Source organism: Mobula hypostoma, chromosome 2 (genome assembly GCF_963921235.1).
Source record: "Mobula hypostoma chromosome 2, sMobHyp1.1, whole genome shotgun sequence".
Taxonomy (NCBI): domain Eukaryota; kingdom Metazoa; phylum Chordata; class Chondrichthyes; order Myliobatiformes; family Myliobatidae; genus Mobula; species Mobula hypostoma.
In genome coordinates, this window is record NC_086098.1 from 185,263,964 (window position 1) to 185,408,142 (window position 144,179).

Genomic DNA, 144,179 nt, shown 5'->3' on the forward strand with positions numbered 1-144,179 from the left:
AATGAGTATTTTGCAACAGTCTTCACTGTGAAAGACACTAGCAGTGAGCCAGATGTTGAAGGTTGTGAGGGAAGAGAAGTGGATGTAGTTACTATTACAAGGGAGAAAGTACTCAGAAAGCTGTAAGACCTAAGGGTACATAAGTCACTCACACCAGTTGAACTGCACCCTATGGTTCTGAAAGAGGTAGCAGTAGGGATTGTGAAGGCATTAGTAATGATCTTTCAAAAACCATTGGACTCGGGTAGAGTGGACAATTGTATAGTGGCATAGGACTGGAAAATTGCAAATGTCACTCTATTCTTTAAGAAAGGAGGAAGGCAGCAGAAAGGAAATTAGAGACCAGTTAGCCCGATTTCTGTGGTTGAACTGTGTTGGAGTCAATTTTTAAGGATGAGGTTATGGAATACTTGGTGACACAGGACAAGATAGGACAAAGTCAGCATGGTTTCCTTAAGGGGATATCTTGCCTGACGAACCTGTTGGAATTCTTTGAGGAGATTACAAGTAGGATAGATAAAGGGGATGCAGTGGATGTTGTATATTTGGACTTTCAGAAGGCCTTAGACAAGGTGCCACATATATGGCTGTTTACCAAGTTTAGAACCCATGGTATTACAGGAAATTTACTGGCAAGCTTAGAGCATTGGCTGATTGGTAGGAAGCTGTGAGTGGGAATAAAAGGATCCTTTTCTGATTGGCTGCTAGTAACTAAAGGAGTTCCGCAGGGGTCAGTGTTGGGACCACTTCTTTTTATGCTGTATATCAATAACCTAGATGATGGAATAGATGGCTTTGTTGCCAAGTTTGCAGATGATACAAAAGTTGGTGGAGGGGCAGGTAGTGTTGAGGAAACAGGCTGCACTAGTGCCATATGAAGCCCCAGCATCACATCCCTGCTCTTGCATTCAAGACCTCCTGAAATAAATGTTGCAGAAGAACTTATACAGATTCAGAAAATGGTCAAGAAAGTGGCAAATGAAATGTAATGTTGAAAAATAAATGATCATGCACTTTGGTAGTAGAAATAAATGTGCAGACTATTTTCTAAATGGGGAGAAAATCCAAAAATCAGAGATGCAAAAGGACTTAGGAGTCCTTGTGCAGAACACCCTAAAGGTTAGCTTGTAGGTAGAGTCAGTGATGAGGAAGGCAAATGCAACATTAGCATTTATTTCAAGAGGTCTTGAATACAAGAGCAGGGTGTGATGCTGGGGCTTTATATGGCACTAGTGAGGCCTCATCATGAGTATTGTGAACAGTACTGGGCTCCTTGTCTAAGAAAAGATGTGCTGGCATTGGAGAGGGTCCAGAGGTGGTTCACAAGGATGAATCTGGGAATGAAATAGTTATCATACGAGAAATGTTTGATAGCTCTGGGTCTGTACCTGCTGGAATTTAGAAGGACGAGGAAGGATCTCATTGAAACCTTTCGAATGTTGAAAGGCCTAAACAGAGTAGATGTGGAAAGGATGTTTCCCATGGTGGGGGAGTCTAGGACAAGAGGGCACAGCCTTGGGATAGAGGGGCGTCCACTGAAAAGAGACGCAGAGAAATTTCTTTAGCCAGAGGGTGGCGAATTTCTGGAATTTATTACCACAGGCAGCTGTGGAGTCCGGGTTATTGGATGTATTTAAGGCAGAGCTTTATAGGTTTTTGATTGGACACAGCATCAAAGATTATAGGGAGAAGGCCAGAGAGTGGGGCTGAGGAGGGGAAAAAAGGATCAGCCGTGATTGAATGGCAGAGCAGACTTGTGGGCCCTGTGAAGGACCAGGGTAAGCATAAAACTGGGAGAGCAGGTAAAGGTGAAGAAAATAGGGGTTTTATTTACCCAAAATGTTTACAAACTCACAGAACTGTTCTAGAGTCCAAACTTGAACCAGCTAAACAGAACAGAACTTGGTAACAACAACATAGTAAATACTCCTCAAACCAAGAGACATCACTCATCTCCTAACTGCGGGTTTATATGCGATGCTGGCCAGTCCATAGTAAATTGCAGGGGAGAGAAAAACATTCCTCTCCTTAAAAAGATACGGCATAAATGAAGCAGCTCCAGAGAACACCCCTCTAAGCTGTAGCAGAATGGCACAATCCAATTATCCAGCCCCATCTACTTTAGGCTGGTGTAATGCAACAGCTCAGTCATCTGCCAGATTATCAGGAGGGTGGTCGGCTACAGGACGCTTTAATATGCCCGGTTAATGGTGCGGTTGGTAATTGCAGCTGCCACAGGTCCAATGGCTTAATTCTGCCCTTATTTCTTAAGGTCTTGTGGTCTAAAGGATGAAGATAGTGAGCCTGGTGTCATGACAACAACTTTTTCCTCAATAACAGCAAAATAAGGGCTGGTTATTGACTTCAGGAAGGGGCAAGAGGTTGTGTACATGCTCCTGTCTACATCAATGTAAGGTTGAGAAGGTTGAGAGCTTCAAGTTCCTCAGAGAAAACATCACCAATAATGTGTCCTGGTCAACCACATAGTCACAATGGCCAAGAAAGCTCACCAATACCTCTACTTCCTCAGGATGCTAAAGAATTTTGATAAGGTTCCCCATGCAAGGCTCCTTCAGAAAGTCAGGAGGCGTGGGATTCAAAGAGACCCTGCTTTGTGGATCCAGAATTGGCTTGTCCACAGAAGGCAAGGAGTGGTTGTAGATTGGTCATATTCTGCATGGAGACTGGTAACCAGTGGTGTGCCTCAGAGATCTGTTCTGGGACCCTTCCTCATTGTGATTTTAATAAATGACCTGGATGCAGAAGTAGAAGGGTGGGTTAGCAAGCTTGCTGATGACACAAAGGTAAGGGTGTCGTGGATAGTCTGGAGGGTTGTCAGAGGTTACAGAGGAACATCAATAGGATGCAGAACTGGGCTGAGAAGTGGTAGATGGACTTCAACCCAGATAAGTGTGAAGTGGTTCATTTTGGTAGGTCAAATTTGAAGACAGAATATAATATTAATGGTCAGCCTCTTGGGTGTGTTGAGGATCTGAGCGATCTTGGGGTCCGTGTCCATAGGACACTCAAAGCTGCTGTGCAGGGTGACAGTGTTGTTAAGAAGGCATATGGTTTGTTGGCAATCATCAACCGTGGGATTGAATTCAAGAGCCATGAGGTAATGTTACAGCTATATAAGACCTTGATCAGACCCCACTTGGAGTACTGTGTTCAGTTCTGGTCACCTCACTACAGGAAGGATGTGGGTACTATAGAGAAAGTGCACAGGTGATGTACAAGTCTGTTGCCTGGATTGGAGGATGTACCTTATAAGAATAGGTGGAGTGAACTTGCCTTTTCTCCTGAAGGATGAGAGGTTACCTGATAGTGGTGTATAAGATGATGAGGGACATTGATCTTGTGGATAGCCAGAGGCTTTTTCCCGGGGCTGAAATGGCTAACACAAAGGGTCATAGTTTTAAGGTGCTTGGAAAGAGGTACCGAGGGGATGTCAGATGTAAGTTTTTCCACACAGAGAGTGGTGGGTGCATGGAATGCACTGCCAGCGGCAGAGGTAGAAACGGATACAATATGGTCTTTTAAGAGCCTCTTAGGTAGGTACATTGAGCTTAGAAAAATAAACGGCTATGCGGTAGGGAAGTTCTAGGCAGTTTCTAGAATAGGTTACATGGTCGGCACAGCATTGTGGGCTGGAGGGCCTGTAATGTGCTGTAGATTTCTATGTTCTATGAAATTTGATATGTTCCCTTTGACCCACACTGATTTTAATGAATGCACCATAGAAAGCATCCTAGCTTGATATTTCTCAGCTTGGTTCGGCAGTTGTGCTGACCACAACAAATTGCAGAACATTGTAGACACAGCTCAGCACATCACAGAAATGAGCCTCCACTCCTTGCACCCCGTCTACGCTTCTCATTACCGTGGCAAAGCAACCAGCATAATCAAAGATCCCACCCAACCCTGACATTTACTCTTCTCCCCGTCCCCCATTGGGAAAAAGATACAAAAATCTGAAAGCACATTCCACCAGGATCAACGACAGCTTCTATTCCATTGTTGTAAGATTTGAATGGTTCCCAAGTAGAGTAACGTGGAACGTTAATCTCAGACTCTACCTCATTATGATCTCACAGTTTATTGTCTATCTACGCTGCACTATTTCTGTAACACTTTATTCTGCACTCTCTGAGTGTTTTTCTTGAACTATGTCAATGTACTGTGGTAATGAATTAATCTATATGACAATGTTATTCCCTGCACCTTGGTATATGTGACAATAATAAACTAAATTACCAATATGTATAATAATAAAAGACAATATTCATAGTAAATATGACTAAACAAATATTGAAAAATATTACTAGGTTCATGACCTTTACATAGGTATATTACAATATAGTTACATCTCTTGATTTTGTGCTTGCCTGAAAATAGTTTCCTTTTATAAAACCTGACCTTTACACAGAGGCAAATTGAGCTGAACTCATTCAATTCACCTTCCTGATTTTTTTGAGTATGGAAATTACTGTTTGTGATATTAGAAAGCTGGTAACAAACATACTTGGAACATATTTGACTACCCACTAACAAGCTGAAGAACTAACCTATAAACTTCAATAACCATTCTTGGCTGCCTCTCACCAGGGCACTTGGCTGGACTGTCTTGGCATCCTACTGTCATGATGAAGTAGGGTCACCTTCTGCGCCCTCATTTGTTGCTTCAGTACTTTTATATCAGGAATGTCTTCGCAATTGATGTTTGTTCAAATCCAAGTCCCCACAGTATGGCACTGAAATATTTCTTTCCCAGTTTTCACAACACAACAACAGGGATAGTTAGCATGCTAGCGTAGTGGTTAGAACAACGCTTTACAGTAGCAGTGACCTAGGATGAATTCCTGCCACTATCTGTAAGAAGTTTATACGTTCTCCCATGAATTTGTGGGTCTCCTCCAGGTGCTCTGGTTTCCTCCCACAGTCCAAAGGTAGGTTAATTGGTCATTGTAAATTGTCCCGTGATTAGGCCTGGGTTAAATTGGGGGATTGTTGGGTGATGTGGCTCAAAGGACCATAAAGGCCTGTTCTGCTCGGCATCACAATAAATGAATAAAAATGTTGTTGGACAATTGAATGCCAAGAAAGAATTTAAAAACAAGATTCTTCTTTAACACCCTTAAGCTTAGTCTGGATTAATATTTGGGATAGTAGTGGCATTAGTAATTTCATTCAGATATCATTCGATTAGTATTTTCATTACAGAGAGTATTACCCTCTTGGTTCCATATCTCTCAACACCCCTACTTGGCAAAAAATATTTTTCTCTATGCTAAGTCTCAAATAGAATAAATCATTTGAGAATAGGCCTATTCTCAAATGATTTGGGGACTTGAGGTTTCTGCAGATCATCAAATGAACAAATCGACAAACTTCTCCCTATCATCTGTTTTGTGGCTCGAGCCCCACTTTGATGTGGTTAACCACACACTGCTGTCCAATTTGCTCTAACCTATGGACTCACCTTTAAGGACTCTACAACTCATGTTCTCAATTTCTATTGCTTATTTACTTATTATTGTTAATGATGTTTTTGCTTTTTTTGTATTTGCGCAGTTTGTTGTCTTTTGCACATTGGCTGTTTGTCTATATTTGTGTGTAGTTTCATTGATTCCATTCTGTTTCTTTGTACTTACTGCGAAGGCCTGCAAGAAAATATATCTCAAGGTAATAGTATATGGTGACATTTATGTACTTTGATAACAAATTTACTTGAACTTTGACGTTCACTTAGTCTTTACTTTTGCAAGGCAAGGCAATAAAAACCAATCTTTCCCCATTTTGCCCACTTTATTTTTAAATTTAGGCTCACTTTGTGTCCTTGATTATGAACCTTTTGAGAATTGTTTTGAGAGTCATTTCATCATCTACTGGTTCTGTCTGCCAGTAATATTAGATTGCAGGTTACATTGACTGAGAAGAAGAGATGTAATTTCCAATTGAAGTCATGAAAAATCATATGTGACAAAATCATTTGTAACAAGCCAAAATAATGTGGACAACATTTCTCATTCCATTTAACTTACTTAATTACTTCTTGTGCTTATTTTCCATGTTAATTTTCTGCCTTCTTGGAGTCCCTAATCTAGGTGGATTTACAAAAGTTTCATTGCCTCTTGACACGTCACCACATAACTATTCCTAAATAAAAACCAAGATAAATATAACTCTGACTAATAGAATTAGATCAGTACTGGTGACCAAGACTGAACTGTTGTAAAAGCCTTAGGTTCCAGGAGGAAAGTTTGGCATCCTTTCCTGATCTGTGCCTCAAGACCCCCTTCGCACGGATGATTCTTGGCATCTCTGAAATGACCTTGCAAGCCATTTGGTATGGCAGTAATCTTTGGATGGGCAAAAAGTACCACCTGGGTGGTTGCCACATCCAAGAAACGAACTAAGAGAATTAGACACAATGTGTTTAACATCTAAGCCACCTGGGATGTGTAGATTTTCTGACATGAAAATCCTTGGCCTCCTCTACTGCCATGATGAGGCCAGACTCAGGTTGGAGAAGCAACACCATATTTTTATGCCTCAAACCTGATCACATAAACATCAATTTCTCTAGCTTTCAATAATTCCTCATAACTTCTTGCCCTCCCTTCTCTCTTTCTTCCATAACACATTCTGGATACCCTCTCACCCCTTGTCTTCTCCTCACGTGCCCATCACCTCCCTCTGGTTTCCCACTTCATTCCTTTTTCCCATGGTCCACTGTCCTCTCCTATTCGAATCCTTTTTTTTTCAACCCTTTACCTCTTCCACTGATCCCCTGCCAACTTCTTTGTTCATCTACCCTTGCCCACCCACTCACCTTTCCCCTCAACTTCTCTCACCCATCGCTATCCAAATTGTACACCTTCCCCACCCCTCACCTTATTAAGGCTTCTGCACCCTTCCTTTCCAGTCCTGAAAATGAGTCTTGGCCGGAAGTATCGACTGTTTATTCCCTTTCATTGATGGGCTATCTGATTTGCTGAGTTCCTCTAGCCAGTCTGTTGTATGTGTTGCATATAAAGCTATGTTTTAGTGGATGCTGTGAGGATTGTCAGAAATAACAAAGAAAAATAACGTTGATCAAATAACTTTAAAGAAGATGCTTTCTTATTTTATAATTGAGTTCTAATTCAGAAATAATTTAAAATCAGTGTAAATTGTGATTCATTCTTCTCACATGCAGAATAGAAGAACAACAAAAAGTCAAATGATCCAGTCAGTATGAACATTTCATTCAAGTATTGTGTTTGAGAGAATGGGCAACTGTGAAATAAGGGAGAGAATGTAATTGATGTTTAGTTGCATTTATCTTGGACCCTTTATTACCAATTTAAATAAAGCTCTAAATTCCTCACTAGACAGAGAAGCAAATCTCAAAGTCAATGAATAAGATATATCTTCTAGAATTATTGGTTTGTATTATTTATGTTCCTAATTTCTAGAATATTTACAGTTAATTTAGTTGAAGAAATATATCTGGCTATTTAATGTATGAGATTTCTAGCTTAATGATGTTACAGTACTTGAAATTGATACATTTCCATTAAATATTCAGTAATTACATTTATTTGTCAATATTTATAATATCAATAAGTAGCTAATAGAGTAACGCTGCTGTAATAGTGTTATAGCATCCTCACCAAAGAAAAGATTCTGATTTAAAAGGCAAAGTGTCTTTTTTGGAGTTTACTCAAAAGACTAATTAATTAATATGTAACAGCAAGAAGGAAAGCTCATTTAAATAGGCTTTTACCGAATCAATCCAAGTGAGAACTGAGCAAAAGGATTTACTCATGTGAGACTACATTAGCTTCATTCTTTCCTGATAGCACATGGTAATTAAATACTTTATTTCTAATTTTGGTGTTTATCTCCAACTTTACTGTATATCAACTGAGAGAACAGTTGTGAAACATTCAAATACATAAATTGTGAGTGTAATAAATGAATATAAGAAATAATTATGCTCTAGTTCCTTTTAATCTAGAAAAAAACAATTTTAGTTATTTAGTATATTTAGAATTTAGAAACCCAAGAACGTAAAATAGATTGACTTGAAGATATTGCATCCAAAAATCCAGAAAAATCATTAATCTAGAAAAATAATTTTAGGTACTTACTACATTTATAATTCAGAAGCCTTAGTACATCAGATAGCTTGACTTAAAGACACAGCATGCAAGGGAAACAAAAATCATATCTTTGCTTGTTCAGGGCATTATTTAATAAAATAAGATCAACGCTTCTCAAGTAAACAAAGGCAATTTCTATTCTATCTTAAATGAAGAATGACAGACAGTTGTTACTGACAGTGACAAGAGGTTATGTGTCATGCAGTAAACATGCTATTTGCAGCAGAGAAGTAAATTGCATCATCAAAAAATAGAAGTGACTAAAATAATTTTTCCACAATTATTCACCCCTCTTCCATTAAACATTTAAATTGGATATCATTTCAGGGAGAGTGAAGTATCTCAATAAGTGACCATTCATTATCTGTGTGTCTAGACAGTGGATGTTGGAAGGCTGTTTGACTTTAGAGAGGTATCACAATCATTTCCATTTCAGCCTACACCTGCCATCAACACATTCAATGGAGTTCTTTGAATAGTGATGGCCTCTAACCTTGGAAGATTTTCTTCTCCTTTTGAGAGCATTAGGATTACAGGAAAGCTTATTTCAAATAAACATGGGGAATTATGCAGACAAAGGGTCATTAACATTTCCTTGTCCCTTGCTCTGGGCCTCCCAATGGATGCATCAATCCTATGCTCCCTGATTACATTCCACACAGGTTAAGCTTTGAGCCACTGATCATTTCATCTAATAGTAGACATTTTCAGCATAGCAAGAGGCCACTTAGTCTATTGCATTGATGCTAGCCAACAATGGACTAGTTCAATTTCACTTTCATGATCCAAAGCCCCGTAGGTTACATCTCTCCCTGGGCTCATTCAGCAGATTTTAAATTGTTGTTGAGACTTCAGCCTCCATCATCCTTTCAACCTTTGAAAGAAAATCCACAGGCAACAAACCAAATGCAAATTTCACCCAATTATATCATTTAATGCATAGAATTTACAGCAAAAGCTTGGGCAATTTGGCCCTATGGGTGTAAACAGGTGCAAAACCTTATATTCTGTCTGGATAGCATCCAACCTGATGGCATGTATATCAACTTCTCCCTCTGGTAAAAAAATACTCCTTCCTCCTCCAACTTCTTCTGTTCACCACTCTGGCCTCTTACCTCTTCTCACCTGCCCATCACTTCCCTCCGGGTCCCTTTTCCTCTTCTATCAAATTCCTTCCTCTCCATCCCTCTATTTTTCCTACCCACATGCCTTCATCTATCACCTTCTTACGAACACAAACAAGAAAAAATCTGCAGAAGCTGGAGATGCAAGGCAAAACACACAAAATGCTAGAGGAACTCAGTAGGATCAGGAATGAATGAACAGTTATGTTTCAGGCCAAAACCCTTCATCAGGCATGGAAAGAAAGATCGCCCTGATGAAAGGTCTCACCCCAACACCTTGACTGTTTATTGATTTCCATATTTGCTGCCTGACCTGCTGAGTTCCTCCAACATTTTGTTTGTTTTCCCTTTCACTAGCCTCCTTTCCCTTCCGGACCCCGCTTCCTTTTCAGTACTGAAGAATGGTCTTGGCCCAAAACCTCTACTGTTTACTCATTTCCATAGATACCGCCTGATCCGCTGAGTTCCTCCAGCACTTTGTGAGTGTTGGTGTAAACTGGTATTTACACCTACAGGACTTCTTCCCACCACCATCTCATCTCCTACCAGTCTTTCACCTTGACTAAGATCTTCCCCGAGCCACTGTTCCCCAGTTCCACATTCTGGCCATCTTTTTTTTTGCACCATCTTTTCTCTCCTTCGGACTCCTCTGCGTTTTGAGATCAGCTTACCTGCTGTTCTGTCAGTGGAAGGATGCGAGGAGGAGAGAGCAGCAGAAAAAATCTCAACTTTTAAAGTCCGTGTTCAATTGTTCAGCTTATAAACCGTGCGAGCAGAAACTGAATATAAAAGAGACGTTGCGGTCGGCAGATTATCCAATGCCTTGTCCGACAGCAATGATCGTTTACAGTCTAATCTTGTTCTGTTGCATGAAACCGTTATGAAAGGTTCAAGGGATTTCCCTGTGACAGAAATTCTGGATACAGGAGCTGTTTGTTACTTGGAAATTGGCCCATCAAAACCCAGAGCATCTGTCCCGAGAGCGCCGGGTCACAGCAAGCGCGGCGGCTTTTCTGCAGCCCGGTGCACTGGCGGCAGGTTTTCCTTGATCTCATCTCATGTTATTAAAGTGGCTGCATCTCCAAACGCAGATACCCAGCGTGCTAGTGAGAAGGTGGTGCTCACCGCGTGCAGACATTCCTGATCTAAATGTGGATATTGTCTCAAGTTCATCAACTGGTTTCGACAAGTGATTGAAATGAAATGAAAAGCTCCGCTGTGGGGAGCACTAATTAAAAGTTGCCAGCATCTCCAATAGGAATCCACGGCGGTGTCCTTGTTGGCAAAACTGGAAGCGGCAAAGAACTTTAAGTTCTTCCTCCTTCACGGCAAGTGTTTAACACCAGTCACTTGATTGACCAGGTAGAAGCAGACACCTCTGCGCAGGTAAGAGCGGAACTCCCGACTCAGTAAGGATATCCTGGAGCTGTCTGCTTAAATTAAAATGTTTAGATTTGCGATCAAGCAAAGTCAAATATCCGAAAACTCTTGCGGAAGTCAATCTGAAGTTCGTAAGTCGAAGCCCGATGGCCAAAGCCTGGCGACTGGAGATCCGGGGATCTGTCCTGGGTTAGAGGACTGTTGTGTGTATGGGTGGGTGAGAGGAAGGGAAAGTGACCTGTTTTACTGGCCTGTTTTGTTGCTTGTTGTCTTCTGCTTTGTGGTGTTCGGTGTTGTTCTGCCGAGCATTGTTGGCATGCTATATTGGCGCCGGGATGTGTGGAGGCACTTGCGGGCTGCCTCGGGTGTTCTGGTTGTTAGCGCAAACAACGTATGTCACTGGTTCTTTCTATGTACATGCGATAAATAATTCTGAATCTGAATCAGAAAAGTCTCGGTGACCTTTCTGAGTGAGCCGGGTTCTTCGTAGATTGGAATTCAAAGTTCAAAAAGTTCAAAGTTTATTATCAACGTACATATACGTCACCATACACACCCCCATAAGGTCTATAAGTTGTGAGCATGCCCAGGAAATACAAAAAAAACTCTAAAGAGTCAATGAAAGTCAGCACCTAACAGGACAGACGGACAAACAAAGTGCAAAATGACAACAAAATGTGTAGACACAAAAATAAATAATAATGGTAAAATAATAGATAAATAAGCAATAAATATCGAGAAAATAAGATGAAGAGTCATTGAAAGTGTGTCCGTTGTTTTTGGGAACAGTTTAATGATGGGATGAGTGAAGTTGAATTAGAGTTATTAGGGTTAGAGTTGAATTAGTCTTAAGAGTTATACGGCACGGAAATAGCCCCATTAATCCAACTCGCCCATGCCGACCAGATCGTCTCTTTTGCTTAGATTTGGCCCATATCCCTCCTAACCTTTCCTGTCCATGTAACTGTCCAAATCCATTGTAAATATTGCAATGGTACCCGCCTCACCCACTTTCTCTGGCAGCTGTCTCAAATTCGACTATGTGAAAAAGTTCCCCCTCCGTTCCTTTTTAAATCTTTCCCCTTTCACTTTAAGCCGGCGCCTTTCAGCTTTAGATTCCTCTGTCCTGGGGAAAAGAGAATTGCTCTTATCATGCCTCGCATGATTTTATAGCCTATAAAGGTCTATAACTTGTGTGATAGAACATGGAACGTAGAATGGTATAGCTCAGGATCCGGCCCTTCGGTCATCCTGAGAGGCTGGAAATTCTCATCAGTGGGGACAGCATACGAAGTGAGACACGAGGAGAATGTTATTTGATCAGAACAAGGAAAAGTTCGACTCTTTTATCTCAATCGGACACCAACATCATAAATAATTCAGTCTATGGGTAGTTAAAGAGAGAGCGAAAAAAAAAACATCTTTCCAAAGTGCCCAGGATCTGTCCCGGTCCTCCCGCCCCTCGCGTCACTGTCCCGGGGCCGGGACTTCATGTGGGGGAGTGGTATAACTCAGGAATAAAAAGCCGCTGGTTGCTTTGGCGCCAGCTACTGCTCCCCTCGGTTGGAATCGCTCCAAAGCCTGCAATCTGACCGGAAGATTTGCCCCCCCCCCCCAATCAGAACATTATCTGCAAAGGAATGAGTCTGGCTTTGAACTCCAGCCTGGAGGGGCGCGATGGGGACAGGGTCCAACCGGACCCCAGTCCGCCCAGCAACGGCAGCAGTGGGCTCCGGGACGCCGGAGAGAGCGACCTGGATGTGAACACGGACGTTTATTCCAAAGCGGTGGTCACCCTGATCTACATCGGTCTCTTCGTGCTGGGCTCGTTCGGTAACTTCATCACCATGTACACCCTGGTGAAGAAGAAGACACTGCAGCACCTGCAGGGCACCGTGAACTATCACCTCGCCAATCTCGCCCTGTCCGACCTCCTCATTCTCCTGCTCTGTATGCCCATCGAGCTCTACAACTTCATCTGGGTGCACCACCCCTGGGCTTTCGGTGACGCCGTGTGCCGGGGTTATTACTTTCTCCGGGATGCTTGCACCTATGCCACGGCGCTCAACATCGGCAGCCTCAGCGTCGAGCGCTACATGGCCATCTGTCACCCGTTCAAAGCCAAGACTCTTATGTCCAGCAGTCGCACCAAGAAGCTCATCTCCCTCATTTGGGTGCTGTCGTTCCTGCTCGCCACTCCAATGATCTTCACTATGGGGCAGAAGTATGCCAACCCTGTCCCCGATCCAGATGACTTGATCTGCACCACCATAGTGGATGAAATGACGGTCAAAACCGTCATTCAGGTAAGTAGTAGGCGCGGGATGGTCTCTCTAATCCGTTTCGTGTTGCCGGCAAACATAGCTTTGAAGTTAGTTTCCCACGCGTTACTCGTACATGAGTTTTCGCATGGACGTTGAACGCGGGGATAAGCGGCGGAGTTCAAACTGGGTCTGGCGTTGAAGAAGGATTGTTGTCGGTGCGAGCAGGAGGCGGGCATGACAGGCGAGTTTCTATTGTGGAATAAACAGAGTTACTGACACAATGTGGGGCGCGAGCGGCATGGGCACGCAAAGGGGGATCAGAAGCGCGAGGTAAATGGCGCTGCAGAGCGATGCCTCTTTTGGACCTGTAAAGGGTGAAGTGTAGAATCAGGGAGAGACCGCTGAACCTGCGTTTTCCACTTATTTCTGCATCTTATTGTGTCTGTCCTGTCCCCCTTTGAAGGCTCTGATTGACTCGGTTTCTATCAAACTCCCAAGAGGTGAGTTCCTGGTCAGAACTGCACTGCAGAAGAAAGGGTTTCCCCGCGTCCGTTGACTTCCTCAAACACATCAGCTAATGGGAACGGCTTCCTTTTGAAAGCAGACACCAGCTCTGATATTCACACTTTGCAAGTGTTATTGACGTTTAGAGTAGGATGAGTAGAACTCTAGGCGTGACTTTCCCTAGACTTCAACGGATGATCTCTCCATCTTGTTGTTACTGCAGAGAATAATTCATTATTTTTCTGCTAAAAATAGAGCCGATCGATGTTTTATGAAGCAACATGAAAACAATTAGAACAAGATTGGAAGTTCCATGCCTTTTTTGTACAGGGTTAAAATTAATCACTGATTGTGTTTTATCCTGTTTATAATGAAGTTGTTTGGGTAGGTGGAATAAATAATATAACAGGTTACTACTGTAGTTGTGAGAATTATGCATCAAAACATGGGTCCTTTTATTTTCTATGAAGCAACAATCAAGATATATTCATAAAAATGATATTGTTCTATAGCCATTATTTAAGTTTGCTTTCCTCTATTGATATTGAAAGTTTAATTAATAGAACTTGCTAATTCTTCAGTGTCCCTTCAACATTATAGCTCCATCACTAATTGTGAAGATTAGAATAGGTGTATGTGTACAGAGGTTTCATGAATAACTGAGGAGTGTTTCTCCATTGTATCTCCAAGGTCGCTAGGTCTTTGATCTTTGTTGCTTAAGCATAAAATGGAATGAAATTTTGGGGACTTCTGTAACAGGCAGACAATCCATCTTAGCAGGATTACCACCTAGACAGGGATGGTAAAACAAGTTTTCTTCAAATTGTGCAAGTTTCTATAATAAAATGAACTGCAAGGGTTAATGGTTTTTTTCAGAATTAGAATCAGGTTTATTATCACTGATACATGCTGAGAAATTTATTGTTATGACATATAGTTGAAGAGTGTCAAGATATTCTTGGTTAAAATTATGCAAAATAACTTTAGAACATAGAACATAGAATAGTACAGCACAGGAACGGGCCCTTTGCCCTGAAATGTTGTTCTGAACCAATTAATTTAGCAATCAAATAGCCAAATAAATTAATCTTTTCTGCATACGCAATCTTAATATCTTTTCATTTACCTCACATTCATGTATATAGCTCAATGTTTCCTTTAAAGCTCCTAATGTATCTGCCTCTACCACCACTCCAGGCACCCAACCCTCTCTGTGTAAAAACTTGCCACTCACATTTCGTTTGAACTCCCCCCGCCCATTACCCTGTCTTTAAACTTCAAAGTAAATTTATTATCAAAGTACATGTATGCCACCAAATACAAACTTGAGATTCATTTTCTTGTAGGCATACTTAATAAATCCAATAACCATAACAGAATCAATGAAAGACTGTATCAACCATTGTGCAGGTACAAAAAGAAAGGGAAAAAAGAAATAATAATAATAAATAAATAAAATTTGTTGTTTTATAATATATTTTTTATGTGGAGCTTAAAGCGCAGCACTGAATTTTTGTACATTTTCAATTACAGAGAACAAAAAGCTTAAGTTCTATATTTTAAACTCACAAGAAAATACTGTGAAATTACATCATTTGTTGATGATTTAAATACATTGGAAAGTGAGAGCAGCTCTGCACTACTCCTATCCACTCATTTATAGTTTATCCCCATGGTCACCCAGTCTTATCAGAAAACTTCATTTGTCATTGGAAACAATGTCGTCTCAAAATAATAAAGGAAAAGTGCAGAAAAAAGCATAATACAGGGTGGCATGGTAATGTAGCAGTTAGTGTAATGCTATTAGAGAGCAAACCACATTCAATTCCACCACTTTCTGTAAGTAGTTTGTATGCTCTCCCTGTAAACTCCGGGTGCTCCGGGTATCCTCCAACATTCCAAAGACATGGATTAGTAGGTTAATTGACCCCATGGGTGTAGTTGGGAGGCCTGGACTCATTGGGCCAGAAGGACCTGTTACCATGTTGTGTGTAACTCTACATGCAAAATAAGAATAAAATTATGCAAGTCATATCTTCAAGAGCACAGCATGAATATAAAATTAGAAGCAAGGGTCCAGGTTAGAATTGAGAATGCACAGTTAGAATCATCATTCTCTAGAGCAGACCATCAAAGAATGACATGAGTGTGGTTATGTGCAGTGCTTCTACAGAGAAGACAAACTTCTTGAGAGAGACAGACAGGTTTCCATTTACCAGTAGGAGATCTATTGATGTTATAAGCAATTATGGTTTACTGGGTGTTTGGTTGATTGTTTTGGAGAGTGAAAAATAATTTTGAAGCATTTTCCCTAAAATGACCTTTATTTATCTCTCCTCCGTGATTCTCTGATTAGGGGTGAGATGTAGAAGCTTGCAACATGGGCAAGCTTGATGGATAGTTGGTTGTTTCAGACCTCTGTAAGACTAGTATCTGTCAGTGACTCAAGAGTGTGGAGGCTTGAACCAGTTTTTCACTTTTTATTCTGTGATGCAGAACTATATCTGATGTTATATCTTTCTTAATTACCCAGGGGATTTTGGCACAGCACTTGGAAGCAGCTTTATTTCATACTATCAGATTTAAGTTAAAGGGATTTGTTTGTCCAAGTCTTTTCTTTTTCAATATTTTTATTGATCTCTTACATAAAAGAATACAAAGTACAGTAGGATATATAAAATATATCAATTACAATATATTGGAATCACAAATATATTCTCATTACCCTATATCCGTATAAATTAAATTTAAACATAATATTGAAAAGAGATAATTCTATCATACAAAAAAATTTAACCCCACTACCAGAAAAAAAATCTGTTTGGTTAAAAAAAAGGAAAAAATCCTTATCATATAGTAAAACATATTATTAGCCAACATCTGTGCTTAATATCAAAAATTTTGAAAATAATTCAAAAATGGTCCACACAATGTTAAAAAATCTTGTCTAGGTTCAGAAATTGAACAGCGAATCTTCTCTAAATTTAAGCGTGACATAACATCATGTAACCAATGAGTATGAGTAGGCAGAGTGACATCCTTCCACTTAAGCAACAATGCCCTCCTGGTTATAAGAGAAATAAAGGCCAAAATGTGCAAATCATGTGTCTCCAAGATAATATCATTTCCTCCAACAATTCCAAATAAGGCAGTCAAAGGATTGGGTTTAAAATTTACTTTAAAAAGCACCGAAAAAGTTTGGAATACTTCCTTCCAATATTTTTCAAGACTCGGACAAGTCCAAAACATATGAATTAGTGAAGCTTCTCGATTGTTACATCTATCACAATAGGGAGATACTGTATATCCGAATAAACACAAGACAGCTTACCTTTAGTCATGTGGGCCCTATGAACCATTTAAATTGTAGAAGGGAATGACGGACACATAATGATGAGGAATTAACCAATTTAAAAATTTAATTCCAAGTATCCTCAGAAATTGGAATCTGTAAATCTTGTTCCCAGAGATTTTTAATTTTGTCTAAAGGAATATTATACAACTTACCATAAATATTAGATATAGATCCATTATGGCAGGTATTCAAGTTAAAAATTGTATCAAGTAAATTCTTATCTGGACCTTTAGGAAATGTATGTACTTGAGAATGCAAATGTCTCTAATTTGTAAATGTCAAAAGAAGTGGGTTTTGGGTAGAATATACTTAGCTGACAATTGTTCAAATGAAGAGAGACTATCTGCAACAAACAAATCCTGAAAACATTTAATACCCAATCTATTCCACTGTTTAAAAACTACATCAGTTTTTAAAAGATAGGTTTAAAAAAAGTTAGAAAAAATGGGGCTTGAAAGTGAAAACCTCAAAAAACCTAATATTTTCTAAATTGTACCCAAATCCTCAAAGTGTGTTTAACTACAAGATTATCAGTTAAATTACATAAAGATAAAGGAATTGAGGATCCAAGAAGAGAAATGATAGAAAATTTAGTAATAGAATTAGCTTCTAAAGAAACCCAGACCAGACAGTCCTCTTGATTAATATAGTATAACCAAAACGTAAGATTCCGTATATTGACTGCCCAGTAATAAAACCTAAAATTGGGTAAGGTGAGACCTCCATTCTTTTTAGCTTTTTGAAGATGAACTTTATTTAATCGAGATATTTTATTTTTTCATATATAAGAAGATATAATAGAATCCAGGGAATCAAAAATGGATTTAGGAATAAAAACAGGTGTGGCCTGAAATAAATATAAAAATTTAGGCAAAATATTCATTTTAATAGAATTAATTTGGCCAATCAACGATAAAGAGAGGGGTGACCAATTTGATAGTGCCTTCTTAACATAATTCAGAAGTGTAAAAAAAATGTCTCTAAAAAGGAATTTATAATTCCTCGTAATTGTTACGCCCAAATAAGTAAATTGATTTCTTACAATTTTAAAAGGGTTAGTATTAACTAATACTAAACTATTCAAAGGAAAAATTCACTCTTCTGAAAGTTAAGTTTATATCCTGAAAACTGACTAAAGCAGGAGAGTAAAGAAAGTACGGAAGGTGAAGAAGACTCCACAATAGAAATGTAGAGCAAAAGGTCATCAGCATAAAGCGCAACTTTGTGGGTAATACCTCTACTTAAAATACCAGGGATATCAGTAGATTCCCAGAAAGCAATAGTTAAAGGTCCTAAGACCAAATTAAAAAGCAAAGGACAACCTTGTCTGGTTCCATGTTGAAGTTTAAATGGTTTAGAATTCTGAGAGTTAGTAAGAACCTGAGCGGAGGGAGATAAATAAAGTAATTTAATCCATTGAATAAAATCGAGCCCAAAGTTAAATTTTTCTAAAGTTTTAAATAAATAATTCCATTCAACCTGATCAAAGGCTTTCTCATCATCTAAGGATATCACACATTCCGATATCGTCTTAGAAGGAGAATAAATAATATTCAATAAATGACAAATATTAAAGTGGGAGTATCGATTTTTGATATTCCAAGTCTTTTAATATCTTATACCATTCATACCTTAGGGGAAAGCCAATGTCTCATACATACATAGAAATCTACAGCACATTACAGGCCTTTTGGCCCACATCTGTTTGTGATAACAAGCTAACTAGCAAATTTAGGGAAGGTTTGGTGCAAATACTTTCATCTTACGCAAATTAGCTGTATTCTTGTGACTTTCAATGAGCCACCTGCAAACTGAAGTTGTAAAAGCCATTAATTCAGCACAGCAAGCTGGTGCATTTGGAAGAATCTCTCAGAAGTATGCCCCTGAAATGAAAGCCCATTGAGTTTTATACTCTTTAAACACAGAGGGAAAATAGTTGAGCTTCAGAATATCTAATCCCTATGATGAACCTTGTAATGGGAAATTGCAACTCCATGCAGGAAGTCAAATTAGATGATGAACCATGGCAGAGTGCAAGAGAAATTTATGGGTAGACATTGAATTAGACAGCTCTCGAAGGTAGGGCTCAGCTGGTCAGGAAGCATCTATGGAGAGAAACAAATGCCAAATAAAACCTTATCGGGTCTTAGCCTGAAATGTCAACTATTTATTCCTCACCATAGATGTTCCCCACCTACTGAGTTTCTCAAGCACTTTATTGTGTGTTGTTCAAGATTTCCAGCATTAGCAGGACTCTTGTGTTCTTGAAAAGAGAATGAGTCTTTAAATCTGACCATGCACAGATTTTTAATTTCTAAAAATATTAGATTAGATTAGATTATCAGAACACTCAGTCCTCTTTTATTGTCATTTAGAAATGCATACATGCATTAAGAAATGATACAATGTTCCTCCAGAGTGATATCACAGAAAACAGGACAAACCAAAGACTAACACTGACAGAACCACATAATTATAACATACAGTTACAGCAATGCAAAACAATACCACAATTTGATAAAGAACAGACCATGGGCACGGTAAAAAAAAAGTCTCAAGTCCCGATCGACTTCCGAGTCCCTGATAGCAGGTGGCAAAAGGGAGAAACTCCTTGTCATAAACCTCCAGGCACCGTCAACTCGCCAATGCATTGGAAGCAGCCGACCACAGCCGACACCAAGTCCGTCCATCCGAAAACTTCGAGCCTCCGACCAGCCCCTCCGATACAGCCTCCCGAGCGCTATTCTCTGCCGAGCGCCTTCAACCTAGCCCTGGCCGCCGAAACAAGCAAAGCCGAGGATTCGGGGCCTTCTGCTCTGGAGATTCCAGTTACCACACAGTAGCAGCGGTGGCAAAGCCAGCATTTGAGAAGTTTCTCTAGATGTTCCTCTGTACTCTCACGTCTGTTTCCATCAAATCAGAATTGTGCACGGCACCCTACTTGACAGATTACAGATATCATTCACCGGAGAGGCCGCACGCGCTGCGTCACGCCGCCATCTTCTCCTCCTCCTCCTAATAATACTAGTAACTTTGGTACAGTATGTAGCAATGTTTGTGTTAGGTGGACTAATATTAATACTAGTGGACACAGATACTTGAAGAATCAGATTTCATTAACAACAAAGCAACGTTCTGCAAAATGTCAATTTGGAAAATACCTCTTTATTAGGCTACGTTTACAGCTTTCCTTGCTTGTGAAGTAAGTACTGGAATTTGATTGTAAACAAGGTGGGACAGTGGAAACCTGATTGGATGTGGACTAACCAATCAGGAGGAAAGGACATAGGGGATATATATACCACTGGACTAGACATGCTCAGGCATCATTCCTGATGAAGCTGGTAGAGTTTATCATCGAAACGTCGGTTAAAATTGATACATGTACCCGGCAGGAAGCCCGAGAAGAGTTTATCCGGTATTTCCTCCAATTCCAATGGACTTCCCTTTGGCTTCACAACACTTGTAAAGGCATGTCCCAAAACCAAATTACATACAATAAGTGAATTTAATGTAGCACACACAAAGCTCTGGAGGAACCCAGTAGGTCAGGCAGCATTTCTGGAAAGGAATAATGATTCAATGTTTCAGACCAAGACCCTTTACCAGGACTTAATCAGCATGTAAATTATTAGGAACTGCCTGAGTTCTCAGATATGTCAATTACATAATAATATATTGTAACCGCAATTTTCACTTGATCTCCAAAGCTTCTCTGGCCCAACTTTTTATAGCTAAATTAGCATTTACAGTACTTTCTTACTCAGTCCTTCCTCCCAACCCTTTTGTTCATTTTATACAACTAGTGTTCGACATTTTCATTTTTTACCAGATTTCATTAACAAATAAGCTGGTTTTCTTTCTTGATGGTATTTGATCATTCTATGCAACAACGCACAAAATGCCAAAGGAACTCAGCAGGCGAGGCAGCATCTATGGAAAAAAGTATAGTCGACTTTTCGGGCCGAAACCCTTCGGCAGGACTTAGGGTCCTCCAGCATTTTGTGTGCGTTGCTCAAATTTCCAGCATCTTCATATTTTCTCTTGTTTGTGATTTGATCGTTTTGTTGTTTGTTGCAGTAAACTGTTACTTCCTTAGACAAGCTAATTATTTCTGAAACTTTCAAACACTGATCAGGAATTCAAGCTACATTAATATCATAATTTCATTCACTTGGAAATGAATTATTCCTCCAGTCATCGTCATCATCATCAGGTGCCATGCTCGGTTTGAGCTTTGACTGCCAAGGGCCACACACTCCTGTTTCAGGTCAAGTGGATCAATTCATTGGTATGCATTTCCAGTTCTCTGGCTGCTGTCTCCATCATCATTTGTCTCTGTCCTCCTCTTGCTTTCTTCCCTTCAATCTTTCTCTTAATTACCATGCATTCTAACTCCTCTTTCCTAATCACATATCCAATGAAATTACGTTGCCTTTTCATGATCTCATACGTTATTTCTCTTTTTGTGTTTGCTCTGTTCATGACATCCTCATTAGATATTCGTTTCATCCATGATATTCTTTGCCTCCTCCTAAAAAACCTCATTTCTGCTGCCACAAATCGTTTCCTCATGTTACTAGATATTGTCCAACATGCTGAGCCATATAACATAACTGGATAAACATAACATTTCAGTACTCTGAGGCGGGTTGTCGTGCCTGGTTTAGTACTGGTCAGTATACTCTTCATTCTCATAAAGGTGTCTTTTGCCATCCTTTTCTTCTTTTGATGTCCAAGTCGCATCTGCCATCTAAGGTCACCCAGCTTCCTAAGTAGCAAAAGTTCTGTACTTGTTTTATGTCTTCCCCATTTATTCTCTGCCTGCAGATAGGATTCTCCTTCTTTTTGGATATCACCATACATTCTGTCTTTTTGCAATCGATAGATAGACCCATTTTTGCACTTTCTTCAACAATTATATCAATTAAGTTTTGTAATTCTTTTGTACTTGCAATTAACACAGTGTCATCTGCATAACTGAAATTATTGATGTTTTCACCACCAACTTTGGCATGATATACTACTGGGTCATGGTCACTATTACAGTCTGCACCTGGATATGTTTTGCATTGAGTCACTGAGTTTCTAAATCTTTGGTTTATAGTAATAAAGTCAATTTGATTTCTAGTGTTATCACCTGGACTTTTCCAGGTCCACAAGCATCTTGGATGGTTTTTAAAGTAGGTATTCATAATGACCCGATTATTCATCTTGCACCATTCTACCCATTTCTCACTTCTTTCATTTCTTTCCCCTAGTCCAAATTTTCCTATGGTATTCCTCCAGTACTACTTTATAATTGCTGATTTCCTTACGATTATAGAAACTTTAAATCAATAATCTGGAAATTTGGCATCATAATCAATATATTTGCGTGCTATGTGAAGGAGTTTAATCTGAGAGCTAAATGTTAAATATAATTGGTCCTTTGTGTGTTTATTAAGTTCATTCAGGTTATTTTATGTAGATGAGGTCATGTACACAAAGACTGTAGGATATTCAGTGTTTTGCAACAGTGCCAAAAACATTTAAAGTCTGCTAATGGTTTAGTAGTCTCACTCGGCAGAGTTTAATAGATAATTCATGATTGTTTATATGTGACTTAACATTCACCAGCCGTACCTGGGGCACATAGGGCTTGATGAGACCACGTTTAGTACCACTGCTGCTATATAAAAATACATCAATACATCAGTCACAGTTCAGAACAGACTTACTGGTCTAAAACATAGACCAGTGATGGACAGGCTATGCTTGCATCCACTGCAATTTAGAAGAACGAGAGGTGACTTGATTGTACCATATAAGATCCTAAGGCATCTTGACAGGTTGATGTTGAGACCATAAGACCATAAGTTATAGGGACAGAATTAGGCTATCTGACCCATCACGTCTGCTCCTCCATTTCATCATAGCTGACCCATTTCCCTTTCAGCCACAATCTTCTGCCTTCTCCCCGTATCCCTTCATGCCCTGACTAATCAATAATCTATCATGACGGCCTCCACAGCTGCCTGTGGCAATGAATTCCACAGATCCACAATTCTCTAGCAAAAGAAATACCTCCTCATCTCCGTTCCAAAAGGACACTCCTCTATTCTGAGGCTGTGTCCTCTGGTCTTAGACTCTCCAACCATAGGAAACATCCTCTGAGGATGTTCTTTATTGGAAAATATAATAAAATAAATAATCATTCAATGAAGATAGGAATGAGGTGAGCATTTTCCTGTCAGAGTGTCGTGGAACTCTCTTCCTCAATGGGTGGTGGTCTGCCAGAAATTTTAAGGAGGATGTATCTCAAACGTTCAAGCCTAAAATGGTATCGTGGGTAGGTAAGTGTACGGAGTTAAGGTTACAGTCAACTGAGCTGTGATCTTATTGAAGAGCAGGCATGAGGGGTACCTAATACAGGTATCTGTTTGTTTGTATTGTATATCTATGACTATTGAATCCGAATATCAATCTAGGGTCAGATCAGTTCTTTTTATTGTTCTCTCTACTTCTTTCCTTATTTCAATCATCCTACATACAACTCACATCCTCATCCATCAATTGACACCAATCTAATTATGCACTCTACTTCCTGTCTTTGCCTGAATCCCTAATGTCCAGATCAAAACCCTAGAGCACTATGTATTTCTGAATGTACTGTCAAAGTACTGCCTAGCTGTACATCATCACAAGCTATAGCATATGGGCAATAATCTGATACATAGTAAGCAATGTTATAAATCTTCTATTCATTCTTGTCACTAACATTGCAATGCCATCATTAACTCATATAAAACAAATGGAATAATAAAATTGGTAAGATAATCGAAAGTGATATGCACATGTGTCTTTCCATGATAAGATTACTCAATTTTATTTCTGGGCCTAAATCATTAATTATTGTAAGGGCTAACCATGAATTCACAATGAGCTGTTCTCTACTCTCAGTTGGTGCACATTTAATTTATTCTTTGGGCACAGTAAGTGAGGACGTGACATTGAATAGCTCTTGGATCATCAACTTCAGATCAGATTATATAATTTACAGTGGTGTTTCTTACATCTTGCATGCATCTACTTTAAAATCAGGTGGACTTCCAAAAGCAATTTGTTGACAGTAATTTCAGAAAAGCATTTAGAGATCTTATTATCCTACTTTTTAAAACCTGCTTTTCTGCATGAAAGTGTATAACAAATGTGTTGTAGTAAGACTAAAAGACTAAATTAGAATGATATACATGCATTAAAGCAGGATAAATATTCACAACCTGAACCCATGATTGAATGCAATGCACTCTGATATGTTTTTACAATTTAAAGTGCATTAAACTGGTTTGCTGAGAGAGTAATTTATTTATTCCATTATATATTACATGCTAAACTTTATTCTTCTATTATTTGTCAATATATTTAATATATATAATCTGCTTCTGGATCAGTACTTGTGATATAATATAACTCAATTCAAAATGTTTGAACTAATTATAGTCTTACGAATTATACCTATTACAAACAGTGTTTCACAATCTGAGTGTGAAGTATTTTTATCCCATGGGTTCCAGCAACACAAAAAGTGCCTTCTTAGTGGAAGTTAAAAATGACCAATTAATACTGACCTTTCTAGTGATTCACATATTCCGATCATTACATATTTCAATACAATCTTATTTCATTCTTTAAACTCCAGAGAGTATGCAGTACGTGCTTCCTTTATTGAATGCCCCATTTAAGAATCTTGGCTACACTCTCTCCAGGACAACTAGATCATTCCTTAGGTAAGGAGATCAAAACTCTGTGCAGAAATGCTATGAGCAAAGTCACTGAGATTTCAGCAGTTGTTTGATGCAAACTCTTATCTATTATTTATAGCGATAATCAAAAGTTGGAAACTGATGTGGCTTCACAAGGAGGGCGAAGTCTCATGCTGTTGTGGTAGATTCAAAACCTTCAAAGGCTTTGCCACCAGTTTAAAAGCACATTGCTTTCTGTGCAGCTGAGTACAGTGAGGAGCTGCTGGAAAACTCTCGTTCCCAGCCACAGGAGGAAGCTGCAAGTGCCAGAACGTGGCATATGTGGTGACGCCTACAAGCTGCACCCTGCACACCCTTAGGCTGCCTTGGTTGTGAATGTAAACAACTCATTTCACTGTGTGATAAATAAATTAAACATTATATCCCTATGCATTTCAAATCATAGTCGGGGATTTCAACCAGGCTCGTTTGAAGAAAGCCCTGCCCAGTTACCATCAGCATGTAACCTGCGGCACCAAAGGTCCCAGCACAATAGACCACTGTCATACTAAGATAAGGAGTGCCTACCATTCCTTGCCCAGACTGCATGTTGGTAAATTGGATCACTTTGTCCTTCTCCTAACCGCATACAGGTAGAGGCTAAAGAGCAAAGTTCCAGAGATTGGGACAACAAAGAGGTAGTCACGGGAGGCAGAGAAGAGGCTATGGGATTGCTTTGAGTCAGTGGACTGGACCTTGATCAAGGACTCATCTGTGGATCTGAATAATTACATCATGGTTGTAACAATCTGCATTCAAGCAGTTGTAGATGGGCGTGATCCCACAAAATCATTTCAGAGTCTTTCCCAATCAGAAGCCCTGAATGAACCATTGGATCCGCAGTCTGCTGAAGGCCAGATAAGAAGCATTCAAGTCTGGTGACCAACCAAGAAAATTACAAGAGGTCCAGGTACAATCTCTGGAAAGCCATGTCATGGGCGAAGTGGCAACTCCAGACTAAACTTGAATCAATAAAGGATGCTCGACAGTTGTGGCAGTGCTTGAATACTATCACCTCTTACAAAATTAAATAAAGTGACTGCAAGGCTTTGCTTCCAGATGAGCTCAATGCATTCTATTCTTGCTTTGGCTGACAAAACATGGAGGAACCATCACAAACTCCCACATACCCTGATGATCCTATGATTTCAGTCTCTGAGGCTAATGTGTAAGCAGCCTTCAGAAGGGTGAAACCACAAAATCATCCAGCCTGGACGGGATACCTAGCCAAGTCTTAAAGACTTGTGCTGATCAACTGGCTGGAGTGTTCACTGAGATCTTTAACCTCTCGCTTCAGCAGTCCGAGGTACCCACATGTTTCAAGCAGGCTTCAACTATACCACTGCCCAAGAAGAACGTGGTGATCTGTCTGAATAACTATCATTTTGAAGCACTAACATCCACAGTGATGAAGTGTTCTGAAAGGTTGGTGATGAAACATACCAACTCCTGCCTGAGAAGCCAGTTGGATCTGTTCCAATTTGCCAGCTGGAGCAACAGGTCCACAGCAGATGCGATCTCATTAGTTCTTCACTCAATCCTGGAACATCTGGACAGCAAAGATGCATACATCTTTATTGACTGCAGCTCAGCATTCAGTACCACCCTCCCTTCAAAACTAAGCAATCAGCTCCAAGACGGTATCAACATCTCTTGTGCAATTGGATCCTCAGTTTCCTCACTTGCAGACCCCAATCAGTTCAGATGGGCAACGACATCTCCTCCACGATCTCTATCAACGCAAGTGCACTACAAAGCTGTCTGCTTAGTTCCCTGCTCTGCTCAATACATTCATGACTGTGTGGCTAAGCACAGCTCTAATGCCATGTTCAAAGCATCCAAAGCTGTCAGAACCACTCCCTGCAGTCCCAGAGTCAACTCCTGCAACCACCACGGAGGAGGCTACAGAATCTGAGATTCTTTTACAGCCACGTGTCTCACTGGCCAAGAACAGTGATGCCATTCGTCAGGAGAATCTTTATCCCAAAAGATTAAACATAGAACCCAGAACATAGAATATAAGAATTAGAATTTTATTTTTTTACATCTATCTCACAACATGAGGGAGCAAAAATCTTTATGTTGCACCTCCTTCACCATGTACAAGCAGCAAGGAAGGGAAATGTGGGAGGATATTGCCCAAACACTAAGATTATATACATAATTGTTTTGTATACATGTACTTACAGTCCGATACAATGTACAGTCAGATCTGCAATCAGATCAATATGTGTATTGTTAAATCTGATGGCCTGGTGAAAGAAGCTGTCCCGTAATGCTGCGGTACCATTTGCCAGACAGAAGCAGCTGAAACAGTTTTTGGTTGGGGTGGCTGGAGTCCCTGATGACCCTCTGGAACTTCTTTAATGCACCTACTGCTGTAAACGTCCTGAAATCCTCCACAGTGATTAAACCTTTAGGCTTGAATGGGACAGATTAAAATTTGCTGTGCTGTGTATGTCTATATAGTGGTTGTATTATATTGTATACTGTGTATGTGTGTGTATATATATATATAGATGTGTGTGTGTTTGTGTGTGCGTGCGTGTGTGTATAATAACTACAGAGCAATACGTTACATATTAAGAGTTGAGATGCATTCTGTATTGAGTTGGAGTTGTAAATATATTGTTCAATTAAGCATTATGTTTGTGTAATTCATTGTGGAGTACTGTGTCGAGTTCTGGTCGCCTCACTATAGGAAGGATGTGGAAGCATTGGAAAGGATACAGAGGAGATTTACCAGGATGCTGCCTGGTTTAGAGAGTATGGATTATGATCAGAGATTAAGGGAGCTAGGGCTTTACTCTCTGGAGAGAAGGAGGATGAGAGGAGACATGATAGAGGTATATAAGATATTAAGAGGAATAGATAGAGTGAACAGCCAGCACCTCTTCCCCAGGGCACCACTGCTCAATACAAGAGGATATGGCTTTAAGGTAAGGGGTGGGAAGTTCAAGGGGGATATTAGAGGAAGGTTTTTTTACTCAGAGAGTGGTTGGTGCGTGGAATGCACTGCCTGAGTCAGTGGTGGAGGCAGATACACTAGTGAAATTTAAGAGACTACTGGACAGGTATATGGAGGAATTTAAGGTGGGGGGTTATATGGGAGGCAGGGCTTAAGAGTCAGCACAACATTGTGGGCCAAAGGGCCTGTACTGTGCTGTAATGTTCTATGTTCTTTATGCAAGAATTGTGTGAATGGTATATGTCGTTACACCACCACACCATATGTGAGTCCCTCACTAAAGAAAAAGAAAAGAACAGCTAATTAGACCATTATCCAGGCTCCTGTGTTTTTCTTTTTGATTAGTTCCTGGAGTTACAAAACATATCACTAACCAGGTCTGTAGACGTGTGTACAATTATACATTCACCTATATACAGCTGTGTGCAACAGCCCATCCCTTCAACACCTCACAATCTACTTTGTCAAGGCCCTGGCCCATTTTGTCTGCCTCCATTTTCTCTGTAACCATAACACTCTATTCTGCAATCTGTTATTGTTTCTGGGTACGCTGCCTCAATGTAGAGATGTGATGGAATGAATTGTATAGACGGCATGAAAAAACAATTTTTCACTGTACCTCGGTACATGTGACAATAGAGTTTAGATTATGAGGACACGCAGTCCTCTTTTATTGTCATTTAGCAATGCATGCATTAAGAAATGATACAATATTCCTCCGGTGTGATATCACAAAAACACAGGACAGACCAAGGCAGAAAAACTAACAAAACCACACAATTATAACATATAGTTACAACAGTGCAACAATACCATAACTTGATGAAGAACAGTCCATGGCACAGTAAAAAAGTTCAAAAGTTTCTCGAGAGTCCCACATCTCACACAGACGGGAGAAGGAAGAAAACTCTCCCTGCCATACCCGACCACAGTCCGACTCTGAGTCGTCCGAAAACTTCGAGCTCTGATCAGCCCTCCGACACCGAGTACTGAGCACCATCTCTATCCGAACATTTCGACCTCAGCCTCGGTCACCAGCAGCAAGCAAAGCCGGGGATTTTGGAGCCTACCGTCCAGAGATTCTTGATCGCACAGTAACAACAGCAGCGAACCAGGCATTCCAGAAATTTCTCCTGATGTTCCTCTGCTTCTCACGCCTGTCAATAACAAACCAATCAGCAATCATATTAACACTCTGGTGAATTCTTTATTTTCCATTTTGAAGGAGCTGTACTTATCTACCATGGATAGGTGCAACATAGTTAATTACAACCCATCACAAGTTGAAACAGGGTAATTGCTGCTCTATGAAACCACCGTTAGAGGGAACAGTTTCTGCTCTACTGTCCTGACCATTTTGAATGACAGCTACCCATATCCTGCCAAGGCAGTGACAAATACACTCAGTGTACAACCTGTAGAACTGCTCGTTAATGCAAGTATTAAATCAATCAATCATGTGGCAGCAACTCAATGCATAAAAACGTGCAGACATGGTAAAAATGTTTGGTTATTGTTGTTTGGCCTTTTCAAGAGTCAACCACATGGCTGGGGGAGTGGGGTAGGTCTGGAATCACAAATAACTCAGACCAGGAAAGGTTGTAATGATTTAAATTATTTTCATGATTATCTATAGTTTTTTGCCTACCTTTGTCAAGCCTCGTATATATTTTTAATACATTATTATTATCCCGGTTGTTGTTCAGACCAAACATTAGAATGGGGAAGAAATGTGAGCTATGTTGGCCTTCAATGCAAGAAGGATTGAATTTAAGAGCAGGGAGGTTGTTCTGCAACTGTACAGGCTACTGGAGTACTGTGTGCAGTTCTAGAAGGATACACTGGCTTTGGAGGTGGTGCAGAGGAGGTTCACCAGGTTGATTCTAGAGATGAAGGGGTTAGCCTATGGGGAGAAATAGAGACACCTGGGACTGTACTCGCTGGAATTCAGAAGAATAAGAGGATATCTTATAGAAACATATAAAATTATTAAAGCAATAGATAAGATGGAGGCAGGAAAGTTGTTTCCACTGGTAGGTGAGACTAGAACTAGGGGACATAGACTCAAGATTCAGGGGAGTAGATTTATGATGCAGCTGAAAAGGAACTACTTTTCCCAGAGAGTGGTGAATCAGTGGAATTCTCTGCCCAATGAAGCAGTGGAGGCTACCTCAGTAAATATATTTAAGAAAAGGTTGGATCGATTTTTGCATAGTAAGGGAATTAAGCGTTATGGGGGAAAGGCAAGTAGGTGGAGATGAGTCCATGGCCAAATCAGTCATGATCTTATTGAATTGTGGAGCAGGCTCAATGGGCCAGATGGCCTACTCCTGCTCCTATTTCTTATGCTTTTATGTTTTTTGTAACTTTGACCATGGAATGATTGTTGGTACCAGACGGGGTAGCTTGGGTATTTCAGAAACAGTCTCTAGAGTTTACAGAGAATGGTGTGAAAAACAAGAACACCCAGTGAGCAGCAATTCTGTGGGCAAAGACATCTTGTTAATGACAGCGGTCAGAGGAGAATGGCCAGACTGTTTCAAGCTGAAAGGGGAAGGTGACAGTTACTAAAATAACAACAATGTTGTGCATTAGAGCATCTATGAATGCTAAACACATCAAAGATTAAAGTGAATAGACTACAGCAGCAGACCACAAACATACCCTGAATGTAGGATGATACTTACACAATTTAATCGTCATTCCCACCTCTGTTTCTCATCCATAGGTGTATGGTTTTCTTTATGGTTTTTAGAATGCCAATCCATGTTATAGCTCAAAGTGATTCCTCATAACTGATTGTCTAGTCCAAGCTTCACAATGGAATGTTAGTATTTTGCCATATTTGCTACCTTGTCAAAATTCCAAAACAAAGAATGCTGAGAATACTTGGTTGAAATTGCCTATCTTTGATGCTTTGAGTTGTGTAAGAGAAAGGGTAATTCATGACTATTGACTAGTGAATAATGAGGCCATCATAACCAATGCTAAGAGTCCCAAGAACAAGGAGATGTGATTCTGTCCCAGTAATCACCAATCAACTGTGCATTCATTGAATGATAATCCTGCCCGACATCAGTGGCTACAAGTTAGCTGTCCTGGTGGGTTAATTTATGACACGCTGCACTTGTGAAAAGCCAATAAATTGTAGGAATTCACAGAATGTTCCTGCTGATGGCTACTGAAAACCGATGTGATTGTTGTTCTCAACATTCACACAGGGGCTAATGGATTTGTGTCCTGCAAGGTGACAAATCCAACCAAGTGGAGCCCAAAACAAAATAGATATCAGCTGAATATGATTTAGTTGTGTAAGTCTGTTGCAGACTATTGAAACAATCATTGCCCTTCAGGCACACAAGGGTTTAAGCATTCCTTGGGATAGTTATTCATTACTCAGATTCCGTACCAGAAAGGACAGCTTTTTTTAAACCATTTCATATTAGCCCTGAGCAAAGTGGCCTTTTCAAGAGTCATCCACATGGCTGGGTGTCTGGAGTCACAAATAGATCAGACCAGGAAAGGTAATAATGATTTAGATGGGTTTTTTAGCTATTGTTGTTAAATCTACATAGTATATATATTTTTAATTCAAATTTAAATTGCACAGTTGGGACTTAAGCTAGGGAATTTGTTAATCAACTTTTGTGTTCATGGATTTGTAACTTAAACACTAGGCCACCATCCTATCAGACAATAAGGCATAGGAGCAGAATTCAGCCATTCAGCCCAACAAGTCTGCTCTGCCATTCCATCATGAGAGATTTATTCTCCCTCTCATCCCCTTTGGTGCCGTTACTAATCAAGAACCTATCAACCTCTGCTTCGAGCATACCCAGTGACTTGTCCTCAACAGTCATCTGTGGAAATGAATTCCACAGATTTACTACCTTTTGGCTAAAGAAATTTCTCCTTATCTTTGTTCTAAAAGGACATCCTTCTATTCTAAGGCTGTGACCTTTGATCCATGACTCCCCCACTACAGGAAACATCCTCTATCTAGGACTTTCAATATTTGATGTTTTCAATGGTAATTATCAATAAGATTGTATACCTTATCCAAGCCTTTTTCAAGCTGAGTCCCATCACTCCATATTCATTCATATGAGGCATCTTAACTAAAGTGATAAGATGTCCGATGCTTGTTGAGGGTGATTGTAGAAAGGAAGCCAGACAGATTCCCCTCTGGATGTGCTTGAGGTGGAAATCCTTTACGTATCATTTCTCTCACTCATTGGAAAGAATCCTGGTCGGTTTCACACAAAAGGTTAGTACCGGGCTGTGCTTCCATACATTAAAATAGCCTTGGTATTGTAATAATATCATAAACCTCTATTTTAATGTACCACTTGCCCCATCACTTAACTGTTCCCACAACCTTTTGACTCATCTTTAAGGCCTCTTCATTTCATGTTCTCAATATTTATTGCTTACTTATTATCATTATTATTATTATTACAACTTCTTTTTTCCCTCTTTCTTTCTGTATTTGCACATTTTGTTGAGTTTTTTTTTGCACACTGGTTGTCGTCTGCCTGTTGGGTGCAGTCTTTCATTGATTCTATTGTGTTTCTTGTATTTGCTGTGATTTTCCGCAAGAAGATGAATCTCAGGTTTCTATATATGTTTGTAGTAACATCTATGTACTTCAATAATAAATTTACTTTGATCTTTGAACAGAAGTCAAAAGTCAAGCCTGAGCTTCTACTTTAACTCACTACTGTCTTAATCCCACAGAATTAAGGAGCTAAGGTTACATGTAGTGTCTTTAATTGTTTAAAATAACAGGATCCACTACTAGCCACACCATCTCGGTCTTCCCCTTTTCCACCTTCCTTTGGGATCAATCCCTCAGTGATTCCTTGGTCCACTCATCCATCCCTGCCCACTTCTCCCTGACTCCTGGGACATTCCCCCACAACTACAGGACATGCAACACTTACTCGCTCACCGCCATGCAGAGTCCTTTGCAGGTGAGGCAAAGATTCATGTACATCCCCTGCAACATCATCTACTGGCTTCAATGTGATATGAAGCCAGTGAATCAAGAATCTTTCACCCATGTCCTTTTTTCCATTCCCGCTATCCCTTGTACATTTTGCGAAGAAATCATTTCAGAACAGGGAATTATTTCTGACTATAATCTACTTTTTTATTATTTTCTACTCTGGTAACAGTTACTGCATTCTAAGATCAATATTGCCAAGGTAACTATGATGCTATTCTGAGCTGTAAAATTTGGCAGAGTTCAGTTAATAGATGCCTATCACTTGCAGAAGAAATTTTGTTTATCAAACAATCTGTCATATTCTCTGTTAAAAAAATCATTTCCATAGTTATTTTCCTGCAGTTTATTATTTAAATCAGGGGCTTCCGATCTTTTTTTTATGTCGTGGAGGAGTCATTAAGCTGTGGTCTGTGAACCCCAGTTTGGGAAACCCTGCTTTAGTGGATTTTATTGAAGTGATGCATTGATGGACAATTTGTAATTGGTTTTTATGTTCTTCCTATCAGCTTCTTTCTAAAATTGTATCTGTCACAAAGGATCCAATATACAGATACCTTGAAAAGGACTTAAAGAAAAATGGTTGGTGATAAATGTTCCAATTAGATTAATGAGTATATTATGAATAGTCAAAAGGATGCTTTAACTTTTTCACCTTTTTTTTGGAGTCACCAATTCCCTTGTGCCACTAACATCTCTCAACACAGGAAGATCTAAGAGTGAACTGTATTATCATAAATCTTCACGTATCCAAGGATGAAAGGTGAAATATCTATTAAGTATCGAGATCGGAAACATTGAAAGAGTTTCTTTCCTAGCTTGAAACTTAGATTTAATTTATTCAAGTGATGCAAAATAGAAAACATTTTAATTATGTGTTACCAACTGGTCAATGATAGTAAAGTTTGGTTCCTATTCATGGTTTTGCTATTCTCAAGAATAATTAAGTGCTGTACCCAGCAGTAAAAGAATCTTAAGGGCTTCAGTCGTGCAAGAAAATTTGAAGGAAGGTTGATAGTAGTAAGCCATCCACTTTTAATTTTCTTCCCAATACAGAAATGTAAAAGTAACTTTATTCAACTGCCCATCATTGTTTGGCACCTGAAAATTACCACCCTTTGCATCTTAAAGGCCATAAAAGTCAACCTAATATCTGATTAATCTAATGACATCTATCACTGTTTTCAGTATGTATTCAAAACACCCCTTGTAGTAACACAATTTTCTAAATGCCTTATATTCTTACAAATAACTTTTCAAATTATTCTGGATGCTGATAACGATTTGCACAGTGGGTGTATGTTTCTAAGTATATTGCAATAATTATGTAACTCTTTTTAACGGCACATAATTTAGCACTTTAAAAATAATGCTCTCATTAGATTCTGAACCTTTCCTTGCAAAAGTTTTTTTTAACAGTTTAACTTCAGTAATTATCATTATTAAGATTAACTTTCCACACTTTGGTTTAAAATTTGTACATGTTATTTTTTTAATTCAGAGATACAGCACAGTAATAGGTCCTTCCAACACACGCTGAGCCCACGCTGCCCAATTACATCCATATTACTAACCTATACATCTTTGGAATTTGGAAGGAAACAAGAACAGCCAGAGGAAACCCACACAGTCATGGGGAGAATGTCCAAACTCCTTACAAGCAGTGGTGGGAACTGAATCCGGCTTGCTGACACTGTAATAGCATTACACAGAGCGCTAATTTACCGCCTCTACAACTCCGAAGCTACTGTGCACCCACTCTCTACCCCAGTGACACAGTTGCGACCGGACATATGCTAAAAGATGACACAAAGTGGTTCGAGGTCAGAATCAGGGCCAAGGCCTCCCTATCAAGTTTCTTGATCAAGAACTTGCAGCCGGCAGAAAACTGCTTATGCTTGCCACTAACTTAAGTGGTACATTCAAATTTATCTCTTCCAGATTTGCCAATGTCAACATCACCCAAAAAGGTGAGTGTATGGCAATGGGGATTTTTGACATGTAATTTATCACAAGGAGACGTAAAAAAATAATACCCCTGGTTTAGCCTGCTGTCCAACCTGACATTTAAAAGTGATAGAGACTATTGAAATTAAAGAAGTCTAAATGTTAAAGTAATTTAAAATATTAAAACATTTTAAACTGCCTAAAAACAAATAAAAAACATGACAGCACAGTCAACACACACAAAATACTGGAGGAACTCAGCAGTCCAGGCAGCATCTATGGAAAAGATTGCAGTTGGCGCTTCTGGTCAAGACCCTCCAGCAGGCCCAAAACGTCGACTGTACTCTTTTCTATAGATGCTGCCTGGCCTGCTGAATTCCTCCAGCATTTTGTGTGTGTTGCTTGGATTTCCAGCATCCGCAAAATTTCTCATGTTTGTAATTAAAGCACAATTGATTGAAGAGAATGTAAGTGATATCATAGTATATTTTATTTATTGAGATACTGCGCGGAATAGGCCCTTCTGGGCCTTTGAGCCATGTCGCCCAGCAACCACTGATTTAATCCTAGCCTAATCACTGACCAATTTAAAATAACCAATTAGATTTAGATTTAGATTATGAGAACACTCAGTCCTCTTTTATTGCCATTTAGAAATGCATACATGCATTAAGAAATGATACAATGTTTCTCCGGAGTGATATCACAGAAAACAGAACAAACCAAAGACTAACACTGACAGAACCACATAATTATAACATATCCTCCATACTCTCACGTCCATCTCCATCAAATCAGTGTAAAACAATACCGTAATTTGATGAAGAACAAACCATGGGCACGGTAAATAAAATCTCAAAAGTCCCCGAGTCGATCGACTCCCGTGTCCTTGATAGCAAGCAGCAAAAGGGAGAAACTCCCTGCCATATACCTCCAGGCACTGTCAACTTGCCGATGCCTTGGAAGCAGTTGACCACAGCCGACACTGAGTCCATCCGTCCAAAAACTTCGAGCTTCCGACCAGCCCTCTGATACAGCCTCCCGAGCGCCATCCTCTGCCGAGCGCCTTCGACCTCGCCCCGGCCGCTGAAACATGCAAAGCCTAGAATTTCAGGGCCTTCTGCTCTGGAGATTCCGGTTACTACACAGTAGCAGCGGCACCAAAGCGGGCATTTCAGAAGTTTTCCAGATGTTCCTCCGTACTCTCACGTCCGTCTCCATCAAATCAGAATTGTTCACGGTCCTCTACTTGACAGATAACAGACATCACCACCAAAATGGTACATCTTTGGACTGTGGAAGGAAACCAGAGCACGCAGAGGAATCCCATGCAGTCACAGGGAGAACGTACAAACTCCTTACCAACGGCAGTGGAAATTGAAGCTGGGTCACTAGTACTGTTAAGCATTGTGCCAGTGTCCGTCATAGAATTGCAGCAAGCTAGTGGACTTCAGAGCACAGACAGGGAGTTGCTGGCAATGGATATCCAGCATGTTCTGGATTTCTGAATTTGTCTGGGATGCATGAAGTTGGTAGCATTTACACAGTGAAACGTCAGCAGCTTGGTGTGGAGAGGCCAGCAGTTCCCAGTGAGTTCAAGCTAATGCTTTTCTAGCTTGGCAGTTATCCACTGGGATCTAAAGTCTACCAGCAACCAGAAGATCACAAATGGGAATGCCCTAACTATGAATTTAATCCTTTTACAAATAAATATTCTAAACTACTCTGTTACAGATTGTTATAAGAGAGGAGTAACATAAGACCATAAGACAAAGGAGGAGAATTAGGCCATTCAGCCCATTGAGTCTGTTCCACCATTCCATCTGGCTGAACCCAGATCCCACTCAACCCCATACACCTGTCTTCTCGCCGTATCCTTTTATGCCCTGACCAATCAGGAAATGATCAACATTCTCCTTAAACATATGCACAAACTTGGCCTCCAACGCAGTCTGTGGCACAGCATTCCACAGATTTACTACTCCCTGGCTAAAAAAACTCCTCCTTAACTCTGTTCAAAAAGGTCACCCCTCAATATTAAGGCTGTGCCCTCTAGTTCTGGATACCCCTACCATAGGAAACATCCTTTCCACATCCACCCTATTTAGCCCTTTCAACATCCAGTAGGTTTCAATGAAATCCCCTCCCCCCACATTCTTCTAAATTCCAGTGAGTGCAGGCCCAAAGCTGCCAAACACTCTTCATGTGTTAACCCCTTCATTCCTAGAATCATCCTCGTGAACCTCCTCTGGACTCTCTCCAATGACAACACATCCTTTCTGAGATATGGGGCCCAAATCTGTTGACAATACCCCAAGTGTGACCTGACTAGAGTCTTATAAAGGCTCAGCATTATCTCAACATAGAGCACCTGAGGTAGAGAAGTGGACATCTTCTCAGATGGACAAAAGGCAAATAACGTCCCCTTTTGCTGACCTGTAAATATTAGTCTTGTGTCAAGGCAATATAGGTGAATGATCCCAGTAAAACCTTTAGGAATGTATGGATTTCTGTGTTGGTGATCATTAATTCTGCTGATGTGTAATTGCATCTGCTTGTCTTGTAGGTAAATGCATTCCTGTCCTTTGTCATACCCATGGTAATGATCTCAGTCTTGAACACAATCATCGCCAATCAGCTGATAGCAACCTTCAAACATGCATCTCAAGACAGTCGGATGTGTACTATCGAAGGGCAACAAAACACACTGAGCATTTCGGTGGAGCCAAGCCGGATCCAATCCCTTCGGCATGGAGTCAAAGTTCTCAGTATGTATCAACCAAATATTATTTACTAATACATGACTTGTTGTATATAATACTTGGTTTTGGAGCATTACTTCACTCCCCTACAGCTCTCTGACAAGTAAGGTTTCTCTATGCAATATGCATGGTGTGCTGCTCAGCAAATGACACTAGAAATGTCCTCATAATGCTGTCCATTTGACTCCTGGCCTTCACATGTGGCTTAGCTACTAAGCTGGCGGAACCGTTTCTACTGACATAAGAAGGGGCATAGCCGGGTTACTGGCAACTTAAAACCAGTTGCTTCGGGCAGATGGGGCTCATCAGCCGTGGTTGGCAGCTCATCTAGGAGAAGGAAAACTCTGATCTCAAACCTCTGCTGCCTTGCGTCTGTACTCACTCATCGGGGAAGATTTCTGGAGTAAACCATGAGGGAAAAATCTGGAGCTAGAGTCCCTAGGGCAGGCCTACCTTGAGTTAAATGCTGACTGGCAACTCCTGTAATGCTGCTGGTACCAAATTGTATTTGTCTCTGCCATTCCTTTGTAAATGGGGAGCTTTCTACATGGGCAACAGCTTGCTCTCCATATCGCACTGCCTAGGCTTGTGTATCTAGACAGTTAAGACACAATACCAATGATCAACTCTGACTGACCACGGGAAACTGTGGAGGCCAAGTCGTTGGGTGTATTTAAGGTGGAGATTGACAGGTTCTTGATTGGACATGGCATCAAAGGTTTCGGGGAGAAGGCCAGGAACTGGGGTTGAGGAGGAGAAAAAAAGGATTAGCCATTATTGAATGAAGGAGAGACTCAATAGGCCAAATGGCCTAATTCTGCTCCTATGTCATATGGTCTTATGGCCTATAGTAAGAAATATATATATATAATTAAATAAGTTGGGCAAAAAGAGAGCAAAAATAGATTTCATGGGTTCATTGTCCATTCAGAAATCTGATGCCAGAGGGGCAGAATCGGGTCCTAAAATGCTGAGTAAGTGAAGTCCGGCTCCTGTACTTCCTCTTTGATGCAGAAGAGAGCATTCCTTAATGATGGATGCCGCCTTTTTGAGGCATCACCTTTTGAAGATGTCCTCCGTGGTGGGGAGGCTAGTGCCCATGATGGAGCTGGCTGAGTTTTCAACCTTCTGCAGCTTTTTTTGATCCTGTGCAGTGACCCCTCCGTGATAGACGGTGCCACAACCAATTAGAATGCTCTGTATCCAGGGCTAGTGGAAGGTTAGGGGAAATCTCAAGTGCTCCTCCAGGTCCTACACACGCTGCATAATTGGGTTTCCATCATTCTACTGCCATGTTTGTGCATTTTGATTCAAGAATGATTAATGTCTTTTATAGTGCACAAGTGTAAAGGAGATCGAAATAATTGTAACTCCAAATCCAGTGCAGCAGCAACAAACACAATAAGATAAAAAACACAATAAAAAAAACAATAAATATAAACACACTGTAAATACATATGATAGCTTAAATCCGTAAGTTTGATTGTATGTACAAAAAGTGGTGCTAGGCACAGGAGTGTCTGTACATAAGGTGACTCTGACAGGAAATGATAAAGTAGTGGAGGTTGGCAGTGTGGAGGGATGAGTTAGTGGGTGGAGGTGTTGCTTGGCCTAACTGTTCTTGAGTCTGGTGGTCCTGGCATGGATGCTACATAGCCTCCTTCCTGATAGCAGAAGGACAAAGAATCCATGAAATGGGTAGGTGAGATCCTTCATGATATTGCTGGCCATTTTCAAGCACTTTACTGGACATATGGCGGATAGTCTGGAACCAGCGATGAATTGGTCAGTTTTGACTACCCCTGTAGAGCCTTCCAGTTTGAAACACTGCGGGAAAATTCCTGCCAACATAGAATAAAATGACTGTGAAACTTTTTGCAGAAGTAGTAAGCAACAATTGTCAAAAACATAAAAGAAACATGAAAGGAATTGAATTAGGCAGATTCTAGAAGGTGCAGCATGCTACTGTGTGTAACACTTTGATTGGGTTGATTTGATTGTGTGAATGAATGAAAATGTAGGAAGTGCATTTTGGGAAATAAGGAAAGCTGATATTCATGCTTTTAGTGAATACTGCTACAAATTCTCTAGTTAGTGAAGTTTCTGATTCAGGTAAACGGTGGAGTCACCTCATAGCATCACTTGCATTCTCACATACTCCCTTGATCTAAGTTCAAAGCAGATTTAAACTGAAGAGGTTTTATGTACTTTAGTCATGCTGAATCCTTTCATCCATCGGTGTCCTGGACTGCAAGGAATTGTTACTTTGCATCAATGAGGCAGGCAAAGGACAAAAGGTGGCTGATCACTCGTGTACACCAAGCTTTTGAAATCCAGTGCAATATTCACAAATAAAGTTGGGTAGCATCTATAAATTCCTTTTAGACTTTGCCTGCAATCATTCTGGATGGGTCAAATACTAGAGACACAAGAGAAGACAAATGCTAGAATCAGGAACAGCACATATGATGCAAAAGGAGCTCAGCAGGTCATGATACAAACTGGTTGTCTCCCCTCTACCTTTCAGTCCAGATGAAATGTCTAATTCCTTCCAGTGTTGCCTGAGCTGCCAAATTGCTTCAGTGTCTTGTGTTTTGGGCCAAATACTATACATTCTGATTGAGGATTTCTGATAACTGATTTGATGTCTTTTAATCCTTGCATTTTTTTCTAGATGCAATATCATACAAAAGGTAGAGAATACACCAATGGAAAAACATGGGGCCAGATATCTCCTACAGAGTGCCATCTTGTTGGAGCCAGTTGCATTTTCCTTCATTCTACCATTTTGAGGAGGTGGTTATGGCGATAGCGGGTCAGTCATAGTCTAGAATTATACATAGATTGTCCTCTTCTTAAATTCCATTGATTCTGGAATGGTTCTCATGGATTGAAGTTAGCAAGTGTAATCCCAGCGTGTAAGAAATAAAAAGGGGAGAGAAAATTGTCATCAGTAGCGTGGAAAAAGCAGGAATCCATTATTAAGGAATTGGAAACAGGACACATAGAAAATAATACCAGGATATGGAATTATGAATGGAATTCCACATTGACAAATATGGTTAAATATTTTTCCAAGTTGTGACTAGTGGAAAACATAAATTGAAATAGTTGATTTTTGGATGGCTTTCAATAAGGCACTACAAAAGAGATTATAAACACTGTATTTGGACCATTTTGGATTGAGTTAATGTGCCACAGGGAGCAGTAATGATAATCCATCTTTTTACAGTCTTTCTAAATCACTCCATTAGTGATGTGGAGAAAGGGATCAAATCTAATGTATCAAACTTCGCAGAAGATACATAAATGTGGGCTTTAAGGAGCTTGCAGAGCATCTTTAAGAGATCTGAACTGGCAAATATTTGGCAGACAGGATATAATTTGGAAAAATATAACGTCATTAATCTTGGTAAAGAAAATGGAAGTGGGATATTTCTTGAACAGTGTTGATGTTGAATGCTCTTGTAAATAAATGGACAAGTAGTTAGGAAGTCCAATGCTATATTAACCTTTATCAAAGGAGAATTTGAGTACAAGAACAAAGATTTTTTTGCTCCTGTTGTCTAGGGACCTCATAAGGTTGTTCCTGGAATACTGTCCGATCTGCCTAACTGAGGAATATACTTGCAAGAAAATACTTGCAATAGAGGGAATGCAAAGGTTCACCAGATTGATTCCTGGATTTGATATATTTTGTATGAGGAGACATGAAGTACACTAGACCTATACTGTTGGACTTTTGCAGAATGAAATATAATCTCAATGATGCATTTTTAAATCATAAATGCAAGGAGGGTATTTTCCTCAGCTGAGGTGTTTAGCATCCAGGAATTCGAAACTCAAAAACAGGATTTGACAATCAAGACAAAGACCAGAGGAATTTGTTCAATCGGAAGTTAGATTTCTGCAAATAGAGGGTTGTGTAGCTTTTATTATTGAGTTAATGAGAAAAAGATCAATAGATCTTTAAATATTAAAAGGATTATGGGCTATAGAGTTAATGCAGGGCATTAGCACTGAGGTAAAAGATCAGCCATGATGGTACTAACTGGTGGATTCTCCTGTTTCCTGTGTTTATATGAGACAGTTTTGATGTTGCAGTTTTTCAAGGGGGATTTGAAAACATTTATGAATCTCATGCGCTGTCCATATGATAATCTCTTCCCAACACAAATTGGTCAAATGACGTACAACTTCGCAGACATCCCACCCTGCAAAAACTCATTTCAGGGAAGTACCACCACAATTTCAGGGAGGTAGCACCTCTGCCCCCCAAAACCCCATATCCACCCCCGCCAGTCAACCTCCAAGGGTGAATGTAGTACTTTGTTAAGTGATTTTGTCTAATCTGTAAACCAAGTTGGGTATATGCAGAAAATGTGACATTAAAATATGTACTTATGTTATATTATATTATATTATCATGTTTATTCTATTACAACTTTAAGCAAGTCTACAGGGAGTTTGGCCTCATTACGTAGGACATCAATAGAGTAGCTCCTTAGCAGCTAGCCAGCTACTTTAAATAACATTAGTTGTGCTAATGAATGAATGATACCTGTTAAACTCACCTCAACATGTCTTTTACATTTTAACCCACCATGGGCAATAGAAAAGTCACTGTTGCAGACAGTGCAGTGAGCAACACTCATTATTTTTGAGGTCGACTGTAAAGCCCACCCACAGAGAAAGGTGATAGGTCTACTTAGCAGGGGTCCCCAACCTTTTTTGCACCGCGGACCGGTTTAATATTGACAATATTCTTGCGGACCAGCCGATTGGGGGGGTGGGTGGTGTTAATCACAACCAGAATATAGGTGATAAGTCACTTATAAGTGGCTAATACACTCAATTTTCTTTCTAAGTCATCTGAAAACTTCGAGCTCTGATCAGCTCTCTGTCACCGAGTACTGAGCGCCATCTCTGTCCGAACGATTCGACCTCCTTCTCGGTCGCCAAAAGCAGGCAAGGCCGGGGATTTTGAGGCCTACCCTTTGAAAGTTCCCCGACCACACAGTAATAACAGCAGCGAACGGCCATTTTTAGAAATTTCTCCAGATGTTCCTCTGTGCTTTCACGTCCATTCTCCATCAAATCAGAATTGTCCATAGCCCCTATTTAACAGATACGATATCATTTTTCACAGGAGGGCTGCGCACACGCAGGTGCGCCGCTATCTTCTCCTCCCTCCTTATAAGTCAATAGCATCATAACATTTAAGTAACATTTGGATAGCAAACACACAGTGCATATTTTCCTCATATGAACATATAAGATCATTGCAACACACCAATATCGCTGAATCAGTGGGAGCCCTGGTCTTGTTTCCCTGCAACAAGATGGTCCCATCGAGGGGTGATGGGAGACAGCGATACTCGAAGGGGGTTCCTTATGTTCAGTCTATTCCGCAATTTAGTTTTTGTTGCATTCATTGCAGAAAACCCTGCTTCGCAGAGATATGGTGGTGGAAATGGAAGCAATGTTTTCAGTGCTTCCATGGCTATCTCAGGGTATGCAGCCTTGACTTTGATCCAGAATGCCAGCAGAGATGTTATGTCAAACATACTTTTCAGCCCACCGTCCTTTGCAAGCTTGAAGAGTTGATCTTCCCTCACTGACATGGATGACGCGTGGGTAATGACCTCGTGTGAGTTCAAGTTCAACAGTGGGCATGACAGGGAATGAGGAAAGGTGCAGCTGACTCATATTGTTTCATATTGCCAAATCATATCGTTTCCTCGCAGCTCGGAGGTTGGGGACCACTCTTAGCATGAAGAGAGACCAATCAGGATGCTCGCTCTCCTTCTCCCTCTTCCTCTCAAAAAAATGGATTTCCAGGATATTGTATATAATTTCCGGGCGTCAGGGAGCTGCTATCAATATGCCGGAGACACCCGAAACTTCCAGGAGAGGTGGGATGTCTAACATCGATTACTTCTTTTCCTTTTATTATGTTCTTACAACACCCCTACCAGTTCATAAAGCAACCCTTTTAAGAGATGCAAACTGGTTTGAAATAATGTTGGCAAACAGAAACTTTTAAGAGTTATTCACAAATTCAGGTCTTCCTGCTAATAAATGAATGTTGTAGTTAGCACTAGAGGGATGTTCCATTTTTTTAATGAGTAAGCAAACAACGCAAATCAAACATCTGTGCACCCATGAAATGTTGCCTTATTTCATAATGTTGCTGGGCCATTTTGGAATATCTATCTGTCATTTGCAAAATTACAATATCTTGAAGTATTTAATGCTCAGATACAAGCCATTCAGCCTAAAGAAAGAGACTTAACAATTTGCTTTATTTGTCAAATATACATAAAAACATACAAAGAAATATGTCATTTACGTCAAATCAGATCAGCAATGATTCTGCTGGGGGAGACCCGCAAGTGTCTCCATACTTCCAGCACCAACATATCATGCCCACAACTAACAAACCCTAAATGTACATCTTTGGAATGTGGGAGGAAACCAGAGCACCCAGAGGACACCCAGCTGGTCACGTGGAGAACGTACAAACTCCTTTCAGACAATGGGCAGGTATCCAACCATGATCAGTGATTGCTGGTGCTGTAAAGCGATTACACTAACCACTATACTACCATGCCACCCCATGCCCATATTTATGCTCCATGCAAATCTCTTTATCAGGCTCTACCTAATACGACCACATCTGGATGATTAGCACTGCCTGCTTCTTGATATGCTTGATATTTATCAACGTGCTTCTAAAAACACTTCTCCTTAGTCTGTGTTCAGTCTAGGAAAGATTAAGATGCTTCTTCAGTGAATTACTGGACTGTACTCAGGGATTCATCTTCAAATCTGGATGAGTATGCCACAGTTGTTACCAACTTCATTAAAACCCATGTAGATGAGTGTATGCCATGAAAACTTGCTGTACATTCCCAAAGCAAAATCCGTGGATGAACCAGGAAGTTCTTCATCTGCTGAGGGGTAGAACTGTGGCATTTAAGTCTGGTGACCCAGATCCGTACCAGAAGACCAGATATGACTATGGAAGGCTATCTCAAGAGCGAAGAGACAATTCCAAGTGAGGTTGGAGATGACATCGGATGCTTGTTAACTCTGACAGTCTGCAAGACATTACTTCCTACAAAGCAAAAATTAATAGCATGAATAGCAGCGATGCTGCACCTCAGGATGACCTCAACACCTCTATGCCCGCTTTGAAAAGGAGAATAAAACTACAGCTGTGAAGATCCCCGCTGCACCTGATGACCCTGAGATCTCTGTCTTGGAGGCCAATGCTAGACTGTCTTTAAGGAGGGTGAACCCTTACAAGGCGGCAGGCCTCAATGGAATACCTGGTAAGGCTCTGAAAACTTGTGCCAACCAACTGGCGGGAGTATTCAAGGACATTTTCAATTTCTCACTGCTATGGGCGGAAGTTCCCATTTGCTTCAAAAAGGCAAAAGTTATAGCAGTGCCTAAGAAGAGTAGTGCGAGCTGCTTTAATGACTATCACCCAGTAACCCTCACATCTACAGTGATTAAATGTTTTGAGAGATTGGTCATGGCTAGAATTAACTCCTGCCTCAGCAAGGGCCAGAACCCACTGCAATTTGCTGATCGCCATAGCAGGTCTATAGCAGATGCAATCTCTTAGATCTCCTGGGCAATACAAACATCTATATCAGGATGCTGTTCAGCAACTATAGCTCAGCATTTAACACCATCATTCCCACAGTCCTCATCAATAAGCTACAGAACCTGGGCCTCTGTACCTCCTTCTGCAAATGGAACCTCGACTTCCTAACCAGAAGACCGGAATCTGAGCAGATTGATGATAATATCTCCTCCTCACTGATGAGCAACACTGGCACACCTCAGGGGTGAGTGCTTAGCCCACTGCTCTAGTCCCTCGATACCCATGACTGTGTGGCTAGGTATAGCTCAAATATGATGTATAGATTTGCTGAAGATACAACCATTGTTGGTAGAATAATCGCAGATGGAAATAAGAGGGCTTACAGGAATGAGGTCATAGTCATAGTCATACTTTATTGATCCCGAGGGAAATTGATTTTCGTTACAGTTGCCCCAACCAAGAATAGAGTATAAATATATCAATATAAAACCATAAATAATTAAATAGTAATATGTAAATTATGCCAGGAAATAAGTCCAGGACCAGCCTATTGGCTCAAAGTGTCTGACCCTCCAAGGGAGGAGTTGTAAAGTTTGATGGCCACAGGCGGGAATGACTTCCTATGACGCTCAGTGTTGCATCTCGGTGGAATGAGTCTCTGTCTGAATGTACTCCTGTGCCCAACCAGTACATTATGTAGTGGTTGGGAGACATTGTCCAAGATAGCATGCAACTTGGACAGCATCCTCTTTTCAGACACCACCGTCAGAGAGACCAGTTCCATCCCCACAACATCACTGGCCTTACGAACGAGTTTGTTGATTCTGTTGGTGTCTGCTACCCTCAGTCTGCTGCCCCAGCACACAACAGCAAACATGATCGCACTGGCCACCACAGACTCGTAGAACATCCTCAGCATCGTCCGAGTCTGTGGTGGCCAGTAAGTTCAGTGGTGTCACAACAACAACAACAACATTGCATTCAACGTCAGTAAGGCGAAAAAGCTGATTGTGGACTTTAGGGAACATGAACCAATCCTCGTAGAGGGATCAGAATTGGAGAGAGTGAGCAGTTTCAAGTTCCTAGGTGTCAAGATCTCTGAGGATCTAACCTGGTCCCAACATTATGATGCAGTTACTGTATAAAGAAGGCAAGCCAGCAGCTACATTTCATAAGGAGTTTGAAGAGATTCGGGTTGGCAACTAAAACACTCAAACTTCTATAGATGTACCGTGGAGACCATTCTGACAGACTGCATCACTGTCTGGTATGGGGTGGGTGGGGGGGATGCTACTGCGGAGGACCCAAAGAAGCTATAGAGGGTTGTAAAATTAGTCAGAGGGTAGTAAATCTGTGGCTGTACAGGCCAAGTCATTGGGTGTATTTACATAGAACATAGAACAATACAGCACAGTACAGGCCCTTCGGCCCACATTATTGTGCCGACCCTCAAACCCTGTCTCCCATATAACCCCGCACCTTAAATTCCTCCATATACCTGTCTAGTAGTCACTTAAATTTCACTAGTGTATCTGCCTCCACCACTGACTCAGGCGGTGCATTCCACGCACCAACCACTCTCTGAGTAAAAACCTTCCTCTAATATCCCTCTTGAACTTCCCACCCCTTTCCTTAAAGCCATGTCTTCTTGTATTGAGCAGTGGTGCCCTGGGGAAGAGGCGCTGGCTGTCCACTCTATTTATTCCTCTTAATATCTTGTATACCTCTATCATGTCTCCTCTCATCCTCCTTCCCTCCAGAGAGTAAAGCCCTAGCTCCCTTAATCTCTGATCATAATGCATACTCTCTAAACCAGGGAGCATCCTGGTAAATCACCTCTGCACCCTTTCCAATGCTTCTACATCCTTCATATAGTGAGGCGACCAGAACTGGATACAGTACTCCAATTGTGGCCTAACCAGAGTTTTATAGAGCTGCATCATTACCCTGTGACTCTTAATCTCTATCCCTCGACTTATGAAAGCTAACACTCCATAAGCTTTCTTAACTATCCTATCTACCTGTGAGGCAACTTTCAGGGATCTGTGGACATGTACCCCCAGATCCCTTTGCTCCTCCACACTTCCAAGTATCTTGCCATTTACTTTGTACTCTGCCTTGGAGTTTCACCTCACACTTCTCCGGGTTGAACTCCATCTGCCACTTCTCTGCCCACTTCTGCATCCTATCAATGTCTCTTTGCAATCTTTGACAATCCTCTACACTATCCACAACACCACCAACCTTTCTGTCATCTGCAAACTTGCCAACCCACCCTTCTACCCCTACATCCAGGTCGTTAATAAAATTCACAAAAAGTAGAGGTCCCAGAACAGATCCTTGTGGGACACCACTAGTCACAATCCTCCGATCCAAATGTACTCCCTCCAACACGACCCTCTGCTTTCTGCACGCAAGCCAATTCTGAATCCACCTGTCCAAACTTCCCTGGATCCCATGCCTTCTGACTTTCTGAATAAGCATACCGTGTGGAACCTTGTCAAATTCCTTACTAAAATCCATATAGATCACATCCACTGCACTACCTTCATCTATATGCCTGGTCACCACCTCAAAGAACTCTATCAGGCGTGTTAGACATGATCTGCCCCTCATAACGCCATGCTGACTGTCCCTGATCAGACCATGATTCTCTAAATGCCCAGAGATCCTATCTTTAAGAATCTTTTCCAACAGCTTTCCAACCACAGACGTAAGGATCACTGGTCTATAAGCACCCAGGCTATCCCTACTACCTTTTTTGAACAAGGGGACAACATTCACCTCCCTCCAATCCTCTGGTACTATTCCCGTGGACAACGAGGACATAAAGATCCTAGCCAGAGGCTCAGCAATCTCTTCCCTCGCCTCGTGGAGCAGACTGGGGAATATTCCGTCAGGCCCCGGGGACTTATCCGTCCTAATGTATTTTAACAACTCCAACACCTCCTCTCCCTTAATATCAACATGCTCCTGAACATCAACCTGACTCATATTGTCCTCACCGTCATCAAGTTCCCTCTCATTGGTGAATACCGAACAGAAGTATTCATTGAGGACCTCGCTCACTTCCACAGCCACCAGGCACATCTTCCCATCTTTATCTTTAATCGGTCCTATCTTCACTCCTGTCATCCTTTTGTTCTTCACATAATTGAAGAATGCCTTGGGGTTTTCAAGTTTGGGGGTGTTGTAGATAGTGTAGAGGATTGTCGAAGATTGCAGAGAGACATTGATAGGATGCAGAAGTGGGCAGAGAAGTGGCAGATGGAGTTCAACCCGGAGAAGTGTGAGGTGGTACACTTTGGAAGGACAAACTCCAAGGCAGAGTACAAAGTAAATGGCAGGATACTTGGAAGTGTGGAGGAGCAGAGGGATCTGGGGGTACGTGTCCACAGATCCCTGAAAGTTGCCTCACAGGCAGATAGGGTAATTAAGAAATCTTATGGGGCGTTAGCTTTCATAAGTCGAGGGATAGAGTTTAAGAGTCACGAGGTAATGATGCAGCTCTATAAAACTCTGGTTAGGCCACACTTGAAGTATTGTGTCCAGTTCTGGTCGCCTCACTATAGGAAGGATGTGGAAGCATTGGAAAGGGTGCAGAGGAGATTTACCAGGATGCTGCCTGGTTTAGAGAGTATGCATTATGATCAGAGATTAAGGGAGCTAGGGCTTTACTCTTTGGGGAGAAGGAGGATGAGAGGAGACATGATAGAGGTATACAAGATATTAAGAGGAATAGGTAGAGTGGATAGCCAGCGCCTCTTCCCCAGGGCACCACTGCTCAATACAAGAGGACATGGCTTTAAGGTAAGGGGTGGGAAGTTCAAGGGAGATATTAGAGGAAGGTTTTTTACTCAGAGAGTGGTTGGTGCGTGGAATGCACTGCCTGAGTAAGTGGTGGAAATTTAAGTGACTACTAGACAAGTATATGGAGGAATTTAAGGTGGGGGGTTATATGGGAGGCAGGGTTTGAGGGTCGGCACAATATTGTGGGCCAAAGGGCCCGTACTGTGCTGTACTATTCTATGTTCTATGTTTCCTTTACCCTAATCGCCAAGGCCTTCTCATGCCCCCTTCTTGCTCTCCTCAGCCCCTTCTTAAGCTCCTTTCTTGCTACCCTATATTCCTCAATAGACCCATCTGATCCTTGCTTCCTAAACCTCATGTATGCTGCCTTCTTCCACCTGACTAGATTCTCCACCTCACTTGTCCCCCATGGTTCCTTCACCGTACCATTCTTTATCTTCCTCACCGGGACAAATTTATCCCTTACATCCTGCAAGAGATCCCTAAACATCGACCACATGTCCATAGTACATTTCCCTGCAAAAACATCATCCCAATTCACACCCACAAGTTCTAGCCTTATAGCCTCATAATTTACCCTTCCCCAATTAAAAATTTTCAGGTAGAGATAGATAGGTTCTTGATTAGCCAGGGTATCAAAGGGTATGGGGAGAAGGCAGGGGAGTGGGGATGACTGGAAGAATTGGATCAGCCCACAATTGAATGGCGAAACAGACTCTGTGGGCCGAGTGGCCTAATTCTGCTCCGATATCCTACGGGCTTATGATCTTATGAAAACTAGTCAGCTCCATCTTGGGTACTAACCTCCACAGTACCCAAGACATCTTCAAGGAGCGGTGCCTCAGAAAGGTGATGCCCATTATTAAAGATCCCCACCACCCAGAACATGCCCTCTTCTCTTTGTTACCATCAGAGGAGAGGCACGGAAGCCTGAAGCCACACCTGCAGTAATTCAAGAACAGCTTCTTCCCCTTCGCCATTCGATTCCTAGAAGGGCATTGAACCCATGAACAATACCTCACTTTTTTAATAAATATTATTTCTGTTTTCACACTATTTTTATACACACACACACACACGTAATTGATTTACTTAACAAATTTCACCACACATGCAACTGATAATAAACCTGATTCTGATTCTGAGTTAATGAAACTAACTGGGTGAGCCTGATATAATACAGTGCATTTAATAAATCTTACTTACTTATTGGGTACAGCACGGAATAGGCCCTTCAGGTCTGCTGAGATGCACCACCCAGCAATCCCCCGATATCACCCTAGTCTAATCCAATTAACCTGCTAATGGATTGCTTTTGGACCGTGGGAGGTAGCAACAGGAATGGAACCCAGGTTGCTGGTATTGTAAAACGTTGTGCTAACCACTATGCTACCTTACAGCCCTAAAATACAAATGAAGACAGTAAAATGATTATCATATTACACAACACCTAACTTTTTGAAGTGGGTAAAATTCACAACCTACAACCAATCATTTCCCTTCATGACCTCTATTTCCAATAAAAATTACTATTACAATAAGTTTACTCAGAGAGTAACTGAATAATTTCTATAATTCCACAGATCAACAAGGACCTAATGTAAATTTGATTCCGCCTGATGTCTGATGCCTTCTGGTCAAGTGGAAAATAAAATTATATTTCATATTCTCTGCAGTTGACATGTTAACCAAAGAGAGAAGGATTTTGATTTACAGAATATATTTCATGATCCCAAGACATGCTAAACCTTTTTGCAGTTAATCAAGTACTTTTGACATGTAGATGCAACGTAGCCAATTTGCACACAATGATTTCAAAACAAGATCCAGAGGAAGATTAAAGATTAGTTTTATTTGTTACTTGTACCTCAAAACATCGAAGTGTACAGCGTTACATATCATTTTCATTAAATCAGCGAAGTTTTCCCTGGGCAAGTGTTGCTATTGTTCCCGCCACCAACATAGTATGCCCACAACTCACTTATCCCGTACGGTATGTGCTCTACCATGCCAACTTCTGAGGTTCAGGCACTCCGATTTTCCAGAGTATGGATAGCTTGCACAGTCCCTTTAATGATCCTGGATGACTCCACTAATTGACAGCCATGTTTTGGTGTCAAGATTTAGAAATTTGAAGAGAACCTGAACTCAGATTCGGTGCTCAATCATCAGCTCACCTTTGGCTCAGTCTGCGATTGTGTTTAGGATTTCTGTCTCATTTGCATTCTCATCTAGTCTCCTCAAGTTCTCATCTAGCACCTAGTCAGAATGTAATGTTGCAGCTGTATCGGACCCTGGTCAGACCCCACTTGGAGTACTGTGCTCAATTCTGGTCGCCTCACTATAGGAAGGATGTGGAAACCATAGGAAGGGTGCAGAGGAGATTTACAAGGATGTTGCCTGGATTGGGGAGCATGCCTTATGATAATAGGTTGAGTGAACTCGGCCTTTTCTCCTTGGAGCGACGGAGGATGAGAGGTGACCTGATAGAGGTGTACAAGATAATGAGAGGCGTTGATCATATGGATAGTCAGAGGCTTTTTCCCAGGTCTGAAATGGCTGGCACAAGAGGGCACAGTTTTAAATGCTTGGAAGTAGGTACAGAGAAGATGTCAGGGGTAAGTTTTTTTACGCAGACAGTGGTGAGTGCGTGGAATGGGCTGCCGGTGGCGGTGGTGGAGGCGGAAACGATAGGGTCTCGTAAGAGGCTCCTGGATGGATACATGGAGCTTAGACAAATAGAGGGCAATGTGTAAGCTGAGGTAGTTCTAAGGTAAGGACATGTTTGGCACAGCTTTATGGGCTGAAGGGCCTGTATTGTGCTGTAGGTTTTCTATGTTTCTAACCCTGTTCTTATCTCAGTCTCGAAATTCTGTCTCGATTCTAATCTCAGATACTTCAGCACTTGGGTCCTTCCTGTCTTTGCCTTGGCCTTATGTCACAAACTCTAACCCTAACCCTAATCGTAGGTCTTGGGAATGTGGGAGGACACTGGAGCACCTGGAGGAAACCCATGTGGTCACGTGGAAAATGTACAACTCCTCACAGGCAGCGACAGGAACTGAACCCCAGTCGATGATCTCTGGCACTGGAATAGCATTATGCTAACTGCTGTGCTGCCGTGCCACCCTTTAAAGTATGCCCATATCTGTACTTTAACCTCCAGCTTGTTGTTATATAATTCTTTATAATTGTTGAATGTTGTATTTTTGTTGCATATCATGCCAACACATTTCAACAAATTCTTATCACATGTAAATTTACATGGCAAATAAACGTGATCATTGACCCTTTTGGTAGAGATTAAGATGATGCCCAGATAATGTGAGGAACAAAATAAGATAATACAAAAATAACACTATACCTCTCATTCGCAATAGTCTCCTGGGATTTTGCATATCAATCTGCAGTTTCAGGTTAAAAGCAGGCAGTTACAATGAAGACCCCCCAGCAATGATGTCACAGAAGATCTCTCACATTTTAGGGGATAAAATTGAGGCATAGTAACGAGCCACACAGGCTAACAAGGGAACACTTACACTCAGCAACATGTTTCCTATCTCTCGTATACAAAATCAGTAAAGAAAGCAGAACAGTGCTAGGAATGCTGAGGAGTTCTATGGAGAGAAACAGTTAGTGTTTCATGTCAATGACTTTTCATTAGAACATCGGTGAAACACGGAAATCATTAAGATGGGCATTTTCTCCCTAAATATGCATCTGTATTCAGTGACTAAAATAACGCAAATGTTGAAAAAATATAGTAATAGAGTGAGACAAGTTATTTTTGAAAACAATATAAAATCAGGTATGCACTAAGTACCCTACATACAGGGGTGGCGAACATATATCAAGATGACACATGACCATTGACGCATAAGAATTACACAAGTGTGCTAATAAAATTGAAACAGTTTTGGATATCCCAAGGCCAAAGTTCCTTCTGTCATAGTTGTGGGCCTTTTTTAAGATTTGTCAATTACTATAAAAGGTTTCTGCCAAACCTGGCTACTGTGCTCCACCCTTGAACTCATTACTACAGATTACAGATTGGTAAGTGATAACTTCAGACACTGTACTTACATATTGTGGTCCACATCATCGAGTGAAACTTGCCTGTTACACCTCGCCTTATGACATAGGTGCAGTCATGTCACACATTATAATTGATGGAAGTGAATACCCCATAGCCTTTGCATTATGTTCTTTTAACACAGCAGAAAAAATTATGCACAGATTCACAGAGGGGCCTTGAGTCTGGTTTGGGGAAATCATTTCAACCGGTACCTGTATGGAAGAGAATTTACCGTCATTGATGTTTGTCGGCCACTAGTGTCCATTTGTTATCCACAAGAGGGTGTTCCACTTACAGCAGCAGTTTGAAAGAAGTGACAGGCTCTGTTTCTTGGAGGACACAATTACGGGATTGAATTCAAAAGGACAACTAATCATGGAAATGCTGATGGTAGTCCCATTTACCCTTGGAAAAGCAAATACCTGAAAAATTTATAGGAGAAGACACTCCTCTTGACGTCTTCAAAGATTCAAGATTTGAAATACTTTTATGATCATAGAATGTATACATTATACACCTTGAGATTTGTCTGCTTACAGGCCTCAAAGCAAGAAACACAGAGGCACCCCCCCAAAAAAGAAAGACAAAGACCACTGCACAGAAAAAAAGAAAGGAAAGAACACAACTATACAAACAATGGAAGAAAGCAACAGCGTTCCAAACAGATTGAGTCCTTAGATCCGCTCCCTGACGCAGCCGGAGTAGGTACTACCCTCGGTCACAGCACAGCAGTTCACCGCCAAGAGTTGAATGAACATCATGGGAGAGTGAGAGAAATCAGCCCTGAACTCCACTCCCAACACTCAGGCTTTCCAATCTATCTGGACCAGCATTTAAATTGTCCAAGCACCAGGCTGTGGCTCGCTCTAGGAACCAGAACCCCGAGTAACAATACGATTGGACTGCCCAGCCTGAAGACGTTCTTGACCTCATCAAGTCGGCTTGGTGCTTGGAGCAATCCTACATCTCACCTGGTTTAGGTAGTCGGTCATTGAAACTCTTCAGCATTGACTCCTCTCCAGTTCCAACTCCGACAGCGATACCAACCCCGTCTTGAACATGTTACGCTTCAGCTTTGCGATGCACCCACACGGCCCATCCTTCATATTGGCTTCGCCTCTGTTTGTGTCTTCATTGTCTGCGGTGATAGTCTGCCGCAATTTTCTTCAGTAAAGGTGTTATTCGTAATGTTTTTGGTTGAATATCTTCCCTTTCCTGGAGACTGCACACCCAGAGGCTGCCTTCATTGTTACAGTGACTTTAATAGAGCATCACTGTCTAAAGGCTCTTTGAAGATTTGTCAACACATCCAGGTGAGCACATGGGAGAGAAAGTCGGATCACTCCTCCATTTTGTTGCTGCCGATGTACAGGCAGAAAATAGAACATAGAACATAGAATAGTACAGCACAGTACAGGCCCTTCGGCCCACAATGTTGTGCCGACCCTCAAACCCTGCCTCCCATATAAGCCCCCACCTTAGATTCCTCCATATACCTGTCTAGTAGTCTCTTAAACTTCACTAGTGTATCTGCCTCCACCACTGACTCAGGCAGTGCATTCCACGCACCAACCACTCTCTGAGTAAAAAACCTTCCTCTAATATCCCCCTTGAACTTCCCACCCCTTACCTTAAAGCCATGTCCTCTTGTACTGAGCAGTGGTGCCCTGGGGAAGAGGCGCTGGCTATCCACTCTATCTATTCCTCTTATTATCTTGTACACCTCTATCATGTCTCCTCTCATCCTCCTTCTCTCCAAAGAGTAAAGCCCTAGCTCCCTTAATCTCTGATCATAATCCATACTTTCTAAACCAGGCAGCATCCTGGTAAATCTCCTCTGTACCCTTTCCAATGCTTCCACATCCTTCCAATAGTGAGGTGACCAGAACTGGACACAGTACTCCATGTGTGGCCTAACCAGAGTTTTATAGAGCTGCATCATTACCCTGTGACTCTTAATCTCTATCCCTCGACTTATGAAAGCTAACACTCCATAAGCTTTCTTAACTACCCTATCCACCTGTAAGGCAACTTTCAGGGATCTGTGGACATGTACCCCGAGATCCCTCTGCTCCTCCACACTTCTAAGTATCCTGCCATTGACTTTGTACTCTGCCTTGGAGTTTGTCCTTCCAAAGTGTACCACCTCACACTTCTCCGGATTGAACTCCATCTGCCACTTCTCAGCCCATTTCTGCATCCTATCAATGTCTCTCTGCGATCTTCGACAATCCTCTACACTATCTACAACACCACCAACCTTTGTGTCGTCTGCAAACTTGCCAACGCACCCTTCTACCCCCACATTCAGGTCGTTAATAAAAATCACGAAAAGTAGAGGTCCCAGAACAGATCCTTGTGGGACACCACTAGCCACAATCCTCCAATCTGAATGTACTCCCTCCGCCACCACCCTCTGCCTTCTGCAGGTGAAAAAAAGGGGCGGCCATAGTTAAAACTGTCCATTGTTGGTCCGACTAATCGGTCTCTATGCTACAAGCCTGCTTTGATGACGTCAGTTGGATTGCCTTCCATGATGAGGATGTCTTCTGAGTTTATGGATGGGGTCACGAGCTTCATCTGGAAGTGCATCGAGTATGTTGTCCCCCAGAAATCGGTCAGCGTCTATCCAAAGCAGAAACCCTAGATCAGCAGTTCCATGCGAACAGCACTTACCACGCAACACAGAGCTTACATTGCTGGTAATCAGCAGGAGCTCAAGAAATGGAGCTACGATCTGCACAAAGTCATCAAGACAGCAAACTAATAATGCAGGGACAAAATCCAGACACGACTCTCCACCAACAACACACGCAGCTTACGCCAAGTTCTGCACACCATCGTAGACTTCAAAGCAAAATACAGTGGTGTTTCCAACTTTGCTGCCTCTGTCCCAGATGAGGTAAATCTTTTTTACGCTTGGTTCAATATCACGAACACTGCGCCCCCGAGGAGAGCTGCCAAAGCGATCTGCACCCTAGTCATCTCTGAGGCTGAAGTATGCGGGTGTTTCCAACGAGCGGACAGTCACAAGGCTGAGGGACAGGATGGCATCCCAGGGCGGGTACTCAGGATGTACGCGGCACAACTGGCAGGTGTGTTTACAGACAATTTTAATCTCTCCCTCTCCCAGTGTAGAGTACCCTCCTGCTTCAAAACATCCACCATTGTCCCTGTACCTAAACAGACCAAAATAACATGTTCCAACAACTGGTATCCTGTCGTACTCACCTCAATAATAAGCAAATGCTTTGAGGCGCTGGTCAAGGACTACATCTGCAGCTTGCTACCACCCAAACTGGACCCCCTACAATTCACCTACCAGCACAACCGATCGACAGCTGACGCAATAGCCACAGCTCCACACACCGTCCTCACACATCTGGAGAAGAAGGATGCTTACGTGAGAATGCTGTCCTTGGACTACAGTTCAGCATTCAACACCATAATTCCCTCCAGGCGTGACAAGTAACTCAGAGACATCGGCCTTCATCCTACCTTGTGCAGCTGGGTCCTGGACTTCCTGTCAGACCGCCGGCAGGTGGTAAGAATGGGCTCCCTCACCTCTGCCCCTCTGACCCTCAAAATAGGTGCCCCTCAGGGCTGTGTCCTAAGCCCCCTCCTTTACTCTCTGTATATCCATGACTGTGGCCACCCACAGCTTCAATCTGCTAATTAAATTTGCTGATTATACTACATTGATTGGCCTAATCTCAAATAATAATGAGGCAGCCAACAGAGAGGAAGTCATCACTTTGACATACCTCTCCCTCAATGTCGCAAAAACAAAGGAGCTGGTTCTGGACTACAGGAGAAAAGGAGTCAGACTAACTCCTATAGGCATCAATGGATCTGGGGTTGAGAGGGTGAACAGTTTCATACACATCACTGAGGATCTCACATGGTCTGTACATACTGGCTGTGTAGTGAAAAAAGCCTTTTTCACCTCAAACAGTTGAAGAAGTTTAGTATGGGCCACCAAATCCTAAGAACTTTCTACAGAGGCACAATTGAGAGCATCTTGACTGGCTGCATAGCTACCTGGTATGGGAACTGTACTTCCCTCAATCGCAGGGCTCTGCAGAGAGTGGTGCAGACAGCCCAGCACATCAGTAGATGTGAACTTCCCACTATTCAGGACATTTACAAAGACAGGTGTATAAATAAGGCCCAAAGGATCATCAGGGACCCCAGTCACCCCAACCACAAACTGTTCCAGCTGCTACCATCCAGTAAATGGTACCACAGCATAGAAGCCAGGACTAACAGGCTCCGGGACAGCTTCTTCCACCAGGCCATCAGACTGATTAATTCATGCTGATGCATTTGTATTTCTATGTTATATTGACTGTCCTGTTGTACATACTATTTATTACAAATTACTATAAATCACACATTGCACATTTAGACGGAGACATAACGTATAAAGATTTTTACTCCTCTTAGCACCATCTTAAAATTAAGCAGCTATTCTGCCTAATGCAAATTGTAAGTCTCCCTATTGCAGCAAAGATAATCCAAAGGGAAACCGGTAAAGACTCCACACTCTCTCAGATCTACATGGCTACCCAAAATGGCTGGAATGTGCAGCAAATATTCCAGTTCCCCTATTTTTACCAGCTCTGGGATGAATTTGTCTTTCATAATGGTGGTCTTATGCACGGATTGAGAGTTGCTGAACCATTCAAGCTTAGAGCTAACTACCGGTTGAAGTGCAGCATGTTTTACTTTGGAAGGAGGAAGGGAGGGAGAGAGGGAGAGAGGGAGATGTTCAAGTTTGAAAATGCAGCATAGTTCTTCAGTTTTTCTTTTGATCAGTTTCTAGAGTTACAAAACATGACAATAATGTCTGCTCAAAATTACCAATGACAAGTAAAAGAATTTTTCAGCAGATAATCACCAATTTGGGCACACATTCTCATAAGGGTTCACCACCCCTGTCTTACAATGAGCAGATTACAAGAACTCAAGTGTGTCTTCAGCTGTTTGCCTCCAATAGAGCAGAACATCTTAACTACTTGTCTTAGCCACTGGAGCAGAAGCAGAAAAGTGAGTATATGGACCTGATAGAAGCAATATGTTGCAATTAATTGGAGTTGTTATATTCTACATAATTTAAGTAATGATCAGCTTATAGTGATCTTGCAACTGAGATGCATGGTTACACACTTAACAGACAAAGTGAAAAAGGAAAATCTATTTTTCCTGTTATATAATAAATCTAAACCCTATTTTGTTATTATCTAGAATAGCCTATGGATTTTACTTACAGTATTTGCAAATCATTGATCCATTTTATATTTGTCCTACAGTGTACATCTAATTTGCTGAAGTTAGCATTGTTCTGTTAAGATATCATTTTCATTTACAAAAACTTACAAAGGGCACCAAGATAGCACAGCGGTTAGCATGATGCTATTTCAGCTTGGGACATCGAAGTTCATAGGTCATTCCATGAGTGCCCTGTTATGAGTCTGTACGCACCCACCACCCCCCCCCCATGGGTTTTCTCCAGGTGCTGCAGTTTCCTCCCAAAGTCCAAAGATATACTGGTTAGTAGGTTAATTGTAAGTTGTCCCATGATTAGGTTAGGTTTAAATTGGGCTTGTCCAGGAGTTGCTGGGTGGTGCGGCTCAAAGGGCTTGGAAGGGGCTATTCCATGCTGTATATCTAAATAATTAAATAGAAGATTGAGCGAGTAGAAAAGGTACCAGACTGTACAAGTGCATGAAAAACTGATTAATCAATATTTATCAGTATTAATCAATCTCTCTATTAGAAACTACTAATCACAAGACCACAAGATATGGGAGCAGAATTAGGCCATTTGGCCCATAGAGTGTGTTCCGCCATTTCATCATAGCTGATCCAGTCTCCAGCCTTCTCCCCGTATCCCTTCATGCCCTTTCCTATCAAGAATCTATCAACCTCTGTGTTAAATATAAAGACCTGGCCTCCACAGCTTCCTGAATTCCACAGAATCACCACTCTCTGGCTAAAGAAATTCCTACTCACCTCCATTATAAAAGGACGCCCCTCTGTTCTGAGGCTGTATCCTCTGATTTTCCCACCATAGGAAACATCCTCTCCACATCCACTCTATCAAGGCCTTTCAGCATTCGATAGGTTTCAATGAGATCACCCCTCATTCTCCTGAATTCTAGTGAATACAGACCCAGAGACATCATACACTCTTCATATGACAGGTTATTCAATCCTGGAAACATTTTCATGAATCTCCTTTGAACCCTCTCCAGTTCCAGCACATCCTTTCTAAGATCAGGGGCTCAAACCTGCTCACAATACTCCAAGTGAAGCCTCACCAGTGCTTTATTAAGTCTCAACATTACATCCTTGCTTTTATATTTTAGTCCTCTTGAAATAAATGCTAACGTTGCATTTTCCTTCCTCACCACTGACTCAACCTGCAAATTAATCTTTAGGGAATCCTGCACAAGGACTATCAAGTCCCTTTGCACCTCAGTTTTTTGTGTTTTCTCTCCATTTAGTAAATAGTCAACTCTTTCATTTCTTCAACTGAAGTGCATGGCCATACACTTCCCATCTGCCATTTCTTTGCCCATTCTCCTAATATCTGTCTAAGGACTTCTGTAGCCTCTCTACTTCCTCAAAATTACCTACCCCTCCAACTATCTTCATATCATTTGTAAACTTTTCAACAAAGCTATCAATTCCATCATCTAAATCATTGACATATAACATAAAAGGTATTGATTCCTACACAGACCCCTGTGGAAAACCACTAGTCACCGGTAGCCACTCAGGAAAGGCTCCCTTTATTCCCACACTTTGCCTCCTGCCAATCAGCCCTAGCTTTATCCATGCTAGAATCTTCCCTGCAATACCATGGGCTCATAGCTTGTTAGCAGATTCAGCTGTGGCATGTTGTCACAGGCCTTCTGAAAATCCAAATACACAACATCAACCTATTCTCCTTTGTTTGTCCTGCTTGTTATTTCTTCAAAGAATTCACACAGATTTGTCAGGCAAGATTTTCCCTTGAAGAAACCATGCTGACAATGGCCTACTTTATCATATGCCCCCATGTTCCCTGAGATCTCATCCTTAATAATCAACTCCAACATCTTCCCAACCACTGACTGGCTTCCTTTCTTCTACTTTTCTCCCTTCTTGAAGAGTGGAGTGGCACTTGCAATTTTCCAGTCTTCTGGAACCATTCCAGAATCTAGTTATTCTTGAAAGATCATCACTAATGCCTCCACAATCTCTTCAGCCACCTCTTTCAGAACTCTGGGATGTACAGCATTTGATCGAGGTGAGTTACCTACCTTCACACTTTCATTTTCTCAAGAACCTTCTCTCTAATTATAGTAACTTCATACACGTCATGTCCCCTGACACTTGGAACTTCCACCATTCTGCTAGTGTCCTCCACAGTGAAGATTAATGTAAAATACTTATTCAGTTCATCTGCCATAACTACCTCTCCAGCATTGTTTTCCAATGGTCCAATATCCACTCTCACCTCTCTTTAAATTTTATGTATCTGAAGAAACTTTTGCTACCCTTTTTAATACTATTGGCGAGCTTACTTTTGTATTCCATCTTTACCTTCTTAATGATTTTTTAAGTTGCCTTCTGCTGTTTTTTAAAAGCTCCCAATCCACTAATTTTTGCTCTATTAAAAGCCCCCTCTTTCGCTTTGACTTCGCTTAGCCATAGTTGTGCCATCTTTCCTTTGGAATACTTCTTTCTTTTTGTAGTGTATATATATTATGTGCCTTCTGAAATGCTTCCAGAAATTCTAGCCATTGCTGCTCTGCCATCATCCCTGCCAGTGTTCTTTTCCAATCAATTCTGACCAACTCCTCTCTCATGCCTCTGTAATTCCCTTTGCTCCTCTGCAATACTGTAATATAAGTCAACAATTGCCTGAGCTTGTTTCTAAAACTTACTTCCTCAATATATTTCTGATTTTACCTTTACTACAAAGCAAACACAAATTTAACATACATAATATAAGTTGGGCCAAAGGGCTTGTTTCCTTGCAATATAAATCATAGATTCATACAGGATGGAAACAAGCCCTTTGGTCCAACTTGTTGATGCCAACAGTGTTGACCAGTGACCTCCTCCCATCTGCCCACGTTTAGCCCATGGCCCCCTGAACCTCTCCTATCCATGTACTTATGTAGATGACTTTCAAAAGTTGTTAATGTGCCAGTCTCAAGCACTGTTTCTTGCAGCTCATTCCAAATATGCAACCCCCTTTGCATGAAGAAGTTGTCACTGATGTTCCTTTTAAATCTCTTGCCTCTGACCTTAAACCTATGCCTTGTTTTTAGCACCCACTCCCTGGGAAAAAAGGCTACGTGTTTTCATCCTGCTTTTGCCCCTCGTGGTCTTACACATGTCGATCAGGTCACCCCTCAATCTCCTATGTTCCAGGGAATAAAGTCCTAGACTACACAGTCTCTATTTGTAACTCAGGCCTCCAAATCCAGACAACATCTTGATAAACTTCTTCTGCACTTTTTCTAGTTTAGTAACACCTTTTCTATAATAGAGTGACCAAGACTGTACACAATGCATCGAGTGCAGCCTCAGCAGTATCTGATAAAACCCCATCATAACTTCCCAACTCCTATACTCAATATCTTGATTGCTGAAGGGTAGGATGCCAAGCATCTTCATCACCAGCCCATCTACCTGTGATGCTGCTTTCAGCAAACTGTGCACTCGTGCTCCTAGGACCCTCTATTCCCTAATACTCCCCAAAACCCTACTATATGTTGTGTAAGTCCTACACTGGTTTGATAGCCCAAAATGCAATACCTCACATTTATCTGGGTTTAAAGCCATTTGCCAGTCTTCATGCTGCAAGAATCATCAAGGACACGACCCACCCAGCCAACACACTTTTCGTCCCTCTTCCCTCCGGGAGAAGGCTCAGGAGCTTGAAGACTCGTACGGCTAGATTTGGGAACAGCTTCTTTCCAACTGTGATAAGACAGCTGAACGGATCCTGACCCGGATCTGGGCCGTACCCTCCAAATATCCGGACCTGCCTCTTGGTTTTTTTGCACTACCTTACTTTCCATTTTTCTATTTCTATTTATGATTTATAATTTAAATTTCAAATATTTACTATCGATTTGTACTCCAGGGACCACAAAGTGCAGAATCAAATATCGCTGTGATGATTGTACGCTCTAGTATCAATTGTTTGGCGACAATGAAGTATAAAGTATCCCTAGCTGATCAATACTCCCCTGAAATTTTTCATAGCCTTCTATTTATCTACAACCCCACCTATTTTAGTATCATCCGCAAATGTACTAACCATGACTTGTATGTTTACATTCCAGCCTCATAAAAATGCATGGAAATCTAACCAATAATCTCAAAGAAATCTGAAACTTTACACTAATGAAGTCCATTATATTTCATCCCTTGGCCTGCCCCACAAGTTGTGCCAACCCTTTAACCTACTCCAGGATCAATCTAACCCTTCCCTCCACATAGTCCTCCATTTTGCTTTCATCCATGTGCCTAACGTAGAGTCTCTTAAATATCCACAATGTATCTGCTGCTACCACAACCCCTGGCAGAAAGTTCCACACATTTACTACTCTGTGTAAAGAAAACTATCTCTAACATCCCCACTATACTTCCCTCCAATTGCCTTATAAGTGTGTCCCCTTGTATTAGACACTGCCTCCTTGGCGGCTGTCCACTCTATGTATGTCTCTTATCATCTTATACACCTCTGTCAAGTCTCCTCATCCTCCTTTGCTCCAAAGAGAAAAGCCTTATCTTTCTCAACCATTCCACATAGATATGTGATCTAATCCAGGCAGTATCCTAGTAAATCTCCTCGGCACTCTCCCTGAATCTTTCCACATCCTTGCTATTATGAAGTGCTCAGAACTAAACACTGATCATCTCTAACATTCCGTCTTAAGAACCATACGTCCATGGACCAGTGCTTTAGATGATCACTCTTCCCCAACTGCTGAGGGAATTGTGATGTTAACAATACAAAACGTTAATCAGTATGGCGCTCTTTCGCTAATTGAATTCAACAGGGTAAACCTAATTTACATCTTGTAAAAGTAATTAAAGCAAACAGCTGTGCCACATCTGCTTATACCTCATTAAGCATTGGTAAAAAATATTGTGTACTAGTTTGATCGAAATGACAATCTGCATATCTCAAAATAAATATTCCGGTTCCAGTGGGTGCCTCCAGCTGGTGTAAGGACAATGTTTCTGACAACACATTAATTCTCTAAGCACATCCGTGTAAGCAGTCTGAACAACGACTTCACATTCATCGAACAGCACTTCAGTAAATTGTGTGTGGAGAACTATAATGGGAAGCAGGAATTACCTCATGAATCAAAACTGGTTTCTAAACCTGCAGAACAGCCAGCTTTATTGTAAGATAAAGTTGTTAAAAGGTTTGTGTTCTTCACTACCTTTAAAGGTAGTGAAGAACACAATCGTTTCAACAACTTTATCTTACAGTTTAAATAGTCTGGGGATTTTTCATTGAATCTGCATTCATGATGTTGTATAACTTGCAGTGTAGTCCTAAAATTATTGACTTTTTTGACTGACTAATTTATCATCTACTGTTAAAAGAAAAGAAAATAGCAGTAATATTCAACAAGTCAAAAAAAATGGGTATTTCAGTCAATAATCATTCCTTCCTCAAGAATTGCTCATCATTAGCCACTGATGAAGTTCCCAAAAATTGAATGGTGGCCAATGTTGTTCTGTTGTTACTACAGTCACTTGCCTAACCTTTGAGATGTTCCCACAACCAATTATCTTAATCTAAAGACTCTTCATCTGGCTATTAAATGTTCTTATTTAGTGTTATTTATTTATGTTTGTATTTGCATATTTTGTTGTCTTCTGCACTCTACTTGACCCTTCATCAATCCTGTTATAGTTACTATTCTATAGATTTGCTGACCGTGCCCACAGGAAAATGAATGTCATTTTGAGAGTGGATGACAGTACATGGTGGCATACAGTCTATGTACTCTGATAATAATATTCACTTTGAACTTTGTCTAAGAAGCAAGGAGAGTACAAGTTGGTTAGCTTGACCTTAGTGTTGGGGAAGTTATGAGAGGAAGTTCTGAGGGACACATTCTGTCAGCATTTGGCTAGACAGAGTCTGACTAGGAGAAGTCAGTATGGCTTTATGTGTGGAAAGTTGAGCTTGATGAAACTTTTAGAGTTTTAAACCATAAAACAGAGGAGCAGAATTAGGCCATCTGGCTCACTCATTGGGTGCTCCACCAATCCATCATGCCTAATTTATTGTCCCTCTCAGCCCCATTCTCCTGCCTTTTCCCTATAACCTTTGATGCTTACTACTGATCAAGAACCTATCAACCTCCACTTTAAATGTATCCAATGACTTGGCCTCCACATCCACTTATGCAATGAATACCTCACTTTCACCACCCTTTGGCTAATGAAATTCCTCTTCACCTCTGTCCTAAAGGGTCATCCCTCTATTCTGAGGCTGTTCCCTCTTGCCCTAGACTCCTCCACTGTAGGAAACTTCCTCTCCACATCCACTCTGCCTAGGCCTTTCAATGTTTGATAGATTTCAATGAGGTCCCCATTCATTCTTCTAAACTCCAGAGAATACAGGCCCAGGGCCACATTCCTCATACACATATTGACCCTTTTATTCTGGAAATCATTCTCCTGAACTTCCTCTAGACCCACTCCAGTGCCTGCATATCTTTATTCTACACCTTTATTCCTTCTACCAAAGTGCATGGCTATACACTTCCCTACACTATATTCCATCTGCTACTTCTTTGCCCATTTTTCCAGTACATCTAAACCCTTCTGCAGACTCCCTGCTTCCTCAAAACTTCCTGCTCCTCCACCTAGTTTTGTACCATTTGCAAAACTTAGCCACAAAGCCATCAATTCTGATTCCAAATCATTGACATATGCATAACGTGAAAAGAAACAGTTCCAACATTGACCCTTGGGGAACAACACTAGTCATCGGCAGCTAATCAGAAAAGGCTTTCTTTATCTGCACTCTTTGCTTCCTGCCAGTCATCCAATCTTCTATCCATGCTAGTATCTTTCCTGTAATACCATGGGCTCATATCTTATTTAGCTGTCTTATGTGTGTCACCTTGTCAAAGGCCTTCTGAAAATCCAAGTAAACAATATCCACGTGCTCTCTTTTGTCTATCCTATCTGGTATTTGAAGAGGCAACCGAAAAGGTAGATGAGGTTAGGACAAAGGATGTTGTCTATTTGGATTTAGCAAGGCCTTTGACAAGGTCCTGCATGGTAGTCTGATCTGGGAGGTTGGGTTCCATGGAATTCAGGGAAAGCTAGTTTCCCTGAAATTGGCTTAGAGGTAGGGACGCAGATGGTGGTGGTTGAAAGTTGTTTCTCAATTGGGGGCCAGTGACTAGTAATGCACCACAGAGGTTGGTGTTAGGACCCTTGTCATTCATTATTTATAAAAGTGATCTGTGATGCAAATACACAAGGCTAGATCAGTAAATTTGCAGATGACACAAAATTATGAGGTTTTATGATAATAAAGAAGGTTACCTTAGAATAGTGGGATCTTGACCATTTAGGAAAGTGGGCCAAGGGTGGCAAATGGATTTCAATACAGTTCAGTGTGATGCATTTTAGAAAGTCAAACCAGTGTATAAATTATACTATGAATGGTATAAGTAACAGAATGGAGTGAATACTATAAATAGTATAAAGGAGTGCAATGGAAAAGAGGGACTTAGAAACACAAGTATATCATTCATTGAAAATGGAATAACAGGTAGACAAGATGGGGAAAAGCTGGTAGACAGGCTGGTTTAGCATGCCAGCCTCTATCATTAAGGACAATGAGTACAGGAGATGGCTTATTACATTGCAGTTGTATAAGTCATTGGTGAGGTCACACTTGGAGTACTGCACATAGCTTTGGTTACCCTATAATAGGAAAGACATGGTTAAACTGTAAATGGTGCAGAACAGATTTATGAGAATGTTGCCAGGACTAGATGTCACAGTGTGTGCTGAGAGATGACTGAACCCAGGTGTGGAGGAACGACGGGCTCCCATGTAAAGACAGAAACTAATGCTTATCCATAGGAATTCTAGCAGAGGTGACTCAACTGAGCAACATCATGAGATGACTCATTTTCAAAACATATCAACCCCGCAATAAGCACTAATTGGGAGTCCACTTTAAGTAATCACAGTATGTGGAAAACCTGTGCCACTGAAAATAAGCTTGATAAGATTAAACAGAAAGCACAAGGACTTATCGGTTGAGTCGGGGTGTAGGCCAGGGACGGAGTGTGGGCTGCTGCTGGAAGCTGGCTGTGTTTTGCTTGATGCGTGAGTGTATTTTGGAACCTGTTGAGGGAAAGAGAGTGGGGAAGGAACGGAAATTGCTGGGAGGGGGTCGTGTGGGTCCGGTAATGGCAGACAAGATAAGAGGCGGGGTTGAGGGAAAGAAAGTGGAGAAGGAGAGGGATAGAGACTTGGGACCAGAGGTAGGCAGCTGGGGAGAGGTGAATTATTGTGAAGGGAGAAATAAAGGGAATGAGGAGGTAGTGAGGGGTCAGATGAATAAAAACCAAGACAAAGGGAATAAAAGAATAAGAAATGATAGTGGAGAAAGCTCTGAAAGTGAGGAAGATGAACAAGCTCAGAGAGGAGGTGTTGTCATAATTAGGTTTAATGAGAAGGCTCAGGGACATATGAAGAAAATTAACCCGTTTGTGCTAACAACAACTCTGACAAATAAGATAGGGGAAATAGTATTTGCAAAAGTCCTTAATGATGGCAACTTATTGGTAAGATGTGCGAATGAGGAACAACTTGAGAAAGCACTCAAGCTAAAAGAGATAGGAAAATGCAAGGTGGAATACACTGGGAGGGTGGGAGCACAAAACAGTGGTTGTAAAGGAGTGATCACAGGGATACCAATGAGTATAAATATGGAGGAGATAAAGAGGAATATCAAAGGAGGGAAAGTCATGAATGTTCAAAGACTGAAAACAACAAAGGAGGGAGTGAAAAAGGAAAGTGAATCAGTATTGATTGAATTTGAAGAAGAAAGAGTGCCAAGGAAGGTGTTCCTGGGTTTCATGAGTTACCCAGTAAGGGTGTATGTGCCAAAGCCATTGAGGTGCTATAATTGTCAAAGGTTTGGACATGTGGCTAAAAACTGTAAAAGGCAGAGGAGATGTGCTAGATGTGGGGGTGATCATGAATATGGAAAGTGCGGAACAGGAGTTCAACCAAAATGCTGCAATTGTGGAGGAGCTCATAATGTTGCATATAGTGGGTGTGAGGTTGTGAAACGGGAGACTAAAATTCAAGAAATAAGAGTGAAAAGAAAGATCACTTATGCAGAAGCTGTAAGAATGTCAAGAGAACAGAATAATGCTCCTAATGAACAGGGAGCAATAGGGATACAAGAGATGCAACAAAGAACAAATGACAGGATTTATGTGGACAAAAAGGCTCTAGTAACATTCATTGCAGGAGTGATTAATAGTACTGCTGAGGTAAAGTCAAAAAGTGACAAAATTCAGCTGGTGGTAAAAGCAGCAGTAAACCATTTAGGGTTAGTAGGACTGACATGGGAGGAAGTGAGGGAGAACCTCAGTAATCAGTCAAGCCAGGAAGTGTCATGTGTTGGTTAATACTAATTATGGTGATTCTTTTACAAAGGAATGCAAGGAGCTTACTGGCCAATAGCCAGGAATTCAAGCACTTTATTAAAGAAATGGTTGTAAAACCAGATGTAGTGTGTATTCAGGAAACTTGGTTGAAACCAACTTTAAACTTTGTGGTATATGGGTATACAATGATAAGGAAAGATAGAAATCTAGGGGGAGGAGGGGGTTGTGCTATGTTAATCAAGCAAGGTATACCATATAGGGTACTGGAGAAAGGAGATGATCAGGAATACATAGTGGTGGAAGTGTGGGAGAGAGGGGAGGGAGTGGTTATAATTAACTACTACAATCCATGTAAAAGGTTGGATTTGGACAGCCTATTAAAGATACAAGGACAAAACAGACATAAAGTAGTGTGGTGTGCAGATTTCAATGCTCATAGCACAATATGGGGGGATCAGATTACAGATCCAAATGGAAAAGTAATTGAAGATTTGATGGAAGAAAGGGATTTGGTGTGTATGAATGATGGTAGCGGCACAAGGATAGATATAACAACAGGAACTGAGTCAGTGTTAGGTATTACGTTAGTGTCTAATACCTTGGCTGGCATTAGTAACTGGGGAGTTTGGACTGCTTCAACAGTAGGCAGTGATCACTACCCAGTTTTGTGTTCAGTGGGTGAAAGAGTTGAAGTAAGACCAGATGGCGGAACCCCAAAGTGGGTGTTTGAAAAAGCTGATTGGGGTAAGTTCCAGAAGTTGAGTGAAGAAGGGTTGACAAAGATTGATATTTCTGGAAATGTAGATGAATTAAACAGTCAGGTGACTTCAGCAATTATCATGGCAGCAGAAGGATCTATACCTAGGAGTAAAAATAGGATGAATAGAAAACTGGTACCATGGTGGACAGAGGAATGTTGTCAGGCTGTAAAAAACAGAAATAGAGCATTCAGGCTAGTTAAAAGAACCCATAATATGCAGCATTTGGTTCAATATAAGAAAGCACAGGCAGTGGTGAGAAGAACTATACGTCAAGCTAAAAGGGCAAGTTGGAGGAGTTTTTGCGACAAGGTAGGAAGAACAACACCTGTGAGAGAGATATGGGGAATGACTAAGAGGATGGGAGGAGATAGAAGGGAATGGGAATATCCAGTAATGATATCTGAGGAGGAAACTGCAGTCTCCAGTCGGGATAAGGCCGAGGTCATGGCCAAGTCATTTGTACTGATACACAGTTCAAAAAATTTGTCTGAAGAAGGGAGAAGAAGAAGGGAAAGAATAATGAGCCAACACCCAGGTGTGTTAAGCAGGAGGGAAGGAACAGATGATATAATTGATGATCCATTTACATTAGCAGAAATGGTGAGAGCAATAAAGAGATCGAGACCAACCTCCCCAGGGAAAGATCTGATATGCTCTGTGATGCTAAAAAATCTAGGAGAAGGAGCGCTCTTGAAGTTGCTGCATTTTTATAACAGAGTGTGGGAGGAAGGAAGATTACCAAGTGCATGGAAAGAAGCAGTAGTAATTCCAATAAGGAAGCCTGGCAAGGATCTGTCAAAACCCACTAGCTACAGACCAATTGCATTAACATCAAGTATATGTAAGATAATGGAAAGGATGATAACAGAAAGGTTATCATATGAGCTTGAGAAAAGGGAAATGCTCCAAGTTATCAGAGTGGTTTTAGAAAGGGAAGGAATTCCATGGACTCAGTGATTATGTTAGAGACTGAAATAGGGAAGGCCCAGGCAAATAGAGAGTCAGTAGTGGCAGTGTTCTTTGACATTGAAAAAGCCTATGATATGATGTGGAAGGAAGGATTATTAATTAAACTGCACAAGATGGGGGTTGGTGGGAGAGTTTTTAATTGGATTAAAGATTTTTTGTTTGGTAGAAAAATTCAAGTTTGGATTGGATCAGAATTATCAAAACAGTACATAGTGGAAAATAGCACACCTCAAGGTAGTGTGATTAGCCCATTACTTTTCATGATTATGATCAATGATGTCTTCACAAAGGTACCAGTGGATATAGGTGGGTCACTGTTTGCGGATGATGGAGCCTTGTGGAAAAGAGGCAGGAACATGGACTATATAATCAGGAAACTACAAGAAGCAATTGATGAAGTGGTGGAGTGGGGTTATGATTGGGGATGTAGATTTTCAGTAGATAAAAACTCAAACTGTATTTTTTACCAGGAAAAGGGTTGAGGTAGGGAAGAAGTTAAGGATGTATGGGGTTGAATTAGAAAGGGTTGCATCATTTAAATTTCTGGGAGTTATATTTGATTCACGATTAACATGGGCAGACCATATCAGGAAAGTTGAGGAGAAATGTAAAAAAGTAATAAATGTGATGAGATGTTTGACTGGTAGGGAATGGGGAGCAAGTTGTTCAGCTTTGAAGAGAATGTATGTGGCTTTAGTAAGATCTGTATTGGATTATGGAAATATAGTATATGGATCAGCAGCTAGGTCTCTTATAAGGAAACTGGATGTGATTCAGGCTCAGGCCTTGAGAGTGTGCAGTGGGGCTTTTAAAACGTCACCAGTGTCAGCCCTACAGGTAGAAATGGGAATAATGCCTTTGGAACTAAGAAGGATGCAACTGATGGCAAACTACTGGGCTAACTTGCAGGGGCACAATGATTCTCACCCTACTAAAGGAGTGTTGCAGGAGTGCTGGGAAAATGGGAGGTTTCAGAGGGATACCTTTAGTCGGGTAGGGAATGATATCACGAAAGAATGTGGAGTGTTTGATCTGAGGATAAGTCCTTCAGTAGTTTATCCAGTTGTAGCTCCATGGAAACTTGTATGGCCTGACATAGACTGGCATTTGTTAGAGGTAAAAAGGAAAGAAAGATATAAAACAGATTTGGTAAATGCATTTAACTGTCATGTGATGGAAAAGTATAGTGATTATACTCACATTTATACAGATGGTGCGAAGGAACCTGAAACAGGAGTGACAGGGTTTGGGGTGGTAATACCAGCAAAAGAAATTGGAATCAGCAGAAGAACATCTAATAAGTTAGGGTGTTACAGTGGAGATGCTGGCAGTGTTGGATGCATTGCAATGGGTGCAGAAAGCCAGACCATCCAAAGCATTGATATGTTCAGATTCATCCTCAGTTCTAGCAAGTTTAAGGTCTTTTCACACAAACAGTCGGCAAGATGTACTTTATGAAGTCCTTCAGTTAGTTACAAGAATTGCAAATCAGGGAGGTCAGGTAAAATTTCTATGGGTTCCAGCACATGTAGGGGTGAAGGGGAATGAGAGGGTGGATGAGTTGGCAAAGAGGGCGTTAAAGAAAGAAAATGTGGAAATGCACATTAGTATCAGTAAAGCAGAGGTTAAGTGTGTAATCTGGGAAAAAGTCAACCGAATGTGGCAAGAAAGATGGGACAGGGAGGGGAAAGGGAGGCATCTATATCAGATACAAAAGAGTGTTGCAGTTACTAGGGTAAGTAATGGAAACAGAAGAGAGGAGACTGTGTGGACTCGGTTAAGGCTGGGACACTGTGCATTAAACAAAACATTGAAAATGATAGGGAAACACCAGACAGGATTGTGTGAGGAATGTCAGGAAGAGAAGTCAGTAGAACATGTAGTTCTGAGTTGCAGGAAGTATGGGATACAGAGAGAGGTGATGAGAATTAAACTAAGGGAGTTGGGGATGCAGGAATTCACATTAAAAGGGTTGCTGGGCATGGGTGAGAGAGCACAAGTCCGGGTATTTTTAGCGTTTTTAAGGGGTACAGGGGTTTTTTATAGAATATGACGAATAAACAGGAATAGGATACTAGGATGGTCAAAGATGGGAGGGTGAAGTGTAGGTTTGTGTGTGTGTGTGAGAGATTGGGTGAAGGGATTTAGAATGTATGTCTAGTGCAGAGTCTCTGGAGCAGAGGGTGGCGGTAATGCACCATTAAGCTGGATGCCAACCGCCGTAAAACAAGATACAGACAGACAGACAGACAAGGACTTATCAACTCTAGATAATACAACAATTAACATTTACAGGTGCACAGGCCTGAGTTATAGGGAGAGATTGGCCAGGCTAGCTCTTTATTCCCTGGAATGTGGGAGAATAAGGGGTGACCTTATAAATGTGTTTAAAATTATGAGTGGCATAGATAAGTTGGATTATAACAGTATATTCCCCAAGGTAGGGAAGTCCAAAACTAGATTAGAGTGAGGGGGGAAGATTTAAAAGGGACCTGAGGGGCAACTTTTTCACATGGAGTGTGGTGAGTATATGGAATGAGCTGCCAGAGGAAGTAGTTGAGGCAGGTACAATAGAATCATTTCAGAAGAAATTGGAGGGCCGGGGCTTAGAGGAATACAGGTCAAAACGGGAAATTTGGGCTAACTTTATGACAGACATGGTTCAATATAGATTTGTTGGGCCAAGGCGCCTGTATCCATATTCCAATGCTCCGTGACTCTGTGAGTCTATCAACTTCATGTCATTGCTTCAAATTATACATGTCTAACTACATTCATCACCTATGTTAGTCATGTACTAATCGGAAGAATATCCAAATTTTCGGGGATATTTTATTGTGAAAGGTTTCCTCAACTTTCTTTATTTTTCTTTATCTTTAGAGTGCAGAGGAGATTTACAAGGATGTTGCCCGGATTGGAGGGTGTACCTTATGAGAATAGGTTGAGTGAACTTGGCCTTTTCTCCTTGGAGTGACGGAGGATGAGAGGTGACCTGATAGATGATAATTGTGTGGATAGCCAGAGGCTTTTTCCCAGGGCTGAAATGGCTAACACAAAGTAGCATAGTTTTAAGGTGCTTGGAAATAGGTACCAAGGGGATGTCAGGGGTAAGTTTTTCACACAGAGGGTTGTGGGTGCGTGGAATGCACTACCGATACTGATGGTGGAAGCAGATATAATAGGGTCTTTTAAGAGACTCTTAGATGGGTAAATGGAGCTTAGAAAAATAAAAGGGTATGTGATAGGATAATTCTAGGCAATTTTTAGAGTAGGTTATATGGTTGGCACAACATTGTGGGCCAAAGGGCCTGTAATGTACTGTAGATTCTATGATTCTATGTTCTAAGTTCTTCCTGGTTTGATTGAATAAGCATGGTGATATGAAGGATAAAAAATTCAGAGATATTCCTTTTAATCTGCAGGGGCTGTAGTCATTGCCTTTGTGGTATGCTGGCTTCCATATCACGTGCGTCGTCTCATGTTCTGTTATGTGCCCAAACATCAGTGGACAGAGTAAGTACCAAATGACTAGAGTTCTAATTTGATGGCAATATTATTGCTTAATATTTTATGGAAAATATGAGGCCAACATTTCTTTTCCATCTTTGAGTATTCTAACATGATTTGTGCAGAATATTAATGGATTTCTGGATTAATGCCAATTGGTTGTGGATTCAGGTCACACTCCAGAGACTTGCAGTGATGAAGATGTGCCAACCTGTCACATGCTGTCTTTAGAATAGACTAAAAGACTTACTAAACACAATAAATCCCAGAGAACTAATCCTAATTAATCCTAAGCAGAACAGAGAGCCATTCCTTTCAAGACAATATTTATCGATCAGTATTAACAAACATGTCTAAATATATAAGTACTTAATTGCAACTTGTTCATTTTCTCTTACTATTTGTGGGAACTTACCATCTACAAAATGGTTGCCTCATGTTTTCACATTACAATAGTCATGCAACCTAATATATCAAAACTAAATTAAGATTCTCAAACCCAAATCTAGAATGAATGAATTTTCCCTACATAAACTCAACTATCAAAACTAAAGGATGCTATGTGACAGAGCTACATGTCAAAAAATCAGCACAGGTGAGTGAGGCCTCCATCGGTCAAGGTTGTCCATGGATGTTGCATCCTAGCTCTACAGATATGAAAACCTGAGCAGTAGAATATGGAGGGCAAGCTGTTGCCCATGTAGCAAGCTCCCCCTCTCCATGAATCTGATGAACCCAGTGGAGCAGCAGAGACCGATGCAGTTTGACACCAGCAGCGTCACAGGAGTCACCAGTCAGGGATGAACTCAATGTAGGACTGCTTTAGTGAATCCAGCTCCAGGTTCTTCCTCGGGGTTTACTCCCGAAGTCTTCCCCATGAGTGGGTATAGCTGCAAGGCAGCAAAGATTTGCGTTCAGCATTTTCCTTCTCGTAGTTGAGCTGCCGACCACTGCTGCAAATGTCCGAGGCAAATGGTTTTTAAGGTGTCAGTAACCTGCCTTTGCCCCTTCTTCTGTCAGTAGCTAAGCCATGCGTGAAGGTCATGTGTTGGACATGATTGTCGGAAGTTATTTGAAGCGCACGCTATTGGAAGCATTTAATAGGTAGTGGGAGCTTGTCCCCATTACCACCCTTGGCTATAACAACCTGAAGGAACTCAGCACAGATTCAAGGATCTAAGTAACCAATTTGTAGGGAATTCAATGAAGCTAGAATTTTGAATAATTCACTAACGCAAACAGTCATTGCACTGTTTTATTCTAGTTGCCATTCGTGATATCGGATCGCAAGAGAGGAAAATTTTTCAATGCCTACAATATACCCTTTAGAGCAGCTTGTGCTCGAGCCTACTAGGGGAAAGGCTATCTTGGATTGTGTGTTGTGCAATAACCCAGATAGTATTATTCAGCTTATCATAAAGGAACCCCTAGGAGGCAGCGATCGTAATATGATTGAATTCAGACCTCAGTTTGAGAGGAAGCATAAGTCACATGTATCAGTATCACAATGGAAATAAAAGCAATTACAGAGGCATGAGAGAGAAGCTTACCTAGGTGGTTTGGAGGAGGTACTGGTGGGTATGATGGCAGAGCAGAGCCTATGAAGTTACAGGAAATAGTTCACAAGGCGCAGGATAGATATATCCCACAGAAGAAGAAATTCTCATATAGAAGTGCTAGGCAACAGTGGCTGACAAGGGAAGTTAAGGATTGAATATAAACCAAGGAAAGGGCATATAAGGTAGCAAAAGTGAGTGGGAAGCTTTTAAAATCCAACAACAGGCAACTAAAAAAAGCTATAAGAAGGGAAAAGATGAAATAGGAGGGCAATCTTGCTGATAATATAAAGCAGGATACTAAAGGGTTTTTCAGTTATATGAAGAATAAAAGGAAGATGAAGGTTGATATTGGAACACTGAAAAATTATACTGGTGAGGTAGTAATGGGGGACAAAGAAATGGCAGATGAACTTAAGTACTTTGCTTTTGCCTTTATTGTGGAAAACATTAGCAGTGTGCCAGAGGTCCATGAGCATCAGGGAGCAGGAGTGAGTGCCATTGCTATTAGGAAGGAAAAAATCCAAGGCAAAATAAAAAGTCTTAAAGTGGATAAGTCACCTGGACCAGACAGACTACATCCCAGAATCCTGAGAGAAGTTACTGAAGAAACAACAGATGCATTGGTCATTATCTTTCAAGAATGGTCCCAGAGGACTGGAAGATTGCAAATGTCACTCCACTCTAAGAAGGGAGGAAGACAAGAGAGAGGAAAATATAGACCAGTTAGCCTAACCTCAGTGGTTGGGAAAATGTTGGAGTCTATATTAAGGATGAGGTTTTGGAATACTTGGAGACTAATGATAAAATAAGTCAAAGTCAGCATGGTTTCTGTGAAGAGAAATCTTACCTGACAAATTAGTTAGAATTCTTTGAGGAAGTAACAAGCAGGGTGGATAAAAGACAAGTTGTGGGTGTCATTTACTAAGATTTTCAGAAGGCATTTGATAAGGTGCCTCACATGAGGCTGCTTAACAAGATAAAATCCTATGGTGTTACAGGAAATGTACTGGCATGGATAGAGGAATAGCTGAAAGTCAGGAGGCAGCGAGTGGGAATTAAGGGGACCTTTTCTGATTAGCTGCTGGTGACTAGTGGTGTTCCTCAGGGATCAGTATTGGGACTGCCACTTTTCACATTGTTCGTCAATAATAGTGAAATTGATGGCTTTGTGGCAAAGTTTGCAGATGATATGAAGATAGGTGGAGGGGTGGGTAGTGCTGAGGAAACAATGCAATTGCAGCAGGACTTAGACAAATTGGAAGAGTGGGCAAAAAAGTAGCAGATGGAATACAGTATTGGGAAATGTATGATAATGCATTTTGGTAAAAGGAGCAATAGTGCAGACTATTATCTAAATGGGGAGAAAATTCAAACATCAGAGGTGCAGAGGGACTTAGGAGTACTCGTGCAAGACTCCCAGGGGGTTAATTCACAGATTGAGTCTGTGGTAAGACAAATGCAATGTTGGCATTTATTTCAAGGGGAATAGAATATAACAACAAGGAGGTAATGCTGAAGCTTTATAAGACACCAGTCAGGCCACACTTGGAGTATTGTCAATGGGTTTGTGTCCCTTATCTCAGAATGGATGTATTGTCATTGGAGACAGTCCAGAGAAGGTTCATGAGGATGATTCCAGGAATGAAGGGGTTAACATATGAGGAGTGTTTGGCAGCTTTGGGCCTGTATTCACTGAAATTTAGAAGAATGTAAGGGATCTCATTGAATCAAGGACTTGAAAAGGTGGATGTGTAGAGGATGTTTCCTTTAGTGGGAGTATCCAGAACTAGGGGGCACAGCCCCAAAATCGAGGGGCAACCTTTTAGAACAGGAGTAAGGAGGAACTTTTTTAGACAGAGTGGTGAACCTATGGAATGCCCTGCCACAACCTGAGGTGCACTCCAGTCCATGGGTATATTTAAAGCAGAAGTTGATGGATTCCTGACTGGTTGGAGCATCAAGGGATATGGTGAGAAGGCAAGTTTATGGGGTTGAATGGGATCTGGGATCAGCCATGTTGAAATGACGAAGCAGACTTGATGGGCTGAATGGCCTAAGTCTGCTCCAATGTCTTTTGTCTTATGTGATGCCTTTTCTCTATACTGGATGATGGTGGAGGCTAGAACACTCAGGTATTTAAAGAGGAGGTAGATAAATACTTGAAAGATCAATGGAAGTCCTAGAGAGAATTGACGTGGAGGGAATTTTTCCAAAAGTGGAGTGTCTAGAACCTGTGGGCACAACCTCAGAATAGAAGGAGGAGGAATTTTCTTAATCAGAGAGCAGTGAATCTGTGGAATTCATTGCCACAGATGGCTGTAGAGGCTAATGCATTGGGTATATTTAAAGCAGAGGTTGATAGGTTCTTGATTAGTAGGGGTGTCAAAGGTTTTGGGAAGAAGGTAAGAGAGTGAGGTTGAGAGGGAAAATTAATCAGTCATGATTAAAGGGTGGCGCATTCTCAATAGGTCTTGAGATCTAATTGAGGTCTGTGGGGAATTGGCACAAAAGAGGAGTTGAGGTCTTAGGTAGGTCAGCTGCGATCATATTGAATGACAGACTTGAGATGTCAGGTGGCCTATTCATGCTCCTATTTTCTTGAGTTCTTCTATTCTTGTCCATGAATAGCCTTCAGAAATGAAGAAAAATGCAGAGGATATAACTCTGAAATAAAAGCATGAAACACCAGAAACATTCAGTATGTCAAGCAGCATCTATGAAAAAAGAAGCCAGAGTTAATGTTTCAGATCTGGGAACCTTCCTCAAAACTGGGAGAGAGAGAAAATAGGTCTTCAGTAAGAGAGAGAATATCTGTGATAAGGTGAGACCAAGTAGGTCAATGTGGCATTTGAAATCTCACAATGCTTATTTGTCTTTGTCACGTGTTGCCTATAGCAGGTTTGTGGGACAGGCTCAGTGGTGCAGGCTGTAGTAATAGAGAGACAGATAAAGCCAGAATTACAGGTCGATGACTGACAGAAATCACAAGTTCTGATACTAATAACATTATGTTAAACTGAGGTCTCATCAGATCACTTAGGTGGATATGAAACATCCCTTGACATTATTTATAGGAAGAGCAGGAAAATTAATCCTGCTATTCTCCCTAATATTGATTATTCTATCAACATTTGAAAGGCTGACAATTTGGCAATTACCACCTTGGCTGCCATTGAAAGCTGCTGACACACAGCTGCTTTATCCCAAATTACATTAACCCATTCTTGATTGATTGTAAAGTGATTCTGGAACGTCTAAAATGTGTATGGAAAGTACCAGATAAATTCAAGTCCTACTGTTATATTGCTGGTGTTTTTATTAACTGATATCTAATGAGTAGAATAGACAATTGGCAATGGGTGCAGGAGTAGGCCATTTGGTCCTTTGAGCCAGCACCGCCATTCACTGTGATCATAGCTGATCATCCACAATCAGTACCCCGTTCCTGCCTTCTTCCCCATATCCCTTCACTCCGCTATCATTAAGAGCTCTATCTAACTCTTTCTTGAAAGCATCCAGAGAATTGGCCTCCACTGCCTTCTGAAGCAGAGCATTCCACAGATCCACAGCTCTCTGGGTGAAAAAGTTTTTCCTCAACTCCGTTCTAAATGGCCTACCCCTTATTCTCAAATTGTGGCCTCTGGTTCTGGACTCCACCGACATCGGGAACATGTTTCCTGCCTCTAGCGTGTCCAATCCCTTAATAATCTTATATGTTTCAATCAGATCCCCTCTCATCCTTCTAAATTCCAGTGTATACAAGCCCAGCTGCTCCAATCTTTCAACATATGACAGTCCCGCCATCCCGGGAATTAACCTCATGAACCTACGCTGTACTCCCTCAATAGCAAAAATGTCCTTCCTCAAATTTGGAGACCAAAACTGCACACAATACTCCAAGTGTAGTCTCACCAGGGCCCTGTACTACTGCAGAAGGAACTCTTTGCTCCTATACTCAACTCCCCTTGTTATGAAGGCCAATATGCCATTAGCTTTCTTCACTGCCTGCTGTACCTGTATGCTTACTTTCAGTGACTGATGTATAAGGACACCCAGATCTCGTTGTACTTCCCCTTTTCCTAACTTGACACCATTCAGATAGTAATCTGCCTTCCTGTTCTTGCCACCAAAGTGGATAACCTCACATTTATCCACATTAAACTGCATCTGCCATGCATCTGCCCACTCACCCAGTCCAAGTCATCCTGCATTATTGCAACATCCTCCTCACATTTCACACTGCCACCCAGCTTTGTGTCTTCTGCAAATTTGCTGATGTTACTTTTAATCCCTTCATCTAAGTCATTAATATATATTATAAATAGCTGCAGTCCCAGAACCGAGCCTTGCGGTACCCCACTAGTCACCACCTGCCATTCTGAAAGGGACCTGTTAATCCCTACTCTTTGTTTCCTGTCTGCCAATCAATTTTCTATCCATGCCAGTACCCTACCCCCAAAACCATGTGCCCTAATTTAGCCCACTAATCTCCTATGTGGGACCTTATCAAAGGCTTTTTGAAAGTCCAGGTACGCTACATCCACTTGTCGTGTATAACCTTGGTTGACTGTAGAAAAGGGTTTCTGAAGATCATGGCATTAAACTTGGTACAAACTTGTAGTCTGCCAGGCAGCAGTGATCCTAGTTAATGCTAACTCAACAATACCTCTCAATCCACTGGAAGTATGTGAACCAAAGGAGACAAAAGAAATGCTGTAGATGCTCGAATGGAGCAACACACAAAAGGAGGAAGGGAGGAACTCAGCCAATCAGTTAGCATCTATGAAGCGAAATGAACAGTAAATATTTCAGGTCAAGGCCCACTGTAAGAACTAGAAAAAAAGAAGGCAGGAGTTAGTTTTAGGGGTAGGGGGAGGAGCACGAGCTGGTCAACGATAGATGAATCCAATTGGCAGAATGGAGAGATGGTGGTGTGGAGGGAGAACCGGGAATGATGTAGGAAGCTGGAATCTGATGGGAGTGCACAGTGGACCATGGAATAAAGGGAAGGGGTGGGGAGCAAGAGAGAGGGTGTGGGTGACGGGCAGGTCATGGGGGTTGGGAGGGGAAAGAGAGGAGGTAATAGGACCAGAGGGAAAAGGGAAAACAAAGAGGTGGGCAATAGAGGGAAGTGATTACCAGAGGTTAGAGGAATGTTTTCAGATTGGAGACGACCCAAAATAGAATATGAGGTGTTGTTCCTCTAATCTGCATATAGCCTCAAAATGGCAGTGGAGAAGGCCATAGACAGACAGGTCAATGTGGGAATGAGAAGTGGAATTAAAATGACTGGCTACCAGGAGATCCTGGCTATACAGCAGATGGAGCAAAGGTGCTTGATGAAGCTATCCTCAATCTGCACTGGGTCTCAGAGATGTAGAGAGGCCACACTGCAAGCACCAGATACAATCAATGACACCAATGTATTCACATGAGAAGTGCTGTCTCACCTGGAGAGTGTTTAGGACCCTGAATGGTGGTGCGGGAGGAGGTGTACGTGAGGTATAACATCTGGAACAGTTATAAGTGCCTGGGGGTGGCGGGGGGGTGGTGGTTAGCTGTGTAGATGGATGAGCATTCAGGGAATCACAAAGAGGGTGTTCCCTGTGGAAAGCAGAGAGGGGAGGGTGAGAGAAGATGGGTTTTGTAGTGGGAGATGGTAGAAGTTGGGGAGAATGATATGTTGGATGCATTTGCTTGTGGGGTAATAAGGATAAAGGAAATCCTCTGTTACGTTGAGAGGGGGGTGGAGAGAGGGCAGACATACAAGAAACGGAAGATTGTAGGTGAATTCTGGATGGAGTGGAAGAAAAATCCCGTTTTCTGAAAAAAGAGGACATTTCAGAAAGGAAAGCATCATTGGAAGAACAGATGCAGGGAAGCTGAGAGAACTGAGTGTAGTTCAAGCAATGGTGGGAGTCAGTGAGTTTGTAAAATTTGTCAGTAGATGATCTGTCTCCAGAGAAGGAGTTGGAGAGATCAAGAAAGGGGAGAGAGGTGCCAGAGATGGATCAGATGAATTTAAGGGTGTCATGGAAGTTGGTTGCAAAGATGCTAAAATTAACAAGCCCACATGGGTAAAGGAAGCAGCACCAATGCAGTGAATCAATGTTACTGTCCCATCCCAGGCCAGGATCCCAGTGTTGATCATATTATGTACTAATCAGAATTGATTATGCACTCAGTTGGAGGCGATGGGTGGAGGAGGCAAGGGGCATTTGTAGGCCATGGCATTCACACACCTGAATGAAACACCCTTATTACAAACATTGTCAGAGGAATCGTGTAATGATTACCTAAAATGAGCTAAAGATTGAAGAATGTGTTCAAAGTCTACTTGAAAAAGTAAAACTTCCCCACTGATTCATAGGAATCTCTGGCCCATGGCCGCTCAGTATGGTACAGGAGCTTCTGTGATGGCATCGTTAACTGGAGTCCATGTGAAGTTCAAAGTCATTCTGAATCCGAAGGAACTGCCCAAGAAAAAGAGAAGAGTACTTGACAAAACCATTTTGCATAATATCTTGCATCTACCAGGATGGTTTATATTTCTCTAGAATGAGTCTCACTTTGTCTGGCAGCATCAATTATCTATTCACTTTAAATGAGAAAGACTCTCCTCTTTAATAGAGAAAATATGATACAGATAAACTTCAAAGTATGCATTTACAGTAGGTTCCAAACACAATTAACTGTGTGCATGTAAGAAAATTACTTAACATAAACAGAGATTGTCGAATGGGAGGATGAACAGAATGGCTAGGTTTAATCTGGGATTTAAACGTGAATAGATTCATATCTTTAATTATTACTTTATAATCCATATTTTATGAATATTGAAACATACTCCCCTTCCCTGACAAAGAGTTGATGTAATTAAAGAATACTTACGACACAAAAATTAAATTCTGTTAATAAAGTACTGGTCAAATACTTAGAAAAATCTTAAAACAAAATGTATCAAATGTGAACTGGTAACTGAAGTAATATTACAAGCAAAATGAAATTAATTTTGTGCTTTAAACATGTACTTATGCACATTATTTAATATTCAGTGTCAGTGATGTCAATAAGATTGAATTTCGCAAATGGACTTCAGTGGTGATAGGTTATAACTATGTGGCTCTGTCATGCAGAACACAGTTCTATCACTTAACTTTCCTCAGATGACTAGCAATAGAATAGAATCTAAGTTTATTTTGTACCCTCCAGAAGGAAATTTGATTCGATTATTGATCTATGGTTCCTTTCTTACTTGGGAGCTAAGGCTAGAAAAGGGAGGCACCAAGACCCAATGACTTTTCTGAATTTATGTCTATCCTTAATAACATACATACAACCTCATAATTTGAGTTTGAGAAGTTATGGATAATTACAATTTCAGATAGACTCTTCGTTTTCAAATCCCTTTACAAGATGACACACACAAAATCCTGGAGGATCTCAGCAGGTCAGGCAGCATCTATGGAAATATCCTCATAGCAACAATTGCTTAAAAAGTAATTAATTAATTAATTGGAAAAAGCCAAGACTCTTCTTTAGGACTAAGAGGAAGGGGGGAAAATTACAAAATTAAAAGGTGGAGGAGTGAGAGGAAGGATGCTTTACAATCTTTACAAGATTGCTTCTTGAACCCACAAAATAATGAACAATGCATTCTCAATCCTTTTGTTATGAAGTACGCTGCATTTTTTTAATCTTAATTGCTATTGTTACTACTTTCAGATTTCTCTACGATTTCTATCATTACTTCTACATGGTGACAAATATCCTCTTCTATGTCAGCTCCACTATCAACCCTATCTTGTACAACCTGGTCTCTACAAACTTCAGACAAAACTTCTTCTCCACACTCAGCTCCTATTGTCTTCTCAGGCGACCAAAAGCCAAGACTCGTGCAATTAGCAGAAAGTCAAATAGTATTTCCAGCAATCATAATTACTCCAATATTGTCACAAAAGAAACAATGTACTAACAGGTATTAATTGAAGTCAGATAGCTAATGAAATTTGGTGATTACTGGAATGAATTTTGAAGAATACCCTCATAGCAACATCCTATTATTAAAAAGTGATTAGTAATTAATTAATTGAAAAGCAATTTCTTTGGGTTTCCACTCATTTTCAGTGCTTTTTATTTTCAGTACAGGGAACATCAGTGTAAATGACCCCAGGATTTAAGAGGAAAAATACAGCTGTTTAGGACTAAAATTATGTGAATTTTAATAGGAGTCCAGTAATCTCCTATGTTCAGGATTTGAATGCATTGTACCAATTATTCCGGAGTTTTTTTGTATTCCAATTCATGCTCCAATACTCTTTCAATTTACATTTTTAATATGTTAAACAATAGAGTGGTAAAATAAATTTCCTGAACCTGAAGTTTTAATGGAGTGCATGAAACTGAACCAGTTGAGTTTAAAGAAAGTAAGAACTTGAGTCTTGGTAACTTTAATGAACAGAGTATTCGTGTATCACAGATACCAGAGTCCTGGTGTATCAGATGGAATGTGGAAGGCAGGGTCCCAATTATTGGAGAAAGTGCAGGAACCAGGGCCCTATTTTGTTAGTGGGGATACACTTTTAAAGAGATTTAAGAATACTTTTAAAAGCTCATGCACTGTTCAATGCCAGTTTTTATAGTTAGCGATGCGTTTGAGCAAAAAAGACTTCTAATGAACAGAGTTTGAGGTATGAACTGTACCTGAATTGCCAGTGAATTGCTGGGATGGAAATAGCATCATAAAATTATGAATTGTTAAGGCTCAGAAGGAAGCTGCTTCGCCCACCAGATCTGTATTCAGCATGTGACCAAAAATAAATTGCCGACTATATCTTGTTTCTTTCATTTTGTACCTTCACTGCAATGTCTTACCGAATAAGTTACTGGCCATGAATTGTTGCTTGGTGCATTTGTCCACACCAACCCTTTAATTAGAACTATTTATTTGCAATCATGCTAAAAGTTTAAAGTTTCTTGACCAGATTCACAACTGAGCACCTCTTGCAGATCCACAAGGCCATAATACTTAATACAATATAACAATTAGAATGATAACCAGAAAGGGGCCTGAATCATTAAAGGTACATAAGTTCTGTTCTTGCTGGAAGTACTTTGTCTGTCTGTTATTAATTAGGAGGAACACGCACAAAATGCAGAAGGAACTCAGCAGATCAGGCAGCCTCTATAGAGGGAAATAAACAGTTGACTTTTCAAGCCATGTCCAGGTGAAGGGTGTCAGTGTGAAACATCAATAGTTGAATCCCTTCCATAGATGCTGCCTAACCAACTGAGTTCCTCAGAAATTTTACGTGTATTGCTCTGGATTCTTAGTATCTACATAATCTCTTGTGTTTAAGATTAATTGGGTTTTGCCAAACAGTGAAAGCAGTCAAATAGGTGATAGAAATAAGTCTTACCTGTTGCTTTACCATTGAAGAGGGTAATATCAAAATTGGTTGTAAACTTGTTCATATGTAAAACAACAGATCAGGGCATATTTTACACTTCATTTTTAGGAACTATATGTTCTGTGAAATTATATAGAGGCTTGACATTGAAGTGGTAAACAGGTTAATCGTTTTAGTGGCTTATGTTTTTTCAAATAAATATGTTAGATTTGAAAGCAGGCAATCATAACTCTTCCTTGGTTCTCTTAAAAAAAGCAGATAGCAGTCCTATAATCTTATTTGTGTCTCACAACTGCACAATTGTATTACGGTGAATGACAGATCCTAAATGGAGAATTAAACTACAACCATAAATCATTACTTGTGTGGGGAAGTTGCACACAGTCAGGAACAGAATAAGCTAAGTGAAAGGCTTACTGTATAACTGTTGCCCCTGCTTATAAATCCAAAATGACAAATATAACTTCTGTTTTCAATATCGTTCATTTTAAAATCTCCATCACTTTGAACTTATTTCCCAGCATTCAGAAAGACAAATACCTGTAATTAATGCAGGAAGCTTAATTATCCAAGTAATTTAATGTTGTCTTGAGCAATGTTAATAATGTTCTATTCTGTTCTGTCCTATTTATTCAACCTTGTGCAACTGGGCAATTCCCAACCTGAGGTCTTCTTGCATGATTTTTGTGATTTCCATGTAAGTCATGTTCATGACATATTCTTTTTGTAGAGCTGTGGGGGGGATTTAAGAATAATTTGACCTGAAATGACCATCGCTGAACACCTCCTGTACTGTTGGATCTCAGAGAGAAGCAGTGGCTGGGAACCACTGTAAGATAGATGTCTTTCTTCCCATCCATCCTCCTGCATTTCACACCGCTCTTCTTCTGCAATAAAGTAGCAGCATCCTACCAACCTCCATTGCTCCTCTTGATCCCTGATTCTCTGGCCCCAAATCTTCCATTATTCAACTCTTTGACTCTGTTCAACAATTCTAGTATTCCTGATCCTTCATGGTATGGCCAATTCTTCCAACTTGTGGAAGTGAAGGAGTACAGCACACTCCAAATAACTAAGTATGACACTACTGATCAAAATTAAATTTCTAAGCAAAGGGGTATCGGCTCCACATAACCAAGGCAGTTACTGAATCTAATTGTTATACCCTGAAATTGCAGTCTGACATGGATCTCTTCAATGTGAAGCTCTTCAATTTTTTGACATTCACAATAGAATTCAATAGATGTAACTTGATGCATCTATTTTCTAACTGAAGCTTGTAAAGTTTCTATAATGATCATATGCAAATTTAGTTCAATATTGGGGAGTTGTAACTCATGTATACAACCCTTTGTACCTCTCAAATTCTGAGAATCATTAAATGATATCTTTAAGTCTAAAGAGGGTGTACCATAGAACATAAAATTGCAAATTATTTAGTAATTTCTACAAATGGTGCAGTAAGATTCCTCACCAAGATGATGGAAAAAAATTAGGTTGATATTTTGCAAGTGTGATCATTTTATTGCTTTACCAGCACTGTACAGTCATTTTGATGAATTGGAGATGCACCTTAAATGTCATAAAATTATAAAGCATAGAAACTTCAGCTCACTGTGTCCATGTCAATCATTGTATCTATCTATATTAATCTCACTTGCCTGCATTAATTCCATGTCCTTTTATGCCCTTGCTCAGTCATAGAACGCTATAGCACTGAAACGGGTCCTTTGACCCAGCTTGAGAGGCCTCCAACAGTCAGGGTCGACCATGGATGTTGTGTTCTAGCTGTCTAGATATGCAAGCCTGGACAGTGCAACATAGAGACTAAGCTGTTACCCATATAGCAAGCTCCCCCTCTCCATGCATCTGATAATTCCAAAGGAACGACAGTGATCAACACAGATTGGCACTGATGGCATCACAGGAGTTGCCAGTCAGAGTTGAACTCAGCATAGGACTGCCTTAGGGATGCCAGCTCTGGATATTTCCCTTGGGACTTACTCCCGAAGCATTCCGTTAGAGTGGGTAAAGCTTCAGGGCAGCGGAGGTTTGAGATCAGAGTTTTCCTTTTCCTAAATGAGCTGCCAACCGCGGTTGACAAGCCCCATCTGCCCGAAGCAATTCATTTTACGGTGCAAATAACCTACCTTTGCCCTTCCTCCTGTCAGTAGAAGCAGTTCTGCTTGGCTTAGTAGCTAAGCCACACGTGAAGGCCAGGAGCTGGACTTGGTTGTCAGAGGCTATCAGAGGTGCAAACCATTGGAGGCATTTAATAAGTAGCAAAAGCTTGTCCCCATAAACACCCCTTAAGTGCTATAACAACCTTAAGGAACCAACTAGTCCATGCCAAACTATTAATTTGCCTAGTCCCATCGATCTGCACCCGGATCATAGCCTTCCATAATCTCTGCATCCATGTACCTATTCGAATTTCTCTTAAATGTTGAAATCAAACCCTCATCCACCACTCGTGCAAGCACCTTATTCCACACTCCCACCACTCTCTGAGTGAGGAAGTTCCCCCTCATGTTACCCTTAAACATTTTGGCTTTCACCCTTAACTCATGACCTCCAGTTCTAGTCTCACCCAACGTCAATGGAAAAAGCCTGTTTGCATGTACACTATCTATACCCCTCATAACTCTCTATCGAATTTCCATTCATTCGCCCATACTCTAGAAATAAAGTCCTAATCTAGTCAAGCTTTCCCTATAGCTCAGGTCCTCAAATCCTGGCAACATTCTTGTAAATTTTTCTCTGCACCTCTTCAATTTTATTGACATATTTCCTGTAGGTAGGTGACCGAAACTGCACACAGTACACCAAACATGTTATACAACCTCAACATAACATCCTAACTCCTATACTTAATACTTTCATTATTGAAGGCCAATGTCCCAGAAGCTTTCTTCATGACTCTATCTACCTGTGACACCACTCTCAGGGAATTATGGATTTGTATTCCCAGTTTCCTCTGTTCTACTGTCCTACCGCTTACCGTTTACACTCCATGTAGACAACCTCCACTGCCTTACCTTCATCAACTTTCCTAGTTATAACCAACTCTATAAGATGGTTAGACTCAGCCTACCATGCACAGAGTCATGCTGACTATCTCTAATCAGTTTGTGTATCAAGGTGCCTCTTAAATGTTGTTACTGTTCCTGCCTCCACCATCACCTCTGGCAGTTCATTCCAGATACCAACTACTCTTCATATGAAATATTTATCACTTAAATTCCTTTTAGATCTCCTCCCTCTCAACTTAAACCTATTCCCTCTAGTTTTAGGCATACCTACCTTGGGAAAGAGACACTGGCTACTAACTCTATCCTTGCATCACATAATTTTACATACCTTCACTGAGTCAGCTTTGGGCTTCCTTTGCTCCAACCTATCAAATCTCTGCTGATAACCATAAGACAAAGGAGCAGAAGTCGGCCATTCAGCCGGTTGAGTCTGCTCCACTATTTTATCATGAGCTGATCCATTCTCCCATCTAGTCCCATTCCCCCGCCTTCTCACCATAACCTTTGATGCCCTGGCTACTCAGATACCTATCAATCTCTGCCTTGAATACACCCAATGACTTGGCCTCCACTGCTCCCCATGGCAACAAATTCCATAGATTCACCATCCTCTGGCTAAAAAAATTTCTTCGCATCTGGGTGCCCTTCAATCCTTAAGTCATGCCCTCAATAACTTCGATTATTGGCAGATAATGAAGGTATGACAGATTATCTCCACCAATCTACTGGTAGACATTAAATCTACAAAATCATATTCATATTTTTGATTTGTTTGTGCAAATATTGAAGTTTTAATACAATGAGGGTTTCATTGGAGTTCATGTTTCGATGCACTATAATAAATATAATAGCTCAGTTCTGCATTGTATAAAGAATGTTTTATAGATTGGGGGGTCATTTGATCTAAAAAGCAATTAGTTGTTGTTTTATTTCTTAATGAGAATATGTAACTGCTGTAAATTTATAATAGTAGGCATTGTTCTACTTGTAATGTTCTACAAACATTTCTATTGGTAGTTGTATTGTACGGTGAAAATCTGCTGTTGTGAACACTGATATTTCATTTCTAAACTTTAAGTACTAATCTTCCGGATCGTGTTTTAAGAACCAATCTGTACATAATCCTGACAGAAATCTTGTTTCTTTGTGATTTCAACTGTCTGTGTAATGTGTTTAAATTTTGTTGTAAATTTTGAAGAAGGGATTTAAGATTCATAAATCTATTTGGTTCTATTTTATGGCTATTTATTTTCAGTTAATTGTTGTGAATCTTGGAGTTTAAATAGTGCACAGCCAATGTAATTGATGCTTATATGTATATCAGTGTCTATCCTTAAGTACTTTGCTCTGGTCTGGGTATCAATTCACTGAAAACTGAAGTACAATTTTAGCTTTGAAAGCATGCTTTTGAAAAGTGAACTATTTATTGTTTGGGTTGAATAATGAGTACAAATATATAAGCAGACAATTTCAAAGCACTTTGTTCAATGTACAGTGTTTGTGGAATAAACTGATTATTTTCATCATGTTTTGCTGTTAGCATTTACTATGATACAGGATGATTTTTAAATAATTGAGTAATAGACAATAAATATCGCATCAGTATAATAGTGACTGTGGCCAATTAGTTTGATGAGAACAGGAACATTCCAAAAAGAATAACTTACATTTGACTAGAAACCATATTAAACTCTCAGGACAGATTTGTATTTGTAAGCTAACACAGCAACTTGAATTGAGTATAAAACTATGTTTAATTTTCCATTAAGCATAGAAAATTCTGCTTCCATCATTAAGGACAGGTCATGCCCTCTTCTCATCACTACCATCAGGGAAGAGGTATAGGAACATGAAGGGACACACTCAATGATTCAGGAAGAGCTTCTTCCCCTCTGCCATCAGATTTCTGAATAGACATTGAAGCCATGAATACTACCTCATTATTTATTTTCTTATTCTTGCACTATTTAATCAATTTAACTTAGATTTTTATTCTGTCTTAATGTACTGCTGCCACAGAACAACATGACATATGCCGGTGATATTAAACTTGATTCAGATTCTAAATTAGACTACTGTCACCTGGCAAAGAGTTCTCACAGAATTATGTATCCTAGATTAAAACAGTAATTTTCAGGTTACAATGTAGAACTGACTTTTTTTAAAGCAAGTGTTTTGAGCTAATACAAAATTATTCAGATCAAGGTTCGATTGATGTTGGATTGGTAAAGGATATTCATACCCTCAAAACTTTACTAAGAGTTATCACCTTAACTAGTTAATTGGGTAGGAATTGCATGCAAGCAAGCTAATATTTTGGGTTTAATATACTTGTAAAGGGGCAGTGGGTAGAAAAACAATAGACAATAGGTGCAGGAGTAGGCCATTCGGCCCTACGAGCCAGCACCGGCATTCACTGTGATCATGGCTGATCATTCACAATCAGTAATACACATCAAAGTTGCTGGTGAACGCAGCAGGCCAAGCAGCATCTGTAGGAAGAGGTGCAGTCAACATTTCAGGCCAAGACCCTTCGTCAGGACTGTTGTTTGCGTTTAAATTCACAATCAGTATCCAGTTCCTGCCTTATCCCCATAACCTTTGATTCCGCTATCTTTAAGAGCTCTATCCATCTCTTTCTTGAAAGCATCCAGTGGTTTGTCCTCCACAGCCTTCTGGGGCAGAGCATTCCATATATCCACCACACTCTGGGTGAAAAAGTTTTCCTCAACTCTAAATAGCCTACCCCTTATTCTTAAACTGTGGCCTCTGGTTCTGGACTCACCCATCAGCTGGAACATGCTTCCTGCCTCCAGCGTGTCCAATCCCTTAATAATCTTATATGTTTCAATAAGATCCCCTCTCAGCCTTCTAAATTCCAGAGTATACAAGCACAGTCGTTCCAGTCTTTCAACATATGACAGTCCTGCCATCCCAGGAATTAACCTTGTGAACCTAAGTTGCACTCCCTCAATAGCAAGAATATCCTTCCTCAAATTTGGAGACCAAAACTGCACACAGTACTCCAGGTGTGGTCTCACCAGGGCCCTGTACAGCTGCAGAAGGATCTCTTTGCTCTTATACTCAATTCCCCAGCATGCCATTAGCTTTCTTCACTGCCTGCTGTACTTGCATGCTTGCTTTCAGTGACTGATGTACAAGGACACCTAGATCCCGTTGTACTTCCCCTTTTCATAACTTGACTCATTTAGGTAATAATCTGCCTTCCTGTTCTTACCACCAAAGTGGATAACCTCATATTTATCCACATTAAACTGCATCTGCCATGCATCTGCCCACTTACCCAGCCTGTCCAAGTCACCCTGCATTCTCATAACATTCTCCTCACATTTCACACTGCCACCCAGCTTTGTGTCATCGGCAAATTTGCTAATGTTACTTTTAATTCCCTCATCTAAATCATTACTATATATTGTAAACAGCTGCAGTCCCAGCACTGAACCCTGCGGTACCCCACTGGTCACCGCCTGCCATTCCGAAAGGGACCTGTTAATCCCTACTCTTTGTTTTCTGTCAGCCAGCCAATTTTCAATCCATGTCAGTACTCTGCCCCCAATACCATGTGCCCTAATTTTGCCCACTAATCTCCTATGTGGGACTTTATCAAAGGCTTTCTGAAAGTCCAGGTACACTACATCCACTGGCTCTCCCTTGTCCATTTTCATAGTTACATCCTCAAAAAATTCCACAAGATTAGTCAAGCACGATTTCCCCTTCGTAAATCCATGCTGACTCGGACCGATCCTGTTACTGCTATCCAGATGTTTTGTAATTTCATCTTTTATAATTGACTCCAGCATCTTTCCCACCACCGATGTCAGGTTAACCGGTCTATAATTCCCTGTTTTCTCTCTTCCTCCCTTCTTGAAGAGAGGGACAACATTAGCCACCCTCCAATCCACAGGTACTGATTCTGAATCTATAGAACATTGTAAAATGATTACCAATGCATCCACGATTTCTAAAGCCACCTCCTTAAGTACCCTGGGATGCAGACCATCAGGTCCCGGGGACTTACCAGCCTTCAGACCCAACAGTCTATCCAACACCATTTCCTGCCTAATATAAATTTCCTTCAGTTCATCCATTACCCTAGGTCCTTTGGCCACTGTTACATCTGGGAGATTGTTTGTGTCTTCCCTAGTGAAGATAGATCCAAAGTACCTGTTCAACTCATCTGCCATTTCTTTGTTCCCTATAATAAATTCACCCGTTTCTGTCTTCAAGGGCCCAATTTTGGTCTTAACTATTTTTTTCCTTTTCACATACCTAAAGAAGCTTTTACTAACCTCCTTTATATTCTTGGCGAGTTTACCTTCGTACCTCATTTTTTCTCTGCATATTGCCTTTTTAGTTACCTTCTGTTGCTCTTTAAAAGTTTCCCAATCCTCTGGCTTCCCACTCGTCTTTGCTATGTTATACTTCTCTTTATTTTGATACGCCTCTACCAAAGGAGGTATAAGGTACTCCTTCCCACAGGTTACCATTAGACAAGATGGCGCATTTGCTTGGCTGTGCCCCCCCCCCCAATCAGGGTCACGTGAAGCCATGAGAGCAGGTGGTGGATGGTTGCATGAGCAGCTGATGCATATCACATGTTTCAGTTATATGGCCTCTGATGCCAGGCAGACAATCTCTGAAGAATATTGATAATGTCTGGGATCACCCGTCTTGTAAAGACACTGTCCAGAAGAAAGCAATGGCAAACCATTTCTGCAGAAAAATTTGCAATGAACAATCATGGTCATAGAAAGACCATGATCGCCCACATCATATGACCGGCACAAAATGAATGAACATGCTTGTAATGCTTGACCATTGCAAGCAACTTACATGCTTCTAAGTTTCTAAGACTTTAATAAACACCAGTTTATTCAGATATTGATTTACTATTATTAGTAAATTCTCTGATCTTACTTTGTCAATCACCTGCCCTTGTTCAGATTGAGTGGAAATGTTTCTAACTACCCCACTTAATCTCCTGAGAGAAAATCAATTCTGATTCCACCGTAATTATCCATCCCTACATCTCCACAGGCTGATTACCCATTTAACACAATACTCTCCCAATAGAAAACAGATGAAGGACAGAATATGTTATATATATGGAGCTCAGAAAATGTGCCATGGAAGGCAATGAAAATGAATTTCAGATGTGGAGTACAATGTGCAACTGCTACAACAATACACAGGCTGTGCATGTAATTGAAAATCATAGAATGATTGAAGCTCTGAAAGAGGCCACTCAGCCCATTTTGTCTGCACCAGCTCTCCACCAGAATAACTCATGAGTTCCACCTCAATCCCCTTCTGCATAACCTTGCAACTTTTTCTTCACCATATGTTTATTCAATTGCGTTCTGTAGCCCACACTAGAACCGGCATTTATCATGCCAATAGGCAGTGAATTTAAGATTCCAAATACATTCTGAGTAAAGAAGTTTTGCCTTGATTCAGTATTAATTCTCTCCAAATTTTATGTACCTGTGAACTTCATTTCTCAACCCCTCCAGCAGAGGGAACAGCCATCCACAAACCATTCTCACCACACACCTCATTTTGTAAACCTACTGTATTACTCTGTTGTTACCATCAATTGTGCATTTTATGTATTCAGATATTGTATGAATAATGGATTTATTTAAAGTTGAAATGTTTTATGCTATACTGTTTATGTACCGATTATTCGCCAATTAAAAGAGTCAATTGCATACTTAGAAAAAACAAAAATGACAAAAAAAAGTTCTAAAAAAAAAGTGTTGTGATGGCACGGTAGCATAGTGGTCAGCACAATGGTTTACAGTTCCAGTGACGGGGTTCAATGGTTCAATTCCCACCACTGCCTGTAAGGAGCTTGTACATTCTACCCATGGCTGTGTGGGTTTCCTGCAGGTGCTCTGGTTTTCTTCCACAATCGATTGACATAGCAATTGGTAGGTTAATTGGTGATTGTAAATTGTTGTGGTGATTAGGCTAGGATTAAATCGGTGGACTGTTGGGCGGAATGACTCAAAGGATCAGAAGGGTCTATTCTGCGCTGTTTCTCGATAAATAAATCACATCTTTCCATAATCTTCTCTTCACTGAAGAAAACTACTAATCTATCCTTGTAACTATAGTATAGCTGTAGCTGAATTTGTACTCTTTCAAAATTCAAATTTAGCAAGATTTCCACATGAGCAGCAGTTAAGGAAGTTAATAAACACCAGTTTATTGGCTCCTTAAGGAAGAAAAGCACCAGTAGACAGATTTGTAGCTTCGTAGTACGGATAAATGTCAGTGAAATGGGTAATAGTTTTGAGGTGAAGTTGAGAAAGTCTGGTAACACACACTAAGTATCAATCATGTCTGAGGATCTTATTGGGGAAGAATAGCGAGGCCTAATAATTAGTAAATAGAGTCATGGATTGTGTTGGGGAACTGCAGACAGAGCCTAAAAGTAAACAGCGGTGATGACATCCAAGTTTCAGGAACTTCGTTAATTATTTTATAGCGTGTGCTCATTGTTATAATGGAAAATTAGATTTACTGTTAGGCCTGCAGATTGTCATTTCATTCTGTAATCAGCACACAGACTGTTACTGAATTAAATCTCTCTGTAACCGCCATTCTGCAATCAAAATGTACTTTTACTGGTAATCTCGTCAACTGAGAATGTGAAAGTTCATGCTCAGGTAGATTAGAGTAGACTGGTCTCCCACTGCACACCTGTTTTTTAAATAAATCACCTGTTATTTCGAACACCAACCCCATGCGGCCTTTCAGTTTGCTCCAACAATTTGCTTACTACTCAGGGATGCTCTGGCATCAGTGATGTGAACCACGACAGCAGTCAGTTGGAGCACTCTGAACTGCACATCTCTAATGGTGTACCATCTCAGAGTAAGTACAGATGGTTTGATTTGGTAAAGCAGCATGAATTTTGCCAGCTTGTGGGGGACAAATAAAGGTTATTTAAAATGTTTGCATTATAAAGAATGTCCTCTCTTCCTTCAATAAGATGTATCTTTACGGGTATTAAGATGAAGAAACATGAATATTAAAGATTATGGATTAACAACATCAATTAAGAAATTGGTTTATCATGTAAGATGGACAGTATCAGACCAACCAGCAATTCTACATCTCTTCCAGATTTCATTTTGGCATCAGAATCAGAGTTAATGTTACTGGCATATGCAGACATCCCACCTCTCCTGGGAGTTCCGGGAGTCTCCCGCATATCAATAGCAGCTCCTGGATGCCCACAAACTGTATACAATATCCCGGAAATCGATTTTTTAGAGAGGGAGAGGGAAAAAAAGAAGGAAAGAAAATGAATGAATCGTGCTTGATCTATCCTTGTGCTAAGTAGACCTATCAGTTTTCTCAGGGTTTAAATTGGAGCAAAATTCCAAAATCATCCGCTAAGACATCTTTAAAAATGCGCTTGCAGCAAGCAAATTCTTCGGGTCTTTTTTTCCTGAAACACTTCCACTTACAGGTATATCAAAGCCCACCATGGGCTGGGTTTAAGCGCAGCCGTTTTCAGAAGAAAACCCGATTTTAATAAATACCCGGCCCCCACCGAGGTCTCGTCATTAGGACAGCGAACTGTTTACCTGTGCTGCGCACTTTATATCCATTTTGAATTACACTTTATTAAATAATATGGTAATATATTGTTTTATGTGGTGTGCGTGACATATGTATTGTGGCTACACCGTGATCCGGACAGAGGTTGTTTCGTTTGTGGATAATCAGCCAGATGACAATAAACCTGAAGATACAGAACTTCTAAATCACCCATATAAAATCCCCCATTTCGATGTTAAAAATTAAGTTCTGATCCTGACTATTGCAGGCAATGTGTGTGTGTGTGTGACTACAGACGTATATGCGATCGGACGTTGTCCGAATGGACGTTAAGTGGCGCACACCTGTAATAAGGATACATCTTATGCTTTTATTTCTTTTAGGGACCACAACATATTAGGGAGGCTAAGCGCAGGGAAGGCTGCTCAAGTGTTTCACAGTTCTTTTCAGCAGAAAACCAAAGTCTGACAGAGAAGGTCACTAAAGCTGAGATGTACTTTACATCTTTCATCGTTGAGCATAACCTGCCCTTCCAGATGTGTAAGCACACAGGCAAGCTATTCAGGAAAATGTTTCCCGATTCAGAAATAGCAAAAAACTATGCCTGCTCATCAACCAAGACAGCAGTTATTGTGAACATGGCACATTAAGACAGAATTCAGAAGTCAGCTGTCTCACTAAACACTTGTGAATCTGATGTCTTGCAAAATTAACAAATTCATTGACACAGCCTGCTATGAGCTTGAGACTTCTGGTTGAGACCTCCCTGAAATGAGGTTGAGAACTCCATGAAATGAGTTTTTGCAGGGTGGGATGTCTGCATATGTCATGAAATCTGTTGCTTTGTGGAAGCATTCAGTGCAATACATTAAAAAACTATAAATTACCGTCAAAAATATATATTTAAAAAGTAAGTATTCCAAAAAAGAGAGCAAAAATGAAGAAGTAGTGTACATGGTTTGTTCATTGTCCATTCAGAGATCTGATGATGGAGGGAAAGAAGCTGTTTCTAAGATATTGAGTGTGTGTCTTCAGGGCCCTGTACCTCCTCCCTATTGATAGAAATGAGAAGAGGGCATGTCAGGGGTACTGGGGTCCTTAGTGATGGATGGGGCCTTTTTGAGGCATCACCTTTTGAATGTGTTCTCGATGCTGGGACGGCGAGCATCCGTGATGGAGCTGGCTAAGGTTATAACTTTCTGCAGCTTTTTCTGATCCCGTGCAGTGTTCCTTCCATAGCAGATGGTGATGCACCCAGTTGGAATGCTCTCCACAGTACCTCTATAAAATTTTGCTGGAGTCTTTGCTGCGTTATGTAACCCGTAACGGGTTAAAGAACCAGCAGAAATGCAAAACAGCTGCAGTCTGGTATTGCCGCTATCACAAGTTATTTTATTAGTAACTACGTAATACAGTAATATAAAAATCAGATAAATCAAACAGGTTAGCAAAGTTCATGCATATATAAATGTGGAAATATATAAAAGCCAAGCTTCTTCAAGCTTAGGAGGTAAATGGCTACAGTCTTACGATGATGGGTAAATGAAGTCAGTTCAGTTCATGTTATTGAGTTGAGCAGTGGTGGAGAGAGAGGGGTGTTTAGTTCTTCAGGTAAGCCGATGCCGTCAGTCCTCCATTGTCCTCCGAGATTATTAGAAGTCACCGAATGTGACCACAAAAAGGAGACCATCTTCTGTGGTTAAGTTACCAACCCAGGTAAGGGTTGGGCACACTGATAACTTCCCACCGGTCACTCCTTTTCCACACTGTGAGAGCCACTGTTTGATTCTCCCGATCGATCCTCCAAAACCCACCTTTCTGTGGGAACACAAAGCTCATCTAGTGTCCGAAACCATGTGTGTCTGTCTAACAACCAGCTGACCTTGTAGTTATCTCAGCGTGCTGAGCACCAGCTGTCCGTCAAATAACGCCACCCTTGGTCACCATGACGACTCACGAGCTGCTCGTCGCTCTCTCTCTGTAAGAACTCACAAGCAGGCAGCGTCCTTGTATAAGTGTAAACATGCTTTAGAGTTTGTACAGACAGCACCTCAAGGCAGGCTTCATCCCTCTATCTCTCCGTAACAGCTCAAACAGTGTCCAAAAGTCAGTCTCATTCCCCCGACGTTTTAAAGTGACAGTCCACAGAAAATATGACCCCTAGGGGTACATAACAGGTGATGTACCAAATCTCCTCAAACTCCTAATGAAATATAACCACTGACGTGCCTTCTTTGTAATTGCATCAATATGCTGGGCCCAGAATAGCTCTTCACAGATGTTGACACCCAGGAACTTGAAACTGCTCACACTTTCTTCCGCTGATCCTGCGATGAGAACTGGTGTGTGTTCTCTCAACCATTTTACTGAAGTCCACAGTCAGTTCCTTGGTCTTAATGATGTTGAGTACAAGGTTGAGGTTGTGACACCACTCAACCAAGTGATCTATGTCATTCCTGAATGCCTCTGTATCTCCATCTGAGATTCTGCTAACAGCAGTTGTGGCAGAAACAGTTGTTTCATATGTGACGAGAATACACATAAAATTAAGATGTTTGCTGGCCTGGGTTAGCATCAGTGACATCAGCAAGTGGTCTGCCACCTGCCCTCAGGGGAAGGAGAGATAAGGAACAATGGAGCAGCGTCTGGAGATGTGTAATGAAGGAACGGGGGAGAGAGAGCTGTCTGGAGCGGCTCCCCCCCTTTGAACCTTGAACTGTTTGAAGTGATGGACAGGCGATACCCCAGCAAGGGGATAAAAAGGGACCGGTTTGCTAAGGCAGGACACACACGACACCCGAGGTAACGAGACCCTGGAAGCGGTACGCCTCTCACGAGTGGGTGAGAAGTACCAGACAACGCCCGGGGTGGAAAGGTACGATCAGCGGGAACCCGGTGTGTGTCCGCCCTTGCCTGGGTGCTGGGTTCACTGCAGAGGATCGACCGCATCTGGAGGAGGGGTCACAGTCGGTGACCTCAGGTGACATCACCAAGGACCCGCTCAAAAGCTGCTTGTGAGCAATCTCGCCGGTCTGTGAGTGAAGCAGTGACTGAATGATCAGTTGTTCCTGTTCCCTCTCTCTCTCTCTCCCCGCACGTTGTCCATCGCCATGGCAACGATTACTGCGAACTGAACTACTAAACTGGACTGAACTTTGAATCACTTTGAAATTTGGTCATTTACCCCTAGACAACGATAGAGCTTGATTGATGCTGTTATCTTAATTCTGTGCACATGTGTGGTTATCATTGTTGAACTGTTGCATTTATTATCCTTTCGATTACTGTGTTGCTTGTTTCTTTAATAAAATTTTCTTAGTTCTAGTAATCCAGACTCCAACTGAGTGATCCATTTCTGCTGGTTTGGCAACCCAGTTACGGGGTACGTAACACACATGAAAATGAAAGGCAAGAGAAATGGGGATCAGCTGATTCTGGCACATGTAGCTTGGTTCATGGTAGCATCCAAAAGCAAAGAACCCATTTCCAGATGATTGATAGGGGAAAAATTTGGGAAAAAAACACACCAATCCCTGAGGGAGAAAGAGACAGGTCGTCCTGAACCAAATTAATAGGTTGTTGAAACAAAACTGTTAGAACATCAATATAAGTGTTGCATTTGTTTCTCCTTGATTCTGTTCAGTTGAATTTAAATGCCAATTGTACTCACCTCTACTTGAATGGTAAGAGGGTGATACTATTAGCTGGAAAGAGATCAAAAGGAACACAACAGCTGAAAGAATATTCACTGCATCAGAGTTCTGAGTCTATAGACATGTGTTTAATCATTAAATGCTGTAATTAAACATGAAATTGAGCGAATAAACCTCTCGTAGACAAGGAGCTTTTGGATGTTATTGTTAAATAATGAAAGGGAAAAAAATCCTTCCATTGAATAAACCTGGCTATTTTTGCACCTGTTTGGGGCTCGTGAAAAATGTTACTTGTTATTGCAGAAATAACAAAGATATTCTAATGCTCAAAATGCAATGGGAGGCAAATATCCAAGAAACAATGAACAACCCCCAATCTACTAAAGTGTGAATTTTAAAATATAATACATGTGAAAATTAGTAGGGAGCACATCAGTAACTGGCAGTTAATAAGATGCTTTCTTAGCTCATTTGATATTAAACCTAGGAAAATGGATTAAACCTTTACTGTCCAGCTGGTACAATGTTTTCAGTCAGCTATGTAAATGCAAGTTATGCAAAGTGAGCAGTTGTAATTAATTTAACAGGCTCTAAACTTTCCTTATTACCAAGATTAACAACAGTGTGATCAATTGTTATTTATTAATAGTTTCAGCAACTACATTGTAATCAGGTGCTCTTGTAGAAAATAATTGTAAAAAATTACAAAAATAGAGAAAATAAAGTAGGTTAGGCATAGAAATGAAGATTTCAGAATTGCCAGTCATGACACCTTGTGCTTTAGAAGCTTGTAACATAACTGAGGTCCATTCGCCAATTCATAGACCATATATTTCCATCCCTCACAGTAAAGGGCAAGAAAATCATGAGTTCACTAAAGTTAAGGATTTCCCATGTTTCACCTAAAAATAATGTCAGCATTCAGGGTGCCTTTCAGTATTACCAATCAATGGTTAGGCAATCTAAATGCTTTGTAAGAAACTGTCAAAACATTTGGGAAAGCATTTGTCGGAGGGAGAAGATGGCGGCATGACGCAGCGCGCGCGACCGCACCAAATGATGTTGTATGTGTTAACTAGGATGCTGTGCACAATCCTGATTTGATGGAGACAGCCGTGAGAAGCACAGAGGAACACCTGGAGAAACTTCTGAAATGCCCGCTTCGCTGCCGCTGCTACTGTGCGATCAAGAATCTCCAGAGGGGAAGGTCCCAAATCCTCGGCTTTGCCTCTTGCCGGGGCCGGGGTCATCGGCAGAGATGGTGCTCGGTGCTCAGTGTCGGAGGGGCTGGTCGGAGGCTCGGAGGCTCGGAGTTTTCGGACGGACTCAAGAGTCGGCTGTGGTTGCCTGCTTCCAGGATGTTGAGGTGCTAGAGGTTCATGACAGGGAGAGCTTTTTTTCTTCCTTCTACCATCTGCGTGAGATAATGGGACTTTCGAGAAACTTTGAGATTGTTATACCATGCCCATGGTCTGCTCTTCATCAAATTACGGTATTGCTTTGCACTGTTGTAACTATATGTTATAATCATGTGATCCTTGTCAGTCTTTCAGTCGGTTTGTCTTGTGTTTCTGTGCTATCATTCTGGAGAAACATTGTATCATTTCTTAATGCATGCATTACTAAATGATAATAAAAGAGGACCGTGTGTCCTCATAATCTAATCTAAATCTAAAGTAAATCTGTCAATTAACAGATACAAGAGTATCAGAGCACAGCTGTGCTTCCCTCAGAAAATTTTGTTCCATAAAACTTAATAGCTTCAAATGCACAGACTACTAATGGTCGAAACATCACACCATTTAACACCAGTGATCAGTCATAAGTGACACTTCCTATCCAGCTACCTACACTGAGTGTATTTCTATACGTTCATGGTCTTCTGCTGCTGTAGGCCATCCACTTCAAGGTTCAATGTGTTGTGCATTCAGAGTTGCTCTTCTGCATACCACTGTTGTAATGTGTGTGGTTATTTGAGTTACCAGCACCTTCCTGTCAGCTTGAACCTGTCTGCCCATTCTCCTCTAATCCCTATCATTAATGAGGTGCTTTCACCAATGGAACTGCCACTCACAGGATGTTTTCGCTTTTCATACATTTCTCTAAAAACTCTAGAGCAAGGCTTCCCAAACTTGGTTTATGCCATGGACCAATACCATTCAGGAAGAGGCCCATGGACCCTAGGTTGGGAGCCCCTGCAGAGATTGTTCTGCATGAAAATCCCTGGAGATCAGCAGTTTCTGAGATACTCGAACCATCCCGTCTGGCTCCAACATTCATGTCACAGTCAAAGTCACTTACATCTGTGACAAGAGTCCTTGAAGAGGATGACTTGGACCCAAATGCTGGAGTATCTGAGGCTGGGATCGAGACACGGTCTCAAACAGGATTGAGAATCTGAGCACAAAACAAACGCTAGATGAAGTCACTGGCAGGCTTAGGATTGAGCACTGAACCCACGTTCAGGTGTTCCTTAAATACTCAATTCACGATTATCAATAAACAAGAACGTCCTAAGCTCTTAAAGAGTTAGAGCATTTAAATCTCAGAAGCTGGCGTGGTTGGGAGCATCTCGAAACAGAACCCTTTCTCATACAGCTGACTGCTGACAGCCCCCATTGCTCGGAGAGGCAGTGATGGTAATCATGGATGAGAGTCAGATCCATGATAACTCTTTCCAACATCCAGAACCTTTCCTTTAGTCTAAATCCCTCCCAGTCCACTACTATTGCTGAAAACCTTGAACAGTACTTGAGTCCAAAAGTCTTTTCACCGTGAAGACCTGTTCCCCCTCAATAATCCTGGGTGGCAGCGGGGACAATGGTGGTGGGGCTAAGGAGTTGGTGCAGAAAGGTTTTACTTTAGAAATTGTTTCAGTCGAAGCAAGCAGCTGAGAAGAAGGGAGTGAAGAAATCGGATACAGAAAGTCTTTTTTTTTAAACACTGCTCGAGGAGAAGGGTCTGCACTGCGCAGGCACGTGACATAGCGCGCCAAGGTTTAAAAACAGACCACCATATACAGCGGGCAGCAGAGTGAGAGGGAGCAGAATTGGACGGCTTTGGCTCAACAGGCTTCGGCAAGAAGAGGCAAAGGCCAGGGTAGGTTCCGATAAGTTTTTTATCCAGTTTGTTTAGAGTAGAGAGAATACCAGGCAGGATGTTAGAATGCTCCTCTTGCAGGATGTGGGAAGTCAAGGAGCCCTCCAGTGTCCCTGACTACAACATCTGCAATAAGTGCATCCAGCTGCAGCTCCTAACAAACCGTGTTAGGGAACTGGAGCAGGAGCTGGATGACCTGCGGATCATTCGGGAGAATGAGGAGATTATAGATAGTAGCAACAGGGAGGTAGTTACGCCAAAGGAGCAGAGGACAGGAAATTGGGTCACTGTCAGGCGAGGGAAGAGGAAAGGGCAGGCAGAGCAGGATTCCCCTGTGTCCATTCCCCTCAACAACAAGTATACCGCATTGGATACTGTTGGGGGGGATGACTTACCTGGGACAAGCTGCAGCAGCCAGATCTCTGGCCTCTGGCACTGAGTCTGGTTCTGTAGTGCAGAAGGGAGGGTGGAAAAAGAGGAGAGCGGTAGTGATAGGGGACTCGATAGTTAGAGGTGCAGATAGGAGGTTCTGTGGTCGTGACAGAGAATCCAGGATGGTTTGTTGCCTCCCGGGTGTCAGGGTCAAGGATGTCTCTGATCACTTGCATGACATTCTGAAGTGGGAGGGTGATCAGCCAGATGTCGTGGTACACATCGGTACCAATGACATAGCAAGGAAGAGTGAGGAGGTCCTGGAGAGTTAGTACAGAGAGCTTGATAGGAAGTTGAAAAGCAGAACCTTGAGGGTGGTAATCTCAGGATTGCTACCTGTGCTACGTGCCAGTGAGGGTAAGAATAGGATGCTCTGGAGTAGGGGTTGCCAACCCGTAGATCGCGATCGACTGGTCGATGTTTGAGACTTTTCCAGTAGATCCTGAAGAAAAATCAAAAATGAATACACAAATACTGTTGTAATGTGAGCATTATAAAAGTAATATTAATTAGGATAATGGTAATATAGCCATATTTTCACTAAAAAGCTGTTTGTAAAGAGAGATTGTTTCCGGGTTGCGGGGGTTTAGTTCCGTTCTTTCTGCCCAGTGTGCATGTATGTAGTTCCCCCACCATGCACCGCGTTTTCAGCGTAGCCTGTGCTGCATCAAAGTGACCAATCAGATTAGATAAGAGTACAGACGGTCGCAAACATCAATATACGGCAGTGTCCCCAACCTCCGGGCCGCGAAGCATGCAGGGGTGCAGCAGTAGTCGGGATGCACAAAGCACATCTTCAAGAAAAAAAGCCAAAATAAACAAGCTAATTAATTAGGTGCTGCCTGGCACGTAAATGTCGGCTCAGATCAGAGGTGACGCAATCGGCAATCGCTCGTGATATCCTGATAGCGTGGCGGAGGCTCCACGAAAGACGGCAAAAACATACAAATTCCATCCAGAATGACAAGAGGAATTTCTATTTACCTTGGTGAAAGACAAGTGTGTATGTATGTTGTGTCACCAAACACAAGCACTGACTAAAAGAGGGAATCTGGAGCGGCACCTGTTACGTACCCCATAGCTGGGTTGCCAAACCAGCAGAAATGGATCACTCAGTTGGAGTCTGGGTTACTAGAACTAAGAAAGTTTTATTAAAGAAACAAGCAACACAGTACTCTAATCAAAAGGATAATAAATGCAACAGTTCAGCAATGATAAACACACATGTACACAGAATTAAGATAACAGGATCAATCAAGCTCTATCGTTGTCTAGGGGTAAATGACCAGTTTCAAAGTGACGCAAAGTTCAGTTCAATTTAGTTCAGTTCAGTTCGCAGACAGTGGGGGGAAGGAGAGAGAGAGCAAAACGAATGAATATTCAAACAGCTTCCACACAGACCTTCACAGTCAGCTTTCATGCGTGTCCTTTGTGATGTCATCTGAGGTCACCGACCGTGACCCCTCCGTTTCCAGATACGATCGTTTCTCTGCGGTGAATCTGGCACCCAGGCAAGGGTGGACACACACCAGGTTCCCGCCGATCGTGCCTTTCCACCCTGTGCGTCTATGGCTTGTCCCACGACCAGCCGTCCAAAACTTCCCACCGACTTGTGAGAGACGCACCGCTTCCAGGGTCTCGTTACCTCAGGGTGTCGTGTGTCTTGCCTTAGCGAACCTGTCCCTTTTTATCCTCCTGCTGGGGTATCGCCTGTCCATCACTTCAAACAGTTCAGGGTTCAAAGGGGGAGCCAATCTTGACAGCTCTCCTTCCGTTACTCTCTCCCGTCCCTTCATTAACATCTCCAAATGCTGCTCCATTGTTTTCCTTATCTCTCTTTCTCCTGAAGACAGGTGGCAGACCAACTGCTGATCCCACTGGTGCCAGCACAGGCCAGCTAACATCTTAATCTATGTGTATTCTCGTCACACACCGCAACACCAAACACCAGGAATTTAAAGACACCTACCCCCAAAAGAGCGCAATTCGTGCCTGGAAAGTTGAGCTGAAATCAGGGTTGAAGGCCCAGCAATTGTTTTCCACAAAACATGCTGCTCAAAATAAGTCTGCTATTGAAGCATCATTTCGTGTAAGTCACCTTTTGGCTAAACACAAGAAGCCTTTTACAAATGGCGATTTATTCAAGGAAGCAATGGTCATTACCGCAGAGACTGTTTTGATGACTTTAAAAACAAAAACGGCATCACAACCACAATACATAATATACCGCTTGGCCCTGCAACAGTGACAAGGAGGGTACAGTCATTGTCAGAGGACATGGATATTTTTCACTACAGTTCGATGAATCCCTGGATGTAATTCAAACAGCTCAGCTTGTTGTATTTGTCAGAATGGCTTTCCAGGATTTTACAACAAAGGAGGACTTCCTCACTCTTTTGCAATTAAAGGAGAGAACGAGAGGTGAGGATATTTACAATGAGTTTAAAAAAAATATGTCCGTGAAAATGACATCCCCATTCATAAACTGGTGGTAATTACTGCTGATGGGGCCGAGCAATGCGCGGTATACACGTTGGTTTTATACCACTAAAAGTCAGTGCCTACTTTGGGTCAACTTATCTATGTGAAATTGCATTTTCACAGATGAAAATTATTAAATCTAAGTACAGGAGCTGACTTACTGACAGACACCTCACTAGGGTTGCCAACTTTCTCACTCCCAAACAAGGGACAAAAGTGGCAGTCAAATCCCGGGACATTTGTGTTTACCCCGAGAAAGACTACCATGACCATGAAACTTTGCACGGGCACCTGTGTCCGCATGCGCATACGTGCCGATTTTTAAACCCCAGGAATCGGTTTTGGCTTAATTTTCATTATTTCTACTTTATATAGGCTATGTATTTATCATATCATTCCTGCTTTTACTATATGTTACTGTTATTTTAGGTTTTATGTGTTATTTGGTATGATTTGGTAGGTTATTTTTTTGGGTCTGGAATGCTCAAAATTTTTTTCCATATAAATTAATGGTAATTGCTTCTTCGGCGTAAAGCATTTCGGCACAAAAGGTTTCATAGGAATGCTTTACCTCAGCGGGGGAAATACGGGACAGTTGGCAACCCTACATCTCACAGACTGTCTCAGATTGGCTGTCTGTAGTTATGAGCCAAATTTCAAGGAACTAGCAGAAAGTATTCAGTTCCTTATAGGAATAAGGAACCTTGGTTCTCAAGGGATATTGCAACTCTGATAAAGAAGAAGAGAGAGTTGTATGACATGTATAGGAAACAGGGAGTAAATAAGTTGCTTGAGGAGTATAAAAAGTACAAGAAAATACTTAAGAAGGAAATCAGGAGGGCTAAAAGAAGACATGAGGTTGCCTTGGCAGTCAAAGTGAAGGATAATCCAAAGAGCTTTTACAGGTATATTAAGAGTAAGAGGATTGTAAGGGATAAAATTGGTCCTCTTGAAGATCAGAGTGGTCGGCTATGTGCGGAACCAAAAGAAATGGGGGAGATCTTAAATGGGTTTTTTGCATCTGTATTTACTAAGGAAACTGGCATGAAGTCTATGGAATTAAGGGAAACAATTAGTGACATTGAAAAGGAGGAGGTGCTTGCTATCTTGAGGCAAATTAAAGTGGATAAATCCCCAGGACCTGACAGGGTATTCCCTCGGACCTTGAAGGAGACTAGTGTTGAAATTGCAGGGGTCCTGGCAGATATACTTAAAATGTCGGTGTCTACAGGTGAGGTGCTGGAGGATTGGAGAATGGCTCATGTTGTTCCGTTGTTTAAAAAAGGATCGAAAAGTAATCCGGGAAATTATAGGCCAGTAAATTTGACGTCGGGAGTGGGTAAGTAATTGGAGGGAGTACTAAGGGACAGAATCTACAAGCATTTGGATAGACAGGGACTTATTAGGGAGAGTCAACATGGCTTTGTGCGTGATAGGTCATGTTTGACCAATCTATTGGAGTTTTTCGAGGAGGTTACCAGGAAAGTGGATGAAGGGAAGGCAGTGGATGTTGTCTACATGGACCTCAGTAAGGCCTTTGACAAGGTCCCGCATAGGAGGTTAGTTAGGAAAATTCAGTCGCTAGATATACATGGAGAGGTGGTAAATTGGATTAGACATTGGCTCAATGGAAGAAGCCAAAGAGTGGTAGTAGAGGATTGTTTCGCAGAGTGGAGGCCTGTGACTAGTGGTGTGCCACAGGGATTAGTGCTGGGTCCACTGTTATTTGTCATTTATATCAGTGATCTGGATGATAATGTGGTAAATTGGATCAGCAAATTCGCTGATGATACAAAGATTGGAAGTGTAGTGGACAGTGAGGAAGGTTTTCAAAGCTTGCAGAGGGATTTGGACCAGCTGGAAAAATGGGCAGAAAAATGGCAGATGGAGTTTAATACAGACAAGTGTGAGGTATTGCACTTTGGAATGACAAACTAAGGTAGAATATACAGGGTAAATGGTAAGGCACTGAGGAGTGCAGTAGAACAGAGGGATCTGGGAATACAGATACAAAATTCCCTAAAAGTGGTGTCACAGGTAGATAGGTTGGGTCATAAAGAGAGCTTTTGGTACATTGGCCTTTATTAATCAAAGTATTGAGTATAAGAGCTGGAATATTATGATGAGGTTGTATAAGGCATTAGTGAGGCCGAATCTCGAGTATTGTGTTCAGTTTTGGTCACCAAATTACAGGAAGGAATTAATAAAGTTGAAAGAGTGCAGAGAAGGTTTACAAGGATGTTGCTGAGACTTGAGAAACTTAGTTACAGAGAAAGGTTGAATAGGTTAGGACTTTATTCCCTGAAGCGTAGAAGAATGAGGGGAGATTTGATAGAGGTACATAAAATTATGATGGGTATAGATAGGGTGAATGCAAGCAGGCTTTTTCCACTGAGGCAAGGGGAGAAAAAAACCAGAGGACATGGGTTAAGGGTGAAGGGGGAAAAGTTCAGAGGGAACATTGTGGGGGGGCTTCTTCACACAGAGGGTGGTGGGAGTGTGGAATGAGCTGCCAGACGAGGTGGTAAATGCGGGTTCTTTTTTAGCATTTAAGAATAAATTGGACAGATACATGGATGGGAGGTGTATGGAGGGATATGGTCCGTGTGCAGGTCAGTGGGACTAGGCAGAAAATGGTTCGGCACAGCCAAGGAAGGCCAAAAGGCCTGTTTCTGTGCTGTAGTTTTTCTATGGTTTCTATGCTTTCAAATGAAGAAGGTGGTGTTGATCTTTAGGGTCTTGAGGAACTGTAACGTGTAAGCCACTGAGTTTACTTTCCAGAGGATCTTAAATGGTCCAATAAACTTGGGTGCCAGCTTTCTAGATTCTACTTGGAGAGGCAAATAATGAATGGACAGCAGATCTGTTCCCCATGCTGTAATGCGGTTCCCAAACTTCTCCTTTGGTTTGCCTTGGCCTCCGCTCTTCGGGTAGAGGCCAGCAAAATCTCTCTTGCCCTCATCCATCTTTCCTTGCAGCCTTGGACAAGATCTTCTGCCCCCGGGACCCAAACCTTGGTTTCTTATTCTGGAGAGAGAGGCGGAGGATAACCAAAATGGCACTCAAATGGTGACATCCTACGCACCAAGTGCTGTATGGTGTTGTGGGCGATCTCAGCCTACATCAGATGGTCAGAGACAAGGCTCCTTGTTCCAGGCACTCACCTGGCATGACTGCACGTATTGCCAAACTTCTTGCATCATTCCAGGTCACCAATACCTCATCTTGATAAACTTGAGAGTCCTGACAATCCCTGGGTGTGTGATCATTCCTGGCTAAAGTCCCCATTGGAATACCCAGGACCGGACAGAACTTGGGACGAACAGCCGAGCCGGAGGACCATTCTCAGATTCTCCCCTTCCGCTGGGGCATTGTGAACAAGAGCATTGATTCCCCAATGAACTGGTGCTACCGCCCTGACTTGGGGCAAAATGGTTTTAGGTTGTTCCTCTTGTTCCAATTCATTAAACTGGTGGGACAGGACATCCAGTTTCTGGTTCTTAGACCCCGGTCAATAGGTCAGGATGAAATTAAACCGGTTAAAAACAAATACCATCTGGCCTGCCTGAAATTCAGCCTCTTGGCTTCCTCAGTATATGCCAGGTTCTTATGGTCAGTCCAAACGATAAAAGGGTTCTTGGCCCCTTCCAGCCGGTGGCACCATTCCCCCAAAGCTAGTTTAACCACAAGAAGCTCCCGATTGCCAAAGTCATAGTAACTCTCTGCCGGGGTAGCTGCCTGGAGAAGAATATACACGAATGCAGTTTACTGTCCGAGGGTGATTGTTGAGACAAGATGGCACCTACACTGATGACTGAGGTGTCTACGTGCAAACTGAAGGGATGGTCTAGATGAGGAGAAACCAATGGGAGCTGTGGTAAACCGCTGTTCAAGCTCTGCAAAAGCAGCCTCTGCTTCAGTAGTCCAGACAAAAGTGTCTGAGGATTTCTTAGTTCGGGCCATCAACGGAGCTGCCACTAAGCTGAAGTTCCTGATAATCTTCCGGTAGAAGTTAGCAAATCCCAGGAATCGTTGGACCCGTTTGATATTGGAATGGTGGTGGCCAGCCTCTGACTGCCTAGGTCTTAGAAACATAGAAAACCTACAGCACAATACAGGCCCTTCAACCCGCAAAGTTGTGCCAAACATGTCCTTACCTTAAAAATTACCTAGTGTCACCCGTAGCCCTCTATTTTTCTAAGCTCCATGTACCTATCCAGGAGTCTCTTAAAAGACCCTATCATATCCGCCTCCACCACTGTCACCGGCAGCCCATTCCACACACTCACCACTCTTACCCCTGATATCTCCTCTGTACCTGCTTCCAAGCACCTTAAAACTGTGCCCTCTCATGCTAGCCATTTCAGCCCTGGGAAAAAGCCTCTGACTATCCACATGATCAGTGCCCCTCATCATTTTATACAGCTCCGTCATGTCAGCTCTCATCCTCCGTCACTCCAAGGAGAAAAGGCCAAGTTCACTCAACCTATTCTCATAAGGCATGCCCCCCAATCCAGGCAACATCCTTGTAAATCTTCTCTGCACCCTTTCTATGGTTTCCACATCCTTCCTGTAGTGAGGTAACCAGAACTGAGCACAGTACTCCAAGTGGGGTCTGACCAGGGTCCTATATAGCTGCAACATTACCTCTTGGCTCTTAAACTCAATCCCACGATTGATGAAGGCCAATGCACCGTATGCTTTCTTAACCACAGAGTCAACCTGCGTAGCAGCTTTGAGTGTCCTATGGACTCAAGCCCAAAGATCCCTCTGATCTTCCACACTGCCAAGAGTTTTACCATTAATACTATATTCTGCCATCATATTTGACCTACCAAAATGAACTACCTCATACTTATCTGGGTTGAATTCCATCTACCACTTCTCAGCTCAGTTTTGAATCCTATCAATGTCCCGTTGTAACCTCTGACAGCCCTCCACACTATCCACAACACTCCCAACCTTTGTGTCATCAGCAAATTGACTAACCCATCCCTCCACTTCCTCATCCAGGTCATTTATAAAAATCATAAAAAGTAAGGGTCCCAGAACAGATCCCTGAGGCACACCACTGGTCACTGACCTCCATGCAGAATATGACCCGTCTACAACCACTCTTCGCCTTCCATAGGCTATCCAGTTCTGGATCCACAAAGGAATGTCCCCTTGGAACCCATCCTCCTTACTTTCTCAATAAGCCTTGCATGGGGTACCTTATCAAATGCCTTGCTGAAATCCATATACACTACATCTGCTGCTTTACCTCCATCAATATGTTTAATCACATCCTCAAAAAATTCACTCAGGCTCATAAGGAATGACCTGCCTTTGACAAAGCTATGCTGACTATTCCTAATCATATTATGCATTTCCAAATATTCATAAATCCTGCCTTTCAGGATCTTTTCCATCAACTTACCAACCACTGAAGTAAGCATCTCTGGTCTATAATTTCCTGGGCTATTATAGGCATGATTGGCTGATTAGATATTTGCACTAACGAGCTGGTATACAGGTGTACCTCATAAAGTGGTCACTGAGTGTACAATTCCATAATTTAAAGCAAAACTGATTAGCTTTGTGATAGGTTTCTGCAGATTTGCTTAGTAGTTGTTTTCCAGAAGAACAAAAGATATGAAAGGATCCATAAAAAGTTATGATCAAAAGTTAAACTAAAAGCAAGGTATCTTAAATCAAAATATCACATGCTTGACCTGCACAGCAGGCGATTGGACTTCAGTCCAACAGCAATTCATAGAAATAGTTTAAATATTCATCAAAATAGTTTAATTATTTATTCAAACTTTACCAATGTTTCAACATTATTGATTCACCAGAGTGAGCAAAGATTACCTGTTTCTCTAAATGCTTTTACAAATGGTAATGGCTGCAACTGGCAAATATTTATAATACTATGTTACAATAGGGGGGATGTCAGAGGTAGGATTTTTGCGCAGAGAGTGGTAAGTACATACTGGGGTAGTGGTAAAGGCAAATACATTAGGGAAAGTTAGACACATGGATGAAAGAGAAATAGAGGGCTATGTGGGGGTAGGGTTGGATTGATTTATTGGTTTACTTCATATATTGATTGATTTATTGACATATAGTGAGGAATAGGCCTTTCTGGCCCTTTGAGCCTCATCACCCAGCAATCCCCCAATTTAATCCTAGCCTAACCACAGGACAACTTACAAGGGCCAACTAACCTACCAACTGGTGTTCCACAGTCTTTGGACTTTGGGAGGAAACTGGAACCCCTGAGGCAAACCCACACGGTCATGGGGAGAACTTACAAACTCCTTACAGGTAGTGGTGAGAAATGTAACCAAGTCATTGGTACCGTAAAGGGTTGTGGCAGCCACTACGCTAAGGTGCCACCCTTGGGGTAGGTTAAAAGCTTGGCACAACATCAGGAGCCGAAGGGCCTGTACTGTGCTGTAATGTTCTATGTTCAATGTATAACCAGTACAACTATCAGCTGTCCTATACTTGACTGTCAACTGTGGGTTCAGATGGGATTACAGTGTCCTCTCAGTCAGAAGATTGTGTCTTTGAAAGATTTGAGCACAAAGCTGGTATTAAAGTGTAGTATTGAGGCAGTTCAGCACTTGTCAAGAGATTGTTTTTTTTAAATGAGATAGACACCATAAATAGAGGTAAAATACTCCCTGTTACGTTCCTGCTCTTCTTTGAACAAGATGTTTATCACTGGCCAATATGCATCTCTCAATCAAGAGCACTTTAAAAACAGAATATCTCATGTTACACTCTAGTTTATGTAAGCTTGCTGTACAAAAATTGTTTGCAGTATTCCCTGCATGGCAACAATGAATTCTCTTCAAATGGACTTTATTGGATATAAAGTACTTTATAAATGCAAAGCTTCCCTCCTTTTCATTTGCTATCATCCTTGGTAGTCGTGTCCGCCAAATATTTAATAGAATACTTCTTAAAGTTTGCATAATATATAAAATGTTAGACACACTAAATGTTTAAAATAATCATTGAATTCAGCTGGCAATACAAAAGTGGATCCTTAATGTTACCTGCACATCAAAATTAGGTTAAAATACAAAATATATGAAATTTGTGGCATGTCAGCAGTATCCATGCAAAGAGGAATATTCAAAACAAAGGTCTGTGATCCTTCATCAAAATTCAGCTTTGAGTTTTGTTCACGGAACTGACACTCTGTTTCTCTTTCCACTGATGCTGACGTTTTCCAGTACTTTCTGTTTGTGTTTCAGATTTCCAATGTTGGCAATTTTGTTTTCAATTTTCACCAAAATTAGTTTACAACCTAGGGATGACTTTTACAAGTTTTCACTTTTTCTCATGCAATTATTGACAATTTGTCAAAAGAAATATTGTTTTGCAGTAGTGGAGATTTCCACTCTGTTATATTAGTATTGCATATTTAGTCCTTAAGTATTGTTGTGTGGCAGTTTGCTTAAAGTATGAGCAGAGAGCAAGATTGTAGAGAAAACTAGTTATTTGGGGCTCGAGAGAACAAATTTATCAACATAGTGCAAGTTAAATCAGTTAGCGGCCCAAAAAATGTGCAGAGATTATGGTGGACTATTCAGTGTTATGCAGATAACCTGCCAATTGCTTTAGGTCCTGGTGAAGGCTCTCAGCCCAAAACGTCGTCTATTTGCTCTTCTCCATAGATGCTGCCTGGCTTGCTGAGTTTCTCCAGCATTTGTGTGTGTTGCTATTGATTTGTGATTTTTGTTTATTTACATGTTTAAATCCATTATGTTTCTTTTGTTGTTTTTATAACTATTCATAAAAATATATAACAACATAGTATCAAACACAAACCGCAGGAGGAACTCAGCAGGTCAGGCAGGAGAAGAATAAACAGTCAACGTTTCGGGCTAGGCCTTTCTTCAGGACTAGAAAGGAAAGGGGAAGAAACCAGAATCATAAAGTAAGGGGAAAGGGGAAGGAGTACCAGCTGGCAGATGATAGGTGAAACCAGATGAGGCGGAAGGTAGGTGGGTGGGGAAGGGGGATGAAGTGAGAAGTTGGGAGGTGATAGATAACAAATATAAAGGGCTGAAGAAGAAGGAATCTGACAGGAGAGGAGAGTGGACCATGGGAGAAATGGGAGGAGAGGCACCAGTGGGGGGTGATAGGCAGTTGAGAAGGGGTAGGAAGGAAGCCAGAATGGGGATGGAAAAACATAAAAGGGGAGGGGGAGAAATCACTGGTAGTGAGAAAAATTGATGCTTATGCCATCAGCTTGGAGGCTATACGATGGAATATAACATACGATCATATCAGAATACTAAATGAAACCAGTATTAACTCTGTTCAATGGAAAATTCTGATATAGGGTTTCTTTTATGATAATAGTTTGAAACAGAATGACCGGATTTGATATTAAATTTTGATGATTTGATGAGTGGTTAATTTCACTGTTATAAGTTATTCTAATGTTCAGGCAAGATAGCCAGTTATTTAGTAAATAAATGGATGTGAAATTATATATTTTTTCCCAATATGAACAGTTGAAAAGAACAGATCCAGTGTTAAAATACTAATTTACTAATGCTTAGAAGAATCTTACTGACATATCCAGATAAACAATGAAATAGGCTTTGTGGCCGAATGCCATTCCAGAACCACTCTTGCATCTTGCTTGAATAGTTTGATAAAACAGTCTAAGGAAAATGTTCATGAAGCTGTTCTGACAACCCATCAGGATGCATATGGTTTCAATCAATTGATGTGAATTATGATTTCAATCAATTGAAGTGAAGGTAATTGTATTATAAGATCATAAGGAACATTGATTCCAAGAGATCTACATTTTTAAAATCAAGGCCTCAAAGTCAAAGTAATTTTATTATCAAAATATGCATGTGTATGTCACCTTGAGATTCATTTGCTTGCAGGCATTTACAGGAAAATAAAAAAATACATTTGAATTTATGAAAACTGTGCACAAAGACTGATAAACAATCAATGTGCAAAAGAAGACAAATTGTACAAATAAAAATAAGTATATCTGACTGAAAACATGAGTTGTAGACTCCCTGCAAGTGACTCTGTTGGTTGTGGAATCACTTCGGTGGAACCAGTTCAGAGTTCAGGAGTACGATGGTTGAAGGGTATTAACTGTTCATGAACCTGGTATTGTAGGTCATAAGGTTCCTGTACCTCCTTCCCAATGGTAGTAGCAAGAAGAATGCATGGCATAGATAATAAATAACATTTATTATCCATCTCAACCCCATTCTCGTGCATTCTTCCTGTAACCTTTGATGCCCTGAATAATCAAAAACGTAGCAACCTCCACTTTAAATATACCCAATGACTTGGCTTCTACAAGTATCTGTAGCAATGAATTCCACTAACTCGCCACATTTAAAGCAGAGGTTGATAGGTTACTAGAAGAAGGCAAGAGAATGTGGTTGAGAGGGATAATGAATCCCCAATGATCAAAGGGCGGAGCAGACTTGATGGCTGAATGGCCTAATTCTGCTCCAATATATTTATTTATTGAGATACCTTGGAATAGGCCCTTCCAGCCATGCTGACCAACAATACACAATTTAATCCTAGCCAAATCATGGGACAACTTACAATGACCAATTAAGCTACAAACCGGTACATCTTTGGATGGTGGAAGGAAAATGGAGCATCCGGAAGAAACAGGGAAAACGTACAAACTGCTTACAGGCAGTGAAGGGCATTCAACCCAGGTCACCTGTACCGTAAAACATTGTGCTAACCAATACGCCGTGGACTTTATAGTCTAAATCAGAAATAAGAAGGGATGTCACTTTAGTAGAGCTATATTAGAGATTCCCCAATAGTCAGCAGGGAACAAGAAGCAGATGTGCCCAGAATTTGCATGTTGTTGAGAGAATATTAAGGTAAGAGCAAGTGGCTGATTTCAATTTTCACAGTATTGATTGGGCCACCCAGAGTGCAAAGGGCCAAATTTGTGTGTTGATTCTAAGATAGCTTTCTTATGCAATATATCAAGGAACCTACTTGGGAAGGAGAAATAATGGACATTATCTTAAGGAACGAGGCATACCAAGTAGCTGAAGTGGTATTCAGAAAGCACTTTGGGACCAGTGACCAAAGTTCTATTAGATTTAAGATAGTTATGGAAAAATATAGAACATGGTCACAGGTTGAAGTGGAGCAGGGTCTGCTTTGAAGGTATTGGGCAAGATCTCGCTGGGGTTGACTGGCTGACTTTAAAGACAAAGGAACTGGTGGCAAGTGGGTTTAAAAATGCAAACACAAGGAAATCTGCAGATGCTGGAATTTCAAGCAACACACATAGAAGTTGCTGGTGAATGCAGCAGGCCAGGTAGCATCTCTAGGAAGAGGTACAGTCAGGATTAACTGAAAGAAGAGCTAGTAAGAGATTTGAAAGTAGGAGGGGGAGGGGGAGAGGGAGATCCAAAATGATAGGAGAAGACAGGAGGGAGAGGGATGGAGCCAGGAGCTGGACAGCCAGTTGATTGGCAAAAGGGATATGAGAGGATCATGGAACAGTAGGAGAAAGGGGGAGGGGGAAAGCCCAGAGGGTGGGCAAGGGGTATAGTGAGAGGAACAGAGGGAGAAAAAGGAGAGAGAGAAAAAGTATGTGTGTATATAAATAAATATATAACAGATGGGATACAAGGGGGAGGTGGAGCATTAGTGGAAGTTTGAGAAGTCAACGTTCATGCCATCAGGTTGGAGACTACCCAGACCAACCTGAGTATGGCTTCATCTTGACAGTAGAGGAGGCCGTGGATAGACATATCAGAATGGGAATGGGATGTGGAATTAAAATGTGTGGCCACTGGGAGATTCTGCTTTCTCTGGTGGACAGAGCGTAGGTGTTCAGCAAAACAGTCTCCCAGTCTGCGTCGGGTCTCGCCAATATATAGAAGGCCGCATCGAGAGCACTGGACGCAGTATATCACCCCAGCCGACTCACAGGTGAAGTGTCGCCTCACCTGGAAGGACTGTCTGGGGCCCTGAATGGTAGTGAGGGAGGAAGTGTAAGGGCATGTGTAGCACTTGCTCCGCTTACAAGGATAAGTGCCAGGAGGGAGATCAGTGGAAAGGGATGGGGGGGACGAATGGATAAGTGAGTCACGTAGGGAGCAATCCCTGCGGAAAGCAGAGAGAGGCGGGGAGGGAAAGATGTGCTTAGTGGTGGGATCCCGTTGGAGGTGGTGGAAGTTAGGGAGAATTATATGTTGGACCCGGAGGCTGGTGGGGTGGTAGGTGAGAACAAGGGGAACCCTATTCCTCGTGGGGTGGCGGGAGGATGGAGTGAGAGCAGATGTGCGTGAAATGGGAGAGATGCGTTTGAGAGCAGAGCTGATGGTGGAGGAAGGGAAGCCTCTTTCTTTAAAAAAGGAGGACATCTCCTTCGTCCTGGAATGAAAAGGCAAGTGGGAAGCTCAAACCAAGGCTCCAAGGGTGGCATATTCCTGTCGGGGAAAAGGTAGACACACCAAGTTCAAGGAATCCTGGCTAACAAGAGACAGCAGGGTTCTAATAAAATAAAGTGGGAAGCCTACATAGTGCTGAGGCTGTTGGGTACAAATGAACCCCTTGACACATACAGAAATTTTAAGAGCAGGATTTAGCGGGAGATTTAGAGGGAAATTAAGAGAGCAAAAAAGGTGGTATAAAATGGATTTGGCAGGCAGGATTAAAGATAATCCCAAGATGTTTTTCAGTTATATTAACAATAAAATTGAGACTGGGCAGAGACTAGGTCTTTTTAAAGATCATTTTAAAGATCCACTTGTGGAGCAGCAGGAAATGGTTGAGATTTTTAATACCTAGTCCTCTTTGGATATTACTGAAGTAAATCAGAATCCGGTTTATTGTCATTGACACTAGTTCTGAAATATAATGTTCGTTACAGCAGTACAACGCAAACATAAGAAATACATAAAGTCACAAATTTAATTCAATTCACTTAATTTTCCATGAGGAACTTCATTTGTGCAGTGGTAAAGACAACATCACAGAACTTAAGATACACAACACCACACCACATATAGTTAAACACAATATAGAATACTCTCATCAGGTAATAAATACTAAAAATTTATTATAAGTGTATTTTAAATTACATTGCGTTAAAAATTAATGCATGTAATCTGAAATACAAATACACATAATAAAACTGATTGTTTTTACTGTCAAAAGTGCTATGCATGCTATGTATTCAAAATTGGTTGTTGAGGAGGCGAAAGGAGGAAGGCACAAAACCGGATAAGGCTCCTCTGGTGCTGATGGGCAGGGACCTGCAGTAGCGTCCAGATGGCATGAGAGGGTAGTGTGTGTGAAGTGCATGTGTGATATCACAGAAACATAGAAAACCTACAGCACAATACAGGCCTTTTGGCCCACAATGCTGTGCCGAACATGTACTTACTTTAGAAATTACCTAGGGTTACCCTTAGCCCTCTATTTTTATAAGCTCCATGTACCTATCCGGGAGACTCTTAAAAGACCCTATCATATACGCCTCTGCCACCGTTGCCGCCAGCCTATTCTACGCACACACCATTCTCTGCGTAAAAAACTTACCCCTGACATCTCTGTACCTCCCTCCAGGCACCTTAAAAGTGTGCCTCCTACGTAATGGAGCTCGGGTGAATACTGCAGGTCTTAAACAGGCATGGGTGGATGAATTGGGTATAGAACTGACAGAGGAGGTCTGGGATGAGTGTTTAAAGAGTATACATGATTGCTCAGTCAACAGCAGACACAGACTTACACAGTTTAAAACAATACATAGACTCCATTATTCCAAGGAAAAGTTGCACAGTTTCGACCCTGATGTTTCACCAGTTTGTAACAGATGTAAATCTGTGAACAGTAACTTGTCACATTCTTTCTGGTCATGTTGTAAGCTTTATGCATACTGGAAAAGTATTTTTCGCTGTTTCTCTGAGGCTTTTGGGATGCGGTGGGAACCAGACCCACTCATAGCCATCCTTGGAGCAACCAGCTCCCTATCTTCAGCCAATAAGTATGAAAAAAAATGGCTGTGTTGTTTGGAATGGTGATTGCTAAGAAGTTAATCCTGCAAATGTGGAAAATGAACTCTGTGCCTACGTATGATCTGTGGCTGAGAGAACTGGCAAACATTTTACGTTTGGAGAGACTGAGACTGTGTAATGAGGACAGCGGGGACATCTTTGAAAAGATATGGGGCCCTGTATTGGACTTTCTTACAGGGTGAGGACTGAGGTTTTTTGGTGCAGTGCACCTCTGCTGTGCATGTTTACTTTTGCCTTTATATTTTTCTCCCTTTTGCTGCTCAATATTTAATTTGATTTTGTTAAGGTCGTGGTTTTTGTGGATGTGCTGTATTTTTTTTGTTGTTTTTTTGTTGGAATAAAAAAAATAAAAGAATATAAAAAAAAAAGTGCCCTCTCATGCTAGCCATTTCAGCCCTGGAAAAAAGCCTCTGACTATCCATAAATTCAATGCCTCTCAACATCTAAAACAATTCTATCAGGTCACCTCTCATCCTCCACCACTCCAAGGAGAAAAGGCCGAGTTCACACAACCTATTCTCATAAGGCATGCTCCCCAATCCAGGCAACATCCTTGTAAATTGCCTCTGCACCCTTCTATAGTTTCCACATCCTTCCTGTAGTGAGGTGACCAGAACTGAGCACAGTACTCCAAGTGGTGCCTGACCAGCGTCCTATATAGCTGTAACATTACCTCTCAGCTCTTGAACTCACGGTGGATGAAGGCCAACGCACTGTATGCCTTCTTAACCACACAGTCAACATGCGCAGCAGCTTTGAGTGTCATATGGACTCAGGCTACCAAGATCCCTCTGATCTTCCACATTGCCAAGAGTCTTACGATTAGTACTATAATCTGCCATCATATTTGACCTACCAAAATGAACCACCTCACACTTATCTGGGTTGAACTCTATCTGCCACGTCCCAGCCCAGTTTTGCATCCTATCAATGTCCTGCTGTAACCTCTGACAGACCTCCATACTATCCACAACACCCCCAACCTTTGTGTCATCATCAGCAAATTTACTAACCCGTCCCTTCACTTCCTCATCCAGGTCATTTATAAAAATCACAAAGAGGAAGGCTCCCAGAACAGATTCCAGAGGCACACCACTGGTTATCGACCTCCATGCAGAATATGACCCGTCTACAATCATTCTTTGCCTTCTATGGGCAAGCCAATTCTGGATCCACAAAGCAAGGTCTCCTTGGATCTCGTGCCTCCTTACTTTCTCAATAAGCCTTGCATGGGGTACCTCATCAAATGGCTTGCTGAAATCCATATACATTACATCTATTGCTCTACCTTCATCAATGAGTTTAGTCACATCCTCAAAAAATTCAATCAGGCTCATAAGGCATGGCCTGCCTTTGACAAAGTTATGCTGACTATTCTTAATCATATTATGCCTCTCCAAATGTTCATAAATCCTGCCTCTCAGGATTTCTCCATCAACTTACCAAACAGTGAAGTAAGACACACTGGTCTATAATTTCCTGGGCTATCTCTACTCCCTTTCTTGAACAAAGGAACAACATCCGCAACCCTCCAATCCTCCAGAACTTCTCCTGTCCCCATTGATGATGCAAAGATCATTTCTAGAGTTACAGCAATCTCCTCTCTCACCTCCCACATGGGGTATATCTCATCTGGTCCCGGTGACTTATCCAACTTGATGCTTTCTAAGAGCTCCAGCACATCCTCTTTCTTAATGTCTATATGCTCAAGATTTTCAGACTGCTGTAAGTCACCCTTACAATCACCAAGGTTCTTTTCCATAGTGAATACTGAAGGAAAGTATTCATTAAGTACTTCCGCTTTCTCCTCCAGTTCCATAAACACATTTCTACTGTCAAACCTGATTGGTCCTATTCTCTCACGACTTATCCTCTTGCTCTTCACATGCTTGTGGAATGTCTTGGGGTTTTCTTTAATCCTGCTCACCAAGGCCCTCTCATGGCCCCTTCTGGCTCTCCTAATTTCATTCTTAAGCTCCTTCTCGCTAGTCTTATAATTTTCTAGATCTCTATCATTACCTAGTCTTTTGAACCTTTTATAAGCTTTTCTTTTCTTCTTGACTAGATTTTCAACAACATGGTTCCTGTACCCTACCATATTATCCACGTCTCATAGGAACGTACCTATGCAGAACACCACTCAAATATCCCCTGAACATTTAACACATTTCTGCCATACATTTCCCTGGGAACATCTGTTCCCAATTTATGCTTCCAAGTTCCTGTCTGATAGCTTCATATTTACTTAAACACTTTACTGATTTGTCGGTTCTTATCCCTCTTCAATGCTATGGTCCTCCACTATCTGTTCAGCCTTCTTTAATGTCCATCTCTTATGGATGCTGCTGAGAGATTCTTGTTCCTGGCCAATGATTTTACTACTTATTCGGACAATTCTTTTGAGTGTGCTGAGATTGACAGTGCTCATTGCTCCGAGCCGTGCTGTGATATTGTAGGTTAATATTGATTTAATGAAGCATTTATAAAATGTCTGGAGAATCAATGGTTGGACTTGAGGTTTCTTCATCTTCCTAAGGAAAAATAGCCATTGTTGGCACTTGGGAGACTGTCAACCCACCATTGGTCTTAAATGTGATTTTGCTATCTATAGTTGTGCTGAGCTACTTGTATTCTCACACACGCTCTATCGACTGGCCACTTATTTCCAGGGTTAGGACAGCGTATTTTTGTTCCCGGAAGTCCACCACCATTTCCTTAGTCTTACTGGGGTTCAGGTTCAGATAGTTGTTTGTGCACCATCCAGCAAATTTATTGATTTCCTCATTGATGCAGTCATCAGAGTTGGTAGTGTCAGTGATGGCTGTGTCATCTGAGTGCTTGATGTACCGCATGTCTGGGTGTGAGCTTCTGCAGTTGTCTGCGTACAGTGTGAACAAGACTGCTGAGATAACCGAGCCCTGTGTTGCTCCAGTTGACATTTACCTGCTGGTGCTCATATACCATTATATCTCACTTTTTGATGCCTTTCTGTGAGGAAGGAGAGGATGAGGAGTACGAGGTGTGGGCTTACATTCATTTACTGGAGTTTGTGTTCCATGAGATGGGGTTACATGGTTTTAAATGTACTAGAGAACATAGAACATAGAATAGTACAGCACAGTACAGGCCCTTTGGCCCACAATGTTGTGCTGACCCTCAAACCCTGCCTCCCATATAAGCCCCACCTTAGATTCCTCCATATACCTGTCTAGTAGTCTCTTAAACTTCACTAGTGTATCTGCCTCCACCACTGACTCAGGCAGTGCATTCCACGCACCAACCACTCTCTGAGTAAAAAAAACCTTCCTCTAATATCCCCCTTGAACTTCCCACCCCTTACCTTAAAGCCATGTCCTCTTGTATTGAGCAGTGGTGCCCTGGGGAAGAGGCGCTGGCTATCCACTCTATCTATTCCTCTTATTATCTTGTACACCTCTATCATGACTCCTCTCATCCTCCTTCTCTCCAAAGAGTAAAGTCCTAGCTCCCTTAATCTCTGATCACAATGCATACTTTCTAAACCAGGCAGCATCCTGGTAAATCTCCTCTGTACCCTTTCCAATGCTTCCACATCCTTCCTATAGTGAGGTGACCAGAACTGGACACAGTACTCCAGGTGTGGCCTAACCAGAGTTTTATAGAGCTGCATCATTACATCGCGACTCTTAAACTCTATCCCTCGACTTATGAAAGCTAACACCCCATAAGCTTTCTTAACTACCCTATCCACCTGTGAGGCAACTTTCAGGGATCTGTGGACATGAACCCCGAGATCCCTCTGCTCCTCCACACTACCAAGTATCCTGCTATTTACTTTGTACTCTGCCTAGGAGTTTGTCCTTCCAGAGTGTACCACCTCACACTTCTCCGGGTTGAACTCCATCTGCCACTTCTGCATCCTATCAATGTCTCTCTGCAATCTTTGACAATCCTCTACACTATCTACAACACCACCAACCTTTGTGTTGTCTGCAAACTTGCCAACCCACCCTTCTACCCCCACATCCAGATCGTTAATAAAAATCACGAAAAGTCCACAAACAGCATCCTAACAAATGATCTGGGCCTCTGCAAGTATGTGTAGGTACGGTGTAGTAACGTTAGTACTGCATCATCCACGCCTCTGTTCAGCCTACAAGCAAACTGGAGTGGATCAGTGAGCCCACTCACCGTCACCTGTAGCTGCGGTAGGAAGAGCCTTTCACAGGACTTCACTCCCAGGGATGCTAGAGCTACAGGATGGTAGTCATTATCGAATGTGGGATTGCTCTTCTTGGGAACTGGGCATATAATGGTGGTTTTCCAAATGCTTGGCATGGAATGTTCAGACTGAGAGCATTTAAATAGTTGACAGAAACCTCTGACAGCAGAGTTTCAGTAGCCATCCATTGATGTTGTCTGGACCTGATGCTTTACTAGAGTTTGTTCTCTTGAGTACTCTCTCCACCTCCCTCAAATGAAACTCTGTATTGGTGCTGCTTAGTGCATCTGATAGAAGAATGGTGGTCAACTCCTCCACCTCCAGAGAGTGGTGGATGTATGGAATGGTCTGCCCCAGAAGGCTGTGGAGGCCAAGTCTCTGGATGCTTTCAAGAAAGAGATGGATAGAGCTCTTAAAGATAGTGGAATCAAAGGTTAAGGGGATAAGGCAGGAACCAGATACTGATTGTGGATGATCAGCCATGATCACAGTGAATGACGGTGCTGGCTCAAAGGGCCGAATGGCCTACTCCTGCACCTATTGTCTATTATCTATCTTCAGTGCGAAGTTGTACTGATTAAACCTGCAGTAAAGGCTGTTCAGTCCGGCTGCAAACTTTACACATTCCTCCTGACTTAGGTAGGATGGAAGCTGGTGATTGTGGAGGCTGGCCATTGTTCTAACACCTTTCCAGGCATCTCTAGCTTTGGAAAAGCTTTTCTACCTTCTTTTTACAGAACCTTTTGTCTTGTTTTATTTCTTTGTTTAGGCTCGCCTGAATGTTTAGCCTCAGTCCTGTTGCCAGAGGTAAATACATATGTAACGTTCCATTATATTGGCTCGTGTATGTCTAGGGGAAATTCCGCCCAGCATCTGCTTCAACACTCCCCTCAGGGTCAGTCGCCGCCCAAATCAATCACAAACATCAATCATCAGCCAGTATACCCAGTAAATTTTAACAAATACACTTTATAAATATTACTAATTCTATGATATTAATATAGATTTGATACAGAGAGGAAAGTAATGGGAAAAAAAAGGCGCCAACACTTATCAAAGTCCAAGTTCTTCGCGCGCTACCATTGGAGCTCAATTCGACGTCAGACGACCACCCGAATTCCATCGACACACGGCTCGGAACCACGCGGAGTGATCGACCAGAGCCTCTCCGCACATCCGCCGTCCTCCTCGTCTCTCCTCCCGACTCCCCGCCAAAACCCAGTCCACAGTCATATTATACAGCATGGCATCCAAAAACAAAATGATACATAACCACCCATTGGCTAATAGAACCTGGTTATCTCATTTAAAGTAAAACAAACTTAGCGCAAACTCTCTGCAGCGTTAAACACAACAAAGCCGCATTCCCCAGATTAACATAACAAAATCGCCATTTTAAATGTAACAAAAGAAAGACCCCGTACACATACATAATAATTAAATACATAAATAGTGCAAAAGAGGAATAGTGAGGTAGTAGATCATAAAACTATAAGATATAGGAGCAGAATTAGGCCATTTGGTCCATCAACTCTATTTTGCCATTTCATCATGGCTGATACAATTTACCTCTCAGCCCCAATCTCCTGCCTTCTCCCCATATCCCTTCATGCCCTGACCAATCAAGAATCTATCATTCTCTGACTTAAATATACATAAAGACAGTCTCCACAGCTGCCTGTGGCAAAGAATTCCACAGATTCACCACTCTCTGGCTAAATAAATTCCTCCTCATCTCTGTTCTAAAAGGACACCCTCTATTCTGAGGCAGTGTCTCTGGTCTTACACTCTCCCACCAAAGAAAAAACCTTCTCCACATCCTCTTTATCAATGACTTTAACCATTCGATGGGTTTCAATGAGATCACCCTTCATTCTTCAGAATTCTCGCGAATACAGGCCCAGAGCCATCAAACACTCTTAATATGACAAGCCATTTGTATTGGAGGGGTCGTGACTGTCACGTGACAGCACTACCCACTACCTGGTCAGAAGGCACGCCACCTGCCAATCAAGGTTTGACCCCTCCTCACCCATCAATGCACACCTAATCATTGGCCCCTTTCATTAGCCTTGTACTTGGTCTCGGGCAATTGGCCTCTGTAATCAGCTTAACTCCGCTGGCACCGAGCCATTGGCTCCCTGTGAATTACCTGGGCTGGACCCTCCAGCACTACAAGAGTGCCACGTGTGCTGGATGCTCTCTTTGCCATCTCTGAGGGACCACCCTGCTTCACTCCAGGCTGACAACCGTGGAACAATGCTGGAGAAATTGTTGGTGAGCTGTGCATTGAATAGGCTTGGGAGCGTTGACTATTGTCCCTAATAGCATAGAGCCATGTCTGTACAGAGTCAAGGCGTGGCAGGTATCGTATTGTCTTTTCTCTTGGGTGTGTGTGTGCGTGTGTACACTTTGTTCATGTGATTTTCCCATGACTGCTGTAAATTGTGCACGTCTGCGTGTTGCTTCTGTTGCTACTTTCCCAAGTTTGCCTTCTGTAAATAAAATCCTTTACTATCAAGACTGTGTGTCCAGAGTTGTGGCCTTTGAAACCTACTGAATCTGTTTCCTCACTTACAACACCGTTCAATCCTAGAATCATTTTCATGAATCTCCTTTGAACCCTCCCCAGTTTCAGCACACCCTTTCTAAGATCAGGGGCTCAAACTTGCTCACAATATTCCAAGTGAAGCCTCACTAGTGCTTTTTAAAGCTTCAACTTACATCCTTGCTTTTATATTTTTGTCCTCTTGAAATGAATGCTAACATTGCATTTGCCTTTCTCACCACAGACACAACATGCAAATTAACCTTTGGGGAATCCTGCACAAGGACTCCCAAGTCCTTTCGCATCTCAGTTTTTTTTTGTATTTTCTCTCCATTTAGAAAATAGTCAACTCTTTCATTTCTTCTACAGTGCATAACCATAGAATTCCCGACACTGTATTCCAACTGCCATCTTTTCTCCCATTCTCCTAATCTGTCTAAGTCCTTCTGTAGCATCTCTGCTTTCTCAAAACTACCTGCTCCTCCAGCTATCTTCCTATTGTCTGCAAACATCATCCAAATCACTGACATATAAAAGAACTAGTCCCAATGCAGACCCATGTGGAACACTACTAGTCACTGGCAGCCAGTGCAAAAAGGGTCCCTTTATTCCCACTCTTTGCCTCCTACCAATCAGTCACTGCTTTACCCATGCTAGAATCTTCCCTGTAATATCATGGGCTCATAGCTTGTTAAGCAAATTCATGTGTGGCACCTTGTCAAAGGCCTTCTGAAAATCCAAGTACACAAAATCAACTGATTCTCCTTTGTCTATCCTGCTTGTTATTTCTTCAGAGAATTCCAACAGAGTTGTCAGGCAAGATTTTTCCTTGAGGAAACTACGCCATCTACGGCCTATCATTTGCCTCCATATACCCTGAGACCACACTCTTAATAATCGACTCCAACATCTTCCCAACCAGAGTTCAGACTAACTGGCCTATAGTTTCCTTTCTACTGCCTCTCTCCCTTCTTGAAGAGTGAAATGACATATGCAATTTTCCAGTCTTCTGGAACCATTCTAGAATCTAATGATTCTTACTAATGCCTCCATGATCTCTCCAGACACCTTCTTCAGAATTCTGTGCTGTACATCATCTGGCCCAGGTGACTTATCTACCTTCAGACCTTTCAGTTACCCAAGACTGTTCTCCCTAGCTATGGTAACTTCACACACTTGGGTCTTCCCCGCTACTGCTAGTGTCTTCCACAGTGAAGGCTGATATAAAATACTTACTCAATTTGTCCGCTATTTTGTTGTCCCCCATTACTGCCTCTCCAGCATAATTTCCCAGAGTTTCCATATCCAATCTCACCACTTTATCTATCTGAGGAAACATTTGGTATCCTCTTTAATAGTATTGACTAGCTTACTTTCGTATTCTATCTTTAACTTCTTAATGACTTCTTGTTGCCTTCTGTTAGTTTTAAAAAGCTTAGTAATCCTCTAACTTCCCACTAATTTTTGTTCAATTTTTGTCCTCTCTTTGGCTTTTATGTTGGCTTTGACTTCTCTTGTTATTCCTTTATAATTTTTTTTTCCCTTTGGAATGTATATATCCTGTACCTTCCAAATTGCTTCCAGAAATTCCAGCCATTGCTGCTATGCCGTCATCCCTGCCAGTGTTCTTTTCCGATCAATTCTGGCCAACTCCTTTCTCATGCCTCTGTAATTCCCTTTACTCCACTGTAATACTAATACATTTGACTTTAGCTCTCTTTCTCAAATTTCAGGGTGAATTTGATCATATTATGATCATTTGCCCTTAAGGGTTCTTTTACCTTAAGGTTTATGATTATTTCTGTTTCATTGCACAACACCTAATCCAGAATAACTGATCCTAGTGGGCTCAACCATCAGCTGCTCTAAAAAAAACAATCTGTAGGCACTCTAGAAATTCCCCCTCCTGTATTCCAGCACCAACCTGATTTTCCCAATCTACCTGCATATTGAAGTCCCCTATGACTATTGTAACATTGCCCTTTTGGCATGAATTTTCTATCTCCCATTGTAATTTGTAGGCCACATCCTTACTACTCTTTGGGGGTCTGTATATAACTCTCATCAGGGTCTTTTTATCTTTGCAGTTCCTTTGCTCTATCAACAATGATTCAACACCTTCCAACCTTATGTCACCTCCTAATGATTTGATTTCATTTTTTACCAACAGTGCAACGTTGTTCCCTCTTCCTTCCTGCCTGTCCTTTCGATACAATGTGTATCCTTGGACACTAAGCTCTCAGTTATAGTCTTTCAGCCATGATTCAGTGATGCCTACATCATACATGCTAATCTGTAACTGTGCTGCAAGTTCATCTACCTTACTCGATATACTGCATACATTCAGATACAACACCTTCAGTCCTGTATTTACTCTTTTCCATTTTGTCCACCTTTTACGTTGCAACACATCCTGTTGACTGAAAATTTGCCCTATCAACAGCCTCTCCTCACTACACATTGCCCCTATTTGTAAACCAGTTACCTCATCTTCAGCACTATGATCTGCCTTTCTAACAATGCTTCTTGCATTGAAATACAGGCAGCTCAGGACACCAGTCTCACCATGCTCAACTTTTATTATTCCTAACTCTCTCTGAGGTCTCACCAACATCTGCCTCCACAACCTCCCCACTAATTTTTCTGGCACTCTAGTTCCTGTTCCCCGTGACTCAAGTTTAAACCCCACCATGCAGCATAAACAAACCTTTCCACTAGGATATTCGTCCCCCTCCAGTTCAGGTGCAAACCATCCCTTCCATACAGGTCTCACCTTCCCTGGAAGAGAGCACTATGATCCAAAAATGTTATGCTTTCCCTCCTACACCAACTCCTTAGTCATGTATTAAACTGTATAATCATCCTAGTTCTGGCCTCACTAGCACTGGGCATGGGTAACAATCATGAGCTCACAGCCATGGAGGTCCTGCTCTTTAACTTAGCACCCAGCTCCCCAAAATGCCTATGCAGAACCTCATCACTCATCCTACCCATGTCATTGGTACCCACACGGACCACAACTTCTGGCTGCTCATCCTCCCGATTAAGAACGCTGAGGACTCGATCGGAGAGATCCCAGACCCTGGCACCCAGGAGGCAACATACCATCTGGGAATCTCGTCTTGCCCACGGAACCTCCTGTCCATTCCCTAACAAATGAATCCCTTATCACCACAGCATGCATCTTCTTCCCCCTCCCCCCCACCCCACTTCCCTCTGAGTCACAGAGGCAGACTCAGTGCCAGTGAGATTCTGAATCTGAGACTCAGACTCAGTGTTAATGGACCATTCAGAAAGATGATGGTGAATCATTGAATATGCATGATTAAGCCCCTGTACGTTTTCCTTGATTGCAGGAGCAAGAACAGGGCATGTCCCAGATGGTTAGCATCCCTCATGATGGAAACCAGCTTCTTGGGGCCCTGCCTTCGGAAGATGTTCTCAATTGTGGAGTGGCTTATGCCCGTGATGGAGCTGGCCAAGTCTACAACCCTCTGAAGCCCCTTATGATCCTCTGCACTGGCACAACTGTGTCATAGTGTATTAAATTTTGTAAAATATTAGATGAAAATCTGAAGTATTCAAAGTGACACTTTAACTCTTTGTAAGGTCACAGCATGTAAAGTTTCTGTAACACTGTAAGTTAAACACTGGAGGTTTGATAAATGTTTGCTGATAGTGGCTGGATTCTTTCTGGCCTCAGACACCAATGTAATGAGGATGTCTGTTGATGAACAGTTGAGTTGTTTGAATAAAAGAAACCATGCTGAGTTACTGTCATGAAAACAAAATATAAAAGAGTTTGTCTGTCTCTGTTTGTCTCGCTATACTTGTGGATTGAACCCCTATTTATATGGGCACTTTTCCCTCGGTTCTTGGTTCTTCACCTAGACTGAGGGATCGCGATCAGTATCTAGGACAAACCCAGAGTGATTTCACAAGCCAAAAAATTCAGAGCTCCTCTGACAACAGCAACAATCAAATGAAGACTACGAACCCTGAGCCCTGAACTCTTTGTGGAAATCTTTGTAACTGACTACATAGTATATTGTGTGGTTTATTTGCGGTTTCTGTTTTATGATAATAAATTAGGCGGCAGCTGCTTTATTGTACCTGTATGCTTATTACCACATCTCCTGGACACTCAAATTGTCTGGATCATTTGGAACTGATCGATCCAGCCCATTACAAACTCCATAGCAAATGGTAATGCAACCAATCAGAATACTCTTCACAGTACATCTGCAGAAAGTTGCTGGAGTCTTTGGTGATGTACCAAATCTCCTCAAAGTCCTAATGAAGTATAGTTGCTGGTGTGCTTTCATCCTTACAGATGGTAGGAACGAAAAGATTTAGACTATCTGTAGAATTAATGGTTATTTTAATCTAATCATAGACCCAATCACTACAGCAGGGCAAGTTGCAGTCTGTCGTGTACCGTTATCCTAATATTCAGAAACATACTGCAACAAATTTAGAGTGGATCACATTATAACGCTATTATTATTTTACTTGCAAGGGAAGATCTATCACCAAACAAGTGTCTGGAAAATAACTTAGATGTTATGTCTCAAACAAAGTTGTTTTATACTTTTTACAGAGAAGAGTAATTATGTTACTCCATTCCATAACATTCCTGTGTTATTTGCAGGTTGAGTTGGTGGTGAGGAAGGCAAATGCTATGTTAGCACTCATTTCAAGAGGTCTAGAATACAAGAGCAAGGATGTGATGCTGAGGCTTTATAAGGCACTGAAACCTTCCTAATGTTGAAAGGTCTAGACAGAGTAGGTGTGGAAAGGATGTTTTCCATGGTAGGAGAGTCTAGGACAAGAGGGTCTCAGGATAGAGCGGCACCCTTTCAAAACAGAAATGCGGAGAAATTTATTTAGCCAAAGAGTGGTGAATTTGTGGAATTTGTTCCCACATGCAGCTGTGGAGGCCAGGTCATTGGGTGTATTTAAGGCAGGGATTGATATGTTCTTGATTGGACATGGCATCAAAGGTTATGGGGAGGAGGCCAGGAACTGGGGTTGAGGAGGAGAGAAAAATAGGATCAGCCATGACTGAATGGTGGAGCAGACTCGATGGGCCAAATGGCCTAATGGTGCTCCTATGTCTTGTGGTCTTAAGTACATGTGTACACGGTGCAATGAAAACTTGCAGCAGCATTCGAAAGAAAAAAGTAAATTAACCATAAATTACACACATTTGTCTTTTACAAGAAAGAAGACAATTAGTGCAAATTAAAGGCCATTTTAGTGTAAAGTGATCAACATGGTCACAATGATGCTAAACTGCAGTGGCCAGTCAGTTCAAGAACCAAACGCTTGAAGGGAAATAAACTAGTGATGTGGGACACTGGGCTTCTGTGCCTTCTGCCTGATGGTAGCTGCTAAAAGCTGGCATCTTTACATATTTACACATTTCATATAAAACATTCATTGGATGAACATTTGGCTGATTGTGCTATTAGGAGAGAAGAAAATATGATTAACCTCTAATATCCATCTTAGAAGGTGCAGCTTGGGTGAATATTCATCTTCCTGCAATCAAATAATGTCACCTGCTGATTGTAATAACCACCTCCGTCAAACCTGAGATTATACTACAGTTCTTTGCAACACCAAATTGAACACAAAGGATTCAATTTTCAAACTGCCATATCATCAGCAACATTCAGCACTTCAGAATGAACTTCCATCTAAATCTCCACTGATTTTCAGGGCTGATAATACTGCATTAGCTCACACACAGAATGCTACATGATCATTTACACCCAGTAGCCATTTCATTAGGTACCTCTTGTACCTCCTGAATGTACACTTGACATCTTCTGCTGCAGTAGTTTAACCACTTCAAGGTTCAACATGCTGTGCTTTTAGATATGGTCTTCTGTACATCACAGTTTTACAGTGTGATTATCTGAGTTGCTTTCGCCTTCCTGTCAGCTCGAACTAGTCAGTCCATTCTCCTCTAATCTCTCCCATTAACAAGGCATTTGTGCCCACAGAACTGCTGCTCACTGGACATTTTTCATTTTTCACATCATTCTCTAAGCTGTAGAGACTGTTGTGTGCAAAGAGATCAGCAGTTCTTCCCCATTCTAATGTTTGATCTGAACATCAGCTGAACCTCTTGACCATGCCTGCATGCCTTTATGCATTGAGTTGCTGCCACATGATTGGCTGATTAGATACTTGTATTAACAAGCAGGTGTACAGATGTACTTAATAAAGTGGCCACTGAGTGAATAAACAAAGTGATATTCTTTAACAATCTCACATCAAACTCCTTTCCTTACCCTGATCTACAAATTGCTATTTAAATTACAATTCTCTGGTTTAGTTATGTTCAGTGTTCTTCTGCTTGTTGGATATACTGTATGCCTTTGAAAGCTTTGTCATGCAATCTGTCTCACTGTTCAAAGTAAATTTATATCAAAGTGTGTATATGTCACCATATACTACCCTGAGATTCATTTTCTTGCAGTTATTCACAGTAGAACAAATAAATACAATAGAACCAACTACACAGAAACAAGATGGACAAAAACCAATGTGCAAAAGATGACAAACTACAAACATGTACAAATACATAAAAAACAAGCCATAATAAATGCAGTAAATGTATAAATAACTTGATTAATAAATAGATGGATAAATAAATACATAAATAAATAGTACTTACAGTACCTATAAATATATTCCCCCCCCCTTTGAAGTTTTCATGTTTTATTGTTTTGCAAAATTGAATCACAGTAGATTTAATTTGGCTTTTTTGACACCGATCAACAGCAAAAGATTCTTTTGTTTCAAAGTGAAAAACAGATCTCTACAAAATGATCTAAATTAATTACAAATATAAGACACAAAGTAATTGATTGTTTAAGTATTCATCCCCTTTAACATGACACACAAAATCATCACTGGTGCAGCCAATTGGTTTTAGAAGTCACATAATTGGTTAGATGGAGATCTGATTTTGGAGACTTGTGTGCAGTCAAGGTGTTCCAATTGATTGCAGTAAAAATACACCCGTATCTGGAAGGTCCAACTACTGGTGAATCAGTATCCTGGCAAAAACTACACCATGAAGACAAAAGAACACTCCTAGTAACTCCGTAAAAAGTTTATTGAAAAGCACGAGTCAGGAGATGGATACAAGAAAATTTCCAAGTCACTGAAAATCCCTTGGAGTACAGTTAAGGTAATCATCAAGAAGTGAAAAGAATATGGCACAACCATAAATTTGAGACCGTCCTCAAAAACTGAGTGAAGGTAGAAGGAGGGGACTGGTGAGGGAAGCCACAAAGAGACCTATGACAACTCTGGGGGAGTTACAAGCTTCAGTGTACGAGACTGCACATACAACTTCACTAGTTGCAGCTTTATGGCAAAGACAATGCCACTGTTGAAAAAAACTCACATGAAATCTTGACTAGAGTTTGCGAGAAGGCATGTGGGAGACTCTGACGTCAGTTGGAAGAAGGTTTTATGGTCTGATGAAACCAATATTGAGGTTCTTGGCCATCAGACTAAACACTTTGTGGCGGAGGCTGCATCATGCTATGGGGATGCTTCACCGCAGCAGGCCCTGGGAGGCTTGTGAAGGTAGAGGGTAAAACGAATGCAGCAAAATACAAGGAAATCCTGAAAGAAAACCTGATGCAGTCTACAAGTGAACTGCGACTTGGGAGAAAATTTGTTCTCCAGCAAGACAATGACCCCAAGCATAAAGCCAAAGCTACACAGGAATCGCCTGAAAACAACCAAGTTCATGTCCTGGAGTGGCCAAGTCAGAGTCCAGACCTCAATCCAACTGAGAATTTGTGGCTGGACTTGAAAAGGGCTGTTCAGTCAAGCTGTAAAAAAAATAGGGAAAAATTGCAGTGTCTGGATGTGCAAAGCTGATAGAGACCTATCCACAGAGACTCAAGGCTGTAATTGCTGCCAAAGTTGCATCTACTAAATACTGACTTGAAGTGGGTGAATACTTATGCAATAAATTATTTTGTGTTTTATATTTGTAATTACATTAGATCACTTTGTAGAGATCTGCTTTCACTTTGACAAAAGTCTTTTTCTGTTGATCAGTGTCAAAAAAGCCATGATTATCCACTGTGATTCAATGGTGTAAAACTATAAAACATGAAAACTTCCAAGGGGTGAATACTTTGTATAAGCCCCGTATATATTTATGAGCATCAGCAGTCTGTGGTAACACTGAATACCATAGCACCATAGAATATCAGAATATAAATCAAGGAAGGGAGTCATAAGAGAATGTGAAGAAAATGTTAATTCTGTTGTGAGGTCAACTGTTTAGACTGAAATATTTTGGATGAGCTTATTAAGACATGGAACTAATATTACAAATAAAATTTCAAATATTACTATTCTAATAACCACACAATGAATAACTGAAGTTAAGTTTTGATTTTTTGGGGGGACAAACAATAAGTTTTCATATTTAACTTCAGTTACAATTTACTTTCAGAACAACCTGACTTTTCCTGCTGTTAGCCTTTATTTGCTGACTCACGCTGGTGCCCTCACTTACAACAAATAATGCAGAAGGATCCACTTCCATTATCACATTTGTTTCAGCTCAGAAGTTAGGTTTTAGCTATCATCTATACTCAGTGTTGCCAGCAAGGACATATTGATGCTCTGTGGCTTCCAGTGGATTACTCTTGATAACCATCATCCGCTGTGTGACAGAGGGATCACAGATAAGTGTGCAGCCACACACATCCAATTAAATGCCAGGCTATAGCCTTGAAATCATGCAAATGGATAAAAATATGCACAAGTTTAATTATAAAAACTTCTGGTCCAGATCATGGCTATTTGACACACTATATCCATGCAGGACAAATATCATTAGCTTCACCCCCTTTCTTCTAATTAATGCTTTTGTTCCTGAATATTGAAATTTCTCACTCACCTGCACCAGAGCCAATAGCCTCTCTAGGCATCTATTTGGACAATAATCCATCAAAATCATTGATTTGAAAGTGAAATAATAAATAGCAGCGATCTTGACCCAGTTCATATTTATTTAATTTTTTTATTGGCTGCTGTGTATGTTTTTGCAGTCTGGTTGTTATATTTTATGCCTCAATATGAAGCAAGCAATATAATGTAGACATAGAAACATAGAAAACCTACAGCACAGTACAGGCCCTTCAGCCCACAAAGCTGTGCCGAACATGTCCCTAACTTAGAACTACCTAGGCTTTACCCATAGCCCTCCATTTTTCTAAACTCCATGTAGCCATCCAGGAGTCTCTTAAAATATTCTATCATTTCCGCCTCCACCACCGCTACTGGCAGCCCATTCCACGCACTCACCACTCTCTGCGTAAAAATAACTTAACCCTGACATCTCCTCTGTACCTACTTCCAAGCACCTTAAAACTATGCCCTTTAGTGCTAGCCATTTCAGCCCTGGGGAAAAGCCTCTGACTACCCACACGATCAATGCCTCTCATTATCTTGTACACCTCTATCAGGTCACCTCTCATCTTCCGTTGCTCCAAGGAGAAAAGGTCAAGTTCACTAAACCTATTCTCATAAGGCATGCTCCCCAATCCAGGCAACATCCTTGTAAATGTCCTCTGCACCCTTTCTATGGTTTCCATGTCCTTCCTGTAGTGAGGTGATCAGAACTGAGCACAGTACTCCAAGTGGGTCCAACCAGGGTCCTATATAGCTGCAACATTACCTCTCGGCTCTTAAAATCAATCCCATAATTGATGAAGGCCGATGCACCATATGCCTTCTTAACCACAGAGTCAACCTGCCTAGCAGCTTTGGATGTTCTATGGACTCGGACACCCAAGATCCCTCTGATCCTCCACACTGCCAAGAGTCTTACCATTAATACTATGTTCTGCCTTCATACTTGACCAACCAAAATGAACCACCTCACACTTATCTGGGTTGAACTCCATCTGCCACTTCTCAACCCAGTTTTGCATCCTATCAATGTCCCCTTGTAATGTCTGACAGCCCTCCACACTATCCACAACACCCCCAACCTTTGTGTCATCAACAAATTTACTAACCCATCCCTCCACTTTCTCATCCAGGTCATTTATAAAAATCACAAACAGTAACGGTCCCAGAACAGATCCCTGAGGCACACCACTGGTCACCGACCTCCATGCAGAATATGACCTGTCTACAATGACTCTTTGCCTTCTGTGGGCAAGCCAGTTCTGGATCCACAAAGCAAGGTCCCCTTGGATCCCATGCCTCCTTACTTTCTCAATAAGCCTTGCATGGGGTACCTTATCAAATGCCTTGCTAAAATCCATATACACTGCATCTACTCCTCTTCCTCCATCAATGTGTTTAGTCACATCCTCAAAAAATTCAATCAGGTTCATAAGGCACAACCCGCCTTTGACAAAGCCATGCTGACCACTCCTAATCATATTATGCCTCTCCAAATGTTCATAAATCCTGCCTCTCAGGATCTTCCCCATCAACATACCAACCACCGAAGCAAGACTCACTGGCCTATAATTTCCTGGGCTATCCCTACTCCTTTTCTTGAATAAGGGAACAACATCCGCAACCTTCCAATCCTCCAGAACCTCTCCCATCCTCATTGATGATGCAAAGATCATTGCCCGAGGCTTAGCAATCTCAGCAATCAGCAAAGGATATAAAATAATCCTTTGTGATGCTGCAGACCACACCTTCAATAACATATGTAGATGTTCTTTATTCTGATGGATCTCTTGTTATTTGTATCCCTGATGAATGGATAAAGTCAACTGATTATTTCAGTGGGTATCCAGTCATGCTTTTGAATAATTGAACACTTATAATGACACATTCTGGAATTCTGGATTTATATTTTTATGGACTAATTTTCTGAGGTCTCTCTCCCAGTTGGAAGGCTTGTCCATCAGTGAAAAATTAAGGATGACAGCAAAGGCTCAGCCTGCAGTGTACACTTCACAAATCAGCTCTCAATATTAATAAGGTGAGTGGATGGCTTCATCTTACCAAATCTTTGTAACAAATAAAAACAATGCAAATACAATGTTTGATTGGACAGCAGCGCGTGCACAGTAGAAGCATTCCAGTGCAGGTCTGAAGTGGAGCTTGAAAAAGCCACCAATCTTCAGCGGGAGTCTTTGATTGGACAGCAGCACAGATGCAGTAGAAGCATTCCCATGCAGGTTCAGATCAGATAAAAGGAGTCTCCATAAAAGAGAGGTACCATCTAGCGGAGCGGTCATCGTCAGAGTGGTCCGAGTTAGAGACCGAGTTAGGGAACTGAAGCTGCAGCTAGATGACCTTTGCCCCCTTAGGGAAAATAAGGAGGTAGTCAACCCAAGGCTATAGGAGACAGATAAATGAGTGACTGTCAATAGAGGGAAGGGAAAATGTCAGATAATGGAGAGCACCCCCATGGTCATCCCCTCAACAATAAGTATTCCATCTTGAGTACTGTTGGGGGAATGACCTAACTGGGGGAAGCAGCAGAGGCCACATCTCTGGAACTACGTCTGGCCCTATTGCTCAGAAGGGTAGGGAACGGAAGAAGATGGTAGCAGTAATATGGAACTCGAAAGTTAGACGGACAGAGAGGTGAATCTGCGGACACAATAAAGAAACACGGATGATAATTTGCTTCACATAGTCTGCAATGTTTCTGAACATGTCCACAATATCCTGAGAAGGGAGCGTGAGCAGCCAGAAGTTGTTGTAAATATTGGTATCAGCGACATATGTAGAAAAAGGAGAAGGACCTGAAAACAGAATACAGGGAGTTAGGAAGGAAGGAAAGAAGGTTGAGAAGCAGGACCTCAAGGGTAGTAATCTCAAGATTGCTGCCTTTGCCACGCAACAGTGAGGATAAGAATAGAACGAGGTGGCAGTTAAATGCATGGCTGGAAAATAGGAGCAGGGGGCAGGGATATAGCTCCTGCATCATTGGGGTTTCTTCTGGGGCAGATGTGTCCTGTACAAAAAGGATGGGTTGCACTTTAATCCAAGGGGGACCAATATCCTTGCAGACAGGTTTGCTAGAGGTGTTGGGAGTGGTTTAAACTAATATGATAGAGAGATGGAAACCACTATGATAGAGCTGAAGATTAGCCAGCAGGTTTACAAGTAGGTGATGGATGTAATAGGAATGTAAGGAAGGACAAGTGAATAATTGGATACAAAGGCAGACAGAGCAAAGAGTGAAGTTGTGCCACAGAGACAAAAAAGCACAATGGAATACAGTGTTAGGAAATGTATGGTAATATATTTTGATAAAGGGAACAAGAGTGCAGACTATTATCTAAATGGGGCAAAAATTCAAACATCAGAATTACGCAGGCACCTAGGAGTTCTTGTGCAAGACCCCCAGAAATTTAATTTAAAGGTTGTATCTGAGGTAAAGAAGGTAAATGCAATGTTGGCATTCATTTAAAGGGAATACAAGGAGATAATGCTGAGACTTTACGAGGCACTAGTCAGATTGCACTTAGAGTATTGTCAATTGTTTTGGGCCCCTTATCTCAGAAAGGATGTGTTGTCATTGGAGAGAGTCCAGAGGAGGTTCACGAGGATTATTCTGGGAATGAAGAAATTAACATATGAGGAGCATTTGGCAGCTTTGGGACTGTACTCACTCAAATCTAGAAGAATACATGGGGATCTCATTGAAACCCACCGAATGTTGAAAGGACTAAATAAGGTGGATGTGGAGAGGATGTTTCCTGTGGTGGGGGTATCCAGAACTATAGGGCTTAGCCTCAACATTGAGGGGCGACCCTTTAGAACAGAGGTAAGGAGGAATTTTTTAGCCAGAGTGTAGTGAATCTGTGTAATGCTTTGCCACATACATCTGTGGAGGCCAAGATCATGATATATTTAAAGCGAAAGTTCAGTTTCCTGATTGGTCCAGGCATCAAATTTTATGGTGAGAAGGCAGGTGTATGGGGTTGAGTAGGACCTGAGATCAGCCATGATGGAACAGTGGAGCAGACTCTATGGGCTAAATGGCCTAACTCTGCTCCTATCCAAACCATTAACTTAGCTTGCTAAGCTCAGCATCCACATTACTTCAATGCAGTCCTCGTTAGACTTAATCAGTTCTGTTAAGCAGGCCAAATTGTTTGCAAGCCCACTGCCAGATACTCAAAGTAGTCTCTCTATTTCATATTCTGTTTTACAAAGAGATTAGCAAACAGGCAGAGGGAAAGCTCCAGGACAGGCTTTTGGGCCTCCATTTCCCATTCTCCATTTTCCAGGCTTTAGTCATTAGTCTGTAACTTCCAGACTTCCAATCAACCTTCATGCTTCGACCTTCGGTATCAAACCCTGGACTAGCCGATGAAGGGTCCCTGAACTCCAAGCTCAAACTCCAAGCTCGCCAACTGACCAGCCCTCATGCCTCATGCTTGCACAGATATCCAATCCCCGCACCCACTGACCTGGAACAGCTTGACATCCATGGGCGTCCATCGTCACCCTTCTGCATCACTGGCCTTCAAGTGCGGAGTGATTCATGTGGCAGTTTGACAATGTTAGTAGTGAAAGTAGTGCTTCCTCATTAGACACACTACCTGTCAACTTGGGGTCCACAGACCCCTTGCTTAATGGTATTGGTCCAAGGTATCAAAAAGATTGGGATCCCCTGCAACAGTGATAACTTACACTGTGTGTGGCAGTAAATAACCACACATTAAATACAACACTTACAATAAAATGGCAGTTATATTTGATATGAATTCCCATTTATTCAATTTCCAACTTTGTATGTTCCTATACACACTGCTGATTGCAAATTAACTTGTCGTCCCTGTGGCTAGATTATTCTGATTTGTTAATTTCATAAAATGTCATGAATAACCAAACCTGGCAGCAGGCCTAATAGGCAAAACAGTCATTAATTGCAAGTGTTCACACGCTTGAAGATGAGGGATTCCCTGCCACGTGTAAAGATATTTATTACTTTGTTCCTGTGATAACCAAAGCAATTAGTTCACTGAACAAGCTGTGACCTTACTTACAAACGTTTGTAATAAAAAGATACTATTTTAGTAAAATAAACAGCATATTATCCAATCACAAAAAAGAGAAAATCTGCAGATGCTGGAAATCCAAGCAACACACACAAAATGCTGGAGGAGCTCAGCAGGCCAGGCAGCATCTATGGAAAAGAGTAAACAGTCGACGTTTCGGGCTGAGACCCTTCAGCAGGATTGCAGAAAAAAAGCTGAGGAATAGATACAGGACTTGAGAAGGGGGAATCTAATCGGAGAAGACAGACGGCCATGGAATAAAGAAAAAGGGGGGACAAGCACCAGATGGGGGTGATGGGCAGGCAGAGAGATTAGGTGAGAGAGAGAAAAATGGGAATGAGGAATGGCATATTATTCAACACACTCAAAACACTGGGGGAACACTATAGGTCCGGCATCATCTGTGGAGGAAAACCGATATAGTCGATGATTCAGACCAAGACTGGACTGGAAAAGAAGAGGGTCTAAACCAGAATAAAAAGGTAGGGGAAGGAGGAGGAACAGGAACTGGCAGATGAATCCAGTTAGGGGGCTATAAAAGGGAATAATGTGGAACGCTGGAAGGTGAGAGGTAAAAGAGGCAATGGACTGAAAAAGAAGGAACCTGTTAGCAGAGAAGAGAGGAGGACAACATAAAGGGAAGGAGGATCGCAGGAGAAGGAAGGTGCAGGTGATGGGCAGGCCATGAGGTAGATGAGAAGAAGGAGAAGGGGTAACAGGCCACAGAGACAAGGGAAAACTCTGTGTGGTCAGCGGTAAAACAGAGGAGAGTGGTTATCAGAAGTTAGAGAAATTGATGTTCATGCCATCACGTTGGAGGTGACCAAGATAGAATAGGTGGTATTTTTTCCCTCAAATTTTCATCTGGCTTCAATACGGCAGTGGAGGAGGCCCTAGATAGACATGTCAGTGTGGGAATGGGAAATAGCTGGCCATCAGTGAGATCCTGCCTGTGGAGGAAAGCAAAGAAAAAGTACTCGCTGAAGTGATCGCACCACTCCGTGGGTTCTCCTCAATGTAGAGGAGGCCGCACCAAGAGCGCTGGATACAATTAATGACACTGACGAATTCACATGTTAAACGTGCCTCACCGGGCAGGACTGTCTAGGGCCCTGAATAGGATTGAGGGGGGAGGTGTAGCAGCTGCCGTAACACTTAACACAGCTGGAAGGATAAACGCCTGAAGCGTGATCACTGGGGAGGGATAAACAGCCATGGGAATCACACAGAGAGTGATTCCGGTGGAGAGCAAAGGGAAGGAAAGTTGTGCCTGTTGCTGGATCGGACTAGAGATGTCAGGAGTAGTGGAGAATGAGGTATTGGATGCAGAGGCTTGTGGAGTGGTAGCAGAGAACAGGGGCAATCCTCTCCCCCTCTGTCAGGAGGGTGGAGGGATCATGCAGGCAAGCATGAAATGGAGTCACTCCGAGTGAGGTTCACATTGGTAACAGTTGAGGAGAAACCCTGTATTCTGAGAAAGAAATCCCTCCTCCAATCCTTTTATTCTAGCTTCTGCCCTCTCCCTTTCCAAGCCTGATGTAGGATCTCAGCCCAAAACGTCAAATGCTCCACACATTCCCTACGTATTTCCCTTTTTTCCTGGTGATATTTTGTTTAAATGGCAGTCACCAGAGGAAATCAGCACCAAGTGTCATTGTAACCAACACACATTTATATACACACGTTCTTTTTCTCTCTCTCCTTTTTCTCCCTCTGTCCCTCTCGCTATACCCCTTGCCCATCCTCTGGGCTTCCCCCCTCCCCCTTTTCTTTCTCCCCAGGCCTCCTGTCCCATTATCCTCTCATATCCCTTTTCCCAATCACCTGTCCAGCTCTTGGGTCCATCCCTCCCCGTCCTGTCTTCTCCTATCATTTTGGATCTCCCCCTCCCCCTCCCACTTTCAAATCTCTTACTAGCTCTTCTTTCAGTTAGTCCTGATGAAGGTTCTTGGCCCGAAACGTCAACTGTACCTTTTCCTAGAGATGCTGCCTGGCCTGCTGTGTTCACCAGCAACTTTTATGTGTGTTGCTTGAATTTCCAGCATCTGCAGATTTCCTCGTGTTTGCGCCAAGTGTCATTGTGTCTGATTGTGTGAGGGAGCCAAGTTTGCACACAATGATTTTGTAGAACATTAGAAATCCTTACATTAATAAAGGTCGCATCAGTTCCCTTGCTGTATGTTGCTTTAAACTAAGACATTAATCAAATTTTATCAACAAGGAATCGTAGTAAAGAAAATTAAAATTGTCAAATGTTGTGGCAACGAAATAAAAAATAGAAAACAGGAGATTTTATAAAAATTACGACATCTGTGAAATACATAGCTTGTATTTTCAGGTGTGAAGCATTTATCTGATCTGAATTCTTCCTTTATGGTGCTAATTATCTTAAACTGTCCTTATCTTTAATGTTCTCAATGTAAGCCCTGTCCAATAGCATCTTGAAATAGTGAGTTGAATCACTCTGGGGTTCAAAAATTCATTTTTTAGTTGGATAATCTCAGTGGCCACTTTATTAGGTAGCTCCTGTACCTGATAAAGTTGCCAGAGTATATGTTTGTGGTCTTCTGCTGCTGTAGCCCGTCCACTTCAAGGTTCGATGTGTTGTGCTTTCAGAACACTACTATTGTACCACATGGTTATTTGAGTTACTGCTGCTTTCCTGCCAACTTGAACCAGTCTGGCCATTCCTCTCTCACCCCTCTCATTAACAAGGCATTTTTATCTACAAACAAGAGAAAATCTGCAGATGCTGGAAGTCCAAGCAATACGCAAAAATGCTCGGGAACTCAGCAGGCCAGGAGGCATCTATGGAAAAAAGTACACTCGACGTTTCAGACCGAGACCTTTCAGCAGGATTGGAAAAGAAAAAATGAGGAGTAGGTTTAAAAGGTGGCGGGGTGGGGGGGGGGGGGAAAGAGAGCAACACAGGGTGGTAGATGAAATCGGGAGGGGGGATGAAATAAAGAGCTTGGAAGTTGATTTGGAAAGAGATACAGGGCTGGAGAAGGGGGAGTCTGATAGGAGAGAACAGAAACAAATGGAAGAAAAAAAGGGGGAGGAGAACCAGAGGGAGGTGATGGGTAGGTAAGGAGATAAGGTGAGAGAGGGAAAAGGGGATGGGGAATGATGAAGCGGGGCCGGGAGGTGGGGGGGCCCATTCCTGGAAGTTAGAGAAATTTATGTTTGTGACATCAGGTTGGAGGCTACCCAGACAGAATAGAAGGTGTTGTTCCTCCAACCTGAGTGTGGCCTCATCACAACAGTAGAGGAGACCATGGATTGACATATCAGAATGGAAATGGGAAGTGGAATTAAAATGGGTGGCCACTGGGAGATCTCGTTTCTTCTGGCAGAGAGAGCGTTGGTACTCAGTGAAGCAGTCCCACCAATATATAGGAAGTCACACCAGGAGCACTGGACACAGTGTATGACCCCAGCAGACTCACAGGTGAAGTGTTGCTTCATCTGGAAGGACTGTCTGGGGCCCTGAATGGTAGTGAGGGAGGAGATGTAGGGGCAGGTATGGCATTTGTTCCGCTTGCAAGGATTAAGTGCCAGGAGGGAGATCAGTGGGGAGGGACGAATAGATGGGGAGCCGCATAGGGAGTGATCCCTGTGGAAAGCAGAAAGTTGGGGGGGGGGGGTAGATGTCCTTGGTAGTGGGACCCTGCTACGATGGCAGAAGTTTCAGAGAATCATGTGCTGGACGTGGAGGCTGGTGAGGTGGTAGGTGAGGACAAGAGGAACTCTACCCCTGCTAGGGTGGTGGGAGAATGAGTAAGAACAGATGACATGAAATGGAAGAGATGCAGTTGAGGGCAGCGATGATGGTGGAGGAAGAGAAGCCCCTTTCTTTGAAAAAGGAGGACATCTCCTTCGTTCTAGAATGAAAAGCCTCATCCTGAAAGCAGATGCAGCGGAGATGGAGGAATTGAGGAAAGGGGATGGTGTTTTTACACGTAACAGGGTGGGAAGAGGTATAGTCCAGGTACCTGTGAGAGTCCATGGGTTTATAATCGACATTAGCAGATAAGCTGTCTCCAAAGATAGAGACAGTGAGATCGAGAAAGGAGAGGAAGGTGTCGGAAATGGACTAGGTAAATTTGAGGGCAGGATGGAAGTTGGAGTCAAAGTTGATGAAGTCGACGAGCTCAGCAAGGATGCAGGAAGTAGCACCAATGCAATTATCGATGTAGAGTAGGAAAAGTGGGGGACGGACACCAGTGTAGGCTTGGAACATAGAGTTCGACATAGCCAACAAAAAGGCAGGCATTGCTGGGACCCATGCGATTGCCCGTGGCTACATCTTTGGTTTGAAGGAAGTGGGGGGGGCCAAAGGAGAAATTATTGAGAGTGAGAACAAGTTCCGCTAGACAGAGTAGAGTGTTGGTGGAGGAAAACTGGTTAGGTCAGGTGTCCAGAAAATGGAGAACTTTGAAGCCTTCCTGGTGGGGGATGAAGGTGTAGATGGACTGGACATCCATAGTGAAAATAAGATGATGGGAGCCAGGGAACCTGAAATCATTGAAAATATCCAGAGCGTGTGAAGTGTCATGGATGTAGGTAGGAAGGAACTGAACCGAGTCGAGGTATTGAGATATGAGTTCAGTGGGGCAGGAACAGGCTGAAACAATGGGTCGACCTGGACAAGCGGGTTTGTGGATCCTGGGCAGGAGTTAGAAACGGGTGGTGCAGGGTGCAGGAATTATGAGGTTGGTGGCAGTGCATGCGATATCCCTAGAACTGATAAGATCAGTGATAGTGTGAGAGACAATGGCCTGGTGCTCCTTAGTGGAATCCTGTTCAAGGGGTAAGTAAGAGGAGGTGACAAAGAGTTGTTGCTGGGCCTCAGCAAGATAGAGGCCAGTATGCCAGACTACTACAGCACCCACTTTATCTGCGAGTTTGAAGGTGAGGTTAGGATTACTGTGGAGGGAGTGGAGAGCAGAGCATTCCGAAGGGGTGAGGTTGGAGTTCGAGAGAGGAATGTTGAAGTCAAGATGGTTGATGTCCCATTGGCAATTGGCATGAAAAGGTCCAGAGCTGGCAGAAGATCAGGGAAGAGGAGGGTTGCAGATGGGAGAAGAGGTCATTGGCGTGGGGTGGAGAGTCCTTGCCAAAGAAATAGGCTCAGAGATGGAATCAGCAGTAGAAAAGCTCAGCTTCATGACGGGCACGGAACTCACTGAATCATGGGCACAGGGGGACAAAGGTGAGGCCCTTACTGAGGACAGAACATTTTGCCTCAGACAAAAGAAGGTCAGAGGGAATGGTGAAGACCCAGCACGGATGAGAGCTGGGATTGGAGGAGAGAAGGAGGTTGGTTGTCTCAGAGGAGAAGGGAGGTTTGGGGTATTCAGGGATGGTGGGGTGAGGGGAAGATGGAGTCTCCAAGGTCCCAAGAGCTGGCGGTGGGACCTGAGAGAGACAGGATTGCAGAGTGGTGGTGGGGAAGGGGAGATAGGGGTTGAGTAGCAGCAAGTGAAGACTTGGCCTGGAGGTCAAGGCTGGAGTCAGAGTTGGAAGTTGTGCAACTGGCACTTTGGAGAAGTCCAAGGTCATTGAAACTCACATTGAAGGTGGTGGAATTTTGTCCACAGAACTACTGCGAACTGAATGTTTTTCTGTTTACTGCACCATTCTCTGTAACCTCTGGAGACTGTTGTGCATGAAAATCCCAGGAGATCAGTAGTTTCTGAGATACTCAAACCACCCCTTCTGGCACCAACAATCATTCCACGGTCAAAGTCACTGAGATCACATTTCTTCCCCCATTCTGATATTTGAAGTGAAGAACAAATGAACCTCTTGACCACGTCTACGTACTTTAATTCATTGAGTTGCTGCCACATGATTGGCTGATTAGAAATTTGTATTAAGGTGCAGGTGTATAGGTGTACCTAATAAAGTGGCCACTGAATGTATATCCATTCTCTCTATACGAGGTTTTAGTTGGTGCACTATCAAGTGATTGATGGTAAAAATCTTACACGGATTTTGCTTCACTCTAAAACAGTGTCAAATTTGTCATGCCACAAATGGGAACATTTTGATTGATTAAAAAGGGAGAGAATCGCCGAATTATTTCACAGGTCCCTTGATTTATATTTGCACTGAAGTCAACAGAAATAAAAATCATTGGGAGGCGTGAAGCAGCATCATGATTCATTTTTCACCATTTAACAAAATTACTCCAGCATACTGTATATTTACTGTTTCATTATTGAAAACTTCTCATTACCAATCAATGAATTTCCTCCAAATTTTATGGCCATGTTTAAATGATACCTTTCTTAAGCCTTTATTATCTTTATTTATTTTGGGGATTTTATGTCATTCATCATTATTGAAATATTGTTTTGTGTGTCTGCTGGGTTTTTATTGACTGTAATCCACAGTTCTCCATTTGT

The 144,179-nt window shown here is 41.6% G+C and overlaps 1 protein-coding gene across 1 annotated transcript; it reads left to right on the forward strand.

The window, feature by feature from the left end:
* The first annotated feature begins 12,294 nt into the window (after positions 1 to 12,294).
* Positions 12,295 to 82,631, forward strand: LOC134357795 (neurotensin receptor type 1-like). The gene is made up of 4 exons (XM_063069453.1): positions 12,295 to 12,960; positions 37,048 to 37,249; positions 72,583 to 72,673; positions 81,952 to 82,631. Exons 1-4 carry the CDS (start codon positions 12,295 to 12,297, stop codon positions 82,199 to 82,201), a joined length of 1,209 nt encoding a protein of 402 aa, XP_062925523.1. The 3' UTR covers positions 82,202 to 82,631.
* The last annotated feature ends 61,548 nt before the right edge of the window (positions 82,632 to 144,179 follow it).

Excerpts from the sequence above, each read along its gene's own strand:
- LOC134357795 (XM_063069453.1), top strand. The coding sequence starts at position 12,295 with ATGAGTCTGGCTTTGAACTCCAGCCTGGAGGGGCGCGATGGGGACAGG. Across the intron at positions 12,961-37,047 it reads CGGTCAAAACCGTCATTCAG|GTAAATGCATTCCTGTCCTT; the intron begins GTAAGTAGTAGG and ends CTTGTCTTGTAG. Across the intron at positions 37,250-72,582 it reads GCATGGAGTCAAAGTTCTCA|GGGCTGTAGTCATTGCCTTT; the intron begins GTATGTATCAAC and ends TTTAATCTGCAG.